The sequence below is a fragment of the Haliotis rufescens genome, unplaced genomic scaffold, assembly GCF_023055435.1.
Source record: "Haliotis rufescens isolate VD_foot unplaced genomic scaffold, xgHalRufe1.0.p SCAF_13, whole genome shotgun sequence".
NCBI lineage: Eukaryota > Metazoa > Mollusca > Gastropoda > Lepetellida > Haliotidae > Haliotis > Haliotis rufescens.
The window spans coordinates 34507664-34651842 of NW_025963813.1; the positions used below are offsets into that span (position 1 = coordinate 34507664).

The 144179-nt window shown below is 42.7% G+C and overlaps 3 protein-coding genes across 3 annotated transcripts; all 3 read right to left on the minus strand.

The window, feature by feature from the left end:
- Positions 1 to 3257: 3257 nt before the first annotated feature.
- Positions 3258 to 6808, minus strand: LOC124151548 (heparan-sulfate 6-O-sulfotransferase 3-B-like). The gene is made up of 2 exons (XM_046524066.2): positions 6405 to 6808; positions 3258 to 4151 (listed from the first exon to the last, which is right to left on the minus strand). Exons 1-2 carry the CDS (start codon positions 6794 to 6796, stop codon positions 3524 to 3526), a joined length of 1020 nt encoding a protein of 339 aa, XP_046380022.2. The 5' UTR covers positions 6797 to 6808; the 3' UTR covers positions 3258 to 3523.
- Positions 6809 to 22683: 15875 nt separating this feature from the next.
- LOC124151537 lies at positions 22684 to 72694 on the minus strand. The gene is made up of 33 exons (XM_048394461.1): positions 72485 to 72694; positions 71949 to 72042; positions 70568 to 70688; positions 69506 to 69651; positions 68678 to 68811; positions 67072 to 67347; positions 65294 to 65572; positions 64211 to 64359; positions 62253 to 62394; positions 60634 to 60737; positions 59314 to 59517; positions 58583 to 58757; positions 57943 to 58208; positions 56776 to 57027; positions 53821 to 54118; positions 51878 to 52044; positions 49256 to 49576; positions 48084 to 48252; positions 45490 to 45692; positions 43884 to 44070; positions 42622 to 42792; positions 41440 to 41853; positions 38841 to 39140; positions 36951 to 37042; positions 35255 to 35426; positions 33686 to 33794; positions 33163 to 33367; positions 31321 to 31500; positions 29817 to 30030; positions 28549 to 28861; positions 27070 to 27166; positions 25916 to 26053; positions 22684 to 23310 (listed from the first exon to the last, which is right to left on the minus strand). The coding sequence occupies exons 1-33, from the start codon at positions 72690 to 72692 to the stop codon at positions 23071 to 23073; spliced, it is 6540 nt and encodes a 2179-aa protein (XP_048250418.1). The 5' UTR covers positions 72693 to 72694; the 3' UTR covers positions 22684 to 23070.
- Positions 72695 to 74719: 2025 nt separating this feature from the next.
- On the minus strand, positions 74720 to 83927 carry LOC125378731. Its single transcript, XM_048394684.1, has 9 exons — positions 83835 to 83927; positions 82663 to 82822; positions 81009 to 81206; positions 80002 to 80244; positions 78962 to 79121; positions 77698 to 77930; positions 77437 to 77567; positions 75615 to 75768; positions 74720 to 74745 (listed from the first exon to the last, which is right to left on the minus strand). The coding sequence occupies exons 1-9, from the start codon at positions 83925 to 83927 to the stop codon at positions 74720 to 74722; spliced, it is 1398 nt and encodes a 465-aa protein (XP_048250641.1).
- Between the last annotated feature and the right edge of the window lie 60252 nt (positions 83928 to 144179).

The following is a 144179-nucleotide window of genomic DNA, read 5'->3' on the forward strand; positions in this document are numbered from 1 at the left end:
ACATACACACATGATATTAATGAATAATCAAAAACAATAAATGTGGAACATAGTTAAATTATTCTGAGTAAATCATTGGAAATCAGGAAGTCGAGCGGTCAGTGAGCGTGGCTGAGTTAGGTTACATGTAAAAGAGGAGTCGTTAAACGAAATAGGATCTGAAACGAACCCACTTCTTCCAACTACAGTGATACAAATTTCCATCTGTCAGACATGGATGTATCTAACTATACGCAACAACAAAAGTTCCTGTGAAACTAAATATTTTAGTGTATTTTAGTAAAGTTTGGTTTTCAATATTGTAGTACATGTATGGAATCAAGTCACAAAAACGCAACTGCTACAGAAAAGCATGCATTCCATGTTGACAAGTTGACTTTTATGCAAGCCCCATGCATTTCACTACCCAAGAATGGGTATAAAAACATGTGCGATAACGGGATTCCATATGCATTGTTTAGCATCGTGCTGACAACAACCACTCAGAAAAACAACAAAATTACCCAATTATTCAACATTACGAAATGCCACGCCTTTCCGAAAATGAGCGTCTGCGAGCCATTGGTATGCTTGAAGCAGGATCGAGTCAACGTGATGTTGCAAGACAATTTAACGTCCACAGAAACACCTTTTGGTGTTTATGGCAACATTGGCAACAGACAAATGCAGTCAGCGGCCATCCTCGGAGTGGCAGGCCACGCGTAACCAATAATCGACAAGACAACTGGATTCGAACAACACACCTACGAAATCGATTCCAGCCAGCAACAGTGACTGCAAGGAGCATCCCTGGCCTTCGACGAATATCTTCACAAACCGTACGCCGTCGCCTTAGATGTCGCAGAAGACCCGCCAGACGTCCCATTTTGACAGAAAACCACCGTCAAGCACGTCTACAGTGGTGCAGACAGCGTCTACGCTGGAGGGCCATGCAGTGGGGACAAGTTTTATTCTCTGACGAATCTCGTTTTCACCTCAGCCACAGCGATGGACGGATTCGTGTGTACCGACGTCGAGGTGAACGTTACGTCAATCATTGTGTCATGGAATAAGATATGATTTGTTTTAGTTGCCCAGGAAGTTCTGTTTAGGCAATCCAATCCATACAGCATCAGATCTTTGATTCGGTAGTCGGCCATTATTCATAGTGACTAGTTTAGCCCAATATTTTACACATTGGCCAGGGCTGTCAAAATCAACTTTTAACACACAGATGCATCATCAAATGTGTTTACATGTATAGATTAGTATTACATGTATATCTACCTATATACCTCTTTATAGTGTCTCAGATCGCTGTACTTAAAGAAAACAAGGGGCTCAAAGTCAAGCCCTTTTCCCTCTACATTCTCAACATAGTCTCTATCAGAAGTGTTTGGCTTGTGTTGACAAAGATAAGCAGGGATGGGAGCACAACTTGTTTGTTCAAACATTTAGTTGGTTCGTGGACTGGATCACCGGTGGGGCAGGATACGTTCACCCTTTCGCGAACACTTGCTGTGATCACTATTTGACAGTGATTCATTAACAGATGCTCATGATATTGTCACAATCGTAAAATCGACTCAGACTTTGGCAGAGATTTCGTATGGAGTTTGAAAGAGTGAGTGAGTTAAAATTTTAAGTCACATTGGCAATATTTCAGCCATATCGTGACTAGCAATAGTTAAACATAATACATATGTTGAAATTTATGTAAAAAACCTGACAACGAAGGACAGTAAAATAACTAGACATATCACAGAAATATATTTTAAAACTAGTATGGAATCATAAAACTTCAGCTTCCTTCAGCTTACATCATCCCTTCAGGTGTTGGCGATTATTAACATACTTAGCCATATTAAAATAACATATATTCTACGATTCAAGACAATTATGATAAGAACAAATCTACTTTTAATGACGTGGTCTTACATACCCTCTCCAGGGGACAATCATTTTACATTACTTCAACCCCCTTCGAGGATACAGCCACTAACAATCTCAGTTATTGTATTTATCCTGCCAATCATAAAAAGTATATTATATACACAACATATTAATCAAAATTTATGGTACAATTCAATTTCTTTTAAAAAAACAATAACTAAATGAGAACTGATATTAAAAGGATCCTTAATAGATGAAACATTGAAATAAGTATCCCTTGTGATGGCAAAGGAGTTAGAAAGAGTATTTGTTACATTTATTTACTGGTTACATGGTGTGGGTTCATGGTTTATTAGCTCACCGAACGTAAACGATTTTTTTTAAACGTCTTCTTCTTCTGAACCACTTATTGGAAATTAACGAAATTTGACTGGAAGCATCCCGATGTGGTGGATTTTCAAAATTGTACAAATGGTGGGGCTGACCCCTCAAGGGGCTGAGGGGCGGGGCCAAATAGGGGTAATTTGGCTATATTGCTTTAAGCGACTTCTTCTCTGGCACTAAGAAATAGATATCAACCATATTTGGTTTGAAGCATTCTCCATTGGTGAGGTTTCACAATTGTACAAATGGTTGTACAAATGGTTGTACAAACGGTGACCCCCAAGGGGTTGTTTATATTTCATGTTTGTTATGTATTGGTTATAATACAATGGCCGATGTTCTGATGACTCCCTCCAAACACAGTACATGTATAACACAATAGTTTTCTTGTTTTGCTTGTAATTCCAAGATTGTATGACATGGGTACCAACGCTAAGGACGTGACAACAGCTTTTAAAGCGTGTGTTAACAAACTGACCATACTCAATGCTGAACTTTCTAAAAAAAACTGTCGAAATCTGATGCTAAAGTTATATCGTTTATTGTGAGCCCTGTTAATATCCGTAAGAAATAAACGACACGTGGTCGTTGTTTATCTTACACTATCACCACAGGGAGAATAAGCAATGAGGGGCGTTTATTTCACATAGGACATATCAACATTATGCACAACCTCCGGGCTTTCCTCCCACATTAAGCTGACACGCTGTGATTTAACTGGAATACTATTAAAAGCTCACTCACTCACTTACTCACTCTAAAACCCACAATATACTGCCGCCATGATCAATGCCACTATTATTTAGAAACAAGCCAAACTATGTTAGTTGTATAACACTAGGGTGAAGGTAACATTTGATTTGTAATTGGATACAATTAATTAGTAGTTGAAGCATAGTTTCCGATCGGACACAGTTTATTTTCGCTGACGAATAATGGTTATATTTGAAGTTCAAAATTGTTAAGATGACAAACAAGCCACTAAAAGCAATGAGTGTTTAATATGACATCTGTGTGGTAGCCGTGTTTAAGATCTGCAATATCAATACTAATATTTAATGTTCTCTTGACATGTAGTCTTTGAAAGTTCTAAATTTTCAGATCAGCGGAGAGAAGTGTTGACCAAACGAGGAACACACAACAACACAAACGAATTTTTCAAGGTAATAACTTTCAAAAAATATCGAAACTTTAGTTTATGTCGTGTCGGTTAATGTTGTTGATTTGTCTGAAATTGATTAGTTTGCACAATTAAATCAACATTGACTCATTTAGACGTTTCTATTCTCGTGTGAATCAAGTTTCGAAGTGAGGAATCCTTTGTTCTCTCAGCCAACATTTGTAATCTTTGGAAAAACAAGTCCTTGGCATACTGATACAGCATGACATCAAACCTGTTTATAAAAAGTATTTTATCACGTTGCACATTGGACACAACGGACCTGCCACTCCATGTGTCACTGGTTGGAACATCCTTAAATGTTTTGACGAATTTCATGTTGAAGGTATTCTCAAACAAGATCTGTGATAATTCTTGATGACCTGTCAAACCAAAGAAAGCCATGTTCCGTAAGTTCTCTTTTGCACTTGCCAGCATGAGATAGTGCCTTTCATCGTACGTGAGACCGGAGGTATTGTAACAACCAACAATGCGCAGGTTGGCTAACATCCGGGTTTGTCTGTTAATTCCGAGATTTGATGCACAGCTCATGAAGTCATGAAGGGAGACGTTTCTCCAGTTCTTGCGAAAGCATGGAGGAAGTTCCACCTTTGTGGCAGCATGACCATTGCAAATAAGTAGAGTACCTATCCATGTTGCTCCCCTATCGCTCACTTGTCTCCATTCACTGAGGAACCTTCGGAGGGGGTCTCTCACCATGGTAACGTACAGATGTCTGAAAACAAAACAATACAATACAATACCCTTAGGTCAAACAATGTCTGTGATTACTGCATTACGACCCGTGAAGATCCGGGGTAGAATAGGCCTTCAGCAACCCATGCTTGCCATAAAAGTCGACAATGCTTGTCGTAAGAGGCGACTAACGGGATCGGGTGGTCCGGCTCGCTGACTTGGTTGATGCATGTCATCGATACCAATTGCGTGAGACCCGTGAAGGTCTTCAGCAACCCATGCTTGCCCGTAAAGGGTGACTATGCTTGTCGTAAAAGGCGACTAACGGGATCGGGTGGTAAGGCTCGCTGACTTGGTTGATGCATGTCATCAATCCCAATTGCGTGGATCGATGCTCGTGATATTAATCATTGGATTGTCTGGTCCAGACTCGTTTATTTACAGACCGCCGTCATATAGCTGGAATATTGCTGAGTGCGGCGTTAAACAACAAACCAGCCGAGTCGCCTTTTACGGCAATCATGGGTTGCTGAAGACCTAATCTACCCCGGATTACAGGGCAATAAGAAGTTTAACATCCATAACTATGTTTAGAAATCATTATAAGAACCTTGATATCTTGCTCTACTGTCATCATTGTTTAAGACATACGTCTTTCCAGACGGTGGTCGCGTCATGCTTAAATACCTGAAGATGTGGTGCTTGTTGGAACACAGCCTAGCGTTCGGTGTAAGGGATAAAAAGGGACTGGCTCGCTGATAGTCACTTCAATTAGTTTGAGTGCTGTATACATGTTAAACTGTGGCATGGTATCTTAGGCTGGGGCCATTTGGGAGGGAAATAAGGTTAAACCTCACCTAACCCTACCTCATTTTACTTGAAAACTTCAGCTCTTTAAAGATATATCCACTTCCTGTATGGGGGCGGTCGGGTAGCCTTGTGGTTAAAGCGTTCGCTCGTCACGCCGAAGACTTCCCGACATGGGTACAATGTGTGAAGCCCATTTCTGGTGTCCCCCGCCGTGATATTGCTGGAATATTGCTAAAAGCGGCGTAAAACCATACTCACTCACTCACTCACTTCCTGTGTGTATATTGTACCATGGTTTTGGGAAATACCTGATTCTGAGATATTATTAATTGAAAAAAATATTCTTTCTCAGCCGTTGTTTTGGGCATTTTGAATTAATTGTCTGAAGGTGACAAGATGCAGAATTTGGGATAGCGGCTCTATTGAAAGTATAGAATTTATATTTAAACACTTTAGACAACAGGACGTAAAAAAACAAAAAACAAATATGATCTTGCTTTACTTTCATCATTGCGTAAACGATAGAGCGTCTGTCAGGTCCATGGTTCGATACCATGGTCGCGCTGTAACAAACAAGGGCGGTCGGTTCAATGTCTGAAGCCCATTTCTAATCCCCCCCCCTCCCCCCCCCCCCCCCCCCCCCCCTCCCCCCCCCCCGCAGTGATATTGCTGGAATATTGCTAAAAGCGGCGTAAAACTATATTCACTCAACATAACAAACGGCGTTATAATAAAGTCTTTATCTCGATATTTAGGGATAAAACTAGGACTGGGCAGCTCAGAGCAGGTATAATGGGCTAGTGTGCGGTATCGATGTTAAACTGTGGTAGAGTTAATTTTATTTACTGTATCTCAGTGGGTTAGCCGATTTGGAATATACTGGATTCTGATTGATCAATCAGTTAACAAATCACAAAAACGACCTCTGCTAAGAACAGCCGATCACAGCGGAAGATAAAATAAATAGAAAACTTGTTCTTTCTCATTGTCGTTAGGCGTATTAAAAAAAACTATAGGTTATAAAAGCATATTTGCGTTTATCACTTCAATCATATTAAATTTGAAAGAAAATAAATAGACTAGAATCGACGGAGAGAGCTTCATATATGGCACTTTCTATAGCCGAATGTGACGTCACAATGAACGGTGTGACGTCATATTGGTGAATAAAGCGACAAAACCCTTTCCATATCCAATAGAAATCTCTGTTAAAAGCAGTTTACGATTCCGACTTTATCATGAATCAGTATCAAACAGTGATGACTCCAGGTGTTCGCGTAAAGGTAAGCACATCCTGTCCTACAGGAGGCACCCATCACAAACACATGCAAAGGCGAGTCAACTGTTCACCTGAAAAAAACCACAGGAACATACGACCCAAGTCAAAACAAGGAATTGCATCGGGCATCAGCTTTGTCACTGATGCGTGAACACAGAAATGCTCCCCAACATGTCTACCACAAAACTCGCAAACGACACCAACCTGTGCTTAACTTGTCCGCCAGCATACTTCTTTATCACACCATCTACACATTCATGTAGATAAGTCCAGTCTGCATGGATTCTGCATGGCCAACTGTTTCTTTTAATTTTGAAGAGAACGCTGAAATTCCATTTCTTCTGACAATTACATTCACTTAATAAGGTTTTATTACACTGACACCAAGTTGTAAAATTCAAGCCATGCCCCAAATGACTCGCAAATGTAGTACTTCCGGTTTTCTGTATGCGTAGGAACACAATGAGATCGCTTCCAGTTGCACTGACGTTGAAATTTCGGATCAAATCCTGGTTTAGGAAATTATGCCTTGTAAGCTTTCCTAAGGTGTATGCTTCGTAATCGTCCATGATGCGGACGCTGTGGACTTGATGCATCTTTACAGAGCTAATAACAGATGCGGGAGAAAGGCAGATGTCAAAAGACATAAACAAAGTATATGTGACGACAAGTGTCGTCGTCAATGTTAACGTTGAAATGAACATCGACGTCGGTAACTTCATCTTCGTTAGAGGTTTTCTACCTCGTGAAAACGTTCTGACTAAATTGCCCAGCAATATTTAAGCGGTGAAATATCGACCCGTGTATGAAACATATTCAGTCACGTGTAACCCCATAAACCCTGGCCTAAATAAATTCGCCTGTAGCCTAAATAAACAAGTTTATGAAATCCAATTTAACATTCAACTACTTGAGCATATTTATTTACCAATAAACCATACCCAGAAGCAAACGCTAGACTATCACAAAGCGGTAAAAAAAAATGTTTAGGCCGAATAATTCCGAGTACAAAGGGACGAATGTAACACAATTAGCATGAAGACTAAGTAAATTTGCATGGAACGTAAATAAACAAGGTTATGATGTCTAGTTTAACATTCTACTACTTGAGCCTGTTTAATAACTGATAAACCATGTCCAGTTTATGCGAAGTTTATCATTGCCAGCGTTAAGAGCCGTTGTAAATCCCGAAAGTTCACGATCACGGCTATGGTATAGTATATATAGCCTGTGTATGTTTGACTGATTTAATGTCATGTAAATACGTGAATGGGATATGCATGAGTGATTGCATTTTGATTTAGTTTTAATGTTGTATTATGTGACATCATCTGTTATTTTAAAATATTTTAATGCGGTATTTTAAGGGGAATTTAGGCTGGATTCTGCTCACCCTCTGAAATGTTACTCGAAGTAATTGTAACTGCATTTGAACAGCATCTTAATTAATTACCTTTTCTACTTTTTCTTGTTTTTGTTCTTGGCCTCCTTCTTCGGTACAAAGAACTAACGGGAAGGTCCGATCCAGAACCAGCAGAGACTGGTCCTCTACATCTCGATGACGAAATAAAAACTGCTCAATCTCCTTGAACTTTTGTGTCGATCTTACTTTGTTAGACTTTATGTGATACTATTGTCTATTGCAATGTCGTCTTGTTTGTGAAAAATGTAAATTGTAAACAAGTTGCACCAGTAAAACCTACTGACAGTCTGTAGGAAAGACAAAATTCCTTGATTGCCGTCACAGAGATGGATCATACTGATATTCTACATATTACTTTTGGTTTTTACTGTACACCATAAAGGACATTTTTGAGCTCTCTGTGCCCTACATACAAATGGAATCTATATTGTACAATAGGCTGAGGCCTGCTGTATTTGATACAGTACTACTTGAACAGGCACCCACGTTCAGATGACGCCAAACAATATATGAATCGGAAGCTAAACTAGAATGTAATTAATGCCACAGCTGTTATGTTAATATAATCAAATAACTCGTATGCTGGTCAGCTATTGTGACATGAAATGTGTCATCATAAATGTCACTTAAGTAGTTTCATTATTGGAAAGAAAATATTGAAAAATATTTATTTACCTTAATCCATCATGTTGCTTTCACCTTTTATTGGTGGGATTTCACCAATTATCCTTGACAAACATTTCTCTATTTCAAAAGGAAAATGAGAATCTACGTATCGCTGATATTTACATTGATTTGGGATTTGTTGTCAATCCTGAGTGAGATTCTATATCAAATAGTATCGACAGAAAATACAAGGATGTGTAATTAAACCCCTGTAACAGGTTCAGGAACCAAGATGGTGATGATATCAATGCTTCACGACAGGTTTCATTTACAAAACAATTCGTCCATCATAACATTTAATTGGCAAAGGCGTGACAGGAGTCTGCATCTAGGGATACAAGTCAAGGACACCGTGTCTCGTCTGACAGTGGAGTGAGGTTAAAGGTTCTTTGCTTACTGTTTTGGGGGGAATGGCCTTGGCAGTGTAGGCGGTGTCTGCTGGACACTTTGATCTGGCAGCAAAGTCGGTTGGCACCATACGACTATCCACGGAGTATAGTGGAAGTATGCGATGTCTCTTCTCCAGTAGGGGGCATGGGTGGCCCAGTCGTCTAAGGCGCCGCGATTCGCTGTGCAGAGTTGCGTCCCTTAGGCACGCTAGAAACCTATGATTGTGGGTTCGAATCTCGGTTCCTGCATCACTTCGGGCTTACCTCCACATTGAGCTGACACGCCGTGATATGCCTGGAATACTGTTAAAAGTGGCGTTAAACCCAACTCACTCACTCACTCTTCTCCAGTGCTGACCGTGGTATATACACTCAGCAGATCATACCGAGTTGGTCCAGTACAGTACGTAGATGTGACCCTCATATCTAAATTTTCATTTCCGTCATGCCTAAAATTTAAACGAACACACTTGTGATACCTGACATTTACGTGTACATCACTTTGACTGATATTTACATGAGTAATCGCTTTGATATCTGACATTAACGCAAACACACCTTTGATACCAGACAGTAACAAGAACACACCTGTGATAGCTGACATTTACATGTACACACCTGTAATACCTGACATGTACTCGCACATACCTGTGATACCTGACATTTACCTGTACACACCTGTGATACCTGACATTTATGCGTACACACCCGTGATACCAGACATTTACTTGAACAAACCTGTGATACGTGACATTTCTGTGCACACACCTGTAATACCTGGCATTTACTTGTACATACCTGTGATACCTGACATTTACGTGTACATACCTGTGATACCTGACATTTACGTGTACATACCGGTGATACCTGACATTTACTTATACACACCTGTGATACGTGACATTTACGTGTACACACCTGTGATACCAGGAATTTACTTGTACATACCTGTGATACCTGACATTTATTCGTACACACCTGTGATATATGACATTTACATGTACACACCTGTTATATCTGACATTTACGTGTACATACCTCTGATACCTGACATTTACTTATACATACCTGTGATACCTGACATTTACTTGTACACACCTGTGATACGTGACATTCACGTATACATACCTGTGATACCTGACATTTACGTGTCAGACCTGTGATATCTGACATTTACTTATACATAACTGTGATACCTGACATTTACGTGTACAAACCTGTGATACCCGACACTTACGTGTACATACCTGTGATACCTGACATTTACTTATACACACCTGTGATACGTGACATTTACGTGTACACACCTGTGATATATGACATTTACGTGTACATACCTGTAATATCTGACATTTACGTGTCAGACCTGTGATATCTGACATTTACTTGTACACCACCTGTGATACCTGACATTCACATGTACATACCTGTGATACCCGACATTTATTTGTACACACCTGTGATACCAGGAATTTACGTGTACATACATGTGATACCTGACATTTATTCGTACACACCTGTGATATATGACATTTACATGTACACACCTGTTATATCTGACATTTACGTGTACATACCTGTGATACCAGACATTTACTTGTACACACCTGTAATACGTGACATTCACGTGTACATACCTGTGATACCTGACATTTACGTGTCAGACCTGTGATATCTGACATTTACTTATACATACCTGTTATACCTGACATTTACGTGTACACACCTGTGATACGTGACATTTACGTGTACACACCTGTGATACCTGACATTTACGTGTACATACCTGTAATATCTGACATTTACGTGTCAAACCTGTGATATCTGACATTTACTTGTACACCACCTGTGATACCTGACATTCACATGTACATACCTGTGATACCCGACATTTATTTGTACACACCTGTGATACCAGGAATTTACGTGTACATACATGTGATACCTGACATTTATTCGTACACACCTGTGATATATGACATTTACATGTACACACCTGTTATATCTGACATTTACGTGCACATACCTCTGATACCTGACATTTACTTATACATACCTGTGATACCTGACATTTACTTGTACACACCTGTGATACGTGACATTCACGTGTACATACCTGTCATACCTGACATTTACGTGTCAGACCTGTGATATCTGACATTTACTTATACATACCTGTGATACCTGACATTTACGTGTACATACCTGTGATACCTGACATTTACTTATACACACCTGTGATACGTGACATTTACGTGTACACACCTGTGATACCTGACATTTACGTGTACATACCTGTAATATCTGACATTTACGTGTCAGACCTGTGATATCTGACATTTACGTGTCAGACCTGTGATACCTGACATTTACTTGTACACCACCTGTGATACCTGACATCTACTTGTACACACCTGTGATACCTGACATTTACGTGTACACACCTGTGATACGTGACATTTACATGTACACACCTTTGATACCTGACATTTACTTGTACATACCTGTGATACCTGACATTCACGTGTACACACCTGTGATACCTGAAATCTACTTGTACACACCTGTGATACCTGACATTTACGTGTACACACCTGTGATACGTGACATTTACATGTACACACCTTTGATACCTGACATTTACTTGTACATACCTGTGATACCTGACATTCACGTGTACACACCTGTGATACCTGAAATCTACTTGTACACACCTGTGATACCTGACATTTACGTGTACACACCTGTGATACGTGACATTGACATGTACACACCTTTGATACCTGACATTTACTTGTACATACCTGTGATACCTGACATTCACGTGTACACACCTGTGATACCTGACATCTACTTGTACACACCTGTGATACCTGACATTTACATGTACACACCTGTGATACGTGACATTTACGTGTACACACCTTTGATACCTGACATTTACTTGTACATACCTGTGATACGTGACATTTACATGTACACACCTGTGATACGTGACATTTACATGTACACACCTGTGATACGTGACATTTACATGTACACACCTGTGATACGTGACATTTACGTGTACACACCTGTGATACCTGACATTTACATGTACACACCTGTGATACGTGACATTTACGTGTACACACGTGTAAAATTCAGCCGACGAAGGGCAGTATTATAACTAGAATATCACAGATTTTCGTAAAACTAGTTTGAGAACATGTAAAAATAGATAACTACCCAATCGTTCAACAACACATTATAAAAACGGGTTATAGATCGCCACAATCTGAAGGTGGATCACCGCGCTGAGGACCATGGGGACTTACAGTACTTTTGCTACCTGCATGGAACCCAGTCGGATTTACATCATCCCTTCAGTTGTTGGCGATGGCTGACAAGTTTCGCCAAACATTGAAATAGCACATATGCTACGATTAAAAACTTGAAAAAAATAAAATTAATATACTTTGAAGGATGTGGTCTTACATACCCTCTCAGGGGTACACTAATTTAACACTACTTTAACCCCCTTCGAGGATATAGTCACTAACAATTTCAGTTACTCATTTATTCTATCAATCGTATAAAATGAATTTATTAATTTAAACAACATAGTAATCAAAATTTATGGATTAATTCAATTTCTTTAAAAAAAAACAAGACTTATATGAGAACTTACCTGATTAAAAAGATCCTTGATGCCTGAAACTTTGAAATATTGATCCCTTGCGATGGAAAAATCAATGCAGTCTGGCAGGACATGCTTGACCGTGATTCTTTCATCACAAGGAATGCAGAATGAGGATCCTCACCTTTTAACAAATATTCATGAGTATAACGAGAATGACCAATACGACATCGTCTTAATATCACCACTTCAAATCTGGACTGACAACCCATGTAGGTATAACTGATATTTGCTTTTATTGCATGTAGTTTATTTATACCCACTTGGGTGTCCCACTTCTTCTGCATTAGATCTCTGAAGAAACATCTAATAACAGGTTTGTAATCACTATAGGGTATAAGATGGGTTGGTTGGTTGTTTAACGCCGCACTCAGCAATATTCCAGCTATATGACGGCGGTCTGTAAATAATCGAGTCTGGACCAGACAATCCAGTGATTGACATCATGAGCATCGATCCACGCAATTGGGACCAATGACATGCATCAACCAGATCAGCGAGCCTGACCACCCGATCCCGTTAGTCGCCTTTTACGACAAGCATAGTCGCCTTCTACGGCAAGCATGGGTTGCTGAAGACCTATTCTACCCCGGATCTTCACGGGTCAATTAGATGATGAAGAACGTTTAGCTAAAGTTTCTCCTAATTTATTGGCTATATCAGATTTATCAGTTAGTAATGTATCATCCTCTTTAAGATGGTGAACAATAGATTTGGAACCTTTACCTTTTATTCTTTGAACCATATTCCAAACCTAGTTTCCTAGCTTGTTTACAATCGGTGTTAACCCATTGTTTTCGTATATGTGGATTTGAAGGGGATTTTCATATACATTCATCAGCAATTTCTTTTTAAACGTCAGACAAAAACTGAACAGGATCAGCAACATCACTGAAACACTCAGGAATGAGCATAATTGTGGATAATGGTTTAAATAAAGTCCAGTTAGCCTTTGTAAAATTCAATTTAGTTGAAGGTGGATTATCAGATGGATTGATTGCTTTAATGATAGTTGGGAAATTGGTCACTTCCACAAAGATCACTGTGTACTGACCATTCAAATTCGTTGAGTAGATTGGAGTGAATTGTTTGATAGGCATTACATAGAAGTTGACGGATGACAAGGTAGACACAGTTTTATGGATAACAACTTCTTTAATACTACTTAAATCATGAAATAATAAAATGTGAAAATGGTTACCTTCTTGTAAGGTGAGGTGATAGGGGGTTTAACGTCGCGTCCAAGATTATTGCACTTATATAGCGACGTGCATGCACGTGTATGTGTGTGTGTGGCTGCTTGTACTAGTCCGGACTGATGCCGATTTATAGTGCTAGCACACTGAGATACCATGCCGCAGTTTAACATGAATACCCCACTCAGACACAGTATACTGACTCCGAGCCGACCAATCCTTGTTTTAGCCCCTTAATGCCGAGCGCCAGACAGGGTAACAACAAGTACCATCTTTTAACGTCTTTTGGTATGACGCGGCTGGGGATCGAACCCCGGACCTTCCGCTCTCCGGGCGGACGCTCTACCATTAGACCACGGAGGCGGTCTACCTTCTTGTGATTCCTATTGCTGGAGGGAACTGGTGGTTGATCTAGGGAGCAATTTGCAAAGGGGAATATCCTGGAGGGAGTTGGCCGGGGAGGAACGGGCCAACACTTGAACCAAAAAGACAGACCACCCTCCCCAATTTAAGGGAAAGATTCTTACCCAAAATACCAATAAATAAATGGTTCATTCTACATTCCCGACATTGCATGTCATCGATTCCAATTGCGTGGATCGATGCTCATGATATTAATCATTGGATTGTCTGGTCCAACTTGATTATTTACAGACCGCCGTCATATAGCTGGAATATTGCTAAGTGCAGCGTTAAACAACAAACCAAACCAACCCAAACCAACCAAGCATTTCAACACAACTGGATATGAAAAAGTTTACAGTTAACATTATGCTTGTCCTCTCGCGCCTTTGAACGAGAACGTCGTCTGCTCAGTAATTATGTTGATGAAAAACTAAACAAACTGCCATCTATCGGTGTCAGCTGCTTATGAATCTTTAACACATCATATAGACTGTAATTGCAATCGGACCCATAACGTTGTCTGCCATATAATTGAAGTTTCTGAATCATTCAATAGATGTATGAGACGCTAGTGCCTTATTTAAATCCTGGCACCACCTACAGTACTTTGCGAATCGACACGTGAAGATCCAGGGTAGAATAGGTCTTCAGCAACCCATGCTTGACTATGCGACTAACGTGGTCGGATGGTCAGGCTCGCTGACTTGGTTTGATGCATGTCATCGTATCCAAATTGCGTGGGTCGATGCTCATGATGTCATTCACTGGTTTGTCTGGTCCAGACTCGATTATTTACAGACCGCCGTCATATAACTGCGTGCGACGTTAAACAAAAAACAAACAAACTTTGCGATTCAGCACTTCACACAAAATGTAGATCAGCTTGTAGATTAGTCAAGTGAAAAACAGCAGACATGTCAGCAACTAATACCACCAAAACTTGTCCTGGGAGCTGCTGGAGTTGGGAAGAGCTTCATCATCTCCAAGTTCCTTAACCACAAGTTTCTTGAAAGCAGTGGTTTGTTTCACCATCGAGCTGGAACAGACAGCCGTTCTTGGTGACAAAAAGCGACAAATCTCACTGGACATGACGGACCCTCAGGAGGCATACCGCTTCAAGGAAAGAAGTCGGATGGAAATGGCCACAGGAGATGCATTTGTTCTTGTATTCTCCTTGGACAATGAATGCTGAGAGATGATATCGTCGGTATGAATAAGACGAAAAAGTTTCCATTCACTCGGTAGGGAACAAGACCGACATGGATGATGCAAAGAGAATTACTTAGTGTAAAGGAGCTGAACTGTTTGCCAAGAAAGTGAGTGAGTGAGTGAGTTAATTTAAAGTCACATCGGCAATATTTCAGCCATATCGTGACTTGAACAAGTTATGCAGTTAGATGATAGATTTATATTAAAGCTGTCAACGAAGGACAGTATAACAACCAGCAATATATCACAGATCATAAGTGTAAAACTAGTTTTAGAGCAATAAAATGATTTGATTACAACAGACGACACATTATAAAAACAGGCTATTAATCACCAACAACTAAAGTTAGGCCACCATACTAGGGACCAAGGGGACTTACAGTACCTTAGCTACCTACAAGGTTCCCTAGCAGGATTTACACCATTCCTTTAGTTATTGGCGAATGTTGACAAGATTAGCCGAAAATTAAAATATACAGATATTCTACGTTTAAAAACAGTGATAGAGAAATTACTTTGAATGAAGTGGACTAACATATCCTCTCAGGGGGACAATAATGTGACACTACTTTAACCCCCTTCGAGGATATAGCCACTTACAATCTCAGTTAATTATTCATACTATCAATAGTAAAAGTTATTTATTTATTTACAATACATAGTCATCAAAATTTATCTATCAATTCAATTTCCTGTAAAAAAGCAAGTATAAAATGTGGACTTATCTGATTAAAAAGATCCCTAATGGATGAGACTTTGAAATACTTATCCCTTGTGATGGAAAAATCAATACAGTCAAGCAGGACATGCTTGACCGTGATTCTTTCATCACAAGGGATACAGAACGGAGGATGCCAAGAAAGAGTGGAAAACCAAGTACGTTGAGGCTTGTGTCATGGACCATGACAGTGTCATATAGAGGTTTTGGGGAAAATCTTAAAACTTACCATGATCAAGTTGAAAGACGAGCAGTTGACAATAGGAGCAGTTGGGGACATATTCTCTGTTCAGAGAAAATGTTCCTCCATGGTAATATTGGAACACAAACACTAATTGTTAATTAATTACTTGACCACCCGAAGAGGCGACTAACGGGATCGGATGGTCAGGCTCGCTGACTTGGTTGATGCATGTCATCGTATCCCATTTGCGTGGATCGATGCTCATGATGTCAATTACTGGATTGTCTGGTTCAGACTCGATTATTTTAAGACCGCCGTCATATAGCTGGAATATTGCTGCGTGCGGCGTTAAACAAAAAACAAACAAACTTTGCGAATCAGCACTTCACACAAAATTTAGATCAGCTTGTAGAATAATCAAATGAAAAACAGCACGTGAGCAACTAATACCACAATAACTTGTCCTGGGAGCTGCTGGAGTTGGGAAGAGGTTCATCATATCCAAGTCCCTTAACCGCAAGTTTCCTGAAAGCAGTGTGATCACCATCGAGCTGGAACAGACGACCTTTCTTGGTGACAAAAAGCGACAAATCTCCCTAGACATGATGGGCACTCCGGAGGCATCCCGCTTCAAGGAAAAAAGACGGATTGAAATGGCCACAGGAGATGCATTTGTTCTTGTTTTCTCCTTGGACAATGAATGCTGAGAGATGATATCGTCGGTATCAAGGGGCGAAACAGTGTCTATTCACTCGGTAGGGAACAAGACCGACATGGAAGATGCAAAGAGAATTACTTAGTGTAAAGGAGCTGAACTGTTTGCCAAGAAAGAGTGGAAAACCAAGTACGTTGAGGCTTGTGTCATGGACCATGACAGTGTCATGTAGAGGTTTTTGGGAAAATCTTAAAACTTACCATGATCAAGTTGAAAGACGAGCAGTTGACAATAGGAGCAGTTGGCGACATATTCTCTGTTCAGAGAAAATTTTCCTCCATGGTAATATTGGAATACAAACACTAATTGTTAATTAATTACTTGACCACCCGAAGAGGCGACTAACGGGATCGGATGGTCAGGCTCGCTGACTTGGTTGATGCATGTCATCGTATCCCATTTGCGTGGATCGATGCTCATGATGTCAATCACTGGATTGTCTGGTCCAGACTCGATTATTTACAGACCGCCGTCATATACCTTGAATATTGCTGATTGCGGCGTTAAACAACAAACAAACAGACCATACAATGTTTATAAAGCTTTACTGGGGCCTTGAATCTTGTAACCATGATCAAACAACCTCTCAGAAAGATTCGTATGACACTCGTTGCAATCTTGGTCGAAAGTACATTTCAGAACCTTTGAAGTACAATCGAGCATGCGAACACCACAGACTCGAGCTACAGGAATATTGCTTGACATTAAAGGAAAGTTGACTGAGGGAAAGTTGACTATTTGAAAGTTGAGTGAGTGAGTGAGTGTGTGAGTGAGTTTGGTTTTACGCCGCTTTTAGCAATATTACAGCAATATCACGGCGGGGGACACCAAAAATGGGCTTCACACATTGTACCAATGTCGGGATTCGAACCCGGGTCTTCGGCGTGACGAGCGAACGCTTTAACCACTAGGCTACCCGACCGCCCCCTTTGAAAGTTGAAGTCATCCCGCTTGTTATACTCTCTTGTGGACAGTGGTTTGTCATAGATTATTTCCTTTAGCCACAGTGCTTCCTGTATTCTTCTTGGATACTGGTTCACATTGCAGTATGCTGCAGTACCTACTGTACCAGATTAACGTATACCCCAACTACACAGTACCCGTGTCCCAGGTACAGGTACGAGACCGTCACCTTTGTTCACGAAATTAGGAGCATATTCTGCCCTCTGTTTTTGATTGGCATTCAAGAACTGTGCAAAAAAAGTAAGAAAAACGTTCAACTTCATAGACAACATCTTCTGGTTTATTGCATATAGCGACGTTTCGATGAAGATTCTTACAAGCTGGAGTGACTTGGATTAAACGTCGCTTTTAACAGCATTCCAGCTATATCGCGGCGTGTCAGCTTGATGTTGGAGGAACGCCCGAATTGATGCAGGTCTCAGACGTTTACCACTTCGGTGAAACCCACGAGCACGGGTATGGTGCTGACAAACCTAGAAACAAAATCGGGGCGAACCGGTATTCGAACCCACAATCATAGGTTTCTAGCGTGCCTAAGGAACGCAACTCTGCAAAGTTAATCGCGGCGCCTTGGACAACTGGGCCACCCGTGCCCCCTTATCAAGCTGGAGTGACAACAACCAAGTGATAAGAAGTATATATGAATGACGTGTTGTGATAAGCGGCAGATTAACATTGACAACAACCATAATAGATAACATGTAGATAACTGTGTGTTTATTCCTTTGTTTAACGCCGCACTCAGCAATATTATAGAGAAATGACGCTGGTCTGAAAATAATCGAATCTGGATTAGTGAGTTCGGCCAAAACAACAAACAAAACTTGCAATAAACCAGTAGTTGTTAAAGCTGTACGTTTTGCCGGTTTGATCTTTCGGTTCCAGATGCACAATGTCTTCTGGTTCCGGAAGCTTTTGGTTGGTTGGTTTGTTGTTTAACGCCGCACTCAGCAATATTTCAGCTACATGACGGCGGTCTGCAAGATATATCGAGTCTGGACCAGACAATCAAGTGATTGATATCATAAGCATCGATCAACGCAATTTGGATCGATGACATGCATCAACCAAGTCAGCGAGCCTGACCACCCGATCCCGTTTGTCGCCTCCTTCGACACGCATTGTCGCATTTTACGGCAAGCATGGGCTGCTGATCTTCAGGGTTCAGGAAGTAATTTTCACAGAATTACTGTCTAACTCAGAATCTTCTGATAATGAAACCGAAGAAAATATGGCAGTCACTGAAGCGTTAACGACTTTTTGCAAGCTGTTAAGTGTCAAAGCCATATTGATGTTGCTTTCAGGCATCGGAACCGGCACTCTTCTGCTTTAAAACAGGTAAAGCTACCTTTATCCGAGGATGGAAAAAAGTAGCGTGTTTTTTCTGACACAATAGACAGGCTGGCGTTTGTCGGGACTACTCGGTGTTATGTCAAGAACTTGACGAGATGTGGCAGGTTATTGACTAATTAGACTGTTGATACTAGGTGACAATGTGTAATTAGTAAAACACAAAATGTGTGGGATTATTTGTTGAATCGTGTACCAGCTGGTTTGACAAGTCTTAGTTGTTGAATGGACGTACGAGTGTACACAACAACATGCGCTGTCAATCAAATGTCAGGTCACATCACAACCGCAGGAAATGAGTTGCACGTGGTAGGTTAGTTTGCACGGGCGACACGGACCGTCAGGGACTCGCCGACATCGCAGATAATTTTCTGATGCATGGTTTGGTGGCGAGATGGGGTTTAACGTCGCGTCCAAGATTATTGCACTTATATAGCGACGTGCATGTACGTGTGTGTGTTTTTTTGTGTGGCTGCTTGTACCAGTCCGGATTGATGCCGATTCATATATCTAGCTCACTGAGATACCATGCCGCAGTTTAACATGAATTCCCCACTCAGACACAGTATACTGACTCCGAGCCGACCAGTCCTTGTTTTAGCCCCTTAATGCCGAGCGCCAGACAGAGTAACAACAAGTACCATCTTTTAACGTCTTTTTGGTATGACGCGGTCGGGGATCGAATCCCGGACCTTCCGCTCTCCGGGCGGACGCTCTACCACTAGACCACGGAGGCGGTCCTCTTGATGCAGGATATGACGACTTTTGTTGTTGGTAACAGTAACGTACAATTTCAAATCTCGTCGTTTACGTGTTAACTGAAATTTGTTATTTGGTACGAATCCATTTTTTAGATACGGTCACCTTGTAAACCAAATGGAAATATTAAGATACAGCCATAGGTTGTTCGTTTGTAATTTAATCCAGTTAAATGACGGCGGTATGTAAAAAATCGAGTCTGGACAATCAAATTCAGTGATTGACATCCTGAGCATGTATCTACACAATTGGGATACGATGACATGCATCAACCAAATCAGCGAACCTGACCACCCGATTCCTTTAGTCGCCAGTTACGACAAGGGGCGGTCGGGTAGCCTAGTGGTTAAAGCGTTCGCTCGTCACGCCGAAGACCCGGGTTCGATTCCCGACATGGGTACAATGTGTGAAGCCCATTTCTGGTGTCCCCCGCCGTGATATTGCTGGAATATTGCTAAAAGCGGCGTAAAACCATATTCACTCACTCACTGTTACGACAAGCATAGTCGCCTGTTTACGACAAACACAGTCGCCTGTTACGAGAAGCACTGTCGCCGTTTACGACAAGCACGGGTTGCTGAAGACCAAGTATTTATAATTTTACCTTGAATATGGTTTAACGCCATTTTAACAATATTCTAGCAATATCACGGCGGGGGACACGAGAAATGGGCTTCACACATTGTACCCATGTCGGGAATCGAACCCGGGGATGAGACAACGCTGTAACCACTAGACTATCCAACCGCCCCTACCTTGATTTGAGTGAGTGAGTGAGTGAGTGAGTGAGTGTGGTTTTACGCTGCTTTTAGCAATATCCAGCAATATCACGGCGGAGGACACTAGAAATGGGCTTCACACATTGTACCCATGTCTGAAATAGATCCCGGGTTTTCGGCGTGACGAGCGAACGCTTTAACCACTAGGCTACCCGACTGCCCGACCTTGATTTGAACTGTAGTAGGATATATATACAGCAGTTTTCGCATGTACAGTATACAGTTAGCGTTTATATGTAGTTACATAATTAGCTAAATGGACTTTCTGGTGTACACTGTATTACGAGGTATTTCGAGGAGCGCTGACGAGCGCGTTTGGTCGAGAATGCCGGAGAAATGTCGGCTATAAGTAAAGGATAAACACCGACTACATGGTCTTGACTGATGACGTAACCCAGGGCAGAGGGGCATTAGCAGGGGCCGAGCCTGTATCGAACCTGTTTTGCGATAACCCACCCTGACTACTTCTGGCCTTAGCCCGTGAAGATTCCGGGGTAGAATAGGTTTTCAGCAACCCATGCTTGCCATAAAAAGGCGACTATGCTAGTCGTAAGAGGCGACTAACGGGATCGGGTGGCCAGGCTCGCTGACTTGGTTGATGCATGTCATCGTATCCCCATTGCGTGGATATATGCTCATGCTATCAATCACTGGATTGTCTGGTCCAGACTCGATAATTTACAGACCGCCGTCATATAGCTTGAATATTGCTTATTGCGGCGTTAAACAACAAACAAACAAAGATAATAATTGCATCTCATTAAATAGTCGATTTCGGTTTCTTCTTTTCAGGATGAGCATGTCACCTTATAAACAATCATAAATGTGTTTTTTAATGGCATTAAAGAAGGATAATATTTCCCCCAATAACTATTATATGGAAAGTTATTCAAAACAGTGATGAATATTTTCCAGGTGTAGAGACAGGCACGTCGTCATATATGGAGGTTTGACGCACATGTTCTTATGAAAACGGACAGGTTGTTTGCGTATTGGTAGGAATATTATGGCTAATTGTTATACTACCCATAGATGGGACTCATTACCTTCATATTATCTTCAAGGGATCCGGACATACACCCGCCCAACTCGATATCTTGATTTGAAATCAAGGCAGTAACCGAGTAGACAGAGCGGTGCACTGATGATTTCCTCAGTCATGATCACATTGCCACGGCATTCGTGACCAACTCGTGTTATTCCGGAACAAGCCGAATGGCGACTCGTGCCCCTCTCCATTCGTCACCACTCGCCCCTTTCCGTAACCTGCAAGAAGACTCGTCCCCCTATCGCATTCGTGACCAACTCGTGTTATTCCGGGACAAGCCGAATAGCGACTCGTGCCCCTCTCGTAGCCATTTTTGCGACCGGGTTCCGTCTTAGCGCAAACGGGCATACCTAAAAGAATTGTCAATTCGTTGCGTAATGGTTCACATATATTTCCCCATATATTATATATATTTCAGATGCAATTTAAAGCACATCGGGACTTGCGGAATTATACAGTATGATTGAACACATTTAAATGTGTCTTGGGTATATTTTTAGATGCAAGACATATGTAAAATCAAAATTATTTCTGAGGGATTCTTTGACGAAGTACTTGAAATCATACGCGCATTCTGATTGGTTTGTCGTATTTTCGCACATAACATTCATCGATAGGGGGACGAGTCTTCTTGCAGGTTACGGAAAGGGGCGAGTGTTGACGAATGATTGCCACGGCAGACAGCAAATGCCCATGCTTGTCGTAAGATCGGGTGGTCTGACGCCTGGTGGTTAAAGCGTTCGCTCGTCACGCCGAAGACCCGGGTTCGATTCACGACATGGGTACAATGTGTGAAGCCCATTCGCCGTGGTATTGCTCGAATATTGCTAAAAACGGGATAAAACCATACTCGGTCACTCACTCATCGTATCCCAATTTGCGTAGAGAAATACCCATATGTCAATCACTGTTTTGTCTGATTCAGATTCGATTATTTACAGAATGACGTCATAAAGCTGGAATATGCTGAATGCGGCGTTCAAAACAAATTAACAGCCAATTACTTGAGCATATTTATTTTCACGGAACGAGTGATGACAGGCACACACAGACATGGTACATACATTGCAGGATTAGATAAACTGTAGGATATAACTTGCATTATCTGAAAGACATAAATGGACAAGAAACTTATTATTCTGAAATATTGTTCATTTAGTCTAGTATGTGAATGTGTAAAGTTTCTAGTACTGCCAAGAAAAACAATCGGTGAACAAGTATTACCTAAAAAATAATTTAACAGATGTTAACATATTATTTTTTTATAGGGTATGTAACACAATTAACGTCAAATCTTTTGACATCGTTGTAGGGTTGAACGTCCAGTTCAATGTATGTACTTCGTGCTGTTTACTAAACAAGCAAAGTGCAGGAGACTTTTGTTCAGTTACAGGTCGCTGTCGTGGCTTGGTTTGTCCGTTAACGTAACGCTGCCCTCTCGCCTCTGGAGCGTCGATCTGAGCAGAGAGTAACCGCTCCCAGGCCGCTCGTCACACTGCTCCACTGGCGTCATTGACCTCTCCGGCTCCGTCAGTTGCGGTGTTGTTGGTGTCCAGTCTTGAGAGGCGTGGCTTGATTTAGGCTGAACGGTTATTTCTCTTGGAGTGCTTGGACGGCTGCTTTTCCCCTGTAAATGTATACATAATTGACGTGGTGCATTGGTTTAATGGTTTATTATATACTTCAGTGTGAAAGACTGAGTTTTCTGAAGTTGAGAAAAGTGATATTTCCATAACACTTTGACGAAACTATTGTCATACAAGAGTTACCTCCCATTAAATTGTCTCCCTTTATCGTAAGTGTCGCGCCCGTACACAAACAGTTGACGCCCTTTTACAATAGTTCCACATTGACAAGGCAAAATAATGGCAGATGGTCATTTATGGAGTTAGCATCACTTCTTGCCGTTTGCTATTCACTCGAAAATGCATCGTTGTAAACTGTTAATTTCTCATTTAACTCATCAATCGACACTGTTCGTTTTGCAAAGCACCATTTTTGTTGCTTGAACAGCGTGTATTCCTTCGCTAATAACAGCGGTCTCCTATTTTTCAAGAATATTTTTTGTTAAAGTTGATTTTGTTGTACAAAATCATATCTACATGTATGATAAAATATATTCATGACCCTAAATATACTTTGCTTCTTTTGTTTATATTGTTTAAGATTGTGTAAACACGAAACTACCTTTTAAGTCGCAAATATAATGGATGGCGAACCGTCCCTGTGTGTTAAGTAGGGAAAATTTACGTTTCTAGGTTTTACATTTGTAATAATTAAGAATTGACTTTCACTTTGTGTGACTTCATTGGAGTATGAACCTTGATAGAGTATACTAAAATGCTGAGTTCAAGATTAAAGGGTCTAAATGATCAGAAAGAACGCTTCTGTACGTATTCGTGCTCGGGAATTCCTATGGGTTTCCCCAGGAATGTGGAAGTAGTTCGTCAGTGTTTACGTCATTTCAAGAATACGGTCTCAAGAAAAACGTATGCACGTCAAATTTTGTCCAATGTAAATGCCGTATATCGTGTAAACTTTAAAAAAACAACATATAATAATATAACTTTCCGGTAGACACCTACACAAAAAGTATATTATGAATAGGATATTCCATGTGTCTCGTGAAATATCATGTTTGTCTCGCTACGCTACTCGTGAAAATATCTCCTTTCCCCGATCATACGGTGAGAGAAACATGATATTTCACGAGACACATGAAATATCCCCTATAAGAGTGAGTGAGTGAGTATGGTTTTACGCCGCTTTTAGCAATATTCCAGCGATATCACGGCGGGGGACACCAGAAATGGGCTTCAAACTTTGTACCCATGTCGGGAATCGAACCCAGGTCTTCTGCGTGACGAGCGAACGCTTTAACCACTAGGCTACCCGACCTCCCCATCCCCTATAAGATAGCTGCGCGATAAATCGCAAAGAACAATGAAGAACGAAGCGTTGTTAATATCGTCTTAAAACATTGTTCTATCATGACGTCAATTCTGGAGATTTGATTATGCGCTCACAACGTGATTACGTCACATGTTGGACGACGTTATTTTTGAGAGGGGAGTGTCTAGTAAGTTGTTTCCCATAGATGTAGCAGGGATACGCAGATAAACACAGTGGCCGAACATCCGCATTTAAAAGAGTGAGAAATATGACAATCGGAATTAAGAGAAAAGGTACAGCTGATTGCCTTGATAATTGTGAGAATATGCAGGAAATATCAAAACTTGTCCGACATTTCCGAGGTCGGATTCTATTCAGGGAGTGATCATTATTAATATTTGGGTAAAAATGTTTAAAGCTTGTACTGTTTTATCAACCTCCTTAAAGAGGCTGTACATAGCGTTGGTGTCTCATGTAAGAAATAAATGTCTCGGTGTTTATCCTACAATGAAACATTGCAGTGTTTTTGTTGTACGATTGACAACCCCATTCGTCGCTTACTACTTAATTACAAGTGTTTCAGACATAATAATTATAAGGTCCATCAGCTGAAGATTCTGGTGTAGAAAAGGGCTTCAGCAACCCATGCTTACTGTAAAAGGTGACTATGCTTGTCGTAAAAGGCGACTAACGGGATCGGGAGGTCACGACAGGCTCGCTGACTGTGTTGATGAATGTCATCGATCCCAATTGCGTGGATCGATGATCATTATATTAAACACTGGATTGTCTGGTCAGGACTCGATTATTACAGACAGATCATATACTAGTAGCTGGAATATTGCTGAGTGCGGCGTTAAACTACAAACCAACCAAACAACCAACCAACCAAACATCAGCTGAATGTGGTAGGAAGGTCAAGGGATAAGCCTGTACAAATTGCATTTTTTCAGATTACACAGGGAAACCACGGCATCCATCAAACTACACAATCTGTGGAATCACGGTCGCCTCCGTCGAGTACACGTGGGGTAAAAGCGTACATGGGGGAAGTGGAAGTCGACTTGGTCGGGGCACGCATGGTCAAGTCGTTAAAGGCAGACACGCGTTAGAATGTCATACACGCATTGATTACGTTTCTTGTTTTGTCAGCACCGTACCCATGCTCGTGGGTTTCACGAAGTGGTAAACATCTTGGACCTGCATGACTTCGGGCTTTCGCCACACTGTCAGACCGTGCTATCACACAAACAGTGTTACAAACTCACTCACTCACTCGAATTCGTTGAATAAAGGAAATGTAAGTTTAATGAATTAGGGTAAACGTCTACAATACTCACCTCCACGGAATATTTGAGTTGGGCAGAGTCACCCACACTGGTTGACACCTTGTTCTTCTTGGCCCCGGAAGCGTGTTTCTTAACCGGATGTGACGAGTCAGACTTCGACGTGTTCACGGTTCCACGCGTGTGCTCAACCTACACGGGAGAAACATGCTTCAATACACATGCAGTAACACACGTCTGTCACTCTCAAGTAGGACCCGTGAGGTTAGAATCGGTCTTCAGAAACCCATACTTGTTGTAAGAGGCCACTTACAGGATCGGGTAGTCAGGCTCGCTGACTTGGTTAATGCATGTCATGTCGCTATTGCGTGGGTCGATGCTCATGATGTCAATTACTGGATTGTCTGGTCCAGTCTCGATTATTTACAGACCGCCGTCATACAGCTCGAATAATGCTGGGTGCGGCGTTAAACAACAAACAGACACTATAAGCATCAGGAAACAATGATAGACTTCATTGAAACCATGAAGGCAATGTATCTTCACGTTAGGTATTCTGACATACATAGGTGCCGATAGCTGCCTGCTATCACAGGTAGACGTACCTATAAGTATGGCTACACCTGCCTGGCCAGAATGGCCGATTACAAAATGTAATATTGGATGTACGGGAGTTTAACTTGAAACAGATGTTAAAACATGAGCTTACTTCATTGATAGGAAATGGTTATTAGCAACTTGGAATTGCTGCAGCGTGTTTGGCCCAGAAAAAGCCCCCCGGTTTTCGTGCTCCAATACATCACCTGTTCTCAACAAATTTATTGTACGCCTAGCGTACCCGTATGGATTCGAAACATCTAGATATGGAATTGACAACAGAAGTAGTCATACACGGATTTTACTTTCTTCTTGAAGTAATCGTTTTGAGGGAGTTCAATGAAGGAGACAAGTTTGTTTGTTGTTTAACGCCGCACTCAGCAATATTCTAGCTACTAGTATATGGCCTGTCTGTAATAATCGAGTCTGGACCAGACAGTCCAGTGATTGACACCATGAGCATCGATCATTGGAATACGATGACATGCATCAACCAAGTCAGGTAGCCTGACCACCCGATCCCATTAGTCGCCATTTACAAGCACGGGACTGTAAGACCATAAACTCTTACACCTAACAGCTGAAGAGCAATATGTCACCTGAGGACTCACCTCATCACAGGCAGAGTTGACGAATGCTGTTTTAGTTTCGGACACGTCTGGAGCTTCCCCTGCAATGCGCCGCCACAACGTCGCCCACTTGAGACGTCTGCAACACAATATATTTGTGATTTATTTAATCTCTGATTGTCAGTGTAATGTGTAAGATGTTCATGTCCCTGCAGGGACTTACAAACTGACCTGGCCAATCTATCTGGCCTGGGATATATCTGAAAACAGTATTATCCTCAAAAATGCGGAAATTATAATTTGTCCACGGGTTTGACCAAACGAATAAATAGATCACCAGACATGCCGAGTGTTTTGAAATAATAATGTGCTGTTAGGAGGCAATCAATTTTAGGGGGTTACAGTTGGAGGGGTACCTATAAGTTACAGTTGGAGGGGTACCTGTGAGTGAGTGAGTGAGTGAGTGAGTGAGTGAGTGAGTGAGTGAGTGAGTGAGTGAGTGAGTTTAACGCCGCTTTTAACATTATTCCAGTTATATCCCGGCGTGTCAGCTTAATGTGGGAGGAAAGCCCGAAGTGATCATGATGCAGGTCTCAGACGTTTACCACTTCGGTGAAACCCACGAGCACGGGTATGGTGCTGACAAACCTAGAAACATAATCCGGCGAACCGGGATTCCAACCCACAATTATAGGTTTCTGGCGTGCCCAAGGGACGCAACTCTGCACAGCGAATGGTGCCTATTAATATCATGTGAGTTTCGGAATATCACCCATGGTCGAATGTGAGGAACGATCAACGCCACCGAAGTAACACATGAACTACATCTACGAGTTGGTAATTCCAGTTAGTAATGTTATATGGCAGTGCATCTTATTGTTTAAATTTGATTGTATCAATCACCAATCTCATTAAAATCAGATCTTAGTTCTCGCTACAGCTTAACAAAGATCTGAGGACATCCCATTACGGGTCACGTCAGACCGATCTTGGGCGAACTTTGACCGACCAATGGAATGACCAATCAGAAGGCAGCTTTCTCGTGCTTTACGGCACTAATTTAAAATTGGCGACTACGCTTCGAAACATATTTTGACAAATTCTCGATTACAAATTTGAAACCTGAACAAAAAAACATTCTGGAATGGCTAATAGATGGTCTAGTTGGTACGGATTCAGTCGTTAAACCCGTAACTATCTTGCGGAATACCCCGTGTTAAAGTTTTCGAGGTTGCATGATTAGAAATCACATTCCGACTGTCAATTTCATAATCTGGTAAGTGACGCTCTGATTTGTTGGATGAAATGTCGTTATCTAATGGGATGTCTTCAGATCTTTGTTTAGCAGTAGCGAGAACTAAGGTCTGATTTTAATGAGATTGATCAATCACTGGATTGTCTGGTCCAGTCTCGATTATTACAGACCGCCGCCATATAGTAGTAGCCGTCATATAGCTTGAATATTACTGACTGCGGCGTTAAACAACAAACAAACAAACAAACATATCATGCATAACTGACCCTCTTTTGACCATGAAGGAATACCAGGCCAGGAAAGAGATGACCGCTAGGAGTACCAGCGTTAGCACGACCAGTCCAATCATCCACGCCTCCAAGCCATCACAATTAGGGTCACTTTCTGGGCATGCGCAGTCATAGCTTCCGATACGGTCGTGGCACATGTAGGGCCAGACACAGGGGGAGGTTAAGCATTCATTGATATCAAGGTCACAGTTGGTGTTCGTCCAGCCCGGGGCGCAGTCACAGACGTAGTACTTGTGGAATCCCTCCGCTCGACGGTAGTCGGTGCACGTGTACTTGTCAGGGTTTTTACCTGTTTAAAATACAAGTTGTCAGTCAGACATATGTTGTTATATTTGAGGACGACAACTCAATTGTATTGTATGGTTTATTGAGTAGGCCACTGCCTTTCCTTGTCAAATGTTTTACATGTTCTAGTAAGTAAAGGTGTAAATTTCATTCTGTTTCTAGCAGTATAAGCGTCATAACATAGGTGGAGACACCGGCTATATTACGAAAAACAAATGGTGTCACTTTAGTAACATTAATGGGTTTTTTCAAATCGAAATGTATCGTTATTTAAATTATTTTCTCGAAATTTTAATTTTTTCTATTTGTTTCAGTTATTTTCTCGAAATTTCGAGCTTTTGAAATAAACTTGAAATAACGAGAAAATAATGGAAATTACGAAAATATTATCGAAACGAGTTAGAGAAAAAATAAAATATATTATTGCAAGAACGAGAAATTTCGAAATGAAATAAACATATATGCTACCATACAGGAGTACATTCAGTGAGCCCCGTGAAGATTCCGGGGTAGAATAGGTCTTCAGCAACCCATGCTTGCCGTAAAAGGTTTACTATGCTTGTCGTAAAAGGGGACAAACGGGATCGGGTGGTCAGGCTCGCTGACTTGGTTGAAACATGTCATCGATCCGAATTGCGTGGATCGATACTCATGATATCAATCACTGGATTGTCTGGTTCAGACTCGATTATTTACAGGCCGCCGTCATACAGCTGGAATATTGCTCAGTACGGCGTTAAGCAACAAACAAACCAACCAACCAGTAACCAACCAACCAGCATTCAGTGAGCTGAATTACAGTTGAGCCCTACATGGCAAGAGGTAACTGTGTTGTTTTCACTTCTTATCCCATTACTAATTTTACCGTAGATGCATATATATAAATCAATACAATTTCCCATCATTTGTTTGGAAGTACACACTACATGGTTGAGACAGAACATAAGGTGTAGACATACTCTTGCACTTAGCCTCGTTCTGACACGGCTGCTCCATGACAGCAAACTTGAGAGTGATGACGTCCGAGTATAGCCCTGTCTGATCCTGTACGTAGATCCGGGTCTCGTCAAAGCCGTAGAATTCTGTATCCGGCTCGTACCGGAAGATCCTGTAGATCCAGTTTACTGAGTCTGCGCCGTGGCCTGTTGTGACGACTGAACAAGGGAGGTCACTCTGGGGAGCGAATAAGATAAGGAATTAGTGGGTGTGTCTCGTTCCTGAGACATATCCAATGATGCTGAATACAATAATTGGTGATTTAATTATGTATTAAACATACCTACTCCTCATATATGACAGAAGATCAGTTATTCAATTTACTCAATGCAAAGTATTGGTCGCACCTGGACCTGTTCACCACGCGCAGTGCAATGACCCAAGATAAACAAATATTGTTGCCAGTGCAATTACGATTCATATGCATCGATTTTACAGAGGGTTTACAAACTATATTTGCCATAGGGATAGTACCTGTTTGAGAACACAAGCAACAAGGCAGTGATCAAACACAACAATCATAATCAATCCAATTGCGTGCATCGATGCTCATGATATCAATCACTGGATAGTCAGGTCCAGACTCAATTATGTACAGGCCGTCGTCATATAGCTGGACTATTGCTGAGTGCGGCGTAAAACATCAAACCAAACCAAACCAAATCATACACTGGTCACAGTTGGGTTGGTTGGTTGGTTTGTTGTTTAACGCCGCACTTAACAATATTCCACCTATATGACGGCGGTCTGTAAATAATCGAGTCTGGACCAGACAATCCAGTGATTAATATCATGAGCATCGATCCACGCAATTGGGATACGATGACATGCATCAACCAAGTGAGCGAGCCTGACCACCCGATCCCGTTAGTCGCCTTTTACGACAAGCATAGTCACCTTTTACGGAAAGCATGGGTTGCTGAAGACCTATTCTACCCCGGATCTTCACGGGTCTCACAGTTGGGAGATACCCATTAATTAAGTAGGTCCGGTAAGACTAGGCGTGATACCGATCACACTTCACTGACCTGTCTGGTGATTGGCACGTCTGCCAACTGGGAGTAAATCAGGGTATATATCGCAGATGTTTGGTTACTGTTTAAAAAAATATTCCAGATATATCTCGGCGGCATGAACATAGTTCAGTCTGAGCCAGACAAACCAGTGATTGATATTATGAGCACGATAACGCCGTCGGGATATGAGAGTCACCAGGTCACCAGGGCCCACTTGCGCAAAGCGATCTTAGCGCTAAGATGATCTTAACTCCCATACTTTAACATAGGCTTACAATAGTCTAAGCGCTAAGATCGTTTTGTGCATGTGGGCCCAGTTCTGACCAATGGATCAAATATAGTCGCGTGTTGCGACAACACATGGGATTTTGGAGATCTTTTCTAACCGAGGCCCCCACGTGCTTTGATTTGAGATACCCATGTGTGCAGGATGATCTGCTAGTAAACCCACCGAATGACTGCCAGAACAATCAGGCGACGTGGTTACGACATCGCCAACCGAGAGATATCCGTGTTCAGGTTGAGTGAAGTACAACGTCATATTGTCACCGTCGTCAACGTCGTAAGCTCCAAACACCCACGTGTACACCGTCGGGGAGGTGTCGTTCACTCTCTCTTGCTCCAACAAGGTCTAAAATAGAGGAACAAGTTCATCACATTTCGCCCAGCGATTGTGTGCAGCATTTAACTCCTCGCTCATTGCGTGTATGTAAGAATGTCTTTGAATAGGATTCACATCACAACGGTGACCTAACACTTATATATGATTTGGCAAATATATTTACATCGTAAACATTAGTAAACAAGAAAGCAAGTGAGCGTGGCTCACTAATACCCCCGACCCGCCTAGTGTGTCAGTAGTTTCAAATTAAATAGCGAGGGATAGGGTTAGGGTTTGAAAAATTCATAAAAAAATGGAAAATTAATCAAATCAATTTTTTTCTTTTGGCTGCAACCCTTCATATGACACAGATTATATGTACTAAGTTTGAGATGAATCCACTGAATAGTTTAAGAGAAATCGCGCGGACAATGTTTTCGGACGGACGTTAGGTTTTTTTCGAAAACTTCATTCAAAAAATGGAAAATTAATAAAATCATTTTTTTTCTTTTATCTGCACCCCTTCATATGACACAGATTACATGTACTAAGTTTGAGATGAATCCACTGAATAGTTTAGGAGGGTATAATTAGTGAAGTATTTTCAATTGCAACGTTCGTCCCCGACAGTACTTGGATGGGTGACCGATTGACTCCTGTGAGTTTCTAGGGGTTGGGTCCCACCCCACACTGAAGCACATGTTGCACAAGGTGTCTCCTTGGGCAAGTGACTTTGTTCAAAATGTGCCTCTGTTCACTCAACAGTGAGTGGGTACCCGGTAGGATGAGATGGTAATGTTACTGTTAAACTTCTAGCGCTTGGGTTGTATACTCCCTAGGGAGCTGAGATTGAAATCGAGTAAACACTGACTGGGTAAGTGTAACGCTTTGAGCATGCAGTGTGGAAATGCAGCCCACTATAAATGGTGTGTTATTTTTATAATACATGTTGCTTGCTTGTCTGTGCGTTTAACGCCGCACTCAGCAATATTCCAGCTATATGTCGGCGATCTGTAAATAATCAAGTCTGGACCAGACAATCCAGAGTCGGATATCAGGAACATCGATCAACGAAATTGGGATACGATGACATGCATCAACCAAGTCAGCGAGTCTGACCACCGGATCCCGTTAGCCGCGTCGACAAACACAGTCGTCTTTTACGGCAAGCAAGGGTTGCTGAGGAATACACACGACGTGGTACGAGGACACTAAGTCACCCAAACTGACCGCCCACCGCATTAAGTCTCATCTTACGACAAGACTTCCCAGTTCCTAAAGCAGATGTTCGAGAGATGTGCATGGTGTAAGCTACTTCATTAATTAACTTATGTGGTTTCAATCTCATATTGCTTTTAGTGTTTTAGGGGGCACGGGTGGACCAGTCGTCTAAGGCGCCGCGATTCGTTATGCAGAGTTGCGTCCGTTGGGCACGCCAGAAACCTATGATTGTGGGTTCCAATCCCGGTTCGCCCCGATTATGTTTCTAGGTTTGTCAGCACCATACCCGTGCTCGTGGCCATGGTTTCACCAAAACGTCTTAGACCTGCATCACTTCGGGCTTTCCTCCCACATTAACACACCGTGATATAACTCGAATACTGTTAAAAGCGGAGTTAAACCCAACTCACTCACTCACTGTGTGTTTTATTTCGATCACATAGGGCAGATTAACAATCTAATCCCTGTTACCAGTATTGGTTCCGTTGGGTCTGGGTTAAGGATATTTCTGTTGTCACTGGCAGCGAAGGCGGTGGGAGCATCGGCGACGGATACAACGATGATGGTGACGTTGACGGTGACTTCACTTGGGGGAACACCTTCTATGGGGACTTCATACAGCACAACGCCCAACTCCACAACACCATTAAAGTCAGGCGCAGGGGTGTACCTCAGTCTGAAACAAACATGACAACTTTTAAAATAATCAGTGTCTTTTGTTTTGTCCAGATTCATTATATTTTTTAGAATCTAGACCTTTGTACATACACACTTTCATGCCTATATATTAATATCAGTACAAATAAGATCTGAAATAAGTAGTATGTTAAGATTCATCAGAACATGAATAGTAAACACAAGATTGTGTATGTGTGGTTGTTGTTTTGTGTTTTGTGTTGTGTGTGTGTGTGTGTGTGTGTGTGTGTGTGTGTGTGTGTGTGTGTGTGTGTGTGTTTAGCGTAACGTTTGCTTAAGAATCATAAACTTCACGTACAGGCCATTTTCCGACAGGGTTAGATTGTCACGTATGTCATATTGGTTGATTCTGAACTTGATCTCATCCCCATCGCTGTCGGTCGCCTCCAGCATGTACATCATTGTGCCTGAAGCAACAACCAGTAGTATATTAGGTCTTTGGGAACGTATGTACAGGGCAACTCCAGCATGTACATCATTGTGCCTGAAGCAACAACCAGTAGTATATTAGGTCTTTGGAAACGTATGTACAGGACAACTCCAGCATGTACATCATTGTGCCTGAAGCAACAACCAGTAGTATATTAGGTCTTTGGGAACGTATGTACAGGACAACTCCAGCTTGTACAGCATTGTGCCTGAAGCAACAACCAGTAGTATATGAGGTCTTTGGGAACGCATGTACAGAACAACTCAATCTTGTACATCATTGTGCCTGAAGCAACAACCAGTAGTATATTAGGTCTTTGGGAACGTATGTACAGGACAACTCCAGCATGTACATCATTGTGCCTGAAGCAACAACCAGTAGTATATTTGGTCTTTGGGAACGTATGTACAGGACAACTCCAGCTTGTACATCACTGTGCCTGAAGCAACAACCAGTAGTATATTTGGTCTTTGGGAACGTATGTACAGGACAACTCCAGCTTGTACAGCATTGTGCCTGAAGCAACAACCAGTAGTATATTAGGTCTTTGGGAACGCATGTACAGAACAACTCCAGCATGTACATCATTGCGCCTGAGGCAACAACCAGTAGTATATTAGGTCTTTGGGAACGTATGTACAGAACAACTCCAGCTTGTACATCAGTGTGCCTGAAGCAACAACCAGTAGTATATTAGGTCTTTGGGAACGTATGTACAGAACAACTCCAGCTTGTACATCAGTGTGCCTGAAGCAACAACCAGTAGTATATTAGGTCTTTGGGAACGTATGTACAGAACAACTCCAGCTTGTACATCATTGTGCCTGAAGCAACAACCAGTAGTATATTAGGTCTTTGGGAACGTATGTACAGAACAACTCCAGCTTGTACATCACTGTGCCTGAAGCAACAACCAGTAGTATATTAGGTCTTTGGGAATGCATGTACAGGACAACTCCAACTTGTACATCATTGTATTTGAAACAGTAATCTATGCTAAAAGTCACAAACAAGGACTTATCAGTACATCTACTTCTTTGATGACCAAGAGTAAGAGTGGGGTGTATAAACACAGTCAGTAATATTCCAACTATATCACGGCCTCTGTAACTAATCGAATATCATTAGAGCAGACATCAGTGGTTGATGGCATGACAAACAATAATACAGGGCAGACACTTGGTCCTCCTCCTTCGGATACACAGGGGGGCGGTCGGGTAGCCTAGTGGTTAAAGCGTTCGCTCGTCACGCCGAACACTCGGCTTCGATTCCCGACACGGGTACAATGTATGAACCCAATTTCAGGTGTCCCCGGCCGTGGTATTGCTGGAATGTTGATAAATGCGACGTAGGATCATACTCAATCAATCGGATATACATGAGGTACTTGGGACATATCTCACTCCGGAACCCCCAAATACCCCAATTCCAATATACCTTGATCTTCATCCATTTCCAAGAGGGAATGCCCAGTAATGCGTGGGCCGTCGTTTGGTATTTTGATCAGAACTGGAGTGATGAGAAACTGAGTAGCTTGGCTGAAATAGGTTGATGCAGAGGCTGACCGCCGGCGTCTCGTTGCTTGGTTACCGCTCCTTGTGTCACATACCTGTACATAAACACAAACACGTCAGACTTCCAGGTGTATTGCATGTCTAGTGAGTGATTTGGGATCAGAGTTGGATGGTTGTTTGTTGCTTAACGCCGCACTCAGCAATATTACAGCTATAAACAACGACGGCGGTATGTAAATAATCTGGACCAGACAATCCAGTGATTGACATCATGACAATCGATTCACCAAATTGGGATACGATGACATGCATCAACCAAGACAGCGAGCCCGACCAAGCCGATCCCATTAGCCGCCTCTTACGACAAGCATACTCGCCTTTTACGGAAGCATGGGTTGGGGTTAGAGAGAGAGAGTTTGGCTTTTTAACGTGCGCTTTCCGTATTTCGCACACGAGCCCACCAGGCCAATTAGTAGTTTTGCCAAGGAGGGTACGTCCGAAAAGGAAGGGCAACCTGGGTGACTTAAGGGTTGCTTATTTAATTTTGGGGAAATTTGGAATTTTGAAGAATGCCGTGCTATAGGTGGAGAACTTGGGATTAAACGTTAGAACAGTATTTACGTTATATTGCTGCTTGACACCTTTCTCTCGTATGCAGGTCACAGGGATCCATTTTTAGGTCATAGAGTTGTAACCCCCTTATCAAACCAAGAACATGGGCATGGAGGTGACACACCAAGGGCCATTATGAGGTCAGGTATTTGGTTTTCGTAATCGACCTGAGATTTGCGGCGCCAAACAGTTGAGACAACTGATTCATCCCTGTCATGGCCAGAATTTGATTTTACAACTCATTACCCGTGCCCCGTCCACAAAGCGATCGGGGCGGTCGGGTAGCCTAGTGGTTAAAGCGTTCGCTCGTCACGCCGAAGACCCGGGTTCGATTCCCGACATGGGTACAATGTGTGAAGCCCATTTCTGGTATCCCCCGCCGTGATATTGCTGGAATATTGCTAAAAGCGTCGTAAAACCAAACTCACTCACTCACTCACTCACTCACAAAGCGATCGTAAGCCTATGTTAAAGTAAGGTAGTTACTTAGCGCTAAGATCGCTTTGCGGAACAGGGCCCTGGAATGTCCTGTCAAATGACATCTTATATTGTAACTGTTGAGTGCAAGTGGTTCTAAAACCTTCGGGCGCCCGGGTGGCCCAGTCGTCTAAGGCGCCGTGATTCGCCGTGCAGAGTTGCGTCCCTTGGGCACGCCATCAACCTATGATTGTGGGTTCGAATCCCGGTTCGCCCTGATTATGTTTCTAGGTTTGTCAGCACCATACACGTGCTCTAGGGTTTCACCGAAGTGGTAAACGTCCGAGACCTGCATCACTTCGGGCTTTCCTCCCACATTAAGCTGACACGCCGTGATATAACTGGAATACTGTTAAAGCGGCGTTTAACCCAACTCACTCACTCACTCACTCACTCTAAAACCTACAAAACTAAATACACTAGACACTGAAAGGGTCCTCATGCTCGCGTAGAAGCCCAGTAGTGATATAAAGGCTTGACACATTACAGACATGTCTAACTCATGAAGCAGTACTATTGGGACATATTACTTTTACTTTGATGACGGAGGATTCCGAATCCTCAGCTTCAGTGTTGGGTTCTGATGTGCATGTCTGACTGCTGTCATGCCACAGTTGTGTATCTGAATAAAACAAGAATGAGACCACATTTTCATTTTATGTAAAAAAATTGGAAACATGTTTTAATGTTCTTCCGTCCACTGTTGAAGTGACCCGTGAAGATCCGGGGTAGAATAGGTCTTCAGCAACCCATAATGCCGTAAAAGGCGACCATGCTTGTCGTAAGAGGCGACTAACGGGATCGGGTGGTCAGGCTCGCTGACTTGGTTGATGCATGTCATCGATCCCAATTGCGTGGATCGATGCTCATGATGTCAATCACTGCATTGTCTGGTCCAGACTCGATTATTTACAGACCGACGTCATATAGCTGGAATATTGGTAAGTGCGGCGTTAAACAACAAATATACAAACCAACCAACCACTGTGGAAGTAGCCAGGGTGTGGAGGTGAAAGTTTGAGTATGTTTGACGGCCTCCCCAGCAATACTGCCGGCCTCGGGATCAGGGGCCACACTTTCTAAAAGCATTGGCATGTTCACCTCAAGGTGAGATATCCTGTGGTAGAGCGTCCGCCTGGAGAGCGGAAGGTCCGGGGATGGTTCCCCGGCCGCGTCATACCAAAAGACGTTAAAAGATGATACTTGTTGTTACCCTGTCTGGCATGCAGGTCAGTCTCTGGACATCATGTCTCACGTGTTTGAACATATGCCCTACTGGTATACATTAGATATTGACAAGTTACACATTTCCATTGATATCTGGAAGGAATTACAGAATACGTTATACCTTATAGGCTAATACAACACATACCGGTTTGTTTATTTGTTGTTTAACGCCGCAATCTGCAATATTCAAGCTATGTGACGGCGGTCTGTAATTAATCGAGTCTGGACTAGACAATCCAGTGATTGACATCGTGAGCATCGATCTACGCAATTGGGATACGATGACATGCATCAACCAAGTCAGCGAGTCTGACCACCCAATCCCGTTAGTCGCCTCTTACGACAGCATAGTCGCATTTTACGGCAAGCATGGGTTTCTGAAGACTTATTGTAACCCGGATCTTCACAGGTCAACCTATAATAGTCCAAGTCTACAAGTGGGAGCTACCATCAATGACACTGGGCTTCGGAAACAGAGTCGTGGTCTGCCAAGATCATCATTAATCTCAAATGTACTTAAACGATACTGCTGTGACACTGGTGATCAGTGTTATATATGAGGAGAGGTGAAATGGGGTTCACGTCTCGTTCAAGATTATTGCACAAACATAGCAACGTCCACGCGCGTGTGTGTTTGTGTAGCAGCTTGTACTTATCCGTACTAATACCGATCTTATAGTGCTAGCCCTCTGAGATACCATGCCGCAGTTTAACATGAATACCCAACTCAGACACAGTATACTGACTCCGAGCCGACCAGTCCTTGCCTTAGCTCCTTAATACCCGTAAAGATCCGGGGTAGAATAGGTCTTCAGCAACCCATACTTGCCGTAAAAGGTGACTCTGCTTGTCGTAAAAGGCTACTAACGGGATCGGGTGGTCAGGCTCGCTGACGCATGTCATCGTATCCCAATTCCGTGGATCGATGCTCATGATATTAATCACTGGATTATCTGGTCCAGACTCGATTATTTACAGACCGCCGTCATATAGCTGGAATATTGCTTAGTGCGGCGTTAAACAACAAACAAACAAACAAACTTATGCCGAGCGCCAGACAGGGTAACAACAAGTACCATCTTTTGACGTCTTTTGGTTTGATGGGGGCGGGTATCGAACCCACGACCTTCCGCTCTCTGGGTAGACTTGTTAATGTGAGGTGTCTACGAGGAAGTTAAGTTTGTCGAACCTACCAGGGTTCCAATGGAGAAGTTTGTATTTCCTCTCCATGTCATGTTTGTCATAGGGGAACTTGACGGTGAGTGGTCCCGTCATAGTAAGGCCGCCGACGCTGGTAACGGAGAACGAGATGTCGTTGTGGGAGTAGTTTATTCTCTTCCTGAGAACTCTGTCCAGGAATGCCGGGTCTGCTGCTGTCGTTGCAGGGTCCGTCATGTACGGGACAAACTCAGTGGACGCGTCCGATCTGTAATCTTTTTCCAGATCTTCCCGGTTAAGAGTTGTTACAACTACTGACTGTCCGGCTTTTAGACCTGGCGTGAACAGAAATACATATGAGGTGAGGTGAAATGGGGTTTAACGTCGCGTCCAAGATTATTGCACTTATATAGCGACGTGCATATACGTGTGTGTGTTTGTGTGGCTGCTTGTACTAGTGCGGACTGATGCCGATTTATAGCGCTAGCTCACTGAAATACCATGCCGCAGTTTAACATGAATACCCCACTCAATGCCGAGCGCCAGACAGGGTAACAACAAGTACCAGCTTTTAACGTCTTTTGGTATGACGCGGTCGGGGATCGAACCCCTACCTTCCGCTCTCCGGGCGGACGCTCTACCACAAGACCACGGAGGCGGTCCGGATAGAACACTGATATGAGTATAATATTAGTTTAATGTGAGAAGAAAGCCCAGGGAGAGAAAAAACCAATTGATGAAAAAAAGGAGCGCGTAATGTGTTGACAGACTTGTTATGTGGAACGGAATATTATGTAATGCTATGTGTATTTTATGTGATGCATTTGTGTGACTTCAAGCGTCAAATAGTAATTTCACTATTAATGTAGAAATACAGATAATTGAAACTGCAATACACACTAATCCCCACAAAACAAAAAATAATCTATTAAAAAAAATAAAATAAAAAAATATTACGATTATCTTTAGAAGCAACAATCAATATCGACTTATTCTCAATATGGCAAATATGGAGTGTGAGTGAGTGATTTTGGTTTTTACGCCGCTTTGAGCAATATTCCAGCAATATCACGGCGGGGGACACCAGAAATAGGCTTCACACATTGTACCCATGTCGGGATTCGAACCCGGGTCTTCAGCGTGACGAGCGAACGCTTTGACCACTGGGCTACCCGACCGCCCCGGCAAATATGGAGAGGAAGGTATGTATTGAAAAAGTGAAATAAATTAAATATTCACTATTCATACTCAAACAATCAAGTAATACTGAGAGTGTATATAACTTGTTTTTTAACGGTTAAAAGCTTATGATGTGTATACAGATATGGCTGAAAAATAGATATGTATGATACAAGCGATTACCCAAAGGATAATTCATTGCACAGCACAGTAAATAAAAAGGTATTAGGTAAGATGAGTGCGTGAGTGAGTGAGTTGGGTTTAACGCCGCTTTTAACAGTATTCCAGTTATATCGCGGCGTGGCAGCTTAATGTGGGAGGAGAGCCCGAAGTGATGCAGGTCTGAGACGTTTACCACTTCGGTGAAACCCACGAGCACGGGTATGGTGCTGACAAACCTAGAAACATAATCGGGGCGAACCGGGATTCGAACCCACGATCATAGGTTTCTGGCGAGCCCAAGGGACGCAACTCTGCACAGCGAATTGCGGCGCCTTAGACGACTGGGCCACCCGTAACCAATCCTTGGAAATATCTTTAGATACCTTAGCCGTTGCAGCTAGTTTTTGTATTGCTCCTCTACCTTTCCAATATCCCCATGGGCTATATTATTTTTTATAATCATTAATTAATATTGATGTCTTTTAATGCGAATTAGATAAGGTTTCCTCGATGGCATACACGATGATAATTGGATCGTCATCACATACAAATTAAGACCTCTGTGGAAGGATGTCCATCTTCCCGAGGCAAGAGAGCTAACTGACTATAAAAGTTCAGTTTCCACACTTGCCGAACTAGGCTGGTATATGGAGTTAGATTTTGGCTTTTTATGCATAGTCCAATCAAAATCGCGCACCGAAATTGAAATCAGGTTCGTAAACTGTCATGCAGATTTCGGTCGATTGCGGGATCTGCACAGCATGTGCACCGCCACCTCGTTGTCAATAGATATTTTCCAAATCTTTTCAAGTTTTTAATCAAGGTGCTCACGTGATTTGATGCACTTCGCGATGTAAGCCCCGTTTTATCACAATATTGATCTTTATTATCGATCAGATCGTCTTAACTGGGCGCCGCCATTTTGTTTTAATCAAAAGCAAGTTATACGAGAGGTGGAATTTGATTGGTCCATAGGAGAGGCATAGAAGGGACTTAACTCGTAACAGCCACTGGTGGCGCTACGATGGAGTCCAGGAATTCCAGCCTAGTTCGGCAAGGGTGAAAACTGGACTTTTAAAGTCAGTTAACTCCCTTGCCTCAGGAAGATGAAGGATGTCAGGAGCTGGAACTGATCCAGGGTGGAGTGAGCTCGTACCCCCATCGCCTTCACTACACAATGACTCACCCTTAACCCACGATCCTCCCTAACGAATGCCCCACCTGTAAGCCATGTCCATCCTTAACTAATGTCCCACGTCCCGCCTTTAACCAACTACCCGCCCATCCACTCACCAGCTGGAGTTTGTACTGACACTTTCGAGGCTGCCCTTTTCCGCCGGAGACTCATTTTTCCATCCATCTGTATGCTGACCGGGAGGCCATCTGTTCCCGTCACTGCCATCGTGGACGACTGCGTCTCCACGAACGACGACCCGATGAGCTTGGCAGTGCATCGTCCCGCCTCATTGCACATCTTCATGAATATGAACATATCGGTGCCAGGTGCCATTGTGAAAAGTTTCTTGTCAAAGGGGTTGTCGATCCAGTCATTGGCATCCGGACGGTATTGGCTTAGCTTGTGAATCTTCTCGCCGTTTATATTCAGATAGCCATCTTTTATGGCCACCGTTCCAGATTCGTTGTAGCCCACCCACGTGCAGGGGAAGATGTCGTCGGGGACAGTTGCCGAACTTCCCACACAAAAATCTGCAAACACAGAATACTGGGTGAGTGAGGGTATGGTTTCCATCGGATTTTTTAGCACCACTTGATCCATATCACGGTTTTGACACCAAGCATGGACTGTACACGCTGCACGAACGGGAAACGAACCTGTGCGTTTAGCACAAACAGATAACGCTCCAACCACTACGCTACCTCAGAACCTCACGATACATTCCAGACCCGTGAAGATCCGGGGTAGAATAGGTCTTCAGCAACCCAGGCTTGCCGAAAAAGGTGACGATGCTTGTCGCAAGAGGCGACTAACGGGATCGGGTGGTCAGGCTCGCTGACTTGGTTGATGCATGTCATCGCATCCCAGTTGCGTAGACCGATGCTCATGATGTCAATTACTGGATTGTCTGGTCCAGACTCCATTATTTACAGACCACCGCCATATAGCTGTAATATTGCACAGTGCGATGTTAAACAACAAACAAACAAACAAAACAAAACAAAACACGACACATTCAAAATATGATTTGGCATAGCTTATAGTGAAATTGTATGGAATAATATAAACATACTCTAAATAAAAGCGACAATATCCTTTCCATAATCATGCTCTTAGCTAAAGCCGAATCTCTGACTTTGTACCCTATACCCAAACAACACATAACTCATCGTGGTCGTGGTTTGGCGGCTACCAAAGCGTGATTAAATCAGAAGAGGTCCGATCGGATCGAGTTCATCTTCATTGAGAACAACAGAAAGGTAGCACAACTTTCGCATCACCATCGGCCAGTTACCCACCGTATCTCTTGATGCTTGGATCCTTGCTAATCGTCCATGATGCACCCACAGAGTTTTGGTCGTCCGTTTTCATTGCGTCTTCTGGAATCACGTCGTCCGCGAGTGGCATAGCGCCCTCTATCGTCGTGTTGACGTCATCGATCACGGGGTTTTCAAGCAGCACGGTCACTCCTTTAAACATAGCATGTGCAAATGTATTGGTTCAGGTATTCAGCAACCCATGCTTGTCGTAAAAGGCGACTAACGGGATCGGGTGGTCAGGCTCGCTGACTTGGTTGATGCATGTCATCGATCCAAATTGCGTGGATCGATGCTCATGATATCAATCACTGTATTGTCTGGTCCAAACACGATTATTATTTACAGACCGCCGTCATATAGCTGGGATATTGCTGAGTGCGGCGTAAAACAACAAACAACAGTATTGGTTCAAACAGACAACCACAACCACAATGACCTCATCTGGAATAACTACTCAACGTGGCCTCAAGAGCGATCAGGAGGAAAATCAATTGACAGAAAAAATATTTTCCCATTGGCTTGTAGATGAAGATGAGGGTTGTGGCCTAATAATATTCAACAGAGTTTCCTGTAAGTACTTAAGATAGGGTTGGTTGGTTTGTTGTTTGATGCTGCAATCAGCAATATTCCAGCTATATGACGGTGGTCTGCAAATAATCGAGTCTGGAACAGACATTCCAGTGATTAACATCATGAGTATCGTTCCAGGCAATTGGTGATCGATGACATGCATCATCCGATCCCGTTAGTCACCATTTACGACTAGAATAGTCGCCTTTTACGGCAAGCATAGGGTCCTTGAGACCTATTCTACCCCGGATCGTCACGGGTCTTAAGAAAGGGAAATAATCATGTAACGTCGCATCGCCAATGTTTCAGCTGTTAAGTGACGGAATGCTACACCCGTGAAACATGTGAAAATATAACAGCGGTAATGTTAGTAATTATACTCGTGGTTAAATATGTGTACATGTTGATAATTACATATATTATTGTACTTCTCATAAATAAACTTAAAATTGTAAAAATTAACAAATATAAATTGTCTCCAAATGAAATAAAAAATAAATGCAATATCTTGGTTTGAAGTGACTTTATTATGCTCACTGAAATTCGGACACGGAGATGAGTTTGAAATCACGATGGTATTTGCACTATAATATCTAATACTTATATGTACCAAAAGGTGAAATACATTTGTTTTTGCTGTCAATTCAATTCAATTGTTTTTGCTGTCTAACCTTTCTTGTCTCGGTGTGTGGTAGTGAGGCCACCGCCATTTGTACAGCGCACGGTCACGTAGTAGGTAATGTTATGCCGCAGTATGCCTGCGAATCCAGAGTTGACACCCCCTGGGTTCTCCCCCGTCGACCGGAACGTCTGTAGCTCCTCTCCCCCGGGGATCCGGCCTATTGCCCACTCGTAGTCCTGAATTACACATGTGAGTTAATGTTTTGTAAATATAATTTGTTCTAAGTAATGCAACAAATTGGGTGCAAGTTTCTTTTCCAACCATGAATATGCCTGTACTCAACGGCATAATGAACATCATATCTGATACATTTCAGAATGTCGGACACTAACCTAATAGTCGACAAACACAAATCGGATTCATCGGAGTGTTATACGATACTCTTCGTTGGGTTACCGGAAATAAAAAACTTTGCTTCCGATGAGTGACCGATGAGCCAAAATTCTCTGTGGAATGGGGGTATTATGAAACTTTGTCTGTCATCACTCCGTCCATGCTTTATTTCATTTACTTATTAGATTTTTGGTTGGTTTGTTGTTTAACGCCACACTCCGCAGTATTCCAGCAATATGACGGCGGTCTGTAAATAATCGAGTCTGGGCCAGACAATCCATTGATTAATATCATGAGCATCGATCCACGCAATTGGGATCGATGACATGCATCAACCAAGTCAGCGAGTCCGACCACCCGATCCCGTTAGTCACCTTTTACGACAAGCATAGTCACCTTTTACGGCAAGCATGGGTTGCTAAAGACCTATTCTACCCTGGAATCTTCACGGGTACAGTTTAATGTGGGAAGACAGACGAAACTATATGAGCGGGTGAATATAGAAACGTGCTTCACACATTTTACCCAAAACACGACCTTCGGAGTGACAAGCCAATGGTTTAACCACTAGTCTACCCCACTGTCCCTGAAAGTGACATTGTTAAATGGCAGTTTTTTTATTGTTTAACAATGATTGTAACTGTGTTTCATTGTTTTTGTTGAGATTCGGTAGACGTTTATTGCATTGTGTTTGGAATGCAACTAGTCGTCAGGAAGTTACTATATTTAGATGCTAGTATGATGTGTAAACGTTATAGATCATGTGGAATGTTCTAGTGCCGCTGGACGGTTGGATACACATTGTAGAAATTTCCAGTAGCTAGGTAGGTTGCATATAAGGAGACAAGAGCATGTTTACGCATCTCTCTCACGCATTTCATCCCACCAAGACCAGCTTTCATGTGAGGATTCAGATCAACCCCTGAATCCCTGCCTGGGCCCGTCTTGGAAGCTTGACCGCGGTCGCCGCAGGGTGAATATACTATCATCACTGACTTTTGCTATCACCACTGTACTTTTGTATTTGATACTGACCACTGACATCATATTATATATTGTCATGGAATATTGTACTACCACTCTGTTATGTGCTGCCAATGCAATTGCTGTGCAGTAATTTGTATTGATTTATAATCCTAGGATCACGGGTCATAATAATCGGGACGAGTCCTGAACCCGAGAACAACAGCCAATTAGGATTGCTAAAAGTAGAATACAACCAACCCACATGTAATTATAATGTGAGCGACACTGGTACATACGACAATTTCGCTCTCGTTGTCGCTGCACTTCCATATAGCTTTGATGGTGTCGTTAGATCCCTGGAATGCGGACGGAGTGAAGTTGCCTTGGTAGACGTCCATGTAGAGCATGAGGTCCTGGTCAAAGTCGGGCGGGGTTGTGTCGACGGAGAAGCCGTCAGAGGAGGATATAGCTGACATGCCTGACCCTAGAACTGCCTTCACTAGAACAGAAGGGGAGCATCCAACTCAAGGGGTATCTCCTGTGGAAGCCGGTTTTGTTTGATATGTGTGGAGGTGAGGTGAAATGGGGTTTTACGTCGCGTCCAAAATTATTGCACTTATATAGCGACGTGCATGCACATGTGTGTGTGTGTGTGACTGCTTGTACTAGACCGGACTGATGCCGATTGATAGTGCTAGCCCACAGAGGTACCATGCCGCGGTTTAACTGACACAGTATACTGACTCCGAGTCGACTAGTCCTTGTTTTAGCCCCTTAATACCGAGCGCCAGACAGGGTAACAACAAGTACCATCTTTTAACGTCTTTTGGTACGACGCGGCTCCTCGGGCGGACGCTCCACCACCAGACAACGGAGGCGGTTTGATATGTGTGGATGTGAAACACACAGACATTTCTCAAAAAGATAGATTGTATTCCACCTAAATCTGATGGAAAATGCATTTTGATAAATTGGCAATGGCAGTTCTGTCATGGCCGCCGCGTTCTTATTGGTCACGTCGGTCGTGACATTATAAACTAGATGACCAATCAGAACAATGTGTTAACGCCTCTGCCATGATGGGGGCATTACAAGAGAATAAATCTCAAGTTTCATCAACAAAGAACACGAACAACGCTATTCTTGTGCTCCGTAATCCGATCAACAAGTGCATGTCTGCTTGCTTTTCGTGAGGCCAGTCGTTACTTACCTGCTAGATAATAAACCAGCCTTCACTTACCTACTAGATAATAAACCAGCCTTCACTTACCTACTAGATAATAAGCCAGCCTTCACTTACCTACTAGATAATAAACCAGCCTTCACTTACCTACTAGATAATAAACCAGCCTTCACTTACCTACTAGATAATAAGCCAGTCTTCACTTACCTACTAGATAATAAACCAGCCTTCACTTACCTACTAGATAATAAACCAGCCTTCACTTACCTACTAGATAATAAACCAGCCTTCACTTACCTACTAGATAATAAGCCAGCCTTCACTTACCTACTAGATAATAAACCAGCCTTCACTTACCTACTAGATAATAAACCAGCCTTCACTTACCTACTAGATAATAAGCCAGTCTTCACTTACCTACTAGATAATAAACCAGCCTTCACTTACCTACTAGATAATAAACCAGCCTTCACTTACCTACTAGATAATAAACCAGCCTTCACTTACCTACTAGATAATAAACCAGCCTTCACTTACCTACTAGATAATAAGCCAGTCGTAACTTACCTACTAGATAATAAACCAGCCTTCACTTACCTACTAGATAATAAACCAGCCTTCACTTACCTACTAGATAATAAACCAACCTTCACTTACCTACTAGATAATAAGCCAGTCTTCACTCACCCGCTAGATAATAAGCCAATCGTCACTTACCTACTAGATAATAAACCAGCCTTCACTTACCTACTAGATAATAAGCCAGTCTTCACTCACCCGCTAGATAATAAACCAACCTTCACTTACCTACTAGATAATAAACCAGCCTTCACTTACCTACTAGATAATAAACCAGCCTTCACTTACCTACTAGATAATAAACCAGCCTTCACTTACCTACTAGATAATAAACCAGCCTTCACTTACCTACTAGATAATAAGCCAGTCGTAACTTACCTACTAGATAATAAACCAGCCTTCACTTACCTACTAGATAATAAACCAGCCTTCACTTACCTACTAGATAATAAACCAACCTTCACTTACCTACTAGATAATAAGCCAGTCTTCACTCACCCGCTAGATAATAAGCCAGTCGTCACTTACCTACTAGATAATAAACCAGCCTTCACTTACCTACTAGATAATAAGCCAGTCTTCACTCACCCGCTAGATAATAAACCAACCTTCACTTACCTACTAGATAATAAACCAGCCTTCACTTACCTACTAGATAATAAACCAGCCTTCACTTACCTACTAGATAATAAACCAGCCTTCACTTACCTACTAGATAATAAACCAGCCTTCACTTACCTACTAGATAATAAGCCAGTCGTAACTTACCTACTAGATAATAAACCAGCCTTCACTTACCTACTAGATAATAAACCAGCCTTCACTTACCTACTAGATAATAAACCAACCTTCACTTACCTACTAGATAATAAGCCAGTCTTCACTCACCCGCTAGATAATAAGCCAGTCGTCACTTACCTACTAGATAATTAGCCAGTCTTCACTTACCTACTAGATAATAAGTCAGTCATCACTTTCCTGCTAGATAATAAGCCGGTCTTCACTTACCCGCTAGATGAAAAGCCAGCCATCACTTACCTGCTAGATGATAAACCAGTCGTTACTTACCTGCTAGATAATAAGCCAGTCGTTACTTACCTGCTAGATAATAGGCCAGTCGTTACTTACCTGCTAGATAATAAGGTATCGGTTCTTTCTTCCCGTTGATTGTTGTTGTTTCGTCCAGCGAGAGGTCTGTCAGAGTGAAGCTGACCTGCCGTGTACGTGACTTGTCACAGGAAGCGTTGCAGCTGTAGGCGTCACATGGCCTCAAACAGGGAATGCACGGGCTATATACCTGTAACAATGGCAGACAAGAAATTATGAACACACAATGCCATGTACAAAAAGGTCAAATTTAGCAAATGTTATATAAGGATCACGCTTTCTTAGTAAAGTACAGATTCTAGTATTTTTTTAGGGTTGAGTCGCATCCGGGATTCGAACCCACATTGCTAAAGTGAGGTTACTAGATACTGGAGTTTCGGTGCCTTGCTCTGGCAGTGCGGGTTCGAATCTTGGATGGGACGCAACCCTCAAAAGTACTAGGATCTCTTGGTTGATACATGTCGTCGTATCCCAAATGCGTAGACCGATGCTCATGGTATCAATCACTGGATTGTCTGGTCCAGACTCGATTATTTACAGACCGCCGTCATAAAGCTGGAATATTGCTGAGAGCGGCGTTAAACAAAAAACAAATTCCTGGATGCAGCGTTAAACAATAAACAAACATATATCAAAGACGTAACTGTAAATATAATAGTATGAGACTACCTCCATAATGCATAGACTTGTACTGCAGATGCTGTTTGAAGGGTCAAGATCGTAACCAAAATAAATTTATATCTATCACACCTCAATGCTTTTCCTCCTGTTACACTTGGCATTAAAATACATGTAATAATATGTTTATATGGCCCTCTATTAAATGTATGTATGTCTCGCTATTCCATGCTATTCAAGAAGACCCTTGAAGATCCGGGGAAGAATAGGTCTTCAGCAACCCATGCTTGCCGTAAAACGCGACTATGCTTGTCGTAAAAGGCGACTAACGGGATCGGGTGGTCAGACTTGCTGACTTGGTTGATGCATGTCATCGATCCCACATTGCGAGGATCGATGCTCATGATATCAATCACTGGATTGTATGGTGCAGACTCGATTAATTACAGACCGCCGTCATATAGCTGCAATATTGCAGATTGCGGCGTTAAACAACAAACCAACCAATCAACAAACTATTCAAGAAACATATGACTAAATCATTTGCAACTACCTTGACATCACACGCGTCTTACCGGGCGGAACGGTACGACATCAGCTTGACCCGACTTCAGCCCGATTCCGGCTTCATACCGAACTATGGCATTGTTTCCTCCACGGAACGGGTTGCCATAGCGACACAGTTTGCCTAACTCAGGAGGCAATTCCAAGTTCTTAAACGATGCTCTTTCCTCCCAAACCCGAAGGTAATTGGCACCGTCTCTGCGAGTTGCAGGCATGTAGTTCTTGTGGTTCCATATTCCCAGGAATATGCTGGTGTTTGTTGATAGATGGGGGATGCCACACTGGTCCGATATCTCCTCTCCGTCCATGTGTATCTTCATGCACCACGTGGCCTGTGTGGGTAGGTGTAGATTGCATATACTGATGAGTTATATTCGTTATGGTTTCTTTTGTTGTCGTATACGGTGTCATATTAGGTTAGCAGTCGCCTCGCCGAATAGTTTTTCTACTAACCTAATATGACACCGCAACTAAAGACACAATAACGAATTTATTTAGCCGAAAAGTTTACACTTTTTGGTATCTTTGTCGCACATGTCATGTCAAAGCTTAAAATTCAAAACTTAATACGTATAACCTACGGTGTTAAGGGTCAAAGGGAGACTACTCTTCAAACCCCAGAAGCCAAACCATGTTGATAATTTTAACTTTATATCATCTTTTTTAAAGTCACAAAAGTGATAAATAAAACATTACCGCCCTTTCATGTCAAAATTAATGATTTTAACATACAAAACAGTGTGGAATAACGAATTTCTGTGCCAAATTTTCATGTGAAATATGTGAGCTGGGTGTTAGAAAATCCAAAATGGCTGTTACTTGGATTTTTACCGACGGTATACGGGCTCATATGGGGTTAGTAGTCCTGCTCTCTGATTGGTCAATATCGAGGCATAATATTATTATGGTGTCTTTAGTTGACGTATAGGTGTCATTTTAGCTCCGGAGAAACATTTGAGCGAGTTCATTTTGCCGAAAAGTTTACACTATCTGGTGTCTTTATCGCACATATCATGTCAAAATGTAAACATCACCAACAAACTGACGTTAATGGTCAAAGGGAGACTACTCTACAAACCTAAGAGGCCAAACGTTGTTGAACTTTTAACAATAGTTTTTATTAATAAAGTCACGAACGTGATTTTTTTAAAAAACGTAACGCTCTTCCACATCACAATTAATTATATAAAAACACAAAACAGTGTCAAATAACGAATTTCTGTACCATGTGAAATATTTGAGGTGGGTGTTGGAAAATCCAATATGGCTGTTACGGTCTCATATTAGGTCAGTAACAACCATCTTGAATTTTTACTGACGGGCTCGTGTGCTCAGTAGTTCTGCTCTCTGATTGGTCAATCTCACGTTTGGGCATAATAATATATATCATTCTGATTTAAACGAAAAAGGGAACAATGAAACGTACAAGGAAATAAGCTTTACTGTCAGTACAAATAAATATCGCGCATACAATTCAACAATGTCAGAATTAAATGTTGAGATGTGTTTGTGAGCATTGTTTCCAACGCACATCTGGTAGACAAGGCCGGGAACCCATGATACAGTAAACTACGGTTATAACGAACTCAAAGGGACTACTATTTTTAGTTCGTTATAACCGTAGTTCGTTATAAGCATATATACAGCATAACTACAGCAAATAGTTGGGAATAAAAAGTAAGTTCGTTATATCCGTCAGTTCGTTATAAGCGTGTTCGTTATAACCGTAGTTTACTGTACTTTTATACACAGTAAAATGAGATTTTAAGTCCTTATTCGTCCCCTGCATTAACCGACGCCTGTCAAAAGAGGCGACCGCATGGATCGATCGGTTGGTCAGGTTCGGTTACTTGGTTGATTGCCTCGTACCCTGACGCCTAGGAACTCATATTATCAATCACTGGTTTGTGTGGCCCAGACTCGATTGTACACATGCTGCAGTTATATGGCTGGAGTATTGCTGACTGTCATATTAAACAACACATTAAACAATGTATGTATTCAGATGGACGGGTGAAACTGATTGCATTACAGTGCCATAGGGAACGAGTATATAAACTGCCCATCAAAGGAAAGTGTACAGCTATGTTTGATAGTTGCTAAAATGAAACACACAAGAATTGGTTATGCCAGGATGGTGTATTTGACATGTGTATCATAGTTATGTTTTTGGAATTATGTTCTCAATTATGTTTTATGCGGCTGTTTTCAGCCTGTTAACGTTTTCATAACGCTGGTACCTGTCAGTTTATTACCTATATTAAGTGAAACCTCGTAAAATTGAAACCAATCTAGCTATACGAAATTTAAGTCAATTCGATAGGTCCAAGTCTAAAGAGAATACATAGAGTGCACATACCCGTGTGCATAGTCACAATAGGTTAAATTATATACAACTGCAATACATTATTGAAATACGTTTCGAACAGGAAGCATAACATTAAATGAGAGAGATGGTTAACGTGGCTGTAAGGCATAACATTCCAACCATATCAGGTGGCGACTGCACAAAGTTCTATTGGACACACAGGGAATCGAACCAAATTTTCAGCGTGATGAACGAACGCTTCAACCACTTAAAAGGTCCGTCACCATCTGGGTACCATTCCTGATTCCAACAAGACATGTCTCACCGCCGAGTCCTTGGCCTCCTCCCTGGTAATGCTGAAGGAGATGGTGTAGTCGTGGTAGTCGAGGGAGGGGTCGACATCCAGGTCCCTGACAGTCTCCAGAGGCCTCATCATCGGATCCTTAAAGTTACACCACGCCACCAACTTGCCCTTCACCGACTCTTCCCCATCTTAGTAAAGAACGCAGATTTCACATCGATACATGAAGGATTTGATCATTGTTGGGCTGCCATTTGTTTTGTTAATTGTTCACACTCATATAACAGTCCCGTTAATCCGACATTGTTGGTTGCATATGATTGTGTCGGATAAACGAGTGTGTCGGATAAACGAAATTAAGTAGTGTCAATGTTCGTGATCGAAAATCGGACAACTTTACGATAGATAACGATAGGAACACATAATAAAAAAATAAAAAATGAAATATTCATATTTTTATGTTATATTGTTTGCGGAATATATTTTCTAATCATGCAACCTCACTGCCAAAAGAAACGCGAACCATAGTAAGTAGTATCAATGTTCGTGATCGAAAATCGGACAACTATACGATCGATAACGATAGGAACACGTAAAAAAAAAAATATGAATTATTCATATTATTATGTTCTATTGTTAGCGGAATATGTTTTCTAGTCAAGCAACCTCACCGCCAAAAGAAACGCGAACCATATTAACATACAGAGATTTATACACCTAAAGAGATGTTTCCAATGTGTACCACTTAATGACAAAACTAACAATCAGTCAAGGGTTACCACAGAGTGTCTTTATTCTTATATTAGCACGATATGCTGCATGTGATTTCCAAACTTTGCACGCAAATCCTGCACGAGACAATGGTGCATGTCGAGTCATGGATCTATGACGTCACATGTTATTCGTTCATAAGCATCGGTTCTCGCAACATAACAGTATGTTTGTTAGTGCATCGAAACAAACAAATATGTCTTGAATATAATTATATTTAAATCTTCAAATTTTAACGAACATGTATGGTATTTGCGTTTTTAGTTTGGAGTCGAACCCTCAGTGATCTTGTCATTACTGCAGTCAAAGTCACTATATACTTATTTCGATGAGGGGCCACGGGTGGCCCAGTCGTCTAAAGTGCCGCGATTCGCTGTGCAGAGTTGCGTCCCTTCTTCACGCCAGAAACCTGTGATTGTGGGTTCGAATCCCGGTTCGCCCAGATTATATTTCTAGGTTTGTCAGCACCATACCCGTGCTCGTGGGTTTCACCGAAGTGGTAAACGTCCGAGACCTGCATCACTTCGGGCTTTCCTCCCACATTAAGCTGACACGCCGTGATATAACTGGAATACTGTTAAAAACGGAGTTAATCCAACTCACTCAATCACTTTTTCAATGACAATTATTTGTGCAATATTTAGATACAGAAAGTCCATGTGGCTTGGTGTCAGAAGAAATGTCTAATATGTACCTGTGAAAATCAGGGGTAGAACAGGTCTTCAGCAACCCATACTTGCCGTAAAAGACGACTATGCTTGTCGTAAAAGGCGACTAACGGGATCGGGTGGTCAGGCTCGCTGACTTGGTTGATGCATGTCATCGATTCCAATTGCGTGGATCGATGTTCATGATGTCAATGACTGGATTGTCTGGTCCAGACTCGATTATATACAGACCGCCGTCCTATAGCTGGAATATTGCTGAGTGCGGCGTTAAACAACAAACCAACCATAAATCTAATATTTAAATGGAATAAAGCATGGACGGACTGACGACAGACAAAGTTTCATAACCAAAACACACTTGAGCGTTCAGTTCAGATGAGCTAACGGATTTCGTACTGTACGTCGCCAATGTGTCAGGCGTCTTCACTTGATTATAGTTCAACACTATAACCTTAACCCATTGATAATAGGCGATCTTAATAGTACATATACACTCTAATAGTTCATGGTCTTGTCTCTAGTACGTACCTGTATTTTTAAACAATTGCATTCCACATGCATCTTGGGGGTCGCTTTTTGGCTTCACATATATGTCTTTATTTTCTTTGACTCTCAGTTCGTTGAAAACAGATACGGCCAGAGGGCTGAAAACAGGCGGTCTGTAGCTAAGATGTAAACCACTCCCTTTGTGAACAGTGGTAGTAGGCGTAGTAGTGGTGGTTGTCGTCGATGATGTCGTGTTTGCTGTAAGTGTTGCAGCTGTTGTCTCAAGACGTCTGTAGTGATCTTTTGCTTGCTTATACTCTTCACAGTTGCATGTGCAGGTCTATCATTGTCGAGAAAATATGGAAATATGTATACGAGCTCGTATTGCATTGGCGTAGAAGCTTTCGAAACGTGTGCGAGTCAGCTGTAAATCATTGTTGAATATAGGTAAAGATATAACAAAATCTCATATCAATCAAAAGGTCAGACACGGTACCCTGTGTGTCTGCCGTAGGGTAGCCTTGTGGTGAAAGCGTTCACTCGCCAAGACTAAAGTCCAGTTTCGATTTCCCTAGTGGGACTGCGGTTTGAAGCCCATTTCGTGTGTCTTCGCCTGAATGTTGCTGATATAGCGTGAGTGAGCATGATTTTACGCCGCTTTTAGCAATATTCCAGCAATATCATGGCGGGGGACACCAGAAATGGCCTAAACACATTATACCCATGTCGGGAATCGAACCCGGGTCTTCGGCGTGACGAGCGAACACTTTAACCACTAGGCTACCCGACCGCCCCTGCTGATGTAGAACTCCTCTAGGCACCTGACATTGGTGGAATGAAACCAGCCCCTAACTGTCAGACGTGTCACACCCATGCCAGCACAGAATGGAATATGAATGTTCTGGATCCCTGGACACCGCTTTGACCACGCCCCTCTGTTGAGTCTTCGAGATGTATCAAACATTACTTTTTATCAAGCTATATTAAATATTAACTATATTATTTGTGATGCATATTATATTATTCCCGGTGCAGATGCGTTCTAAATCTACCTTTGTTGTGGCTCCTTATCAATCTACACACACGATGTATCACGTGAAAGTCTGGAATGAGTGAGTGAGTGAGTTGGGTTTAACGCCGCTTTTAACAGTATTCCAGTTATATCGCGGCGTGTCAGCTTAATGTGGGAGGAAAGCCCGAAGTGATGCAGGTCTCAGACGTTTACCACTTCGGTGAAACCCACGAGCACGGGTATGGTGCTGACAAACCTAGAAACTTAATCGGGGTGAACCGGGATTCGATCCCACAATCATAGGTTTCTGGCGTGCCCAAGGGACGCAACTCTGCAGAGCGAATCGCGGCGCCTTAGACGACTGGGCCACCCGTGCCCCCTGTGAAAGCTTTGAATAGAGGAACAACCAACACATTCAGTAAGCTTGAGCATAAAAGAATATTACTCTAATAGAGATAGTTAAAATAGAAATATAATTAACAGTCACCATATTTTACACGTCATCGTTGCAGAAGCCAATAGAGATAGATGGTCACATCATACAAAACCCTGATCGTGGCACAAATATCGCAATGCGGCGATGTCTCGATAAATCGTTACAGCCCTCATACTCAGGGCCCCGTTCCACAAAGCGATCTTAGCACTACGACTATCGTAAGCCTATGTTAAAGTATGGGAGCTACGATCATCTCAGCGTTAAGATCGCTTTGTGGAACGAGACCCAGGACCGCTACCTCAAAACTGTTTGTCTTCGCAGCAAGTTAAGCGCCTTTAGCCAACAGGCGACGGCCTCAAAGTGTTACAAATCTGTACTACATCCGGTTGAAGAGCGCATGTGCAGGGTCCTTAGTCACGAGTATGAATACACTTACTTTTTTTTTATAACAAACTGTGACAAAATTCTTTTCTGACGCGAGCTGTCTTACATTTATCAGCATTTAATGTACTTACTTACTTACTTTGGAGATTAAACGTGCGCTTTCCGACTGATGCGTATTTCGCACACGGGCCCGGCCAGGCCATTTAATGTGTTTCCGAAAGGGGTTAAAGTGGTCTGTGCAACCCAAGAGGGGGCTTTAGGGGTTGCTTATATAGAATTTGGGAATTTTGAGATTTGGAATAGATGCCGATGGGGTTGGGGAGGAGAACTAAGGGAGCTGCGTATGGTGGATGTTTGTTTGTTTATGTGATTTTGATTTGGTAGATTATTTTGTTTTTACATGCGTTTTATTAGTTCCGTTTTGATTAAGAATACGCCTAAGACCTTGAAGTTTTCTTGTGTATTTTGTGGGTTTAGTATTGCTTCTAGAGTGAGAGCCTTGTTTAGATTGAGAGTGGTTTGTAATGCGGTTCGATGTGTTAGGTAGTGTGTGCAGTGGATGAGTGCGTGTTCTGGGGTTTCTAGTTGTTTGCAGTGTGGGCAGTTGTAATGTAATCCGCTGCTTGTTTTTATGTGACGTGGAGGACCAATGAATTATATGTTTAGTGTCGTCCAATCGCAGCCAACAAGAAATAGGCCACCGCCTATCCACATTCGTAACCACTCGCCCCTTTCCGTAACGTGCAAGAAGACTCGCCCCCTTATCGATGAATTTTATGTGCGAAAAGACGACAAACCAATCAGAATGCGAGTATGACTTAACGTACTTTGGTAAAAGAATCCCTCAGGAATAATCTTTGATTTTACATATGTCTTGCATCCAAAAACATACCCTAGATACAGTTAAATGTATTCAATGATACTTTATAAATACTGTAAGTCACGATGTGTTTTAAATATCATCTGGAATATATATGACATGGGGGATAAACACGTGAGTCATTACGCAACAAATTGACAATTCTTTTAACTATGCCCGTTTGCGCTAAGACGGAACCCGGTTGCAAAAATGGCCACGAGAGGGGCACGAATCTCTATTCGGCTTGTCCCGGAATAACACGAGTTGGTCACGATTCCACTGATTTAGGTAGACAGTCATATTTACCTCTGAAACAGGCTCTTCCTTACAGCAGGCACAGTTGGAGTCTGCCCAGCTAGGCTTGGGTGTGTAGTCGTTGTTGAGAATGTAGTCCTCTGGTCCGTCCCAGAACACAACACTGGTCACTGGCCGGCTGTCACGTTTCTGCTGTCTGGCGGGACTTCTTATGTTTGGAAGCCGCGCAAAGAGTCCCCCGAAACGAGGCACTATGTTAGGGCGAGGTTGTGTTGTACTTTCACCAGCTGCCTTGATGGACATCTGTGTGGAGGAAGGCACGGATACCGGGGGTGGATGTCATGAAGCAGATTACACGGCTGAAGTAGCATAGCGCTTAAAACGTTCCCTCAACACTGTGTTCGTGTACATGGGTACAATAATGTCTTACCTTACCTTAAACCTCAAACACAGTGCAAAAAATATAATTCAAGAGCCCCTAATGTTCGATGCTTAGGTGTCAGCAAACACATTGATGATTGCGGAAACGGGAAATTTACTATTTTTCCGTTTTATAAATTGCATACAAGTAACAAGCAGCTGAGACTGGAAAAAGAACAAATGTTTATCCAATTGATGAAACCAAAATTGAACTCTAGAATGTATTAATAGATTTGTCATTTCAATCGTAAATGTTGCACTGTTACTTTACAAATACTGTTAATTCAAATGTCTCCCTACAATTGTTAAATTACTTGGTGTCGTCGCTGGAGTGTGTAAATACATTATGACGTCACAGTTGTAATTTATGTCGTCATCATAAGTATGACGTCATTATATGTCATTGTCAGTTACACTGAAGAGCTGTCATGAGACAGCGAAAGTACTATGTATGAAACTGATATAAAGAAGATGATGGACTTACGTGGACTTTATTATTTTATTATATATTACATGTACACCGAGTGAACATTTACCTCATTTTGTATATATATATATATATATATATATATATATATATATATATATATACACACACACACACTACTCAAAAGAAGTTAAGGATCACCCGATTCTTTCATATTACTATTGTTAATCTCTCATGTCATGACAGATTAACTTTACCATCATGAAAGAATCGGGTGATCCTTAACTTCTTTTGAGTAGCATATATATATATATATATATCACGAACAGCACTGTTCCAACAGTGAACCGTTTTTTCAACCCGTTTCTTACCTTGTACACTCCGCCATTCAACAGATCAGCATTCCTGTAGTACCCGCCAGAAAACATCCTTGGTTTCTTGGTGTCTCGGGCCAGCTTGATCTCTACTTCATCTCCTTGGGGGTAAACGTTCTCCCTCCTGAAGCTGAGGGACAAGCTCTTGTTCAACCCTACGTAGTTGCTGTCCGACGAGAAGAATTTCCATCCTCGGTCGTCAAACTTGGTTGGACGCCCCGGACAACCAGAGGAATCGGGTATCGGGTGGTGCAAGAATGTTCCTGAAGTGGCAGAGGACCAAAGTGAGATACATCCACGTGTGGTTTACCTTTGAGCCAAATGCCTCTACCATACACGTGGGTTTTACCTTTGACCCAAATTGCTATACCATATACGTGTGTTTCAACTTTGAGCCAACTGACTATACCGTGCACGTGTGTTTTACCTTTGACCCAAATGGCTATACCTTGCACGTGTGTTTTACCATTGACCCAAATGGCTATACCTTGCATGTGTGTATTACCTTTGACCCAAATGTCCATACCTTGCACGTGTGTTTTACCTTTGAGTCAACTGGCTATACCATGCACGTGTGTTTTACCTTTGACCCAAATGGCTCTACCATACAACTGCACAATTCGCAATTCGTGTTTACCTTTGATCTCATTGGCTGACCCCATCCAGCTGACGTCCGCGGTGAAGTCGTGACCGTCTACAACGTGTCCTGGTGAAGGGATTGAGTCGTCATACAGGACGGGGGAAGAGTCAACCGTCGTCGATAATCCAGCATTATTGTCAGCCTTGAACCTCACAAAGTATGGGACAGACCGCTGAAATAGTTGCACCACATATTAGCAAAACTGATTACCGTAAGCAAAAGGATATTAATGTTAGTATCTAGACTCGGACATGAACTCCACAAGATAGTCTGTCATGCAGACTCTGAAACAAATATATCCAATACAGCCCATGCAAGTCTATAATGTTCGACAAGTCTAGATTACTGCAATATTAGTATCTTCTTAAAATGAAGAAAGTCTCTGGGTGCCTTTTTATTACATTTCATAACCACAATCTAACAACTGTGTTTTCTGTGAACTATGTTCATTTCAGAGACTAGATGTTAGTCTGTCAACAAAAGTGTGAGTGAGTGAGTGAGTGAGTGAGCTGGTTTTACAGACACTTTGAAAGGTATACCGGATATATAACGGCTTATAAACCGTGGGAGGAGCGCACAAAGTGCCTCAAGCCCATACCGTAGACGTTTATACCAATCCTTGCGTCTTATTACAGATTATAACTTCACTGCCAGAAATGCATCACCGGGAGTATTCTCGTCAATATAGACCTCGGGTTAGATAATGCTATATTAGTTTATGTAGTTACCTGAAGGTTCAAGTCCATGAATGTATATGATGTAGCGTTGGTGTCAAGTGCAATTGGTTCCACCACCAGCTCCTCGGGGTTGCCATGGCCACAAGAAATGTTCTTCAGAAGGGAGACTGTATAGCTCTTGATTCCTGAGTCACTGTCATTGAAGTTCTTCCAGTACACCGACAGTTGAGTTGGCTTAGCTGCATAACTGGAGCCCTTAATACAAGCAATGTGTCCGAACATCAGTCAGGAAAGAAGTAAATAGACAACGGGTTCGGATATCTCGCAAACAGTTAGAAATTGACTAACAGCACAGGCTCTGAAACCAAGCATTCAGAACGTCAGGAGCTCCAGTAGCTGTGTAATATACTAAGTCAGCCATGACCACAACCCCATGTCTCCAATAGCTGTGCAATATACCAAGTCAGCCATGATCATAACCCCTTGTCTCCAGCGGATGTGTAATATACCAATTCAGCCATGATCATAACCCCATGTCTCCAGTAGCTGTGTCATATGCCAAGTCAGCCATGATCATAACCCCATGTCTCCAGTAGCTGTGTAATATACCAAGTCAGCAATGATCATAACCCCATGTCTCCAGTAGCTGTGCAATATACCACATCATCCATGATCACAACCCCATGTCTCCAGTAGCTGTGTCATATACCAAGTCAGCCATGATCATAACCCCATGTCTCCAGTAGCTGTGCAATATACCAAGTCAGCAATGATCATAACCCCATGTCTCCAGTAGCTGTGTAATATACCACATCATCCATGATCACAACCCCATGTCTCCAGTAGCTGTGTCATATACCAAGTCAGCCATGATCATAACCCCATGTCTCCAGTAGCTGTGCAATATACCAAGTCAGCAATGATCATAACCCCATGTCTCCAGTAGCTGTGTAATATACTAGTACCAAGTCAGCCATGATCATAACCCCATGTCTCCAGTAGCTGTGTAATATACAAAGTCAGCCATGATCACAACCCCATGTCTCCAGTAGCTGTGTAATATACAAAGTCAGCCTTGATCATAACCCCATGTCTCCAGTAGCTGTGCAATATACCAAGTCAGCAATGATCATAACCCCATGTCTCCAGTAGCTGTGTAATATACCACGTCATCCATGATCATAACCCCATGTCTCCAGTAGCTGTGTAATATACCAAGTCAGCCATGATCATAACCCAATGTCTCGACTAGCTGTGTCATATACCAAGTCTGCCATGATCATAACCCCATGTCTCCAGTAGCTGTGTAATATACTAGTACCAAGTCAGCCATGATCATAACCCCATGTCTCCAGTAGCTGTGTAACATACCAAGTCATAGTAAGGGCCCGCTCTGATCTTGCCTTTAGAAGGTCGGGTGGCATCGATCTTGAACCTGTGACTTGTCATGTTGCAGACGCCGGCCTTGTTAACACCTGCCATGGTAGGAAATTGATAATTCTTGTCTTTAAACAACAAACAAATAACAGGAAAGTTAATAAAATCAGTATTCATGAAACGAGGAAATCCTTATCAGAAGGGTTTGTCTCAAATTGTATGCGCAGATACGTATATGTACATTACACAAGATTCATTTCGTATTTCAGTAACATTACTACGAGGACAATCTAGTTGTAAGATGACTAGGCCTCTCCCTGCCTATTTGAGAAATAAAGTCAGCGGAATTGCTACAATAAAGCAACAAAGGCGCCTCAAACCCCTATACACTAAGGCACAGCTAAGTGAAGGTTAACCTGTCAGCATTCATTGAATGAACCATGTCATTCTGTGTGTGTCTGTGGACTCCTGCATTCAATGAATGGACCATGTCATTCTGTGTGTGTCTATGGACTCCTGCGTTCAAGGAATGGACCACGTCATTCTCTGTGTGTCTTTGAACTCCTGCATCTAATGAATGGACCATGTCATTCAGTGTGTGTCTATGAACTCCTGCATTCAATGAATGGACCATGTCAGTGTGTGTCTATGAACTCCTGCATTCAGTGAATGAACCATGTCATTCAGTGTGTGTCTATGAACTCCTGCATTCAATGAATGGACCATGTCAGTGTGTGTCTATGAACTCCTGCATTCAGTGAATGAACCATGTCATTCTGTGTGTGTCTATGAACTCCTGCATCCAATGAATGGACCATGTCATTCTGTGTGTGTCTATGAACTCCTGCAGCCAATGAATGGACCATGTCATTCTGTGTGTGTCTATGAACTCCTGCAGCCAATGAATGGACCATGTCATTCTGTGTGTGTCTATGAACTCCTGCAGCCAATGAATGGACCATGTCATTCAGTGTGTGTCTATGGACTCCTGCATTCAATGAATGGACCATGTCATTCTGAGTGTGTCTATGAACTCCTGCATTCAATGAATGGACCATGTCATTCTGAGTGTGTCTATGAACTCCTGCATTCAGTGAATGAACCACGTCATTCTCTGTGTGTCTCTGAACTCCTGCATCCAATGAATGGACCATGTCATTCTGTGTGTGTCTTTGAACTCCTGCATTCAATGAATGGACCATGTCATTCTGTGTGTGTCTATGAACTCCTGCAGCCAATGAATGAACCATGTCATTCTGAGTGTGTCTATGAACTCCTGCATTCAATGAATGGACCACGTCATTCTCTGTGTGTCTCTGAACTCCTGCATCCAATGAATGGACCATGTCATTCTGTGTGTGTCTTTGAACTCCTGCATTCAATGAATGGACCATGTCATTCAGTGTGTGTCTATGGACTCCTGCATTCAGTGAATGGACCATGTCATTCTGTGTGTGTCTATGAACTCCTGCATTCAATGAATGGACCATGTCATTCTGTGTGTGTCTATGAACTCCTGCATTCAGTGAATGAACCATGTCATTCTGTGTGTGTCTATGAACTCATTTAATGTGACGGGACTCATTGCTTCACTTCTTTCATCCGTAGATTACCTATAATCCAAGCATAGTAACTACTGTCGTGCTGCAGCGTGAGGTTGAGGAACTTGACAAAGGTGTCCCTGCCGACATTGCGGACATCGGCGATGTTCATTATACTCTGTCTCTCCTCCTTTGAGATCACTCCCATCTCTGTCTGCAGACACGAGCATACGAGATTACAGCCAACACACAAGATTACAACCAGCATACAAGATTACAACCAGCATACAAGATTACAACCAGCATACAAGATTACAACCAGCATACAAGATTCCAGCCAACACACAAGATTACAACCAACACACAAGATTACAGCCAACACACAAGATTACAACCAGCATAGAAGATTACAACCAACACACAAGGTTACAACCAACACACAAGATTACAGCCAACACACAAGATTCCAGCCAACACACAAGATTTCAGCCAACACACAAGATTACAGCCAACATACAAGATTACAGCCAACATACAAGATTACAACCAACACAAAAGATTCCAGCTAACACACAAGATTCCAGCCAACACACAAGATTTCAGCCAACACACAAGATTCCAGCCAACATACAAGATTCCAGCCAACACATTTGGATACAACCAATATACAATATTACAACAGTATACGTGATTAAAACCATCTCACAAGATTACAACCAACACAGAAGATTACAAGCAAATTACTTGATTACAACAAACACACAAATTACAACACACATTCACTAAAACAACTAACAGACATTACAACCAGCATACTTGATTACAACCAACTCACAATATTACAACAAACATAGACGATTACAACCAACCTACTTGGTTACAACCAACACACACATTACAGCAAATATACACTAATAAAACCAAAAAAACATTACAACCAACATACTTGGTTACAACTCGCTGACTGGTTGATGCATTTGATCGATCCCTATTGCGTGGATCGATGTTCATATCGATCACTTGATTGTCTGGTTCAGACTAGATTATTTACAGACTGCCGTCATATAGATGGAATATTGCTGAGTGCGGCGTTTAACAAAAAAGCAAGCAACCAACCAACCAACAATGTTACAACCAACGTTAACATCCTTGGTTACAACCAACTCAAAATATTACAACCAACACAGAATATTACAACCAACATGCTTGATTAAAACCAACACACAATATCATCACCAACACACAATATTACAACGTACATACAATATCACAACTAACATACAATGTTTCAACCAACATACTTGGTTACAACCAACTCACAATATTACAACCAACATACAATATTTCAATAAACATACAATCTTACAACCAACAGCCAACCAAACCATACATTACAGGGGACACATAATATTACACCCAATGCATGATACATCACATGATACATCACATGATACATCACATGATACATCACATGATACGTCACACTGGTTTCTAGTTTAGTGATATAGATAGGTCTTATAATATTGGTCGTCCAACCAGTGATCCCCGTACCAACTGAAACAATGATATTTATGGGCCAGGACACATTTCACGAGTACGGAGCATTGGGCTGACAAGAACAAACATGTCCTTCATGAAAACATTAAACATTTCGCCCCCTTCTTTCGGTGAGGGGGGCACGGGGGACCCAGTACTCTAAGGCGCCGCGATTCGCTGTGCAGAGTTGCACGCCAGAAACCTATGATTGTGGATTCGAATCCCGGTTCGCCTCGATTATGTTTCTAGGTCTGTCAGCACTATACGCGTGCATGGGTTTCACCGAATTGGTAAACGTCAGAGACCTGCATCATTTCGAGCTTTCCTCCCACATTAAGCTGATACGCCGCGATATAACAGGAATAATGTTAAAGGCGGCATTAAACCCAACTCACTCACTCACTCTTTCGGTGAAAGAGACTCTCCAACAAACATCCCTTGCCCTCTGTAATATTAACTGGTGAGTACGGTCGCAGCTTTGTGTCAGTACTTACAAACTCCCCACAGTGATAGTGTTCGGCCTCCGTGGTGTCGGACAGACCGGCATAGTACATCATGACGCCTACATCAGACTCAAACTCCTCCCAGCGCAGTTCCACCCTGTCTGTCGTGGGAATAAAGTCGCCCATCTTCACTTGTCCGGCTGTTAAAATATCAAATAGATTCTTGGTCAGTGCAAACAATTTTATCAACAGAGACACCCCGTAAACCATGGACTCTGGGGTCTTACGTGATTACAAAAACTTTCCTATTCGTCAATGTCACTCAACATTTTAACAACCTAGGTTTGTTGTGCTTCTTAAATGAATACTGTGTATTACCTCTTTATGCTTATAAAAGAGTTGTTAAATATTGGTGCAAAATTTTGAAAATGCCAGATCTAGATATGTAAAGAAATGCTATAATATGCAACTGCAAGCTGTAGGTAATGGTAAAGTAAACTGGGTTTCCAAAATAAGACACATTATTGTGTCAGCAGGATTTGGTTTTATATGGGATCAACAGTGTGTTGCAAATATACCTTTGTTTATAAAGGATTTTTTTGTGAGGCTAAAATTATCGTACCAACAAGACTGGCATTCAGCTATACGTGAAAGTTCGAAATCATATTATTATTCTTTGTATAAGCAAACATTTGGTGTTGAAATGTATATTACAAGGCTATCATGTGATAAATTTAGAAGTATTATGGCTCGTTTCAGATGTAGTTCTCATCATCTAAGAATTGAATCAGGTAGACATAATAAGGAACCTAGAGAAGAAACAGTTTGTACTATTGTAAACATGATTATATCGAAGATGAGTATCACTTTATTTTAATTTGTGATTGTTATCAAGTTTTGAGGTCAGAATATATATCCTTGAATTATTATGAGTTCCCGAAAAGACATAAGTACAATATTTTAATGTCATCCACCAACCCATTTACTGTTAAGAAACTAGCCATGTGTATTCTAAAAGCTATGAATCTAAGGCAAAGTCTGTTGGGATCTCGAACTCCTATCACCACACTGCAAGCATTGTATCATGGGCCTATGGCCTACAATACATCTGAATAAAGTGTATATGAGTATTACCTCTAGTTCCATCGTCAAATCCAACAGCGAATCCATTTGATGTCACCTCGACCTTTGACCCGGAAGCACTATGTGCTCTTACTGTGAAGTAATACAGGCCTTCCAAAGTAACGAGCCCCAAGTCGTAGAATGTCACAGTTTTGTTGAGGCCAACGTTTGTGAAGGGCACGACGTTGTCACGTGTCTTGGCGAAACGTCGATCTGTTCCTAATGCTACTTCATAAAACACCACTTCCTGGTTTGATGCCTGGTTCCTGTCCATGCTGGGGGCGACGCCATCTGTAACGGCATGAAATACATGGCGGTTTAGTCAATGCCATAGGCACTACTACTATTACTACTACTGCTACAACAAATAATAATAATAATAATAATAATAATAATAATGTCAATGCCAGTGTTGATTTCGTTGATGGTTCTGTACTGCTTGACGGTACAGAAATGAGTGTCAACCAAGCTAAGTGCAATATCAAGTCGGCCTAGACTCAGTGTTTTAAGGAGAGGCTTTTTGAACGACCACTGCATCAAGTTTATGTGCAGTGTGTTGAGAAAGTCAGCAACCCTTCAGAGTCCTTCGCTTGGATGTGGTCGGCTGGCCTGAAAAGTGAAACAGAAAGATTTCTGTTTACTCCTCAGGACCAGTCAATTCCCACTCGAACCCGCCATTTTTGCATCAAAATGTAAATATGAAATGTAGATTATGTAATGATTTAATGAGACTGTCTAACACATTGTCAGTGAATGCCCAGTTTTGGCACAAATACAGTATCTTAAGCGACATGATGGTGTAGCTCGATCATTTTATTACCGTCTTCGCCATGCTTGTGTTTTTGACACAGAGGTCATCCATGGTATGACCTAGAATATGTGAGGGCGTGATGGAAAAAGATAAATACAAAATTCTTTGGACTAGGCCCGTATACAGCCTCAGACGTATCACTGGCCAACAAACCTGATCTCATCCGTTTTGATAAATCAAATGAAATCATTGACATTATTGAATATTCTGACCCTTTTGACACTAATTTGATTGACAAGATTCGGGAAAAACATGGCCAATACGCAGACCTCGCTACCGAAATGTCTCGCTTGCATCCCAAGTACCAAGTTGTCCGACTCCCCATTGTTCTCGGTGCCTTAGGTTTTGGTACATCCCAATCTGTTGACTGACACTGGGAGAGTACCCGGGTTTGCTGTACAGCCCTTCTGACAATCTCGGAAATGCAGAAGGCTGCAGTGTTGGGGAGTGTCCATATTCTCCGAAAGAAACCTCGGTGGGTTCGAAATGAACCAAAACAAAAAAACCAAACCAAACCAAACCAATACAAAACAAAACAAAACAAAACAAAATAAAAAAGATAATAAAAAAAAAAATAATAAAAAAAAATTAAAAAAAAAAATTAATAAAATATAAAAAAAAATAATAAAAAAAAAAATAAAATAACATAAAATAACATAAAATAAAATAAAATAAAATAAAATAAAATAAGTTTGAGTATATATTTCTAAAACATACGATCGTCAGCTTTGCTGGAATATTCCTGAAGAAGGCACAACACAAAATGTCCTTCCTTGAGAAATGCTTTTTTAAGAATCAGGATCCTATTATATGATTCTTGGTCTGTCAGCAAAAGATTTATTCATTGGTAAACGTAACCTTGGGATTTCCTCCAACATTGAGCCGATATGCTGTAATTCAACCAAAAAACTGTTCACAGTGATTTCTACCCCGACTCCTAATCACTTAATCATTACAACCTAGGCAGCAGTTGACGCACCGGCTTCCAGGACGGTAGACTCCTCTCCAGCGTTGCCGTCACTGCCAAACATTCCCCAGTTGGCGCTGACCTTGGTCGTCGTCCTCAGGAACTGGAGGTCAAACCCGATGACGTCTCCATCGTTGACCTCTCCGGGAACAAGCGGGTCATCCCTCACTGTGATACCGTTGGACTTCAGTGTGTACGTGAAGCCAAGAGCATTGGTTACTCTCAGAAGCTGATAGAATCTCTGCTTGTTCTTCATGGTCAGCTGATCATTGACGCCGAATGTGCGACCTGGAAATACATACAATTCCAACATAAGAAATGACTCATAGAGACCGTCAATATGTGGGAGCGGAGGGTGGAGAGCTAGTATGTTTACTGAACACCGAATGACAGAGAAAAACAATTTTACCTGGACACCTGGTGAACAGATAAAGTTTATGGCGGCAATACCTGATGGCCAAAAAATATTTTTCAAGTTTTCTTGAAGTTTTATACATTAAAAACGGTCCACTCCCGTGATTGTGATCATCTTAATTCGAAATCGTCGTCTCCCTCCCCTCCCCCGCAAAAAAACAACAACAACAAAAAACCAACAAAAAAACCCCAAAAAAACCCCGTAACATATGTATCCATATATGACTATAGGGTTGCCCATGGCCAGTCGTCCAAGGCGCCACAATTCTTTGGGCAGGGTTGCGTTCTTCGGGTACTCCAGAGACCTATAATCCTGGATTATAAGCCCGTTTCTCCTTAATTATGCTCCTTGGTTTGTCAGAACCATACCTGTGCTCGTGGGTTTCACCAAAGTGATAAACGATTGTTACATGCATCACTACGGACGTTTGTCCCTTATTGTATGCCATGGTGCAATTGGTGTACCGTTCAAAGAGGCGTTAAACCAAACTCAATCATTCACAATATACGACTGTTTTATATACGATTGAGCACTTCATTTTTTAAGTTTACTGGGATGGGTCGTAGAGACATTCAACTGAACCCAATGACAGTTGCCGATGTATGCAAAACACCATGATCTTCCGGCGAAGGAATCTAAGTGAACATTTCAATTATTCTGTTGTTATTCACGTTAAGGAACACAGGAGTTTCCGAGGAATGTGGAAGTAGTCCGGTAGTGTTTGCGTCATTTCTGTACCACAGGCTACGATAAACGAATGAGCGTCCAAATGAGTCGTTCACAAGCTTGTGAACTCCAGTGCCATATTTAACCATCTTCCCGAGGCAAGAGACTTAACTGACTTAAAACGTCCAGTTAATCAAGATCTATATTGTGATAAAACGAGTCTTACATAGCGAAGTGCATCAAATCATGTGAGCACCTTGATTAAAAACATGAAAAGATTTAGAAAATATCTGTAGACAACGAGTTAGTGGTGCACATGCTTTGCAAATCCTGTAGTCGCCCGAAATCAGCATGACACTTTACGAACCGGATTTCGATTTCGGTGCGCGATTTTGATTGGACTATGCATAGACACGTCAGTCCAGCCATAATACCAGCCGAGTTCGGCAAGGGTGGAAACTGGACTTTTTAAGTCAGTTAAATCACTTGCCTCGGGAAGATGTATTTAACGAAAGGCCGAATGTCTGTGAATCGTACCTTCGGTGTCCACGAAGTCCTGTACAACGAGTCCATCTGCCCTCTGTATCGCCCACTCGTACTTCACCACTGGACAGGGGTCACCTGACACATCCCACTGGGCATACATTGACGACATACTGGTCTGGTAGTCCCTGTAACCAGCATATAGTATACTGAGATTCCTTGTAATTAACAAGATGTTTCAATGATCTGAGACGCAAGGTATTCATGAATATCATAGTTGCAATATATGACACGTGGCCATATGTTCAGCGACTATGTCACAAGTCCAATGTTAAGCAGTGAAAGGTTGCCCTTGTTGATGAGTGAGTGAGTATGGTTTTACGCCGCTTTTAGCAATATTCCAGCACAATCACGGCGGGGGACACCAGAAATGGGCTTCATACATTGAACCCATGTCGGGAATCGAACCCGGGTCTTCGGCGTGACGAGCGAACGCTTTAACCACTAGGCTACCCGAACGCCCCCTTGTGGATGAGATGGTAATGACACCGTTTCATAGTCTTTCAATATGTAAGATTATGTTCATCTAAATTTTTTTTCAGAAATATCTTCCCATGGTGTTATCGTTCTTTCATTTAATATTTTATAAACCCCAAGATCAGACTGTCAGTGGGCGGGTGAGTATGGTGTTAAGCCGCTTTTAGCAATATCATGGCGGGGGACACCATAAATGGGCTTCATGTACCCATATGGGGAATCGAACCAGGGTTTTCGGCGTGACGAGCGAACGCTTTAACCGGTAGGCTACCCGACCGCCCCTCTGTCTACTCCATTCCTAGTTTTAAGCTGATTAGTTATGTGGGTGTGTCGATGTGCACGTACATATCACCATGTTGACTCTCGCCGTCCATGACGCCCACGTGGGTAAGGGGCGGGAGACCCCGACTGAGGTACGACATGTAGATGCCGGGGGATATCGAGATGGTGCTGAGACCCGCTCCATTGGTTGCCTTGACTGTCACGTAGATCTGGAAAGGTACATTATGTGCAGAAGCTGTGTGTGTAATATGACACATACAAGAATAGGAGCTGTGAAGGGTGAGTGCAAATCTAGTCACATCGGACGTATTTCAATTATACTGTGACTGGAACATGTAATGCAGTTACTTTGAGTAAAATCTTCAAACGAAGGACATGAAATTAACCAGAACGATTTTGGGGATTCTTAACGCCGATTAAGTGATTATGAAGTGATATAGCGACACATTGATTCCTTTTTTAGAAAGATTATTCATGACGTCAAAAATTGATCATCATTTGAACAGTAAGTTGACTTCAGTGATGTTTCGCTGTTTTTATACGTTTTTCGTAAAACAACATAAACTACAATTAGAGGTAGAGATCGACAACAAGCAAAATTATGCTACCAGGCTGGAGACATATGCATGGAAAGTACCCCACCCCACCCCACCCCCCACCCCACCCCAAACTTTCAAAACAAGCATGAAATACACCCGCCAATATGACATGTCCATGTTGCTATGGAAACTTGAAAATATTTATTTCAAATATCCCAAACTATCAAAAGGCACCAGTTTACTACTATACCTATCAATGTGCTTAGTTTGGTGAATACATATTGTACGATTTTCAAGATCTGCTCCGGAAAGAAGAACTACCGCCATTTTCAGTCCAAGTCAAAGTCGTTGCTGTGGAAACTCGAAAGGTAAATCCCAAACTGTCAAAAGGCACCAGTTCACAACAAGACCTATCAAAATACCACGTTTGGTTAGGATATCTCTCATATTTTTTTCATTTCTGCTCTGGAAATGAAACGTGACGGACGGACGGACAGGACAGATGGACAGCACCCGTCCCTATTTCCCCCTCCCAATTCGTGGCGGGGTATAATGACAAGCTCTCCTCTTCATGAGAGTGCTGTACCTTTCTCTGTCCCTTCAGCAGGAGGCCTGTGACGTAGGTGTGCCTCTGGTCAACGTTGTCCACCTCAAACAGAGACTTCAGCTCACCTCCCCCTGGGGTCGTGCCCACTGCTATCTCGTATCTGCAATATGCACACATGTGGAGTGAGTGAGTGAGTGTGACTTTACGCTGCTTTACTCCAGCAATATCGCATCAATATACGCCAGACATTGGTTCGTACGTGCGGGGGAATCGAACCGAAGCAGTCCATTGTATATATCTTTTTATCGTTTTGTGTAATTGTCCGGACAAAGGTGTCCTTTTGTTTCGGCTGGTCTAGCTATGTGTTAAAGTTTTGTTTTTGTTGTTGTTGTTGATGTTGTTGTTGTTTAACGCCGCACGCAGCAATATTCCAGCTATATGACGGCGGTCTGTAAATAATCGAGCCTGGACCAAACAATCAAGTGATTGACATCATGAGCATTTATCCACCCAAATAGGATCGATGACATGCATCAACCAAGTCAGCGACCCTGACCCCCCGATCCCGTTAGTCGCCTCTTACGACAAGCAGAGTCGCCTTTAACGGCAAGCATGGGTTGCTGAAGACCTCTTCTTCCCCGGATCTTCACGGGCCATGTGTTAAAGTAAACAAAGATAAAAGCTCTGAGTTCAAATGATTAAAAACGTCGATAAAGAAGTATGAATGTTCGAAATACGGCCGTCAAAATTTGTGTTGGTCAACGTTCCTGTTAAGTGGGTTCCGCGTCAGTCGATGGCATGATGTAGATGACTGAAGGCATTTTGCCCTGAGACGGGCTGCGTGTCTTGTATACATGTACCCGGACCACTGCGCTCGAACGGAATGTTAATAACCTTGCATGTGCTAGGGAAATAGAAAATCGTAAATTAATAAATGTATCCCGATGGTGTGGATCGTTAACGTCGCTACCGACGTCTGATTAGTCTGGTCCTGGCTCAATTAGCCTTGGTCACTGTGTTTTTGCTGAGTGCGGCGGAATAGTTCATTTACCACCTCACTTATGCTGTCAAGAAACGACCGCCTCCATGGTCTAGTGGTAGAGCGTCCGCGCGGTTCGATCCCCGGCCGCGTCATACCAAAAGACGTTAAAAGATGGTACTTGTTGTTTCCCTACCTGGCGCTCGGCATTAAGGGGATAAAACAAGGACTGGTCGGCTTGGAGTCAGTATACTGTGTCGGTGTGGGTAATGCATTTTAAACTGGCATTGAATTTCAGTGGGTTAGCACAATAAAATCGGCATTCACGTTATTAAGGGCAATAACCTTGGACGCGACGTTAAACCCATTTCACCTCACCTATCATGAAACCTGCCAGAAAGGGCGATTTGCGCAGTTTGTATTTAAGTACACATAGCTTACTTGGCAATGCCAGTCTGGTCATCGCGGAAGGCCTCCCATGCCACGCCCACTCCTGTCAATGATTCCTGACATGTTGCCTTAATTTGCAGACATTCTGGAATAAATTAATGATCGTTGTTACATTTTGGAAGTACCTTGTTCAATTCATACTTTAATCAGTGCTACACGTAGAATCATGCATAGCATGCATTTAGTGACCATCAGTAAACACAATGATGTCCCTATTTTGACTTGGACCATATATTCCCGTAGACTTGCTTTGCCTTTGCGTGTGTTTGTGACGGGTGCCAACTGAACTCTGCAGAGATTTCTTAAGATTTTGGAAAGGGTTTTGTTGCTTTTATCAGAACAACACAAAGACTACTGAAACTTCCCTGAGAAACACTACACATTTTGTTTGTTTACAATACTTCAGCTGAACGCCTAAAAAACATGGTTCATGTCAGTTGCGATCACAGTACCAAAACGCTCTCATTTGTCCCTGTATGTGTGTAGTTAGCAAACACCTTACTATGGCTAAAGGCAGCTTCACATACCTTCCCTGGTGTCGCATTTGATGACGTTGAGTTTCTCAGATGCAATAGGGTCTGACACATTGACTAGATAGGCCGACTTCAGCTCCACGACAGTGCCAGGTTTGGGAGGTGTTGTATCGACGCTGATCGGCTTGGAGACCACGCTGGCTGTTTTACCGACACTGTTGATAGCCTTGACGCTGGCATAGTACGACTGGCCATGGGACATACTTTCCGACAGCCCTGAAATAGATGTTCAACATACGCTTTAGTAAAACACAAGGGCAGTTCTTCCACCAAGTAGAAATTACATTTTGAAAGAACGCGTGTGATTATGAATTCCAACAAATATTAGCAAGAATATTAGAAAGAAAGATTAGCATTTTAAAAGAAAACCTAGATTTTTAATACAAAACCTGTCATTATGAATTACAACAATTTGGATTTTGAAGAAAGCTTAGCATTTAAAGAGAAAGTCCAGCATATTTTTTTTAAAAACCTGGAAAATGAAAGAAAGCTTGTGATAGCGAAAACTGTAAACGAACATATAAATGACGTTATCATCAAGTTCACGATTCTCAATCTCTTATTGCACAGTACCACCATGCTTTTCAGTAGCTTAAAAAGGCCCGAATATCATGCTGGATCAGAAAAGCCCGAAAGAAATAATTAATCATCATACAAAAGTTCTTTCTTTGGGATATAATAAACCAGCTCCTAACACCCTTTAAAACTGTAATAGTGCTGACTGGTGGTTCACTCAAAGAACAACCCAGCAAAACACTCCCACCCTCCTCCCTGGGATTTTATATAATATCCCTGGGATTTTATAGGATATTCAAGTCATTTTTGCTATATAAAATATAATGTGTTATAGTATCCCAGGGATTTTATATAATGTCCTGGGTATTTTATTAATATAACTTACGTTCAGATTTTAACATGTAATGAAATGTAAAATCAAATGACAAATGTTTTCTTTATATTCCCCGAGGATCTAACTCGCAACCTTCATATCTATAGCCCAGGGAATGTACCACGAGGCTACAGAGGTGTTGATAAGCCGTGCTGCTTTTTAGAATGTCCTTTTCAAGATCCGTACGCCAGCAGGGGGCACGGGTGGCCCAGTCGTCTAAGGCGCCGCGATTCGCTGTGCAGAGTTGCGTCCCTTGGGCACGCCAGAAACCTATGATTGTGGGTTCGAATCCCGGTTCGCCCCGATTATGTTTCTAGGTTTGTCAGCACCATACCCGTGCTCGTGGCTTTCACCGAAGTGGTAAACGTCTGAAACCTGCATCACTTCGGGCTTTCCTCCCACGTTAAGCTGACACGCCGTGATATAACTGGAATACTGTTAAAAGCGGCGTTAAATCCAACTCACTCACTCACTCACTCACCGTACGCCAGCAACAGATATTCTACGCCCGTTTCCTAAGGTTCATGGAAAGTATGTTCGAAACATAAAAATGTTGATAAATGTTGTTTTAAGTTTCTTTTTTCGGTTCATAAGTTAGATAAAACACATCCCCTCGGGTTTTTACGATATCTAAAACCGTTATCCTTGGGATGCGTGCTTTAAATGTGATAAGAACCCTTGGATGTGCTTTATTGTACACTTATAATGGGTTGAAATTTAGTTTGGGGATAATTTTAAGGTTCAAAATCAGTTTATAAGTAAGATAAAACACTTCCCCTCGGGTTGTTTACATATTTAAAACCCTTTCCCTCGGAAAATCCCTCGGGATGCGGGTTTTAAATATCATAACAACCCTCGGACGTGTTTTATCCTATACAGAAATACACATATCCCCACCCAATATGACATGTCCGGTTCTGTGTAAGGCATTATAATTAGCCCTCCAGAAACGAGCACTATTGTCGTTTTCAGTCAAAGTCGTTGCCATGGAAACTCGAAAATATTTTTGTCCAAAAATATCAAACAATCAAAAGGCACCAGTTAACTACGTGACCTATCTATGTGCCAAGTTTGGTTAAGAAATGTTGAACGGTTTCAAAGATCTGCTCCGGAATGGAGCACTACCGCGCATTTCAGTATAAATCAAAGTCATTGCCATGGAAACTCGGAAAATAAATTTTAAAAAATCCCAAACTAGCAAATGCACCAGTTTACCACTAGAACTATCTATGTGCCGGGTTCTGCTCCGGAAACGAAACGTGACGGACGGACAGACGGAAAGACGGAACGTCAGCACAAATTGCTATATCTCCCTTCCACTTCGAGGCGGGGGATGATAATCAATACACGTACGCCAACCTCTCCTCTTCGTGAGAGCAGTGGCAGGGGGTAATAACATACTGATATAATTAAATTTTCCTTGTGTTCATTTAAATTCCTGCATTCTGATTAGCTGAATTTTGTCACGTGTTTTTGTATTCATTTCACAATGAATGTAAATAATTAAGCCACGCCCACCGAACTACGGAATGTCGGGGAATCCCTATATTACAGTCGAGGGAATTCCCTTTCTGCTCACGTGAATCGTCATGCACAAGGCATTTAGCGAAATTCATGCATATTCATTGTCCAAACGACCCTTTGAGATCGAAAGCCGAGAGGGAATGAAACCGCAAACGTGCAGGCTCGCTCGACTGGTTTTTCCCCCGCTCGCCTCGGTTCCACAACTTTCATGTCTTCGGGTTTAATTTCTAACTAGCATTTTTCCTATGTGGAAACTTTTGTAAGAATCCGCGTAGCGGATTCATACAGTTTGCATATCGGTTTTTGATTCATACCTCAATGAACCGAAAAAATACAAAGTCATACCTTTAATATCATTTAGACAATTGCTTCATAGCAGAATACGCGAAGGTTGGTTGGTTGGTTGGTTTGTTGTTTAACGCCGCACTCCAGCAATATTCCAGCTATATGACGGCGGTCTGTAAAGAATCGAGTCTGGACCAGACAATCCAGTGATTGATATCATGAGCATCGATCCACCCAATTGGGATCGATGACATGCATCAACCAAGTCAGCGAGCCTGACCACCCGATCACGTTAGTCGCCTTTTACGACACGCATAGTCGCCTTTAACGGCAAGCACTGGTTGCTGAAGACCTATTCTACCCCGGAATCTTCACGGGTCGAATACGGGAAGGAAGTGTGGCAGTGAATATAGGGTGTTGACTTGCCTTGTATGAGGAACTTCTTTGTGTGTACCGGCAGCGACACGGGAGGGATCACGTCCTCCAGACCTTCTTCAGACCCCATGGAGAACTCAAAGGACTCTATTGCACTTTCGTCGTCATGGAAACCGGTCCATGTACACTCCCCATGTGACAGTGGCTAAAAAAAATCATTCTTGATCATACGTCACTCGCAGCCAGTGTCCCGATACAAGGGGTATGAAGTTGGAGGAAACACATCCAACGAACACCCTGCAGTTTCAAGGCTCTCAACGTTTTCCAAATACAAGCCTAACAGACTGCAAGCGACGTTTTTTTGGTGTGTTTGGTGTTTAACGCCGCACTCAGCAATATTCCAGCTATATGACGGCGGTCTGTAAATAAACCGAGACAATCAAGTGATTGACATCATGAGCTTCGATCCGCTCAGTTGAGATACGATGACATGCATCAAGCAAGTCAGCGTACCTGACCACCTGATCATGTTAGTTGCCTCTTACGCCAAGTATACAGGCGCAGTGAAATGGGGTTTGACGCCGCGTTCATGGTTATTGCACTAATATTGCGTGTCTCTGTCTCCTTGTACTAGTCCCGACTACGGGGGCACGGGTGGCCCAGTCGTCTAAGGCGCCGTGATTCGCTGTGCAGGGTTGCGTCCCTTGGGCACGCCAGAAACCTATGATTGTGGGTTCGAATCCCGGTTCGCCCCGATTATGTTTCTAGATTTGTCAGCACCATACCCGTCCTCGTGGGTTTCACCGAAGTGGTAAACGTCTTAGACCTGCATCACTTCGGGCTTTTCTCCCACATTAAGCTGACACGCTGTGATATAACTGGAATAATGTTAAAAGCGGCGTTAAACCCAACTCCCCACTCAGACACAGTACACCAACCGGCCTAGTTTTATCCATTTAATGCCGAGTGCAAGGCATGATATCAACAAGTACCATATTTTAACGTTTTCACTAGGACCGTTCATCGACTCCGGGTAGATGCTATCGCCACGGGATCACGGAGGCCTATTGTTGTCGGTCATTGTGTCTCCAACAATATATAATTCCATATGTTTTCGATTGTCCCAAGGACATGGAGTTTTTAAGGTCAGAATGTTACGATGATACCTCTTCCAGGTCATTACCATAGCGACCGCCTCCGTGGTCTTGTGGTAGAGCGTCCGCCCGGAGAGCGGAAGGTCCAGGGTTCGATCCCGGGCCGCGTCATACAAAAAGACGTTAAAAGATTGTACTTGTTGTTACCCTGTCTGGCGCTCGGCATTAAGGGGCTATAATAAGGAATGGTCGGCTCGGAGTCAGTATACTGTGTCTGAGTGGGGTATTAATGCTAAACTGCGGCATGGTATCTCAGTGGGCTAGCACTATAAATCGGCATCAGTCCGGACTAGTACAAGCAGCCACACAAACACACACACGTACATGCACGTCGCTATATAAGTGCAATAATCTTGGACGCGACGTTAAACCCAATTTCACCTCACCTCACCTCATTACCATAGCATTTGTTTGTTTGTTTGTTGTTTTACGCCGCACTCAGCAATATTCCAGCTATATGACGGCGGTTTGTAAATAATTGAGTCTGGACCAGACAATCCAGTGATTAATATCGTGAGCATCGATCCACGCAATTGGGATGCGATGACATACAACAAAATCAGCGAGCCTGACCACCATTGCACATGTTTACGTACAGGAGTAATCTACATGCATTCCTGAGTAAGCCCGAATCTACTCCAGAATCACTTATTGATGCAAATCCAAATTCGTATTAACCTGCAATTGTTATTGTGCTGAGGATACACTTTTGGGTTTACCTGAATAAATGCCGGACACTTCACCACGCCCTCTGTCGGCGGGGTTACGTCAACAATAAGGGAAGGGGAGATAATCCTCGTTGACAGCCCAACTTCATTTTCAGCTGTTATGGTGAGGATGTTGGGTCTTCCTAAAACATATCAATACCACAAAATACAAACCCGAAAACGATCACAGCCGTCCCACTCCAGCAAAGAACAGGTAATCCTTAAGGAACACGTAAATAGCAACCATAAATATCATTCATGTTAGAATCCTACCATCAGCCGTAGGTTTTATTCCAGTGGGGAGCGTCCCATCCCCAGTTAAAGACTGTATCTCAGTCACGTTGTAGACATCGGCGGCGTATGGGTACGTCCCGACGGAGAAATAGACTTTCTTGATTGGACAGTCGGTGTCCTTGACCTTCCAGGCTGACGACAGCGAGTCCACCTCTGACTGGTACAAGGCTGCTCCCGGTAGAAGCTGAGTGAGATTTTCCTCCAGGGCGAAGCTGCTGAAAGAGTTGAAAGTAGGAGGCAGGGTTCGACCATGGGGGTGGGGTGGGGTGGGGTGGGGTGGGGTGGGGTGGGGTGGGGTGGGATAAACCCTCTCTGTGAATTCCTGGGTCGATGTGACCTTGGTACCCCATACAGATAACTGTCAATGCGCGTGAATGGGTACATGTTTTGTTTCCAGTCGCAGACAGAAAAATTCCAGCAACACAAAGGTGACCTTTGCATACTTGAGTTTGGACCAAAACAAACCAGTGATAAGTAAGGATAGGAATTTATGGATGAAACAACTTCTTTATTACAATTAAGAGCGACGTTTCGGTGTAGGATCTAACACCGTTATCAAGCAAGTAGGTGTTAGAACCTTAATTGTAATAAAGAAGTTGTTCATCCATAAATTCTTATCCTTCCTTAGTACTCCATCTTCTATTTACCTATCAAAGAAACCAGTGATACAAGACTACTCTTTGAACAAGTACCTGGCACCGTGGACCTGTAGTATAAAAATGGGACGAGGGTTGGACTTTGGTGCCATGAATAGTATGTCGAGGAGAAACCGCACTGCAGATCATGGAAAATGGTAACGCGATTAGTAGAAGCGGTAATACCGAGCCTAACATGGTAACTAACTTAGTCTAGGAGCGAGTGAGTGAGTGAGTGAGTATGGTTTTACGCCGCTTTTAGCAATATTCCAGCAATATCACGGCGGGGGACACAAGTAATGGGCTTCACACATTGTACCCATGTCGGGAATCGAACCCAGGTCTTCGGCGGGACGAGCGAACGCTTTAACCACTAGGCTACCCGACCGCCCCTTAGTCTAGGAAGAACACAGGGGTAGGTGCCTATCTCATACATGTACGGACTGTTAACATTGTTACTGCCCCACCCCCACCCCCGCCCCCGCCCCACACTAGATTGCTTGCAATGCATAGTACAATCCCCCTTATTCGTCGTCCAATAATCATACATTGTTCATTGGCAGATATATTTTGAAACTGTAACTCTAGAATAACAAAACGTACGCCACCTTTCTAATTGTATTGTGGGCGGAGTTTGGTCAACCATGAATCCATCCGATGTAGATTCTAGAATGTTTCCTCCGTTCGTTATACCGCGGACAGTGGTGTAGTACTTCACACCCGATTCCAGAGGAAGGACCGCCTGGCCGAACCCCGTGCTGGCCAAACCTGCCGCAACACATGGGTCATTAATTACAATGCTATGAATTACATTTATTACATAAAATAAAAACGATATTTGTGGAAGCCTCGGTGGCTCAGTGGGTTAGATCGCTGACTTTGTGTGCTGGCGAAAAGGTGCCTCACTCTGTCAGTGTGAGTTCGAATCCCGGACGGGACTCAACTAAAAAAAGTACGAGAATCTGACCTTTACTCAAAAAGTGTTATCCCAAATATAACATTTTTTACTTTTAAATAGTGATGATATCACGCGTTTCCGAAAATGTGGGCGTAATCAGACCCACAGGTGGTACTTGCCACAGGGGCTTGTTCATTGTACGTTAATCTACCTCTTGTAAGCACAACCTTCCGAGGCAAGGGAGTTAACTGACTGTAAAAGTCCAGTTTCCACCCTTGCCGAGTTAGGCCGAAATGTATTGGTTTGATCGTAGCGCCACAAGTGGCTATTACGAGTTATGTCCCTTCTCTGTCCGTCCTCTTCACCAGTGAACACGATCTGATCGATAATCAACATCTATATAGTGATAAAACGGGTCTCACTTAGGGAAGTATATCAAATCATGTGAGCACGTTTATTGACAACGTGAAAAGATTTGGAAAATATTTCTTGACACTAAGTTGACGGTACACGTGCTTTGCAAATCCTGCAAACGACCAAAATCTGCGATTTTGATTGGACTATGTATAGACTGGTTCGTCAGGCCAAAATGTAACCCCATTATGTCAAGCCAAGTTCGGCAAGGGTGGAAACTGGACTTTTATAGTCAGTTAACTCCCTTGCCTCGGCACAACCGACACCTGCAGGTTGTGTCATTCCTTGACTTGATGTATAGTGTGAGTCCTCCATTGTAAACTGAGTCCTACTAACCATTCCCAGGGACATCCGACTCCGACTCCTCGTGAATGAGGCCCCCCATGATGAAAGGTTGCACCTCCTCGCCACCAGGTGTCGTGCCTACAGCCCAGTCGAAGTACGTGACACCGTGTTCATGACTCTCGAAGCCGGCAAACTGTACCGTCACAACTCCCGCGTCTTTCTGGTAGTCACTGTCTTCGCCAACACCAATGTAGTCCACGCGTTCTGTAGCGGCGGCACCGTCGATGACAATACCTGAATGTGATGGATATTGGTGAATGAAATTGTTTTCGAAAAAACCCCGAAACTATTGCAGCTCTATCAATACATCTGGCTGCCTTTAGTGCAGATTATTCTCCCCAGTTTAATATGCTTGACAAACAAACACAGCTCTCTCTCTCTCTCAGCGCAAGGGCGGTCGGGTAGCCTAGTGGTTAAAGAGCTCGCTCGTCACACTGAAGACCCGGGTTCGATTCCAGACATAGGGACATTGTGTGAAGCCCATTTCTTGTGTCCCCCGCAGTGATATTGCTGGAATATTGCTAAAAGAGGCGTCAAACCATACTCACTCACTCTCTCAGCGCGGAAATATTTTTTTGTAAAATAAAGAAGTCTGCTTCAGGAAACTCAAGTGTGAGAAAAATTTAAGAAAACAATAGATTCACTCATATTTTTAAACGTACGCATAAAGATGGGAGAATTGGAAAAGACTTTGTGTGAATACTCTTAACTATCCAATATCGCATCGGTTAATAATGTACACCAGCTTCAGCTAGGAACTTTCAGGCCACGAAAAGATATTTCTATTGAAGATAAAAGTTGTTTTTAGTGCATTTAGGACTTCTGTTCAGAGTGTTTTTCCAAGCATCAAAGAATAATATAAAGACAAGTCTTTAAATCTTCCTGAATGCAGTCCTGTGGAGTGTTCTCCCAGTTACCTATATACTTGTGCGCAGAAGTATGTTAAAAGTGGAGTTCTACCTGATTAATCTCAATGCAATGGTTGTACAATCTGGTACCTGGTTTGTCTTGATCAACGACTCTGATTGGATGTGACGTCATTATGGCGCTGTGCATCCCGGCGCCATTACGGGCCATGACCTTCACGTAATACACAGGGGTCAAGGTGACCGGGTCAGTGATGTTGAGGGTCAAGCCGGATATATACTTGTCTTTGTCAGGACCAACATCTGTCCAGTCCAGGATATCGTTGCTCTCTGTAAGCAGATGTTTAATGACTGCAGGTTAGACCTAGGGGGCACGAGTGGCCCGGGCGTCTAAGGCGCCGCAATTCGTTGGGCAGAGTCGGTCCCTTGGGCACGCCAGAAATCTATGATTGTGGGTTCGAATCCCGGTCGCCCCGATTATGTTTCTAGGTTTGTGAGCACCATGATCGTGGGTTTTACCGAAGTGGTAAACGTCTGAGACCTGCATCACTTCGGGATTTCCTCCCACATTAAGCTGACACGCTGTGATATAAAAGGAATACCATTAAAAGCGGCGTTAAACCCAACTCACTCACTCACAATAAAGTAGACCATGTCTTCAATCTCCTTTCACTTATTTCACGATTTATAACTGAGATACTATTGTAAATCCGTTCATTTACTTCATGTGTCTTCCAGAACGTGTCTACTTTCAAAATGCAAAGGGGTGTCACATATTTAATTTTCTGGCGATACCACATTTGGTAGGATTGCTAAGTACGTCCTGTTATTAATTATCAAAGGTATGGTGGGTATAACATCTGACTAAATGCCAAATAGTAATGTGTATGTGTTTATTCTCGATAATCAGGTAAACATACATGTATCAGACATAAAACTTGTACTCTTGTTAATCATCTCACCACATATCCACTTGACCCGTGAAGATTCCGGGGTAGAATAGGTCTTCAGCAACCCATGCTTGTCGTAAAAGGTGACTATGCTTGACATAAAAGGCGACTAACGGGATCGGGTGGTCAGGCTCGCTGACTTGGTTGAAGCATGTCATCGATCCCAATTTCGTGGATCGATGCTCATGATATTAATCACTGGATTGTCTGGTCCAGACTCGATTATTTACAGCCCGCCGTCACATAGCTGGAATATTGCTGAGTGCGGCGTTAAACAACAAACCAAAAAATTACATATCCAGTTTCCTATCTTTTAACACATACAGCCTGTCTTGTGCCTGTTGACCGCCTCCGTGGTCTTGTGGTAGAGCGTCCGCCCGGAGAGCGGAAGGTCCAGGGTTCGATCCCGGGCCGCGTCATACAAAAAGACGTTAAAAGATTGTACTTGTTGTTACCCTGTCTGGCGCTCGGCATTAAGGGGCTAAAACAAGGACTGGTCGGCTCGGAGTCAGTATACTTTGTCTGAGTGGGGTATTCATGTTAAACTGCGGCATGGTATCTCAGTGAGCTAGCACTATAAATCGGCATCAGTCCGGACTAGTACAAGCAGCCACACACACACACATACACGTGCATGCACGTCGCTATATAAGTGCAATAATCTTGGACGCGACGTTAAACTCAATTTCACCTCACCTCACCTCTTGTGCCTGTTACAAGATTTAACATTTTACTTATTTTCTGCATGCCAAATTAAAACCAATTAGGAAAATAAATGAGACCTTATTATATTATTCGTATGCTTAATAACGCGTGAGTATGTATTACTGTGTTACCTGCTGTGGTGCCAACGGCCACGTGGTACCCCGCTATACCGCTCTCTGTGTCATCACCGAGCCACGTGGCTTTGATACCTGCTGGGTCAGACTGTATGACATAACCGTCAATGAAGTCTTCGTCACTTCCGGCAAATATTCCCACGTACACCCAGTGCATCTGGAACAGAGTCAGGTTGGGGGTTCACTGCATAGTGTAGTAAGGGTTTGGCAGAGTTGTGTTTCACGGAGTCACAACGAAAGCGGATGATTGTCGTTATTGTGCTACCCTTGAAAACTGTGGTTCATATTCAGTATAAGTGTATATATGTCACGACTTGTATGCGTGAGTGAGTGAGTGTGCACGTACATGTACATATATGCGGGACATCGGCCCATGGCACAATCCTTGTAGAAGTAAGCGAGTGAGTGCACATACATGTACATGTATAAGGGACATCGCCCCATGGCACAATCCTTGTGAGTGAGTGAGTGAGTGAGTGAGTGAGTGAGTGAGTGAATGAGCGAGTGTGCAAATACATGTATGCGGGACATCGCCCCATGGCACAATCCTTGTGTGAGTGAGTGAGTAAGTGAGTGAGTGAGTGAGTGAGTGAGTGAGTGAGTGAGTTACTGAGTGTGTGAGAGTGAGTGTGTGAGAGTGAATGAGCGAGTGTGCAAATACATGTATGCGGGACATCGGCCAATGGTACAATCCGTGTCCACATACAATATAGTATACAAGTACAAAGAAGTATACAAAAGTCAAAATTTGAATGTTGCATCGCATAATATATAAATACAGCGACATTTCTTATAATGAGTTCCTTGTTCAAGGACATGAGTATATTGAACCTTTGAGGGCAGGATAGACATATTATTTTGAAGCTATATACTGTTTACGCGGATATAACGTGGTATAAACTTTGCTCTCGTGGTGTTTTATAATGTCCGGTTTCTACATGAAGAGAATGAGAGCTACAGCGAAACTCAGCTAAGTACATCAAAACTTATTATTTGAAATAAGAGAGAGAGAGAGAGAGAGGGAGAGAGAGAGAGAGAGAGAGAGAGAGAGAGAGAGAGAGAGAGAGAGAGAGGTATGACCTGGGATCGAACCACCGATTAGGACATGGAACCGGTCCTCAACGAGGATTATGTAGTCGTGGTGGAAACAAACAAATCTCCTTCCGTACCTCAGGCTTAGTGTTGTCCAGCAACACCCCGTTCGTGTCATAGGTGGCGACCGCCCCTGCCCTGTTGACCGCGCCCACCCTCACACTGTACATGGCCCCCGCCTTCAGGGTGAGGCCGTGCTGCTTGAGGCTGGTGGCGTGCCAGTTGTGGATATGCTCCCAGCCCCCAGAAGCTGGTGGAAGAAATATGGTGATGGTTTAGATTCAGGTAGTTATAGAAAACCTGCAGAAAGAGGGCTTCACCAAAGCCTACAATTCCCGGATACAGTTCATACGATTTGTAAGGGGCATAAAACATGTTACAGCTGAAATGTACACGATTCAACAAGTTAGTGAGTGAGTGAGTGAGTATGGTTTTACGCCGCTTTTAGCAATATTCCAGCAATATCACGGCAGGGGACACCAGAAATGGGCTTCACACATTGTACCCATGTCGGGAATCGAACCCGGGTCTTCGGCGTGACGAGCGAACGATTTAACCACCAGGCTACCCGACCGCCCCGTCAACAAGTTAGTAGTAGTATTGGTAGTAGTAGTAGTAGTAGTAGTAGTAGTAGTAGTAGTAGTAGTAAAGTGGACCCCCTTAGTCTGGATACACAACTTATGACACCCTGCACATATGACTTGTTTGTTTGTTGTTTGACGCCGCACTCAGCAATATTCCAGCTATATATGATGGTGGTCTGTAATTAATCGAGTCTGGAACAGACAATCCAGTGATTGATGTCATGAACATCGATCCGCGCAATTGGGATACGATGACATGCATCAACCAAGTCAGCGAGCCTGACCACCCGATCCGGACAGTCGCATCTTACGACAAGCACAGTCGCCTTTTACATCAAGCATGGGTTGTTGCACATATAACCATGCAAAGCTTTGTTCTGGATGTTTTTCAGAGGCTACGATATCGTCCGGATTATAGGAGTTCAACTGTCTATATATCTGAGACATGTGAATGTGTCTGGTTGTTGGTTAACGCCCAAGCGATATCCCTGCTCTTTGACTGTCAACAATCATTTAGTCACTTAAGCTGATGATTTAGTAATCTACCCCGGAATTCCCAGGGGGCAAGGAATCAAGCTGGTGACGTACGTGGATGGATCTGATGTCTCGAACCCTCATGCAGCTCGTACACCTGGTACTTGAAGTGTTCGAGACCCGACTCGTTGTCAAAGAAGTTGAAGACAGCTTCCACCTTGTCATCTGATTCCTAAAAGCCAACATCATCAGTAGCCAGTACAACAACGTTCTCATCAATAACACAACGGTTTAAATTTTTTTAAGAAGGAAGGGCAGCCTGGGATTTTATCGAAAAAACAAAACTGTCCCAGAAAAATCTGAAATAACAATTACGCTTCAGACTGTTTACAAAAAGAAATCGCCTGCCGCAAAAAATACACTATTGCAAGGTGTTCTTCTTAAAAACATATTAAGACTCGAAATTTTAATTAATTAAGTATCTCCGGAACAAAATCCCAGCACCACCCCGCCCCCCCCCCCCCCCCCTTCCCTGACACACGCACGCACGCACGCACGCACGCACGCACGCACGCACATACACACACACAAATGGTATCGAATCAAATGGTCGGTCCCTAACATCAGAGAGGTTTTCTATGAAATTTATAGAAATATGTAATTATTTTTAGTTGAACTAATTATTCAAACACGCTTTTTCAGGACATTAAAAATGTCATGAGAACATATATTTGATGTGTTCATCCTTTGTACCAGTGTTTTAAGGAATAAACGGTCGGTCACTAACGAGGTGGTTCCTGACACCTTGTAGTGCTAGCGAATCAAACCCAGCGTATAACCCAGAGGAACGTCTTGCAGAGGAGCACGACGTACCTGGTACTCGGCGTCCGCGTTGGCCACACTTCCGTCCCCAATAAAGGTCATCCTTGGAGGAGTGAGGTCAACCACGAACCCATCAGTGGTCTGCTCCGCGGAGGCTAGGGCGTTGTTCGTGGTCCGCAGCTTCGTCTTGACCACGTCACGGTGACGGAGATGAAAGTTGTGCCACTCGAACTCGGTGGTGTTCGTGTCCAGTGTCCTCCAGTCCTTTAGTACCTCAAATTCTGAGGACATGTCCCTGGTACAAGAACAAGTGCAACCGTAATGTAGGAAAAAAGTCAGCAAGCAGTAACTCACCCTACGGTCTGCATGATTTGTTGTCTTGATGACAAACATCAAATAACTACCGGTCAATTACGGTTTTATTCGAAATATTGCATAGTGAAGGAAATATTTAGTATTGATATTGTTCAATGTTAAACATAAACATAACCGCGATATACTGCGATACGTGTTGCTGGAGCGGTGGGGTAGCTAATGGTGAAAGCGTTCGCTCGTCACGCCTAAGACCAAGGTTCGATTCCCCACATGATATAATGTGTGAATCCCATTTCCTGTGTGCCCCGCCGTGATTTTGAAGGAATATTGCTGAAGGCGGCGTAAAATCATACTCATCACTCTAATGCTGATCACACCTAACTGAATATGGCGTTCCCCATGCCTTCTGTGTGTTTATTAGATATTACGCATGATATGGCAACATAATATTGTTATGTAGCACTGAAATGCCTTACGGCAATGGGCGCATCTAAAATAATGCGTAGGACGGGTTACATATATGCGAAGGCAAGTTTATGTTAATTAAAAAATATATATATGTTTGTAGTTAAAAAATGGATTTCACAGTCCCATACCACAGTATTGTAACAACACGTTTAGACTGATTTGATATGTGTCTTATCTTGACACTATGACAACGACAAAGACAAAGACAATGATAATGACAACGACAATGACAACGACAACGACAAAGACAATGACAATGACAACGACAAAGACAAAGATAATGACAATGACAATGACAAAGTCAAAGATAATGACAACAACAACGACAAAGACAATGACAAAGACAATGACAATGACAACGACAACGACAACGACAATGACGTTGACACAACTAACATTATATATTTCGGTTACAGTACTACTCTTTGAATGATCGGCGTTTGTGAATTCCCACAAATTGGTTCAATGAACAGCGTTACAATAATAACTTTCAGTATCAAGCAAAGAAAATCTCCAAAGAACAAAACATAAAACAATCGTAATGGAATTCAAACGATGCCACCCAAATAAATGGTGCCACTAAAAGTCCACTCACTTGGCCCGAAGTATTTGCACGGCGTATTGTCTGAGATTGGACTCTGGGTCAGAAAAACCACGCCATTCCGCCCCAACAGTCGCTTTGTGGGTGCTAAACTTCAGGTCTCTGAACGTTGGAGATCTACCATCGACGATGTCGCCATGAGTCGGCGGTGTCATGTCAACAATTACTGGAATGTATGGAAAACCGTTGTTAGACACTATCACATTCAATGGCTGGTTCTTATGTTAAAACCTAAGTGAGGGGCTATATAATTCTGTAATGACGTTGGTGTGTTTGGAGGTGAAATTGTGTGTTTGTATGTTGTTTAACGCCGCAGTACCCCAGATAACGGTCTGTAATTAATCGAGTCTGGACAAGACAACCCAGTGACTGACATGAGCATCGATCCATGCAATTGGGACACGATGACATGCATCAACCAAATCAACGAGCCTGACCACCCGATCCCGTTTGTCGACTCTTACGACAAGCGTATTCGCCTTTTACGGCAAGCATGGGTTGCTGAAGACCTATTATCTGCCCTGATGGTCGAGGGTCATACTGCACGTAACACACACGCTTCAAAAGAAACCGTTATCAACTTAATGATTTGGGCATACACGACTGGCTGTAAATATGCTATTTGTTAGTTGAGTTTTCTGCCTGATATCTGCAGCCTATAAAGCTAATCCAGTCAGTGTCATACTAAAATTAGATTGGTGGTCACAGTTTAGAAACTCACCCCCATTCGACTGTGCCGAGATGTTCTGTTGTCTGTGGCCGGCGTTGAAGGCGGTGATGTGGATGGTAAAGTTCTCAAGGTGCTGTAGAAGCCGTTCAGGTTGCAGCGTTATACACGTCTTGGTCGTCTTGTGGTCAACACTGACCACTTCCGTTATGGGAGTACCTGTGTTGTCCTGCACGAGGATGTCATAGTAGGCGATGCCGGATTCAGGGTCGTGGAAATCAAACCAGTTGACACAGACCTGATTTACACGAGACAGTAAGAAGGTGAAGACTGGAGTCATGTACGTTTTTATGTGTAAACAGATATAATACAATTGTTAGAGCCGAATTTTAGGTATTTGTGGTTCATTGAAAATCCTTTTAATTGTAACTTTGTTAGGGTTTGTATGTGTACATGGGTGCATGTGCTTAGTATAGTTATAAGATAAAACATGAGAAACAGCCAGCCCTTGCTGCCAGTGGCCGTTTCAGGCTATTTTCCCAGGGGTTGGTGACAGCAATAGTGTAATGTTGCAGCTAAGACTTAAAAGTTAATTGTTTTTTTTGTGGAGTCTTAGAGGTCGTTATCTGATCAATCGCGATAAGCATCCCACAAGAGAGCAGAGAGTTTTAAGATACGAAAGAAGTAAGACATGTTTCTAAGAGAGTGTAAGAAGATTGTGTTAAGGGAATAGAGGACATACGTTTTTTAAACCTGTCCGAGCTACTGTCCGAGCTACTGTCCGAGCCACTGTCCGAGCCACGGTACAAGTTACTATCCTGCATTTATCCTGCAACTGTGCTGTTCATTATATTGCGTCTTATTCTTGGAATGTGTGATATATTATTCAATCATTGTGTGGATATTCACTGAATTTATGGAATTATGTTATATGGAATTTGTGAAGTTTGAAATTAAAGACAATATTAAAGTGCTGGATCGAGTTGAAACTTTGATATCCTCTATCTCCATTAATTGGATAATTTTAAGTGTTCACAACAATGATCAACATACAAGTACATGTATACCATACACTGGACTATCAACCTGGCAATACATCTGTCCAAATGAGCAATATTTCTTTGTATTCACATGGGACCCGTGAAAATCCGGGGTAGAATACGTCTTCAGCAACCCATGCTTGCCGTAAAAGGTGACTATGCTTGTCGTAAAAAGCGACTAACGGGATCGGGTGGTCAGGCTCGATGACTTGGTTGATGCATGTCATCGAATCCCAATTGCGTGGATCGATGATCATGATTTCAATCACTGTATTGTCTGGTCCAGACTCGATTATTTACAGACCGCCGTCATATAGCTTGAATATTGCTGAGTGCGACGTTAAACAACAAGCAAACAAACAAACAATGGCCACATGGCCACTATACAGCCAGTCCACACAATCACAAAAGTTTAAATCATTTCAAAGTTGAGCCAAATTATCAACCTTTGAATATGCGCATGGACACATTGAAATTGCATCGACTTCTTAACATGATGGATTTTATTGTCAGTTAAGGCAGATTAGCTTAACATGTGCCTTCAATGCGTGTTAAACTAAAACCTTTTAAGCAGAGTAATGTAGACCTGACTGCAATAGGGGATATCATGCTCACTTTGAAGCAAGGGTGTATATTATAATTTTGATTTCCACTCTGTACTACATCTATAAGATAACATGCTCACTTTGAAGCAAGGGTGTATATCATAATTTTGATTTACACTCTGTACTACATCTATAAGATAGCATGCTCACTTTGAAGCAAGGGTGTATATCATAATTTTGATTTACACTCTGTACTACATCTATAAGATATCATGCTCACTTTGAAGCAATGGTGTATATCATAATTTTGATTTACACTCTGTACTACATCTATAAGATATCATGACAAATGAAGCACAAGATCTCAAGTGGTCCACCTTGTCGGTGTTCTTGGTGTAGTTGAGGTCCTGTTTGTAGACGTCTCCATCGTACACGACGCCGGCAATAGGTGGAGTGGTGTCAATGATGATGGGGTGGTCAGCTACGTCAACAGTCTTTAAATCAACTAAAGGAATAAATAAAAACCAGTTTCGATTATCAGGCTAAAAACAAATTCCACTGGGTGTAAAAATCAAAATAGCGTTTAAAATTATATGAATGGGTCACTAAAATCAGTGATAACACCCGGCGTTCACGTATGGGTAAGCATGTCCTGCCCTACTGGTAGCAACCGCCACTCACACAGCTTATAGCACTGCACCGCTATATTAAAGCCATGCGACGGACTATACACAAGCCAGACAATCAAGTGATGGACCTGACAATCCAGTGACACGATCGCGCATGTACTGATGTAATTAACTTAGGTCAGCAAGCCGCTCTCAGCAATGAAATTATGTATTTTGTTTTGGATTAAAATTCCGACATATTAAGTCAAGTGATATAGGCATTAGGAAACTCATCTCTAAACATTTATATCTTTAAACGGATGATGACACATTAACATCTTGGTCAAATGTTTTCCAATTGGAGGACATTTGAGGTAAAATGACACTATAACGACATTCACATGACCTTGCGGGGACACAGGTGGCCCTTGGGAATGCCAGAAACCTTGATTGTGGGTTCGAATTCCGGTTCGCCCCGATTATGTTTCTAGGTTTGTCAGCACCATACCCATGCTCGTGGTTTCACCGAAGTGGTAAACGTCTGAGACATTAGGTTGACACGCCGCGATATAACTGGAATACTGTTAAAAGCGGCGTTAAACCCAACTCTCTCACTCACTCAATCACATGACCTTGTCGCGTTTCACTCCCTCACCATTGTTGATGGCCCGGACTTTGATCCACACAGGCTTGCCTCCAGGAATCTGGTAATGGTACTTGACCTTGCCGTCGCCCAGCGGTGACCTCTGCCAGGGCATATGGTAGCAATCCCGTGTCGACTGACCAAGACAGAGGTCAAGCTCTCGGACACCAGACTCAGGGTCACTGCGAATATATGTATTGGAAATTGGCTTCGATGTGTTATGATTTCCGTTGTTCCAGTCCTTATGTTCTTGACAATTTTAACGGCAAGTAGGATGGCTGGCTGTAAGGTTTAATGTGATTGGCTGTATTTTGTCGAGAATCAAGTTGTGGAACTGGTTGATCTGCTTTGACTAGTTCCGATTACAATAATAATAATAAAAATAAAAATAATAATAATAACAATGACGATGATGAAATAGAAGGAACCTAAAGAGCGGGCGCAGTATTCTGTGGTACATTTTGTGTGACGTGTGTATCACAGTGATCAATAAGCTGAAAGTAGCCCTAGATATTATTGGCATTTACAATGGATTTTTTTATATTAAAGTGCAGTCATACCAATGAACGTCTTATAAGTCTGTTTTTTTGTTTGTTTGTTTGTTTGTTTGTTTGTTGTTTAATGCCGTACTCAACAATATTCCAGCTATATGACGGGGGTCTGTACATAATCGAGTCTGGACCAAACAATCCGGTGCTTGACATAATGAGCATCGATCCACGCAATTGGGATACGATGACATGCATCCACCAAGTCAGCGAGCCTGACCACCCGATCACGTAAGTCGCCTTTTACGACAAGCATAGTCACCTTTTACGGCAAGCATGGGTTGATGAAGACCTATTCTACCCCGGATCTTAAGTGAAGATATTGTTAACAGAAAAGGGAAGCTTGCGATCATCATCATTTGGTTACATTGCTCCGTTTCAGACTCTTACTTTTTGGAAGCAGATATACTGGCTCAAGGAGCACGTGTTAATGTGCTCTTTTCTAGCCCTTCTTCTATTCACTCACAGCTGAAGAAGAGTGAGTAAGTATGATTTTACGCCGCTTTTGGCAATAGTCCAGCAATATCACGGTGGGGACACCAGAAATGGGCTACACACATAGTACAATGTGGGGAATCGAGACCAGTCTTCGTCGTGACGAGCGAACTCTTTACCCCACCCCCCTCCGGACAGCGGAAAGTCCGGGGTTCGATCCCCGGCCGCGTCATACCAAAAGACGTTAAAAGATGGTACTTGTTGTTACCCTGTCTGGCGCTCGGCATTAAGGGGCTAAAGCAAGGACTGGTCGGCTCGGAGTCAGTATACTGTGTCTGAGTGGGATATTCATGTTAAACTGCGGCATGGTATCTCTGTGGGCTAGCACTATAAATCAGCATCAGTCCGGTCTAGTACAAGCAGCCACACACACAAACACACACACACACACACACACACACACACACACACACACACATGCATGCACGTCGCTATATAAGTGCAATAATCTTGGACGCGACGTTAAACCCAATTTCACCTCAATTCCCATTTCTCATTACTCTTAACCAATACTGTACAGACGCCGATGTACATAGACAGGTGCCTATTTTTGGAAATGAATCGCAGATACGGTTATCGGCATGGCTTTGCTGATGAAAGGTTGAACGGCCGCTATTGTTTGAAAGAGGTATTATCATAATTCCCCCTTTCACTACGACCACGAATATTCCGATTCACCCCGAATCGGAAACTTTCGAAATTTGTGATGATTCGGCCCATTCATAACCAACTGGTGTTATTCATGGACACGCCGAATAGCGACTCGTGTCCCTCTCGTTGCTATTTATGCGAATGGTTTCCGTGTAAGCGCAAATTGGCATAGTTAAAAGAATTGTCAACTCGTTGCGTAGTGATTAACGAATATTTCCCCTATGTCATATGTATTCCAGATGTTATTTAAAACACATCGGGACTTACGGTATTTATACAGTATGACTGAACATATTTAACTGTATCTAGGGTAAATTTTAGATGCAAGACATTTGTAAAAAAATAAATTTCCTGAGGGATTCTTTGATCGAAGTATCTGATGTCATACGCGCATTCTGATTGGTTTGTCGTATTTTCGCACATAACATTCGTCGATAGGGAGACGAGTCTTCTTGTAGGTTACGGAAAGGGGCGAGTGTTGACGAATGGATTCGGCCAATAATGCAAACTTTCGTGGATAATCGGAAGGAGGTACGAAGCAGTTACGACAAGCGTACGACGGAGTTACGAAAACTCTGATCGGGTTGAAAAATATGAAGAATGCCAGGAATGGGTTAAGAAACATGTACGAATTAAAATATTTATGTACGGATCATGCATGAATTGGAAGAATCACCTATGACTAAGTTACGAATATGCCGAATTCATGTACGAATGCAGGACGATCGCAACGAAAATCGGTACTTTTCCTGACACTTCGGTATGTTCTTGGGTTCCCAAAGGCACGTGTTGCTCTGGTCCTGGTCCTTTGGGAATCGTGTTGTTCTTACTTAATTCTTACATGATTCGTAGTTGACTCGGGACATTCGTGGCTGTTTCGGGATGTTTTCGGGTTGAGGACAAGACATTTTGGGAGCCACGAATCGCTAAGAATAGCCAAGAATGCAAAAGAATCGATTACGAAGCTGTCACGGAACATACAAATTAATTACGAATGGATTACGATACAGCCACAAAATTGCAATTCGGGGACCCTTGACAAACAAAAACTTTCTCGTCGATTCGACAAACTTCCGCGAATTGTACGAATGTTTGGGAATCAAATTAGATTCATTTAAGAATTTCAAGAAATGATTGAGATTTGTCTACGAACATTATTTTTTTTTATTCGGGGTGATTAGGGATATTCGTGGTCGTAGTGAAATGGGGGCAAGAGCTGGCTCTACTACCGACACATTGCGTCACGAGCTGCGCTCTATATTGTCATGCATAGCGGCTTATTAATATTATTGTGGTCATTATTAAATATTATCCGTATTATTGTCGCCATTATTAAATATCATCAGTATTATTTCCGTCATTATTAAATATTATTAGTGTTATTGCCACCATTATTAAATAGGTGAGGTGAAATTGGGTTTAACGTCGCGTCCAAGATTATTGCACTTATATAGCGACGTGCATGCACGTGTATGTGTGTGTGTGGCTGCTTGTCGAGTCCGGACTGATGCCGATTTATAGTGCTAGCTCACTGAGATACCATGCCGCAGTTTAACATGAATAACCCACTCAGACACAGCCGAGCCGACCAGTCCTTGTTTTAGCCCCTTAATGCCGAGCGCCAGACAGGGTAACAACAAGTACAATCTTTTAACGTCTTTTTGTATGACGCGGCCCGGGATCGAACCCTGGACCTTCCGCTCTCCGGGCGGACGCTCTACCACAAGACCACGGAGGCGGTCCCATTATTAAATATAATCAGTATTATTGTCGTCATTATTAAATACTATCAGTATTATTGACGTCATTATAAAATATTAAAAGCATGATTGTTGTCATTTTTAAATATAATCAGTATTATTTTCGTCATTATTAAATATTATCAGTGTTATTGCCGTCATTATTAAATACAATCAGTATAATTGCCGTCATTATAAAATACTATCAGTATTATTGTTGTCATCATTAAATATTATCAGTATTATTGTCGTCATTATTAAATATTAACAGTACTATTGACGGCATTATTATATATTAACTGTATTCTCATTGCGACTTGGTTGATTTGGTGTCACTGTACCTCGACGGTGGAACAAAGCTCATAATATCAATCACTACTTTGTCTGGTCCAGACTTGATGATGATCATGTCTACCCCACCTGACGTTGTACTGGGCGGAGATGGTGTGGTTGTCCTCGTCGTACTCAATGTTGTACAGCTCATAGACGATGGGCGGGGTGTTGTCGATACAGAAGGGAGTCGTGTGACACACAGACGTGACCAGCGGCCCACCATACTCCACCTTGTTCAGAGTCCGCAGTGTCACGTAGTATTTGCCATCTGTAACCATCGAACATTCCCTCATTGGGGTTAGAAGCACAATATGTTCGCACATAAAGAGTTAATCCCACTATCCCAAGAACAACGGACTACACCAAAGCTGACAACATATTCACGATATCAAATAAGCGACAAAACCCTTGAAGTCCCACATTCATAAGAAATCTCTGCCACAAACAGTCGATTGTACGATTCCGACTATATCATGAGCATGTGCTTATGAGTGAGTGAGTGAGTTGGGTTTAACGCCGCTTTTAACAGTATTTCAGTTATATCACGGCGTGTCAGCTTATTGTGGGAGGAAAACCCGAAGTGATGCAGGTCTCAGACGTTTACCACTTCGGTGAAACCCACGAGCACGGGTATGGTGCTGACAAACCTAGAAACATAATCGGGGCGAACCGGGATTCGAACCCACAATCATAGGTTTCTGGCGTGTTCAAGGGATGCAACTCTGCACAGCGAATTGCGGCGCCTTAGACGACTGGGCCACCCGTGCCCCTGCATGTGCTTATGAACAACTATCAACAAGTGATGGCACAGGTGTTCGCGAAAATAAGATAGAGAGTAGGTTTATACAAAAGCAGGCAACAACACACTATGCGTATTCCTTTCACATCGCTTAAATTCTGAGAGCAATTTCATATTTTACATTTATGAACAACAAAGAGAATACACTCATGAAATAAACATTTAGAGTATAGCTTGGAAAGTAGACAAACAGCACTATTTTTAAAGTTACCAAACTGATATTTCCCATATGTATAAAGTCATAAAATGTTTAGAGTAAGGCAAGTGATGAAAGATGAAATTGTCAGATTGCCCTCATCAGGGCACCAGGCTCCATTCTCAGGAGTGATGTGCTGCAAAATTGCTGACATTGTGTTTGTGACGCTGTGCAATTATACACTAAGTTCGTAGGTCCAGAGCCAGTTTGTTTGTTTATTTATTATTTAACGCCACACTCAGCAACAATCCACCTATATGACGGCGGTCTGTAAATAATCGAGTCTGGACCAGACAATCCAGTAATTGACATCATGAGCATCGATCCTTTGGGATACGATGACATGCATCAACCAAGTCAGCGAGGCTGACCACCCGATCCCGTTAGTCACCTCTTACGACAAGCATAGTCACCTTTTACGGCTAGCATGGGTTGCTGAAGATCATTTCTAACCCAGATCTTCGCGGGTATCCGGAGCCAGTAAACCAATAATTCAGAGTTCAGTGATATGATGTATGAAAAGTATGAACTGTGCACATATTGTTTTCCAAGATGCATGACCATTAACTATTAAGGGCCATTGAACTGGAAGGAATGCATTATTAGTAATGATATTATGATATTAGTTGATATTACTTCCCATATAAAAAAGCACAAATGAATACTCCACGTGCAACCTTGAATGATGCGGTTCATCAGATGAAGGAGTACAACAGAACAGAAGGCTGCCTCACCAGGAAGTGGGTTGAACTCCTCCGGTAGGGGGGACAGCAGTCCGGTGTGGGTCCACTCTGCCTCGTCAAATAGGTGCGTGTGGGGGTCATGGTGGGGGTGGATCAGCTCCTCACAGGGTTGGCTCCCGACACTCCACGAGTAGCCGAGGATCCCAGATTCCACATCAGTGATACCGTCCCAGTTGGCTGTTCAGCGACAGAGCATCTTAACACTTGTATCTCAATGCTGTGTCTACCCGCTCACACAAAGTACATGTTGTATACATTCATATTGTATATTTAGACCCGGAATTAAATTTCGATTTTCATGAAATCCTCGATAGCTCTTGATTTTGCTCCCACATTTGTAGACATTATATTTAAATTCATCGAATTTCTATAACAATTTGGGTAAAAAGATACATCTCGAAGTTAATTACCCCTTTCACGTTAAATTTCCAAATTTACCTACCTATCTTTTCTCACGCCCATGATTGAATGGTACATTTTCATTTGCGTCATAACCAATTTAAGTTGACTCCTTCACTAAGACTAAACTAATTTAAACTTTCATTGGTTTAGATGTTGGACATGAAAACATGAATGAAGTCAAAGTGTTTGCATATTGTAAGTTGTTTCTTTTTGTATGTTTATCTATTGTTTAACGCCGCACTCAGCAATATTCCAGCTATATGACGGCGGTCTGTAAATAGTCTGGACCAGACAATCCAGTGATTGACGTCATGAGTATCGATCCACGCAATTGGGATACGATGACTACAACTAAATCAGCGAGCCTGACCACCCGATCCCGTTAGTCGCCTCTTACGGCAAGCATAGTCGCCTTTTACGGCAAGCGTTGGTTGCGGAAGACCTATTCTACCCCGTAGGTTGTTTTTAGTTATCGGGGATAGATATACGGTTATTACAAAATTGCCACTTGTCCATCTTCCTTATCCACATAAAGCTGCAGATGATATTGTACTATTAGCGTGACCAGATGATCTGACCAGTCCGTGCCTACCTGCCACATAGTTGTTGGCCCGTGTGTACTTCAGATCTGTCTGAGGTTCCTCTCCGTTGAACAAGGTCATGGATCCAGGACCATCCATGATCAGCCTTAAATTACAGAGTAAGACAATTTAGTGCAGAACGATATATATGTCATGTTCGGTCATGGAAGAAGTCCCTGCAGGCGACGGGAGTAGCCGGTCGTCAAAGGCGCCGTATACGGAGGTCGCTGTGCTGAGTTGCTTTTCTTAGGCGTGTCAGAAACCTGGGTTCGAATCCCAGATTGGCCCCGATGATGTGTCAAGGTTTGTTAACACAATACTGATGCTCGTAGGTTACATCAACGTGGTGAGCGCTGCATCACGTCTGGCTCCTCCCCACACCACCTTCCCCCCACGCCAAGCTGACACGCTGTGAAATAACTGAAATACTGTTCAAAGGGGCATTTATAAAAAAGCTCACTCACTCAAATGTTCATACATATTTCATATATTTCTATTTCGCGTAAATAAACATTGGTAACGTCTGTGCCCAGGACCTTATGACATACAGAGCAAATGTTGCTACGATCCCAAGACATCTTGACACCACAGCCCCAAGACTTTGCGATAGAGACCTTGACACCACCTCCCAAAGACTTCGCGAAAGAGCACTTGACACAACAGCCCCAAGACATCGCGATAGAGCACATGACACCACCATCCCAAGACATCAGGATAAAGCACAGGACGCCACCATCCCAAGACATCGCGATAGAGCACAGGACGCCACCATCCCAAGACATCGCGATAGTGCATTTGACACGACCGCCCCAAGACATTGCGATAGAGCACTTGACACCATCCCAAGACATCAGGATAGAGCACATGACACCACCACAGCATGTGTATTGTGACAGATACGATTAGCCCAGTGTTTCAATGTTGTATACAGTTGAGAGTGGTACCTGTGATTCTTGATCTGACTGTTAACCCCTTTACACCTCTCCGCCCACTCTGGCCTGTTTTCAGGGAGGAGACTATGGCAGTCTATCACTTCCGTGACGTCCATCTGGATGTTAGCCAGCGGACCTGATCATGAGCAAAGAGAAATAATATGCAAATAAAAAGAGCCAATATATATCACCAAGAAACATTCTACGTTTTTTTAACATTTTCATTTTAGGGAAATTGAACAACGAAATCCTCTGCCTTAAACTATAGGCTGTAGATTGAGTTCCAATATTCCAATCGTCACGGGTTTGAGCCATAAATAAATTTCGGTCAATGCCAGAGAGTGACCAGTCCCGATTATGATACGAAACAGAGTCTTTTGGGCTTAAAATGCAAAATAGCTGAGAAATTAGTGGAGATTAAATTAAAAACAGTGACACCAGGTGTTCACGAAAAGGGCAAGCATGTCCTTCCATACCGCTCCTGCATCGGTGAGTTATTAATTAATGAAGTTTACTAGGACGTTCGCTCTACATTAAGAGTACGAATTCAGATACCCAATTTCCCGAGGCAAGCGTGTCCACCAGCCCATATCAAAGCCCAGTTTCCACCCTTGCCACATGTACATCAAGGCCACTTTACTTGGCTCGATTCTGGCGACACCTCGCGTTGATCGCGAGTTGTGCCCCTTGTAATGAAAACTCGATATCCAATCAGATCGCTGTTCTTATCTCGTATTGCTTCACAAAGAGGGCGACAACCATAGGCGACGACCTAGTCGATCAGATAACGAAGACATTCGCGATTTCATCCCTGACACAAAAACATAGGATATCGCCGGGGGTTCAAAATATGAAAAAGACATATTCGTGTCAACAAAGACAGCGGTAAATCACATTCATACGAGGGGCGGTCGGGTAGTCTAGTGGTTAAAGCGTCATGTCGAAGACCCGGGTTCGATTCCCGACATGGGTACAATGAGTGAAGCCCATTTCTGGTGTCCCCCGCCGTGATATTGCTGGAATATTGCTAAAAGCGGCGTAAAACCATACTCACTCACTCACTCACTTTCAAACGAAGGCGTGGATGTTGATTTAGTGAAACGTCATCTGATTGGACTATGGCTATGTGTGATAGTCCAATCATATTAAACACAGGAAAGTGGGCTTGACGTGACAAGGGTGGAAACAAGACTTGATAATAAGGCTAGTGGACGCTTTTGCCTCGGGAAGATGTAAGATACCTTGACTACTGCTGATTATCACAAGTAAACCTTGCTTCTGTTCACTGTGGATAATGACTGACACAATGTCAGACGTCGTACACATCAATAATGGCACCACAAGTCCACATAATACATACGTAAGATAAAATACAGCTCTACTTTACAGTGGGGCGGTGGGGTAGCCTAGTGGTTAAAGCATTCGCTCGTCACACCGAAGACCCGGTTTCGATTCCCCCACATTGGTACAATGTGTGAAGCCCATTTCTGGTGACCCCGCCGTGAAATTGCTGGAATATTGCTAAAAGCGGCGTAAAAGCATACTCACTCACTCACTCACTCGCTCACTCACTCACTCACTCACTCACTCTACTTTACAGTTTTGAGTATACCGTTCGGCAATCGTTTTCATTGTCTTCTTGACCAGCATAAGATGAAACTAGATTCATATGATGACTTGATGTATCTTACCCGGTTCAGGCGGTGTTACGTCAACGATGACGCCGTGGCTGTGGATGAAGCTGGTGAAGTTGAGGGTGTTGACGAGATGCATGGTGAAGTAGTACATGGTGTTGTGGAGCAGGGAGAGGTCCTTGTAGACGAACTCATGAGCGAGTCCAACGCCCAGTCGCTCGAAGTGGGCAAAATGACCAGACTGAAACACATTTCAAAATTTTACAGACAAGAAAGCGGAGTTGCCTCGAGGTTAAAGCATTCGCTCGTCAGGCTGAAGTCCCGGGTTCGAATCCCTACATGAGTACAATGTGTGAGCCCCGTCGTGATTTGTCTAAAAGCGACCCAAAATCTTACTCGCTCACTCCTTCACTGAAAGCGAGTCAGCAATATAACAGTTTATTTAGGAGGCCTTATTAAGTCCAACGTTCCAAGTCATCCGCGCTCGACGATTCCCAACCAGCCAATTCACACAACACAACCACCTGATTCAGTTTGGTCGCCCCTTACGATATGAGTTGAAATACTCGTGGCCAATTCAACCCCGCAAACTGTTACGTTTGCTCCATATTTAGTTCTAGAGAGAGTGAAACACATTTGAAGAATGCAATGATACACAGTGACTCCCAAGGTAAGAATCAAAAATAGCATCTCAAAACTAAAATCGCAATTGTGACTTTGATGAAGAGATTCCAAAAACAACAATACCCCAAACTGTACAAAAATATAGCGACAAAACTCTTTCCATATCAAATAGAAATCCATTTCCGACTCTATCATGAGCATGTGTTTATGAATCTATGGAATACTGTAAGGGACATTCTCACGAACTCGCATTCTCGCGATCTCGACCTATGGAAACGAGCTAAATATGCCCAAAACACGAGAATGCGAGATCGCGAGAATGTCCCTTACAGTATTCCATATGAATCACTATCAATTTGTGATGCTACCAGGTGTTCGCGAAAAGGTGAGCCTATCCTGCCCCACCGGTGGCACTTGTCACAAACACATGCTGAGGCAAGTCAATTGTTCACCTAAAAACAAACCGAGAACATATGGTACAAGTCCAAAAATGGAATTGCAACGGACATGATTCATGTCACTGATGCCTCATTTGGAATTTTTTTAAAGCTTTACTGAGGCCTTGAATGTTGTAACCTCGTTCTAACAACTTCTGTCAAGAGTTATATGAGCCACTTACAACTGCAACCTTATAGTCATGTCCCTCAATGGCCTCCAGGAGTTCACAGGTGCCGTCTGAGCCGTAGTCAAAGTTCACACTGAGGCACTTGGTGGGAGGGAGCTGTAGACAGAGCTTGGCGCACAGGCCCGCGTGGTGTAGTCCTGTAGTACTTGAGATCACAGGGCCGATGAGGCGGCCAGTCTTTACACCGTTGAAGTGGGTGAGGGCAACTTCTCCAATTTTGTCATTTGAAGCTGTAACATAAATATATAGGGACATATGTTCCTTTAAGCTATAAGAAGCTTTGGATATATGTACCTTTAAGCTATAAGAAGCTTTGGATACATGTACCTTTAAGCTATAAGAAGCTTTGGATATATGTACCTTTAAGCTATAAGAAGCTTTGGATATATGTACCTTTAAGCTATAAGAAACTTTGGATACATGTACCTTTAAGCTATAAGAAACTTTGGATATACGTAAATTTAAGCTATAAGAAGCTTTGATTATATGTACCTTTAAGCTATAAGAAGCTTTGGATACATGTACCTTTAAGCTATAAGAAGCTTTGGATACATGTACCTTTAAGCTATAAGAAGCTTTGGATATATGTACATTTAAGCTATAGAAGTTTTTCTGCATAACTACAAATATAGATTGAATGACAAATAATAAAAAAAAGTGAGTTTATATGCTGTGGTTCTGGTAAAGACTCTAGCACTGTACAGCATTGAGGTGCTGAATTTATTTCTCGTTTACGGAATTCGTTGACGAGCAAAGAGCATAGGGCACATAACAATGGAAAAGACTGTCTGTCAAAGAAAAGCCGATTAATTTAAAAAAAATAAAAATAACACTTTATCTGTTTTGATGGAAATACAAGTGACAAGAAATTATCCAGGAGACTTCATGACAAGAGGGGTGACGTGAACTCTCCAGCACTTAATCTCCCTTTGTGTCTAGCAGTATTCTAGCAGCTCCAGCCTTTGGTGTCTGTGTTTCACAGTTCTTGAGGACCAATCGAGCATGCTACTTCTGTGAAGATTGGAAAGAGCGGCATACTCACGGTCATATTCTTTTGTTTCGCCGCTCTTCAAGTTGATGTTGGAGAACGGTATGACTTCATCCGCATACATCCCCTTGCCCGTACCAACACCTATGTTCGTTATGTTGAGTACGGAGTCTTCGTACACTACCAGCGATGCACGGAGCTCAGACGGGTTGCTCGTGGACAGGAAGTCGGAGGTCAGTCTTCCACCAGGAGGTGTGATGTCATAGGTGGGTATGCTGCACGTGATGGGGGTCTCTAAAGCTCCATGGTTGACTCCGAGTATTGTGAAGTGGAGCGGTACGCCATGTGGTTTCAATTCCTGGTTAAAGGCAGTGAGAGAGTTAAACGCTGTTTTCAATTGGCTCGTTCCAAAACAACATAGATTCTAAAATATTGATTGTTGAAAAAAAAAAAAAATCCTATTTTCATTTAAGACAGTTTCGAGTTCAATATTTCGGTCTGTACTCCTCTTTATGTGAACTACAATTAAATTTGTGTTCATATGTGTTCTTTGGCTGAAAGTAATAAGTGAAAAGTATATTTTATATCGAATCTTATTGTTTATTTATTGCAGTAAAGGTATTTTTTAACACTCTTTATTGGACTATTTTGGTATTTTTTTGTATAGCTAATTGTGCACCCCAATCTATTATTTTAGATTATTATAACGTTGCTGTATTATGAAGTTAATGCATTACTTTAAGGACAGTTATCGCTGTATACTCAATGAAGTTCTTTCTCTGTTACAGTCGATCTAATATTAACACTTTCATGAAATAAGACACAAGAAAAGGAAAAAGGACTGAAGGATCGAGTAAACAAGTTAGAGTTTCATGTTGTTATCAAACAGTAACGGACCGTAAAACAAGGTTTCTGGATTAACGAGGGTTTGACTGAAGGAGTTTTGTTGTTTACACAATGAACACTTACATGGTTGATGACCAAGGACGGTCCGCCTAATTTGACTTTGGCAATGACGTCATCAAGGCCTGGTTGGGTGCCTGCCTCGAGGTAGAGGTCGACTATGCCCCTGTCTTCTACGCCGGCAGCCGCTACCTCAATAGTCGGCTCTGTGTAGTCCAGTCCAGGGATTTGTCTCACGAAACACGACTCTGTTTTGCCTCTCGCTCGGCGACGTCTCTCGCCCTTCAATATTCGAGATATTAACAGTGAAACTAAGCAAAGGAAGACTTCGCCTTAACGTTCGTTCCCCTTCGTGACATACATATAGTTTGAGCGAGTGAGTGAGTTTGGTTTAACGTCGTTCTAACGGTATTACAGTTATATCACGGCGTGTCAGCTTCATGTGGGATGAAGGCCCGAAGTGATGCAGGTCTCAGACGTTTACCACTTCGGTGAAACCCACGAGCACGGGTATGGTGCAGACTAGAAACATAATCGGGGCGAACCGGGATCCGAAACCCACAATCATAGGCTTCTGGCGTGCCCAAGGGACGTAACTCTGCACAGCAAAGCGGCGCCTCAGACGATTGGTCCACCCGTGCCCCTCATAAATTTTGACCATTGCTGATAGTGATGTTCTGACACTCACCTTGCGTTGGATGTAGTGATGTTTCAATTACCCACAGATAACCGCGATGTAGTTCTCATGTTGCCGGTGACGGCGTTCAGACACTCACCTTGCGTTGGATGTAGTGATGTTTCAATTACCCACAGGTTACCGTGATGTAGTTTTCATGTTGCCGGCGACGGCGTTCAGACACTCACCTTGTGTTGGATGCAGTGATGGTTCAATTACCCACTGATTACCGCGATGTAGTTCTCATGTTGCCGGTGACGGCGTTCAGACACTCACCTTGTGTTGGATGTAGTGATGGTTCAATTGCCAACAGATTACCGCGATGTAGTTCTCATGTTGCCGGTGACGGCGTTCAGACACTCACCTTGCGTTGGATGTAGTGATGGTTCAATTACCCACATATTACCGCGATGTAGTTCTCATGTTGCCGGTGACGGCGTTCAGACACTCAACTTGTGTTGGATGTAGTGATGGTTCAATTACCTACAGATTACCGCGATGTAGTTCTCGTGGTGCCGGTGACGGCGTTCAGACACTCACCTTGTGTTGTATGTAGTGATGGTTCAATTACCCACAGGTTACCGTGATGTAGTTTTCATGTTGCCGGTGACGGCGTTCAGACACTCACTTTGTGTTGGATGTAGTGATGGTTCAATTACCCACAGATTACCGCGATGTAGTTCTCATGTTGCCGATGACGGCGTTCAGACACTCACCTTGTGTTGTATGTAGTGATGGTTCAATTACCCACAGATTACCGCGATGTAGTTCTCATGTTGCCGGTGACGGCGTTCAGACACTCACCTTGTGTTGGATGTAGTGATGGTTCAATTGCCCACAGATTACCGCGATGTAGTTCTCATGTTGCCGGTGACGGCGTTCAGACACTCACCTTGTGTTGGATGTAGTGATGGTTCAATTACCCACAGATAACCGCGATGTAGTTCTCATGTTGCCGGTGACGGCGTTCAGACACTCACCTTGTGTTGTATGTAGTGATGGTTCAATTACCCACAGATTACCGCGATGTAGTTCTCATGTTGCCGGTGACGGCGTTCAGACACTCACCTTGTGTTGTATGTAGTGATGGTTCAATTGCCCACAGATTACCGCGATGTAGTTCTCATGTTGCCGGTGACGGCGTTCAGACACTCACCTTGTGTTGTATGTAGTGATGGTTCAATTGCCCACAGATTACCGCGATGTAGTTCTCATGTTGCCGGTGACGGCGTTCAGACACTCACCTTGTGTTGTATGTAGTGGAGGAAGTGAGGTGCAGTGTCGTCCTCCTTGTGAGTGCCAGTGTCGATAATCCGTGTCCTGATCACCGGGGAGGTGTAGCCAAATATTTTGGCCTGGAACAAGACTTTGGTTATCTTCGCTATTTTGAGGTCGACCTCCAGCGTCACCAGGCCATAGAGCGAAAGTTCAATTGGAACAAATTCAAGATCCATTATCAGGCTGGAAGACGAAAGACAAACAAGAGAATCAACGTGTCACGTGTCGAGTGGACATTGGAGATTATTGGCCGAGTGTGTTTCCCTATCATAACCATTATATATTAGGAATAATATGGCGAGCATAATAAATGCTTGACATAAATGTTATTCCTAATATATGATATTTCTAACATAATCACATATCTCTATATATGATGTCATACTCAAAACAATCAATGCTTCAGTCGTAAATTTACTCGATGAAGAAACATTATGAATACGAAAACATCTCCCCATTCAAACATCGCCGATTTGTGTGAGCGTTCATCTCAGTTGATCAGGACATTGTGACCCAATCAAACCGTTAGTTAGGCACCGAAGTGAAGAGGGTACTCTTTTTCGAAAATATTAAAATAATAATATAATACTAATAAGATTAATTAAACCTAGAAAAGGGTGTTTAGAATTATTCTCCCTTGCAGTGTACTTCTCTCTATACAAGTAGGGTGAGGTGAGGTGAAATTGGGTTTAACGTCGCGTCCAAGATTATTGCACTTATTTAGCGACGTGCATGCACATATGTGTGTGGCTGCTTGTACTAGTCCAGACTCATGCCGATTTATAGTGCCAGCTCACTGAGATACCATGCCGCAGTATGACGTAACATGAATACCCCACTCAGACACAGTATACTGACTCCGAGACGACCAGTCCTTGTTTTAGCCCCGTAATGCCGAGCGCCAGACAAGGTAACAACAAGTACCATCTTTTAACGTCTTTTGGTATGACGCGGCCGGGGATCGAACCCCGGACCTCCCGCTCTTCGGGCGGACGCTCTACCACTAGACCACGAAGGCGGTCCTAGTAGGGATTAGTAAATAACACAAGTGGATATTTGTTCTGTATAAAGTACAGTTGGCGTCGACTGTGGTACCTTCTTTTCGCGAACACTTGGTGTCATCACTGATTATCAGACATTCATATAATTTTCACAGCTACTTGCCCTTGACGCCAAGTGGAGTGTGTTTCGGTAGAAAATCCAGGCTGGTTATTCTCTTGCATTTACAGTTTATATTTACTTACACAAGCACTTTATGACCGCTGAAAAATACTTACTGGACGGAGAGGGGCCATTTTGTGAACTGGATCTCGGCCACTGAGGGGAAGGCCAAGGTCAGCAGGTAGCCCTCCAGCCTGAGTTTGCCATAAAGAACAAAGCCAATGCCCAACTCTCCCCAAACATGGGCACCGACATAGGGGGTTAATTGACCCTTAGCTTTCATTGCAAGAACCTGGGCCCCGATCCCCATCTTCATACCAAATGACGCTCCGATGCCGAATTCTGAGAACAAAAATATATACAATTCAGCAATTAATGATGACTCTCATCACTTGGTTGTTGTCACTTCAGCTTGATGACGTCGTAAGAATCTACATCAAAACTTCGCTATATGCAATAAACCAGAAGTTGTTATCCATAACGTTTTACGTTTTCTTACTTACTCGCAAACTTCTTCTTGGTGCCAGTCAAACAGTTGCAAATCAAACAGACTAATTTGATCCAAATGATGATATAATGTCTTGACTTGACTTCGTTGGGGAACATTTATCAAGCAATGTATTATGTAGTTAATTCTTTTCGCAAGCGTAAAGTTATTATTTTGTTTAAGCATATCAACTTATGGTCGTCAAGGCGTAGTGTAAGTGAAAGTCCCAACTGTGTTTTCTAATCATGCAACCTCGTAAAGGTTAACACGGAGCTTTCCGAACGACACTTACAGGGTGTACGGAAAACATTTGAAAAGAAAGAAACATTTCATATGCTGAGGGAAGCACTGCCCTACAATCACGACCATTTACGAGACATTCCAGAATTTTCCTTTGCCCTGTTTCCAAATTTTGAATAGAGGACATTATCAAAATTCTGTTCAAAGTGTAGTCAGGAATGGACTTCGCCACTTTGAAACTAGTGCCGTAAAGCCGATTAGCTAATGTCTTTTTTGTGGCTAATGCCGACTTTCTGTTAGAATTTTACTGGTCGGTCAAAGTTCGCGAACATGACCTGTAGATGGTATGTCTTCAGATTTTTGTTTAGGAGTCGCGAGCACTTAGATCTTATTTTAATTAATTGGCCCTCAATGGATGTACACTTTAATTATTTGGCGTTCAGTCAGCAATATTCCAGTTACATCACAGTGAAAAAGGATGAAACAAAATAACAAGGCAGACACGATAAGTCAATGAATAGCTCTGGGAACAAACAGTAAGATAATTAGCCTACATATCGCAAAGTATATTTTTCACATGTTAATTAGAGTTCTACAAGTGCTAACTTTGATCATCCTCAGCGGTATACCGTGTAGTCGATGCTCGATGATGTATTATTTTCCAGTGTTGGGATAAATCTCTCAGTCACAAAACAACAAAACGAGTGTTTGACAGAAATGATTACTTACCAAACGTCATTGGGACAATGCCGCCAACAAGGAAGAACCATTTGTGAGAGAAGAAGTTGATGTTCTGGCGAGGAATTTCAAACTTCCCTTCAAGGACAACATCAAATGATTTGAAGAAATCTGTAAAATCTCCGTTTATAACCGTCTGAAAGATCTCAGAATACTGAAACGAAAGTACACAATATATATTAATTCATCTCGAAATATTATAAACTCGGGTGTTTTACTGAATGTAAAAGTATAAAACATCATCACCATCACAATTGAATAAGTTATTCTTTTAACTGTTTTGATATCATTCAAAATAATCCGCATTCATGCAAAAATGTGCATGTATTCTATACTCTTACACAGATTTTAAGAAAGTTCATTTTATTTATGAGCATGTTTGCATTATCAAAGAGTTTCATCCAAATTGAAGTTCATGACGGTGCTATCTGGGATATTATACGAATCGGCGAGATGTAAAATACTGTACTTATTCAAAATCGTACCACGGCCATTGCAAGATCCCTTATCTGCATACTGATCTTAAAGGCGGTATCCGGCGTGATAGTGAGCTCTTCCGACAAGGCCAATAGTTCTCCAATACTCATGTTGGCCAGCTTCGCACCTAGGAGCTCCACCCCCGCTTGAGTGAGACCGCTCCCCACAGTGTACGGCTGGTCCCCTCGCCCGAGCACACCCATCACCTTTCCCAGCATGCCGATCACTTTGCCTGGAGTGAGTGAGTGAATATGGTTTTACGCCGCTTTTTGTAATATTCCAGCAATATCACGCCGGGGGACACCAGAAATGGGCCTGGGGTGTCTCCCGTAGGGTAGCCTTGTGGTTAAAGCGTTCACTCGCCAAGTCTAAAGCCCAGTTTCGATTCCCCTAGTGGGGCTGAGGTTTGAAGCCCATTTCGTGTGTCTTCGCCTGTATGTTGCTGATATAGTGATAAAGTGTGAGTGAGTATGGTTTTACGCCGCTTTTAGCAATATTCCAGCAATATCACGGCAGGGGGACACCAGAAATGGGCTTCACACATTGTACCCATGTCGGGAATCGAACCCGGGTCTTCGGCGTGACGAGCGAACGCTTTAACCTCTAGGCTACCCGAAAGCCCCACCTTGGCTGGAACGAACGTCCAACTCTCAACTGTTATGTGAGACGTAGTTATATTACGGAAAGTCAGTTTGATGTGAGATGAAAGCCCGAAGTAATACGAGGACATCTTCTTGAGGAAAGGGAGTTAACTGACTATAAAAGTCCAGTTTCCACCCTTGCCGAACTAGGCTGTAAATCCGGTTTCACATTTTGGCTGGACTAACGAGTCTGTGCACAGTCTAATCAAAATCGCTTAACGAACTAGACATCCGGGTTGTGAACAACACAAATTTCAACCTTTCGATTTCGGTCGACTGCAGGATTTGCAAAGCATGTGTACCGTCACCAGGACGTCGACAGATATTTTGCAAAGCTTTTCATGTTTTTAATCTGGGTGCTCAATGATTTGATGCACTTCGCGATGTAATCCCCGTTTATTACAATATAGATCTTACTTATCGATCAAATCGTCTTGACTGGGCGCCGCCATTTTGTTTGAAGCAAATGGAAGTGATATGAGCGATTGAATCTGTTTGGTCAATAGGAGGGACATAGCAGGGACATACAAGTACATGTAGCTCGTTATAGCCATTTGTGGCGCTACTATGGAGCCTTGAAATTCCAGCCGTGTTCGGTAAGGGTGGAAACTGGACTTTCATTGTCAGTTGACTCCCTTGAACCTGGAAGATGTAAGAGGACGATAATAAGCGAATCAGAACTTTATCAGAGCGAACCTTGATATGAACTCACGATGATTATGTTGAGTGCGGCAGGTTTGCACAGGAATTGAGTGTCAATGTGAATTGACTGCCTCGCCCCCATTGCCTTGATATTTCCGTTTTATTTCGTGAATATACATGAATTAAAAAGATGGACACATGAACATTGGTGCATGACAATAACATACCCGCCAATGGAGTAAGTTTGACCAGTGTTCAGGAGTTGCTAATACACCTAGAATTATAGCAAGGTCGGATCTGGGATCCGGATCCCGGACCACATCCTGTACGGTTAAATGATGCAACTTTGCACACTCGGATGTAACCCTCTTGCAGCACAAACACTTCTTATACTGAGCCACTGTGTATAACATAAGATATTGTATGGTATATGGGATGAGCTCGAAATCAGTCGTGTCTCACTTAAGGCGGTTGATATATTCCCTTTTAATAAATAGTAGGGCTGTTGGATGGACAAGTTGAGTTTTCGCTCGTCCCGTCACAGACCTGGGTTCGATTCCCACATTGCAACAATATGTGGAACCGATCTTACCCACTGTACAAGTACTTGAATATTGCTAAAAGAGGCGATTAAAAACCATATTCAGTCACTAATTCATAGTACAAAAAACGTGAAGATCCGGGGTAGAATATGTCTTCAGCAACCCATTCTTGCCGTAAAAGGCGACTATCCTTGTCGTAAAAGGCGACTAATGGGTTCGGGTGGTCAGGCTCGCTGACTTAGTTGAAGCATGTCATCGATCCCAATTGCGTGGATCGATGCTCATGATATCAATCACGAGATTGTCTGGTCCAGACTCGATTATTTACAGACCGCCGCCATATAGCTGTAATATTGCTGGGTGCGGCGTAAAACAACAAACCAACCAACCAACAAAAACGACGGAGCAATATACACACGACTTGTGACATATTATCCCCTAACCAAGTTTATATTTACCTGCTCCTCCGACGATGCCCACATTGAAGCTTCCCCCCAGGGCTTTTCCAGAATATATAATAGTTTTCGGATTTTCTATTCCCATCAGATTCAAAGCGGTTGTGGGGTTTTCCGCAGACTCCTGTCTGTCACCAATGACATACTTGACGTCATTGACATCCTACAGAAAATGAAGAAAGTGGTATAAAAGCAACATCGCCATCTAAGGCATGGGTCCGTAGGTCATGCTCATGTGAAGATATTGTATGTTCGTGAGCTGAGCCGTATGTCTATATGAGTACTGAGATGGGATATTGGTTGATACATTTGAAGAGCTTAGTGCTAAAAGGAGCCAAAATGCACTTTGCATGCATAAATAACATCCATGAGTTATTGTCTACCTGTAGAAAACAAATTGCAGGTTTCCATTGATGCGTTTTTTAAAATATAGCCACTTAAAATTCTATAAAAGGGCCAAAGTCAAGTTCCAAAAGGGCCAAAGTCACTTTGCTAGATTTTGGCCATTTTAGCTCTCATTTCAGTGTGTGGTTGAGACTGGTTGTCTGAGAGAGATTTTGAAAGTTGGACACCTTATTATTATATTATAGTTTAAATCATTTAAAAGTACTTCAATAGTATGTGTTTGAACTTTCAGTAGTAGTTTATCAATCTCACATGTTAAATCCAATGCAAATGCCTGAGGGTCAAAAAGGGCCAAAAAAATACAGACATTGGCCCTTTCCACCCTTAGATTGCTGTGAGGTAAAGTTCAAACACAGAGTCTTACCGGAAAGTCCTTCACGGCGTCAAGAGCTGTCTTTATCAGGTCGTTCGTCACGCCAGTCTTGTCCATCAGATTTCCCAAGATCGAGTTCACATCCACATTCTTCTTGACCCTGACGTGGCATAATCTCAATCAATAGCACATAATAATGATTGTTCGTGCAACAGTAAATGAAACATTGGAGATCAGCCTTAAAAGGTATCTCCATTGCAATCGGTCATGGTAATCTGGGTAGGAGATCATCACACACTCGGGACAATCCAGGACATGCCGATTTCCAAGCAATAAATAGAGGATATTATGTTATGTTCTTGTTTATGTCATACCATGTTTACGACACGAGTGTCTAAATTCCGGTATTTCCCGAGAGAAAGCGAGAGAAATACCGCAAATTAGGCACGAATGTCGTAAACAAAGTATGACATGAACACGTTCCGTATTTCCCGAGAGAAAGCGAGAGAAATACCGGAATTTAGACACGAGTGTCATAAACAAAGTATGACATGAACACGCTCCGTATTTCCCGAGAGAAAGCGAGGGAAATGCCATAATTGTCGAATGACCTCAACAATTGTCAGCAATGACGTCATTCCGACCACACGTCAAAATAAGATTCGAATGACGTCAATAACGCCGTCCGGATGACGGAAACGATATACTGTTGTCTCGTGGCGTGATATGACCCTAGGGCTCATATGACTTTTGTCAACCCCGATATGTTTGCCCTCGTAGGTAACAAAGCATCGGTACAAGTGGCAAAAGGCCGTTAAATGAACGGTTCATGAAATCGCGAATAATATTCACAATTCCCAAGCACACACGGTATCATTTTTACATTTCTTTACTGATTTGGACTTTAGTTGGAGTTAGAAGAAGATATAATATAAGATATTAGATCTGGATGACCTACATATCGCTCATGTAGCTACGCTTCTTCCGCATCAAGAAGCCGCAGCTCGACGTCTGGAAGATGACGTTGTCTAGGATGACCTTATACTGACAGAACTCGGGAGCTCCCGGAGAACCCTTCACGCACACCCTCAGATGGAAGGACATCTCGACCATGGCGGCTGACTTCTTGATGATGTAGGACAAGGTCAGACCATCCCCGACCTGTTCTGTAACGTTCTTGTCTAAAACAACACAACAACATCATCATTGTCTGGAACAACACAACAGCATCATTAGCGCGCTATCTCTGATACGAGGACCAGGCTTTCAACCTGTAAACCAGTTTCAACCTGATATTACGGGTCAGGTTATTGTCTTTTTACAGATGATGATGATGATGATGATGATGATGATATACAGGATAACCTTGTTAACATGATATTCCCCTATATAGATCCCTAGCAACCTATGCTTGTCGAAAGAGGGGACTGTCTTGATCGAGTGGTTAGGCCCGGTGACTTGGTCTATCTAGCATCTCAATTGCGTGGATCGATGACCATCATGTCAATCACTGTATTGTCTGGTCCAGACTCGATGATATACAGGCTGCCGTCATGTAGCTGGAATATTGCTGAGTGCGGCGATAAACATCAAAAACACAAATGATTTTCTTGAACTCATATAGATGTATGTCAATTTGATCATAGTTCGTGACAAACGGAGTGTCGATTTTAGGTAATATCAATGATAAACAGTATACCGACTTGATAAAGTATTTTGATATTTGGAGTTTATGTATTTCGTATTTCACTCTATTTTGTAACGCTCAGCAGTCACATGTGGCTAGAATGTTTCTTCGCCACTTGGAAATATTCCAGGAATATGATGGCCGGGGACAGAAAAAGTGAGTGAGTGAGTTGGGTTTAACGCCGCTTTTAACAGTATTCCAGTTATATCACGGCGTGTCAGCTTGATGTGGGAGGAAAGCCCGAAGTGATGCGGGTTCAGACGTTTACCTCTTCGGTGAAACCCACGAGCACGGGTATGGTGCTGACAAACCAAGAAACATAATCGGGGTGAACCGGGATTCGAACCCACAATCATAGGTTTCTGGCGTGTCCAAGGGACGCAACTCTGCACAGCGAATCGCGGCGCCTTAGACGACTGGGCCACCCGTGCCCCCGACAGAAAAAGATGAACTTCACACATTTTACCAATGTGGGGAATCGAACCCGTCATGAGCGATACGTTATACCTACTAGGTTGCCCTGCCATGACACCTTAAGTACACTACACTGAGCGGAAGGGTGTGTTTTAAACAAAGATTGGTACAAAAACATAGCAAAAAGTTCAAAGAAACCCATAATTCAGACACAAAGCTGAATTGGTGGGAAAACACGGATTCAATGGCTATGCAACGTACTGCATTAGGATATATGGAATATGCACGTTTCTCTTACCGAAGGTCATGGCTTTTAGATTCTTCGACCACTTCTTGTTTTCCACGTAGTACTCAAACTTGTCGTTGCAGTGGTCCGCGACGATGCCGGCGGAGACGGTGTAGACTCCGAGGTGTTGGACATCAACGGGGACGCAGCATGTGACTCCCATACAGTTCTCAGCAACATGACACGTGTCGGCCAAGTTAGTGGGAAGCTTCACAGAACACGTGTTCACTGAAGTACAGACGTGGTGAGGATTACATGATACAATTCTACCCCTGAGGTACAGACGTTTTGAGGATTACATGATACAATTCTACCCCTGAGGTACAGACGTGGTGAGGATTACATGATACAATTCTACCACTGAAGTACAGACGTGGTGAGGATTGTGTATTCATAGCTTTCGTTCCATGGGAGCCGTGCTACTTTGCACTTGTCAGAGGGGTACACAAGGAACGTGATCTAGACTACCAGTTGTCGGACTTTCATTTTTGTGGAAGCCTCGGTGGCTGAGTGGGTTAGATCGCTGACTCTGTGTGTTGGCGATTAGGTGCCTCACTCTGGCGGTGTGGGTTCGAATACCGGACGGGACCCGATCCCTTAAAAAGTACGAGAATCTGTACTTTACTAAGAAAGTGTTATCCCAAATCTAACATTTGTTACATTTGACCACTTTCTAAATGGCATTGTGTATTTGTCGTTGACATGATAGATTGGTTAACGATCCTACACCTTGAACATATGGAAGGACAGAGATCATAACAACACGTACAGTCTATTCCAAACTTGCATTCTTCTGGGTCGTAGAAGTCAAGCGACAGACCTGAAAACATAAAAAATCAAATGTCAACTGATTGTCAGGGTTCAGCATGTTTGATGTGAATCTAAAAATCATACCTCACTAGTTTTGAAGCCTAAGAGATGTAATTATTCCAGCACGAAACAAATGATCTGGTATCATCATTATTTGACAGTGATTCATAAATACATGCTTATATATATATATATATATATATATATATATATATATATATATATATATATATATATATTCTATCGACTCGGCTTTTTCTGTTGATTTCTATTGGATATGGAAATGGTTTTGTCGCTTTATTTATGTCAATTAATCTTAGATACGTTTACGAAAGTTGTGGAATACCAAAGCAGTTATAGTATACACGATGCCTGTTTGTCTGAGTCGTTTAACGACTGAAACCTAGAGGTAACTATCATGTATGTAAAGCCACAGTGTGCTCGAAATAACGAAATATAATAAAAGGTAAGTGAAATATTATGTGTAGGATTACGGAAATATGCGCGAAGACATAGGTTCACTAATAGTGCCATATGAACTCTATGCTGACTCTATACTGAAGCAACTTTCTTTTCAAACAGTAAACTACTTTGAATGCGTAATAATGAGATATCTGGATTCCTTCACGAAACACACATTTTTCCCCAACAGAGCAACTACACATTCATTGTTGATACTGAAAAACCAGAGATGCTAAAATGTCATGTACACACAACATCATGATTTCTATATATACACAACTCTATGCACTTACTAAGCAAGACGATTATGATTGTCGTAAGAGGCGACTATGCATGCCGTAAGAGGCAACTATGCTTGTGGTAATAGGCGACTATGCTTGTCGTAAGAGGCGAACGACTATGCTTGTCGTAAGAGGCGACTAACGGGATCGGGTGGTCAGGCCCGCTGACTTGGTTGAAGCATGTCATCGATCCCAACTGCGGGGATGGATGCTCATGATGTCCATCACTGGATTGTGAGGTCCAGACTCGATTATTTACAGACCGCCGTCATATAGCTTGGGATATTGCTGAGTGCGGCGTTAAATAACAAACCAACCAACCAACCAACTTACCAAGCATTCACCTGATAAAGGAGCAAGAAGTCGCTCTGAAACGTCGTACAAAGGATATAAGAAGTCGCTATCTTTAAAACAGTGTCATGTATTCATGTTCCTCCAGGGGCAGTCGGGTAGCCTGTTGGTTAAAGCGTTCGCTCTTCACGTCAAAGACCCGGGTTCGATTCCCGACATGAGTACAATGTATGAAGCCCATTTCTGGTGTCCCCCGCCGTGATATTGCTAGAATATTGCTAAAAGCGGCGTACAACCATACTCACTCATGTTCCTCCAACTTCGATATGCCTATCAAAGACTACACAAAAACATGATCGATTATCGATTACTGACCCTGGAGGGGCACAGTTTGCTGAGCTTCACACGGGGTGTAGGTGATCACACTGTTTGACAGTATCGGGAAGTCCGTCTCCTCACACTGCTTCTCGAAGCAAACTTTCATTCTGAGATTTAGCGTTATTGTCTTTGCCGTGGGGTTGTGGTCCATCTTGTATCTGTAAACAGGAAACCTCGAACTAAGTTAACAGAAATTATGCATTTTTAACATTACTTCTTTAAGAATCTGAAACTATTTGATATCGTTATCAGTGACCATACATGCTGTTTGATTGTACAGCATACATAATGTCTTTATTTTACTGAGATACTCCGGTCCATATACAGTGAAGGACTGTCACTTCAGGTACCGTTCATGAAAGTAAAGGCCTTCCGTTCGGTTAATGTTTTAAACGTCACGTGAAGATTCCGGGTTAGTATTGGTCTGATTTCTCTCAACAAACACACGTGTGTGTATCATGCTTCGACCTGTTAACAGGCGATTATGCTTGTCGTAAGAGGCGACTAACGGGATCGGGTGGTCAGGCTCGCTGACTTGGTTGATGCAAGTCATCGTATCCCAATTTCGTAGATCGATGCTCATAATGTCAATCACTGGAATGGCTGGTCCAGATTCGATTATTTACACACCGCCGCTATGTAGCTAGAATGTTGCTAAATGTGGCTTTAAACAACAAACAAACAAACTAATGTTTGAAACGTCGACATGAAATCAAAGGTACACTTAACATGTATCGATGATCGATTATTTATCTTGGGTTTCTCTTTCACTCTTTATCTGCAGTGTTCGTGATAACTTTGCTTATTCTAGTTTGTTTGTTGTTTTGTCTTTTGTTTGACGCCGCACTCAGCTATATGACGGCTGTCTGTAAATAATAAAGTCTGGACCAGACAATCCAGTGATTGATATCATGAGCATCGCCTGACCACCCGATGCCGTTAGTCGCCTCTTACGCTAATTCTGGTAACTATAAAACGTCAACGCCAGAGAATAATAAGTTTATCTGTCTAAACAGATTCCTTTGGGTGTTAAAGGCAAACACAATTATTATAAAAAGCAAGAGTATGTTTGTGGCCTAACACCACACAGTAGTTGGTTGGTTGGTTTGTTGTTTAACGCCGCACTCAGCAATATTCCAGCTATATGACGGCGGTCTGTAAATAATCGAGTCTGGACCAGACAATCCAGTGATATATATAATGAGTATCGATCCACGCAATTGGGATCGATGACATGCATTAACCAAGTCAGCGAGCCTGACCACCCGATCCCGTTAGTCGCCTTTTACGACAAGCAGAGGCACCTTTTACGGCAAGCATGGGTTGCTGAAGACCTATTCCACCCCGGATCTTCACGGGTCATCAGTACTCCTGCCACGGTCGTGCGATTACTGATACTACAAGTGCGGAGATGCAAGGAAGACGTGCTTACTCCAAGATGATGAAGCTCCCAATGCTGAAATGCGCAGTACTTCCTGAAACAAAGAATGCATGATTTCAGCAAATCTCATTAAAATCAGATCTTATTTCACGCTATCGCTAAACAAAGATCTGAGGACATCCCACTACGGATCACGTCAGACCTTTCATCCGACCAACCAGATCATGAAAGTGACAGTCGGATTGTGTTTTCTAATCATGCAACCTCGAAAACGTTAACACATGGTATTCCGAACGACAGTTACGGTCCGTACGACTGAAAATTATCGTCCATCTCTCGCTTCCATGGGATAAACATCCGAAAGGAGGAGGCGTTGCACAGTACGGGGGATGCACTGCCATACATACGTACTCTGCAACGCCTCCTCCGTTCGAATGTTTATCTCATGGAAGCGAGAGATAGACGATAATTTTCAGTCGTAGGGACCGTAACTGTCGTTCGGAATACCATGTGTTAACGTTTATATCTTAGACATTCCGTAAGGTTCGTTTGGTCAGTTTTCAAAATATTAATCGAGAACTGTGTCAACATTTTTTTCAAGCTCAAACTGAAATGGAAGTACAACATGTTTGCAGAGGAATATGCACTTCCTATTATCCTGTCGCTTTTTGTATAGAATGTACATTTGTATTCTTCTTGAAGATGAGAATCATGTCATATTCAAATGCCCTTTATATGAGGTGGTGAGAGATAAGTTTCGTGATTTGTTATTTAGAGATAGCTTACCTTACCAAACGTATACAGTAACTGTTAAAGATAAACCAAAATAATGTATACTTTGTATATTCCAACTTAGAGTGGCATGTAACCTCATGTATGTTACATTTATTTATTTTTATATAATATGGGTATATCTCTATGGGTAATATGAATACAATCTCTGCGTAATGTCTAAGGCAGAGTGTTAGCTATCAATAGTACTGATAGCTAGGGCGGTTCATTCTGAGAAAGTTTACATGATCACATTTGGTAAAATCACATCTAATTTCTTATTAGCGTCGCGTCATCGATATTACAGTTTTTTTATATACCCAGGGGCATTGTCACTATAACCTTGACAGTGATAAAACGGCCAATTCATGAAAAACATGATTCCTGGGTGTTACCCCATTCATTTTAAGGTCATTTTATAATATTTTAGTTTTTAAAAAAGAAGAAATTATGCGATGACATCCCTCCCTCCTCCCTTCCCCACTCCTACGCGGTTTCATACCCCATTCATATTCCAGCAGAGAGAGGTTGAAGGTGAGACGCTCTAGCTTCATTTCCACCGTCATGGCGCAGATGTCGATGGCGAACAACGTTTTGAGAGAGCGACGGATGTGCGGGACATCGGTGCAGCACTCGACGGACATACAGTTGGAACTGAGGTAACAGTTTGAGGACTTGTCCAGAGAAGGTACGTCCACACTTGTACAGTCTGAAAGGCAGGTTATAGTGGCGTCAGAGTATGCCCCTTCGAGATGAAATAATGTATAACGATGAGTCAGCAATATTTTATGTGGAAACAAAACAATGCCCAACGTAATTGGCAAAGAATGTATTTCGTATTAGAAACGAGGGGAGAAGACGCCATGTGTTGTTGGAAGAGCCATTTCCAAAATCTATTTTTTAATTACTATTATATTTCTTTTCTTCAAAATGTCACCCATGATTTCATGTGAATTATATTTTAATTATTTATTAATGTTATTATTATTGCGTTTTATCTTTTTGTATTGATGTGGATAATAATTATTAAAAACTGGCTATTTATTAATAATGTTAAAATCTAGTTGCATTCATTTAGAAAGAGTGTACGGATGGCCCCTCTGCCTTAGGCGCCGGCGTTCGTTGTTTAGCAGGGGAGGTCGGGTAGCCTAGAGGTTAAACCGTTTTCTCGTCACGCCGAAGACCCGGGTTCGATTCCCGTCATGGGTAAAATGTGTGAAGCCCATTTATGGTGTCCCCCGCCATGATATTTCTGGAATATTGCTAAAAGCGGCGTAAAACTTACTCGTTGTGCAATGACTGTGGGTTCGATTCCAAGAATCGTCTTGTTTCCGATGCAGCACCATACGTCCTTGGGGTTTAATCCAAATAGTAAACGCCTAAGACCTGCATCTCGTTTATATATTTACTGACATGAAGTTCAAAGCGGCGTTAAAGCAAACACTCACTGAGTGACCACAGGTCCCTCCTACCTTTGTTCCAGTTGTGGACATTGTGCGGAGTGTAAGGAGACTCGTCCCGCTTGCAGTATGGCGAGTCGATGTTCAGCATGATGTCCAGGCTGTTCTGCACGGGTAGGTAGCTGGACATCCCCAGGTCCTCCAACAGCTGGGCCACCATCGTGTCCGACAGCTCAGTCTGGGCGGACGGCACCCCGCGATCTTCCACCCATTCCTCCAAGGAGAAGTCTGCAAGAGTGAACCACAGGGTCAACTTACTGAACAAATAGTTGCAATACAACAGTACACACAAGTTATTTGAGGTCCTTAGGAAGGGCAGGATATGCAAACACCTGGTGTCATCACTGATTTTCAGTGGTCCATTCATATATTTTCCACAGCTCTTTTGCCCTTTATGACGAATGGAATCTGTTTCAGCAGAAAATCTAGGCTGGTTATTCTGGAGTTGCGCTAAACAAGGAATCTCATTGACTCACTAATAGAACGTACAATGGAAGTGCGTATTATCTCGTCCGCACCGCCTCCGTGGTCTAGTGGCAGAGCGTCCGCCCGGAGAGCGGAAGGTCCGGGGTTCGATCCCCGGCCGCGTCATGCCAAAAGACGTTTAAAAATGGTACTTGTTGTTACCCTGTCTGGCGCTCGGCATTAAGGGGCTAAAACAAGGACTTGTCGGCTCGGAGTCAGTATACTGTGTCTGAGTGGGGTATTCATGTTAAACTGCGGCATGGTATCTCAGTGAGCTAGCACTATAAATCGGCATCAGTCCGGACTAGTACAAGCAGCCACACAAACACACACACACGTGCATGCACGTCGCTATATAAGTGCAATAATCTTGGACGCGACGTTAAACCGCATTTCACCTCCCCACCTATAGTTAGCGGTATGTCGTGTTATGACACGTACACGTGCCATGTACATTTATACCACATACCAGCAGGCAAGTCGAGATAATTCGGTACTTATTCACCAAACAGTTGATATCGTAGACCAAACCTACTCTGAACGCTGACTTTTGTGGTCCATTCACAAGATGGTTGTGGCAGCTTCGCCTTGTCCAGCAGCTTGTGTGAAAAGAGACAATCACTTTCCTTCAGACAGACGCTGATGCTGACAGTCACCTCAATCGCCCTCTCTCGTGGCAGTTTGGTGAGCGTGTAGCTGAACAGACGATTAAAAGTGTCAGCTTTATGATTCTATTTTGTTGAGAAGATGGATAATATTATTGTTTATTCCTAACCTGCGTCCTGTGTGACACCAAAAACATTCCGAAGCAGCTTTTAGCAATATTCCAGCAATATCGAGGCGGGGGACACCAGAAATGGGCTTCACACATTGTACCCATGTCGGGAATCGAACCAGGGTCTTCGGCGTGGCGAGCGAACGCGTTAACCACTAGGCTACCCGACCGCCCCCCAAACACACTAACGCGTGTGGACTCAAAGATTCATGCAGAGGGGGGTCGGGGCTGCCTAATGTTTTAAGCTTTGTTTGTTTGTTTGTTGTTTAACGCCAATATTCCAGCTATATGACGGCGGTCTGTAAATAATCGAGTCTGGACCAGGCAATCCAGTGATTGATATCATGAGCATCGATCAACGCTGTTGGGAGTTGGTTAAAGTGTTGACTCGTCATTATGCATACGTAGTTTGAGTCCAGATATGGGTACACTGTGTGAGGCATTATCCTGGTGTCCCGCCGTGATATTTTTTAGAAAGTGATAAATCGGCGTAAAACAGTATTCACTCACTGCAGGAAGTAATCGCAGTTGTTACCATATATGTACAGTACCTATACCTATTACATTAATTTACTTACTCCATTCTCAGAACGCCCTTCAAATAGAACTGTTCCTCTATGCCTATAAATTTAGAAAAGAAAGAGTTTTACACACTTATTATACAATCATTTAAATGTTGTAGTCTTGATTGTGACATCCAGTAACCATCACATTCGGAAGCTTAATGAACATACAATCTAGCATACGTTAATTTGGTTTGGTTGCGATTTCAATCCCCTGTACACTGTGGGGTTCTCGTTGCAATGCATAGATCTTTGTTTTGTACGCGTCAACGAGCCGCACCCCTCGATGTATTTAGATATCTCTTACGACAAGCGTAGTTTGTTTGCGACCAATCGTAGACAGACTCCCCACAAAAACCTCAATACTAACCCCACTGATAGTCCATCAGCATTTGATGATATTCGTGTTTCTCCAAGGCAACCGTCATCTTGTAGTTGCATGCATCCACCATCAAGGCGAAGTTGAAGGTCCGGGACAGAAGGTCGATGAAGACGCAGCAGTTGATGGCGGTACAAGAGCTGTCCACGTGACAGGCCGCACCAGACGGGAGGGAGGGAAACTCATCCCCCATCTTTGGAAGTGGGCAGTCTGGACAGGAGTTGATACACATACGCCATGTACTCAATGAATGCTTTCTAAATGCTACAAGAGTATTAACTCCTAAGCGAGGCACTTAGAACTTGGAGTACTAAGTAAGGATATATGGATGAACAACTTCTTTATTGCAATTAGGAGCGACGTTTATTGTAGGTTCTAACATCGTTATCAGACAAGTGATGATACAATACAATAAAATGGTTTGTATATTTTATTGGAGTATTGGAGTATTTATCATTGTGGAAGATGGGCACGGGTGGCCCAGTCGTCTCAGGCGCCGCAATTCGCTGTGCAGAGTTGCGTCCACGGACAAGCCAGAAACCTATGATTGTGGGTTCAAATCCCGGTTCGCCCCGATTATGTTTCTAGGTTTGTCAGCATCATACTCGTGCTCGTGGGTTTCACCGAAGTGGTAAACGTCTGAGGCCTGCACCACTTCGGGCTTTCCTCACACATTAAGATGACACGTCGTGATTTAACTGGAATACTGTTAAAAGCGGCGTTAAACCCAACTCATTCACTCATTCATTGTGGAAGAGGTCTCTTTGGGGATTTGTTTAGTTCAAACTTACCATTTTTCCACCCGTTTTCCCCATCTTTGTAGGGTGCAGCCTTGTTGTCACACTGTGGGGCCTTCAAGAAGCGGGCCAGGTCCAGGGCTTCATATAACCGTGCAGCAACTAATGGCGACAAGGTGGCTTGCCCAGTGGCACCGTTGTCAGACAGGAAGGTGTCGAGAGAAAATTCTACAAAAGACAAGGCATTGTTTAGTTTTATCACGGCAAAATAAAGATGAAAGCTTATTTGTGGTATTGTTTGATAAAGAAAATATAATAATATAATTTAACTGAACAGACTGAATCACACCATAACGGTCTGGGTAAGTTGCATCCACATCCTCGTAACATTATCGGTTACATAACGTTATTACAACACTATCACTTAGAAATTTAGTACTTTCATTAAGTGGTGAGGTGAAATGGGGTTTAACGTCGCGTCTAAGATTATTGCACTTATATAGCGACGTGCATGTACGTGTGTGTTTTTGTGAGGCTGCTTGTACTAGCCCGGACTGATGCCGATTTATAGTGCTAGCTCACTGAGATACCATGCCGCAGTTTAACATGAATACCCCACTCAGACACAGCATACTGACTCCGAGCCGACCAGTCCTTGTTTTAGCCCCTTAATGCCGAGCGCCAGACAGGGTAACAACAAGTACCATCTTTTAACGTCTTTTGGTATGACGCGGTCGGTGATCGAACCCCGGACCTTCCGCTGTCCGGGCGGACGCTCTACCGCTAGACCAGAGAGGCAGACTCCGTTTATTGAATGAATGGGAGTATGGCGCTATACATGTTCCAGCTATGTCATAGCGGGTAACACCAGAAATTGACATCACACAATGTAACCATGGCATTCGGCGTGAAGAGCCAACGCATATTAACCACAAGGCGACCATTCGGCCAGATCCTTTCATGGAACATGAACATTTTGATGAAAGTATCGTTTGCATTCGAATGATTACAAAATAAGCTCGTTTAATTTAATGTCATACCAAATAGACCTTGAAATATATAATAGAAAGTAACCTTGTAGTGCCTCCAGGCTGTCCAGCTCACACACATCCTTACTGAACAATGCTTTCTTAACGACATTTGCAGAGAAGAGACAGGAGTCCTTCTCCAGACAAATACTCAGATTCGTGGTCATCAGAAACTTGTCTTGTCCTCTCAGGTCGTCAACCAGGACACTGCAAGTTAAAGGGATGATGATATTATATCATTGTATTGGTGTTTTCACATTGGCTTTGACATATGTTCGAGGTCATTCATATTGGGTATATTGCTCGAGCATGTCGAGGGTAACATGGCTGACCGATGACCTTTAACAATGCAAATGAAAACATCCATGTAATGACATATTTATTAATTGACTACTTACATTCAAACTATATTTTCCAAACGTACATGCCAAGGAGATCAAGAAAAAGCTAAAATGTCACAGTTATAGTGAGTGAGTGAGTATGGTTTTACGCCGCTTTTAGCAATATTCCAGCAATATCACGGCGGGGGACACCAGAAATGGGCTTCACACATTGTACCCATGTCGGGAATCGAACCCGGGTCTTCGGCGTGACGAGCGAACGCTTTAACCACTAGGCTACCCGACCGCCCCCACTGTTATAAGAAAACAGTATCCAAGGTCTAATGAAGTGCGATGACAGCCATCTATTGCCTTGTTGTGATCGCAGTGTGATGTAGGTTCCTGATACATCCGTCGTTTTCACGAAGTCACGGGCACTATAAAGATGGTCCTAAAAATATTCCACGGCCGCCTTAACGGCCAGGATACAGTTTTCTTTCATGTAGGTCGAATTTAACTAGAGTCCCTCTGCCTACAGCAGATCGGCTAAACTGCGATAGGAAATACTACATGACATCCGGTTTTGTTGTGGTCGACACTAACAGCAAGCATGTGGATCAGAGGGCGTCATATGTGAACCATCTTTCCTCAGCATAAGTACTGATTTAATTCATTACACATCGCCTACTTTACACATCGCCTACATTATGCAGCTCATATGGTACATCATCTTCACAAGGTACCCTGGCATTTATTTTTCTCCATTCGGAACTGCTCGTTTACGAGTTTATCCTCGAGATACAGACGGTAGATGCTCATTCATAAACAGAATTTAGAAACAGTTCCTGTTTAGGAAGCACATCTGTTGTGACCTAATATGGAAGTTTGTCAGATCCTGAGAGGTATCAAACAGGGGTGAAATGTCTGATATTAATGAGAAATTCAATACTTATGCTACTTACTCAGCACGGATCACGTGTTTCAGGTTGAAATGTTCCACTCTCCCTTAAAAACAGTAGAAAGAGATGTATGAGTTTCACTTAGGTGGATATACATGTAACACTTTTCATGAAACATTTCAGATATACAGTAAACTACGGTTATAACGAACTCGCAGGGACCACTTAATTTAGTTTGTTATAACCGTAGTTCGTTATAAGCATATATACAGTATAACTATAGCAAATAGTCGGGACAAAAAAATCAGTTCGTTATATCCGTCAGTTCGTTATAAGCATGTTCGTTATAAACGTACTTTACTGTACCTGTTATGTTGCATTCGCTGAAAATAATGATAATGTAGCGGATTCTTATAAGAGTTTGCACATCGGTTTTTCGATTCATACCTCAATGAACCGAAAAAATATAAAGTCAATGCTTATAATTAAATTCGACAACGTAAAACATGTTTTATCTTCAATAGTTTAACCCCAAACAGTTGCATATATCAAAACAGACAAAAATGACGACATTGATAAACATTCCAGGTGTAGGAATACATACAGTGGCGTGACGTGAATCAGGTGATTGTTTAATTTATGCACATAACTTGACACGCCTACACAGTCAGTAGCCAATCAACGGAGATTGGGATTAAAACAATGTTCATTGGACCTGTCAATTAAGGCAAGAGGCGAAAAGAACTGCAACAGTCAGACTGTAACGAACCGGAAGAAATATGTCCGAGAGAAGGCGGCTGTTTCAAATAACATGGTCATTTACTGCGTGATTCAAACATTACTTCCCTGATTACGGTAAAACACAGTTGGAGAAATGCTAGTTAGAAATGAAACCCGAAAACATGAAAGTTGAACCGAAGCGAGCGGGAAAAAAACAGGCGAGCGAGCCTGCACATTGGCTGTTTCATTCATTCTCGGCCTTCGGTTTCAAAGGGTAGTTTGGACAATGAATATGCATGTAAGTCGCTAAATGCCCTGTGCATGACGATACACGTGAGCAGTAAGGGAATTCCCTCGACTGTAATTTTGGGATTCCCCGACATTCCGCAGTAATAAAAGTAGTGCGCCGCGGTGGGCGTGGCTTATTTTTTTACATTCATTGGGAAATGAATGCAATAACACATGACCAATTCAGCTAATCAGAATGCAGGAATTTCTATGAACACAACGAAAACTCCAACGTGATTCCAGGCGGTACTTTATAATATAATATTAATTATATTCGTATTGGATGTATATTGAAGTGCACATGACTTGAAACTAAAGACTGGTCCATTTACCCCAGTTGTAGTTGGAGAACGACCTCACAAAGACGAGCTTCTCTATCGTCATGCTGAGTTTAGAGGCGCACGCTTCAATGTCTATCTTCACATTAAATGACCTTCCTAGGGTGTCGTCCTTCACGCAACACTGGAGGGTGTGGCAGTTGCTGCTCAAGTAACACGCCATTCCTGTTGGGAGTTTCCCAACCTCCACCTCGCCCGTGCACTCTGTAACACAGGTGTATAGAGTGGTAGTAAAATGTTTATCAAAGTGTCACACGCACAACATGTGCAATATAAACTCGATGCACATAAGACAAAAGGTGCATGAAGTGCGTCCAGCCAGACATTGGCTTATGAGACACTATATACAATATAAACAAAATATATACATAATATATATAATGTGAGAGGTGGGAAATTCAGTTACGAAATCAGAAGACTCTCAGGAAACAATATTAAAGTCCTCGATTCAACAACGAAAGGAAAAGAAAGGGTAGATAGAGAGAGAGATAATTTGATAATCATGGCGACGACTGTCGTCTCTTAAACATTTGATAAAGCGTTGCGGCTAACAATTTTTTTTAAAACGTTTGAATTCATTATGTAAATCAATTTCTCTTCTTCGCATATCACATTTATTTAACATTTCGGTTGTTTTCGTCAGCTGCACAATATAAATCTTCATTAAAAACTGCAATGTAGTAAAAATGACATTCATCTTCCACCAAATCACAATTGCAATATTTACATAACATCTCCGATAGTGGTATAGGAGGCTTGGAATGTCTGCCTGTCTCAACAAACAAAGGTAAAATTCCACATCTAAACTTGGCTAAAATACGGCGGTGGTCTCTACACAAAATATTGTCAACATAGAAATCAACAGAAGGTGTACACTTATATTTTTTTGTAGGTACGTAACTTATTTCCATTACAGGGCCCCGTTCCACAAAGCGATCTTAGCGCTGCGACGATCGTAAGCCTATGTTAAAGTGAGGGAGTTAAAATCACATTAGCGCTGCGGCGATCGCAAGCCTATGTTAAAGTGTGGGAGTTAAAATCACATTAGCGCTGCGACGATCGTAAGCCTATGTTAAAGTGTGGGAGTTACAATCACATTAGCGCTGAGATCGCTTTGTGGAACGAGAGACCCAGGATGACGTGAGGACTCTTTCTGGAACAGTAGATGTGTGTACTTTAAGAAGTGATTAGACCATATCCAAATTGCCCTGTGTGATGTAAAACGTTCATATGAATGGTAACAAGAGACCCGTGATGTTCCGGGGTATTCGTCACCACTCGCCCCTTTCCGTAACCTGCAAGGAGACTCGTCCCCCTATCGATGAATGTTATGTTCGAAAATACGACAAACCAATCCGAATGCGTGTATGATTTCAAGTTCTTCGTCAAAGAATCCCTCAGGAACATTTTTTTTATTTTACATGTTTTGCATCTAAAAATATACCCAAAATGTGTTCAATCATACCGTATAATTATGTATAGTTCCGCATGTCTAGATATGCTTTAAATTGCATCTGAAATATATATAATATATGGGGATATATATGTGGACCATTACGCAACGAGTTGACAATTGTTTTAGGTATGACCGTTTGCGCTAAGACGGAACCTGGTCGCAAGAAAGTCCACGAGAGGGGCACGAGTCGCTATCCGGCTTGCCCCGGAATAACACGAGTTGGTCACGAATGGTTCCGGAGTAGAGATAACCGGGCTTCCCGTAAATGACGGCTTGTCATAATAGGCGACTAACGGGATCGGGTGGTCAGGCTCGCTGCTTTGGTTGATGCATGTCATCGTATCCCAGTTGAGTAGATTGATGCTCATGATATCAACCACTGAGTTGCCGGTCCAGACCCGATTATTTACAGACCGCCGTCATATAGCTGGAATATTGCTGAGTGCGACGTTCAACAACAAACAAGCAAGATCACATTAAGAATTTCTTTCAACATCTGCAATGGATTGCAGTTACGACAACACTAAGTGTGTGTTAAGGCTAAAATGAAAAGGCATTTTTGTAGGTTTCCGTTCAGAACTTCTTAATACGAGCTGGTTTTGTTGGGGGTTGGCAGCGTACATGTACATCCTGTAACGTGCATCGTGTGTCGCGATTTCTTCCAGAAGTAGGAGAAAGAGCCCTTTAACTCAAAACCAAGTTCCGTATTTTTAGTGCAAAAAGTGGACCTGATGGTAAGAAGGTTTGCAGTCAGTCAAATGCATATGTCCTTTAATTTCCGTAACACTTGTTATATTGCTATTTCAGTCGACCCGTGAAGATCCGGGATAGAATAGGTCTTCAGCAACCCATGCTTGCCGTAAAAGGCGACTATGCTTGTCGTAACAAACACAAAACAAAAAACAAACTATATTAAGTGCATTGTGTGTTGTAATTGTAAATATTCAAATGTTGGAAGAAGCATGTTATTACCATTGCTCCAGCCATCGGTGGCTTCGTCATAAGGCGCGGCCGTGAGGTCACAGCTAGTCTCTTCAAGGTGATCCAAAAGGTCAAGGTCATTTAGAAGTTTTTCCTGTTGGAACTCGGTTAGTTTTTCTCCAGGGAGAACGTTGAAATCTGATCGCCATTTCTTGAACGTGAAACCTGGGAATTATAGAGTTTTATAAAAAAACATTGATTTACACTTAATAACGATTATATTGCAAAGTTGAATGCACGTATGTTCCTATAGTGAACAGGGAGGTCAGCCAATACGAACTCCGCTTTTGGTAGATATTTCGTATGGTTAAGGAAAGGGTGGTATCTCTTTCATTTATTTTCATCAGTCGGAGGTGAGGTGAAATGGGGTTTAACGTCGCGTCCAAAATTATTGCACTTATATAGCGACGTGCATGTACGTGTATGTGTGTGTCTGCTTGTACTAGTCCGGACTGATGCCGATTTATAGTGCTAGCTCACTGAGATACCATGCCGCAGTTTAACATGAATACCCAACTCAGATAGTGTATACTGACTCCGAGCCGACCAGTCCTTGGTTTAGCCCCTTAATGCCGAGCGCCAGACAGGGTAAAAACAAGTACCATCTTTTAACGTCTTTTGGTATGACGCAGCCGGGGACCGAACCCCGGACCTTCCGCTCTGCGGGCGGACGCTCTACAACTAGACCACGGAGGCGGTCTCATCAGTCGGAAGATGACGTAGCAAGAATCAGATCCGATACTAATAACTTACAGAAACGATTGGCGTCATCGGCTGAAACGACAGCGATTCATTTCGTTATTGTATTTCAAATAGATATATAGGATATATTCTGTGGCATTGTAAATGCATCTATCTATGTATAATCTATATAGATGCTACGTATCAGCAGGGGGTATCTACCTACCGGGAACCGTCTCCTTGCTGTTCCAGTCTCTGGTCAGTCTGGGCAGCCGGACATCAGTCAGTACCTGGATGTCTTTGTCACATGGCTGTCCCGCCTCCGAGCATACAGACACACTCAGACTCATCAAGTACTTTCTTGACCTCTTCAAATCCGTTACCTTAAACCTGAGACCAAATAGTTCAGTGGATAATGTGTCGTCTAGAGTTACAAACACACGGGGAGGTGGAGAAGCCCCTTTCGGATGAAGTTGCAGTATAGCTACAAGCGTCGTAAAAACACTCACTCACTCAACCAGTTTGACATCATACCAGTCATGTATTCTTACTTAGTTTGGGTTTTAACGAGCGCTTTCCGACATTGCTTTCGCGTAGCCATCCCTCTCTAAATATGCCGGCACATTCGCACGTATCTGTAAATACGTGCATCAATTTGAGATTATAGTGACTGCAGATTCTGTCAGTGTGAAGTTGTGCTAACGGATGGGGAAGTGGTCTATTATTGTTCCACGACCTGTGCTAGTGGGTTCGAATCTCAGCTAAATACTGGTTTGATTATTGGTCTTGCAGCTCCATACATGCTACCCGATGGGTTACATCGAAGTGGTCAACGTCTGTGACGCGAACTTCCCTAACATAAAATAAGCAGTGATATAACGTTCAAAGCCACGTTCAACACTCTGTCACCATTCAGACTTCTGGATATACACAAAGAGCAATACAACATCAGGGCGTAACGGTAACATGGTTGAGTACACTTGCGTCATAGTTCCCTTGAAGGATTTAAAATGTCTTACTTGATTTTGGCAACTCCGTTCAAGTTGAAGTTTTCTTCGGTTCCTAAAATATATAATCAACGACACAGGTTACGGGAATATGAAATAGCCAATGTACACGTAACGTTTTACACATGTAAAGTGAATGTTGTCATACACCGCAGTCAGCAATATTCCAGCTGAATCTCGGTGGCTTGTCAATAATCGAGTCTGATCAATTCAATGCATTGACCGGCAGCCTGTCAAAAATCGAGTCTGATCAATTCAATGCATTGACCGGGAGCCTGTCAAAAATCGAGTCTGATCAATTCAATGCATTGACCGACAGCCTGTCAATAATCGAGTCTGATCAATGCAATGCATTGACCGGCAGCCTGTCAATAATCGAGTCTGATCAATCCAATGCATTGACCGTCAGCCTGTCAATAATCGAATCTGATCAATTCAATGCATTGACCGGCAGCCTGTCAAAAATCGAGTCTGATCAATTCAATGCATTGACCGGCAGCCTGTCAAAAATCGAGTCAGACCAATTCAATGCATTGACCGGCAGCCTGTCAAAAATCGAGTCTGATCAATTCAATACATTGACCGGCAGCCTGTCAAAAATCGAATCAGACCAATTCAATGCATTGACCGGCAGCCTGTCAAAAATCGAGTCTGGTCAATTCAATGCATTGACCGGCATCCTGTCAATAATCGAGTCTGATAAATTCAATGCATTGACCGGCAGCCTGTCAAAAGTCGAGTCTGATCAATTCAATACATTGACCGGCAGCTCGTCAATAATCGAGTCTGATCAATTCAATGCATTCATGACTGACATGCGCAAGATGACAGACAATCAGCAAAGTCACGAAGGCTGACCATTCGATCCCCCGTAGCCGGTTCTAATTACGACACGCCAGGAATACCTCAGACACATTTGTCCTGGAATCTCAACGGGAAGATATGTAAAATACATGTCGTAACGTTTATACGAGTACGTGTGATCACCAAGACACTTTCTTAAATACGAACATCGCAGGGGTTTAAGATAATGCGTATCGGTCCGTGTAGTCTGTCACAGCAAGGACTTATTTAGTATTTCAAACCAAATGTTCTTGGGTTTTTTAAATTATTTAAATGATACTTGCTGCAGATGTGAGATCGATAGTCGGCTTCATTATTTCCAGGTGGAAGAAAAATGGACTTTTAGAAATATTGAAAGGCTTGCCTTAAGAAAGGTAAACAATTCATGTAAACTATTGTCTTAAATTTGACTTTGTGTGGATATCCCAGGATGTTGGCAATAAAGATATGTTCAAGCAGAGACGCTTTGACAATCTACAGCAAACCTGGAGCGGTAAAGTCAACAACTTATAAGACTTATAGTATTCTAAACATTTTAAATCACTTTTAAACATTGAAATTTAAACATTGAAAACTACTTAAAATATTCCTCTGCCACCTCGTCTGAACATATCAAGGATTTTATCACACTTCAGATGCAGCAACTTTAACATTGCAATAAATTCAGGAAGACGCCATTCTACTGTGTCAGCTTAATGTTGGAGGAAAGCCCGAAGTGATGCAGGTCTCAGACGTTTACCACTTCGGTGAAACCCACGAGCACGGGTATGATGCTGGAAACCTAGAAACATAAACGGGGCGAACCGGGATTCTAACCCACAATCATAGGTTTCTGGCGCGCCCAGGGGACGCAACTCTGCACAGCGAATCGCGGCGCATTAGACGTGCCCCCCCAATATTATGTCAATGCATACACATGTACTCACATGTTAACGTACAGAATCAAATGTGAATCACTAATAAACTTCCACATATGAATGTTAACTTGAACCTACCCCACTTGTAAGTATGCAAACTTCTATGGTGGACGAGCTTCTCTATTCCCACACTGAGAACCCGGTTGTCGTGATCGAGGTTGACCTTCACGCTGAATGTACGTCCAAGTTTCTCGGAAGTGACACAGCATTCAACGGCCGTGCACGTCTCCGGGATATGACAGGAGATGCCGTCAGGGAGGTTCTTCAGGGACAGATCTCTCCCACAGGCTGGAACAATCCCACAATACTTGTGACAATACTTGATATATTTTGTTCGAAAATAACCATTGCCTGCTTTTGGGATTAAAACAAAGCTTGACAGTGTTGATCGAGCGAATCATATATGAACAAGATCATAACACATTATCTGTGAATGCTGTTAAATCTGACTCACGTTTGGTGAGAAAAAAGGGTCGTAGTGATGTCCATTTATAGAATTATGCATTGGAAATTAAAAGACTTCTATACAGAAGAGTATGGTCGGAGCGTGGCATTATGCATTCTGAGTATTCCGTTGTATTGCGCTTTTATTGAACACAAATAAATACTATCAAGCCAATGGTTAAATACATTAATATCGATGGCAAATCTAGATGCATAATCAGTGAGAAAACTGGGAGTCAAACCCATGTGATCATATGTTTCTGGAACTCTGCACAGACCATCGTGCCACTTGTACCGAAAATGTAGTAAATACATTACGCATTATGTATTCAGACATTAATACAACCTTCGATACACAGTGGTACGTGTTGTCTGAATACGCAACTCAAAGCACTCTCTTGTCCAAACAACAATTCGACCGCCTCCGTGGTCTAGTGGTAGAGCGTCCGCCCGGGGAGCGGAAGGTCCGGGGTTCGATCCCCGACCGCGTCATACCAAAAGACGTTAAAAGATGGAACTTGTTGTTACCCTGTCTGGCGCTCGGCATTAAGGGGCTAAAACAAGGACTGGTCGGCTCGGAGTCAGTATACTGTGTCTGACTGGGATATTCATGTTAAACTGCGGCATGTTATCTCAGTGGGCTAGCACTATAAATCGGCATCAGTCCGGACTAGTACAAGCAGCCACACAAACACACACACGTACATGCACGTCGCTATTTAAGTGCAATAATCTTGGACGCGACGTTAAACCCCATTTTACCTCACTTCACCAAACTACAATTCAACTCTCGTTTAAGGGGACAGCCCCAACTCGTGACACGTGTATCTGATAGGAACAACTTCAATGCACGATGACAGTTATTTGCGTACCGTTGTTCCAACCATGAGACTGTGGCTTGAATCTGCCCTGTGTCCGGTCACACATAGGGTCCAGTACGTACTGGTGGATGTCTAGTGCAGTCTCCAGATTGGCGCGCTCCACCGGTGTCATAACTGACCCTATGTTATTGTCCCTCTTCCACTTTGCCAGAGAGAAATCTGAAACACACATGGATACTTTGCATAACATGCCTGTGGGGTTGGAATAGATCCCAGCTACCTACACTTGTCCATGGTGCCTCCGGGTTAGAATAGACCCATGAGGATTCCGGGGTAAAATAGGGCTTCAGCAACCCATGCTTGCCGTAAAAGGCGACTATGCTTGTCGTAAGAGGCGACTAACGGGATCGGGTGGTCAGGCTCGCTGACTTGGTTGATGCATGTCATCGATCCCAATTGCCTGGATCGATGGTCATGATATTAATTACTGCATTGTCTGGTCCAGACTCGATTATTTACAGGCCGCCGTCATATAGCTGGAATATTGCTGAGTGCGGCGTTAAACAAAAAAACAAACAAACCAAACCGGGTAAGAATAGATCCTCAGCAACCTAATTGTATGATGGTCGTAGTAAGTGAATATGTGAATAGAGTGGTCATGCTCGGTGACGTCTTTCTCTTTGGGTCTTTGTACCCCGGCTGAGGTTGTTCATAAAGTCAATTTCGTTTGTCTGATCTAATCTCGAATAATGACTGGTCTAATCTCGTATATTTACAGGTCTAATCTCGAATACTTACAGGTCAAGTAGAAACAAATCACTGATATGCATATATACCGTTATCATTGATATCTCTGTGAGATTACGTACGAGAAAGTATATATGACGTGGTTATACTAGCACTGACATCAACATAGAAACGCCACATGCGACGCAGTTCGGGGACATGAATCTCGTTGGTTGGGCCCTCGGGTTAGAGTTGTAGACCAAGGATTATAGTTAGGGTCGAATCTTGAACTCGAAAGCAAAATACCTGGTCCTGTCACAACTAAGGGACGCAACTCTGGGTGGAGCGTGTCTCCAGATGAAACCCGATCACTTAATGACTGTATATTGTCGTGATTTGGTTATCGGTCTGTGATTTGTCGGCGATTGGTCGGTGATCGGTCAGTGATTGGTCAGTGATTGGTCAGTGATTGGTCAGTGATTGGTCAGTGATTGGTCAGTGATTGGTCAGTGATTGGTCTGTAATTGGTAAGTGATCGGTCAGTGATTGGTCGGTGATCGGTCAGTGATCGGTCAGTGATTGGTCAGTGATTGGTAGGTGATTGGTCATTGATCGGTCAGTGATTGGTCAGTGATCGGTCAGTGATCGGTCAGTGATCGGTCAGTGATTGGTCTGTAATTGGTAAGTGATTGGTCGGTTTATAGGTCCTACCTTGAAGTGGGGTTCCCGTGTCACAATCGGGCACGGGCAGCTTCACGTGTTTGGCAACAGGTACAACCAGCTGACATGGCTTGCCAGGGTCGTAACAGGCGCTGATGTTCAGGGTAAGTGCTATTTCCTTCTGGGTTTGGAAATAGTCTATGATAAAACTGAAAGGAAAACACAGATATGGTTATAACGAATCCTTCGACTTGCTATTCAGTGACGTGAAATTACGTAGATATTTCTATATTGTTTTTCTACAGATAGGTTGTTGAAGGTGTCATTGGAAGAGATAGTGAGTGAGTGAGTTGGGTTTAACTCCCCTTTTAACATTATTCCAGTTATATCACGGCGTGTCAGCTTAATGTGGGAAGAAAGCCCGAAGTGATGCAGGTCTCAGGCGTTTACCACTTCGGTAATGGTGCAGACAAACCTAGAAACATAATCGGGGCGAACCGGGATTCTAACCCACAATCATAGGTTTCTGGCGTGCCCAAGGGACGCAACTCTGCACAGTGAATCGCGGCGCCTCAGACGACAGGGCCACCAGTGTCCCCCGGAAGAGACAGTTTTGATTATGGTGGCCATGAGTGAGTGAGTGAGTTGGGTTTAGCGCCGCTTTTAACAGTATTCCAGTCATATCACGGCGTGTCAGCTTAATGTGGGAGGAAAGCCCGAAGTGATGCAGGTCTCAGACGTTTACCACTTCGGTGAAACCCACGAGCACGGGTATGGTGCTGACAAGCCTAGAAACATAATCAGGGCGAACCGGGATTCGAACCCACAATCATAGGTTGATGGCGTGCCCAAGGGACGCAACTCTGCACAGCGAATTGCGGCGCCTTAGACGACTGGGCCACCCGTGCCCCCTGGTGGCCATGAACAGTGTTTCAGACATACTACTGACTATGGGCTAGTGTAATGCAGGTTATACACGTGAAACCAACTCCATGTCTGGGGCTGACAAAGCAAAGACAATAACCATGGTGAAATGGGGATTTGATCCCCCTTACATGCTTTAGGACAAAAGCTCGAATTTCGGAACCGAAGACCACCCTAGTTTAATCATGCATGACCGGCTAAATATACTATTGACACAAACCACTTACTCAGCTCTGAACACTCCCTTCATGTGCATGGTGTCTGGAGTTCCTGCAGAGATTAAATAAAAAAACTCGCTTAAAATCACATAATATTATCTAATCTCGTGCTTGTAATGTGTGGTAAACATACCATAATGAGCAAGACTATTTTTTATGATGAAAAGGCTGATTTCGATTATGCTTTTTTTCTTTAAATTTGTTTCTTTGCAACAAATGATTGTTGTGTCAGTTTAATGCATTTGTGTTGCCATGTATACACCAGGTATCGGTATATTTCCATGAGGCATAACATCTTCATGCTTGCCACTGATTGCAAATGACCATAGTATCCGTTATTATGTACTTTAGGAATAAGTATTAAGCCTTACCCCAGTGGTATTTGAACAATACTTTCTGGTACTTGAGACTTTCAATGGCGAGGATGAGAGTTGATCTACAGACGTCAAGGTCTAGCTTGTAGTTGATGTTCCGTTTTAGGAGGGGGACGTCCAGACAACACTCCACCTTCATACACGACGACGACATCTTACACGAAGTGGTCGTGGGGAGGGTGTCCAAGGTCATGCTCTTCCCGCATGCTAGGTGACAAGGAACACGTGGTATAGTACCTGCTCCGACCCCCGTCACAAAGCGATCTTAGTGCTAAGACCAGCTTAACGTCCACACTTTAACATAGACTTACGGCAGTCGTAGCGCTAAGATCGCTTTGTGGAACGGGCCCCAGGTATGTAATACTATTTCTTTCTGAACAGATGATATTGTATTGATATCTGTGCAATCAGAAACGTTCCGAGAACATAATTTCAAGCTTCCATTCTTCTTATCTCATTGACGTTTGTTCTAATAAGTTACAACCTCAAGATGTGTACTGTCGTTTTGGTAGAGATTTGATGTCAATATTTTTTAATAAACTTTGTCTAAATTTAAAGTCGTAGGATTCAAACACATTTCTCAAAATATTTGTAGAAGGGATATGAGCGTAATAGTAAGATCGCTTTGTCGACCAAGCAATCCGTTCTCAATCGATAAAGCCGTGTTTGGACATTGCGGATCATGGATCACTGATACAGGTTATACTGTGTTGAAAAAACAATTCTGCACAAATCTAGCAACTATTTGTTGATCTATAAAGAAGATAAAATCAGCCTCTTTACACGAGCTCCATCCGTTGGTGCCCCGTCCGAGGAAGGTACAGGCCTTTGAGTTCATGTGATGAGCAATGCCGAGCCCGGCCAACAGACGCTTCTCATCCTTGGAGTCCAGAGAGGCCGTCAGTGAGGGCACGTAGTCCATGATCTGGAACCCTGGATCAGAATGAACATCATACATCCCGTTAACCAGCTTCGACAAGGATCATTGCAAAGGAATAGTTACAGAGACTAGCGTGTGATATATATCAGCCCATGGTGTCGATGATAGCTCAATTATCAAGTAACGCTACCCTCACTAATATATAGACATATATCGAAGAAAACTGGAATTAATAACAAGACAACTCCACTTTGTGATTTCCGCAAACGTCTAAGACCTGGAGCTTTCCCACTAGAGTAAGCTGACACACTGTGATAGCTGAAGTGTTGTTTAAAGCAGCGTTACACTAAACTCGCTCACCCATACATGTACGAGTGAGTGAGGGAGTACGGTTTTACGCCGCTTTTAGCAATATTCCAGCAATATCAGGGCGGGGGACACCAGAAATGGGCTTCACACATTGTACCAATGTCGGGAATTGAACCCGGGTCTTCGAAGAGCGAACGCTTTAACCACTAGGCTACCCGACCGCCCCCATACATGTACGATGAAACATCTTGTTTGAAGGAACATGGGTTGAATGGCTACTCTCTCAATCGTTTGAGTTGTTTGGTCTCCTTAGTCACCTTGAACTCGGGATAGTCAGGGATGTATGAATTCAATGACCCACAAGCCTAACGAGAGTAGCTGGACCCATTTTGAAGCTGTGTGTCCGGTGAATTTTACACCACATATTCCATCAATATCACCGCAGGAGACAGAACTGGGCTTCTGATATTGAACACATGTGGGGATCGAACCCCTGGCTAAGGCGTGACGAGGGAACGTTTTATAACCTCCAGGCTACCGTAGGTGAGGTGAAATGGGGTTCAACGTCGCGTCCAAGATTATTGCACTTATATAGCGACGTGCATGTACGTGTGTGTGTTTGTGTGGCTGCTTGTACTAGTCCGGACTGATGCCGATTTATAGTGCTAGCTCACTGAGATACCATGCCGCAGTTTAACATGAAAACCCCACTCAGATACAGTATACTGACTCCTAGCCGACCAGTCCTTGTTTTAGCCCCTTAATGCCGAGCGCCAGACAGGGTAACAACAAGTACCATCTTTTAACGTCTTTTGGTATGACGCGGCCGGGGATCGAACCCCGGACCTTCCGCTCTCCGGGCGGACGCTCTACCACTAGACCACGAAGGCGGTCCTAGGCTACCGTAGCTCTTCTGAAGGTGTAATAACGTCCTCCACGTACCCGGTGGTGGTGTCGGCAGTTGAAACTGGCACGGCTGTGACGTCAGCAGGGTGTTCTCCAGGACGGGAATGGTGGTGGGACATGCCTGTCTGGCTGCAGGGCACACCTTCAGTTTCAGGTCAACAATAAACGCCTTCTGGTCCCGATGTTTCTTGACGTTAAACCTAAAGGACAAACAATATGCTACCATTTGTCTTTCGTTGCACCCTGACTCCCCGGTTCCCCAACACACCACACAACGCCAAGTAAAACATGCCTGGCTCCAGTATCTTCATTGAATGTAGCATACGTGATTGTATTTCCTTTATTTTCAGATATGTCACACTGCGTTCATGGCCCATTAACATTCCCAATATAATTTGATGTAAAGTGAGTGAGTATGTTTTTTTACGTCGTTTTTAGCAATATTCCAGCAATATCACGGCGGGGGACACCAGAAATGGGCTTCACACATTGTACCCATGTCGGGAATCGAACCCGGGTCTTCGGCGTGACGAGCGAACGCTTTAACCACTAGGCTACCCGACCGCCCCTTTTATGTATAGTGATCGTACTTTCTGAGGAATTCTAGAACTAAGTAACAGGTGGTTGCTGCTACGTAATCGGAGCCTAGAACTAAACCCCACGTGGACACGGATATCGTCGTCACTGCAAAAGGTGCTTTATATATATATGTGTATGTAGACGCTCCAAACATAATCGTTAGAGGCGCTATATCCTCTGAGCAGAGATGGGTCCCTTCGAAACCTCTGACGATGGTTCCGAATCCCGGTTCGAGCTAATTATGTTTCTAGATTTGTCAGCACCATACCCGTGTTCACAAAATAGGTAAACGTCTTAGACCTACATCACTTCGGGTTTTCCACCCACATAGAGCTGCGCGCTAAGATACAACTTAAATACCATCCAAAGCGGCTTTAAACTAAACTCACTCACTCACTCTAAACATATTTGCGCGGGTTTGTGGCTGAGTGGTGTTTGGATTAAGGAGGTTTACTGTACAGTTAAATATGTTACATTATATAACACGTATGTCTATCTTTAGTATCACATATTGAGATACGATTTCCCCCCCCCCCCCCCCCCCCCAAGTAAGCACCCTGCAACTGATAATACACTGCACCGTTAACAAGCATCGTCTGAGTATAAGAACCCGCATATTTTTTTGTTCTGAAATAAACAACTGTATATCTGTACTTACTCGACTTTGATGAGACCACGTAAGTCAATTACTTCCGTTTTACCTGAAACAGCCATGATATAATTATATTTGAGAGTAAATGTTTGAACGCGTCTTAATGTTTTTTTACCCCAAAACACATGTGCGTCAGATGGTTCATGTTTTATCTACAATAGTTTAACCAGAAACAGTTGTATATATCACAGCAGACAAAAATGACGAGATCGATAAACATTCCAGGTGTAGGAATACATACAGTGACGTGACACGGATCAGGTGATCGTTTAATTTATGCACAAAATTTGACACGCCCACAAAGTCAGTAGCTAATCAACGGAGAGTAGTATCAAAACAAAGTCCATAGGACCTGTCAATCAAGGCGAGAAGAACTGCAACAGTCATTCGGCCTTCGGTTTCAAACGGTAGTTTGGACAATGAATATGCATGAATTTCGCTAAATGTCCTGTGCGTAACGATACAACGATACAACGATGGGCGTGGCTTAATGTTCTACATTCGTTGGGAAATGAATGCAATAACAATTAAATGAATACAAGGAAAAATATTTTTTTTCAATCTAACATAGTTTCACCGACTAAAGGTTATAATACCATCTATGCAAAGTACCCACTGACTACAATGTAGTCGTCATTTAACTCAACGCAATACCGTCAACTCCTAACGAAGATCAATATCGAAAACAACATGGACGCCAAAACGACGTTACCATTCGACATATCAGGTAGACTTACCCCACTCGTAGTCGAACAATGAATAACTGAACAACAGCTTTTCTATTCCCACTTTCATGGTGTTACTGCAGGCGTCAATGGTGAGGAATGTTCTGAAGTTTCTCTTCACCTCTGAAGCTTGGAGACAGCACGAGACGCCCGTGCAGGAGTCTGACACGTGACAGGTGGCGGTTGATGGCAAGGGTTTGAGAGAAATGGATCTCGGACAGTCTGTTCAACAAAGATGATGAAATGAGTGAGTGAGTTCGGTTTAACGCCGCTTTTAAAAATATTCCAGTTATATCGCGGCGTGCCAGCTTAATATATGAGGAAAGCCCGAAGTGATGCAGGTCTCAGACGTTTACCACTTCGGTGAAACCCCCGAGCACGGGTATGGTGCTGACAAACCTAGAAACATTATCGGGGCGAACCGGGGTTCGAACCCACAATCATAGGTTTCTGGCGTGCCCAAGGGACGCAACTCTGCATAGCGAATCGCGGCGCCTTAGACCACTGGGCCACCCGTGCCCCGGATGATGAATTGAAATGATCACTTATGATGACAGTTTCCAGTGATTATAACGCCATCAACATAATATTGGTGTCTGTGTTGTATATCTTTTCTTCACGAATTTGCTTGCAATAGCGATCCAGGGGGCACATGACATTGTTTCAGTGTTCAAATTTGGTTGATCTGACGTTGATACTTTGAAAATCATTCTACCAACATCATTTGTAACATTGGCCTTTCCTATTCAAAGATGTGTTGAAATGCGACATTGTTTTCAACATTGATTCAACTTTAGGATTTCAATATTTTAAAGTTTATGGAAATCTGACATCGTTTTCAACATTGGCCTTTCGATATTTGAAAATATCTTGAAATCTGACATTTTTTTTAACATGCATTCAACATTGGCCTTTTGATATTGAAAATATTCCCGGCGTGTATTTGGGCATCGAAATAAATAGATACTAGGTAAATGTCACTGATGCAAATTTGGGTATGTCCTCCACATGTCTACCATAACATTTTCTTGCAAGAATTTAATTTCGAAATAATTGATTTAAAGTGTATGACTACTCGAACTACAATAAAAACTCGTTGACACGGTGAACATCGTATGTGACTCCAGAGTTACGACCCACCTCTCTTCCAGCCGTTCTTGGCTCCCTTGAAGGGCTGGCTGTAGGCCTGACACTGACCGGTCAGCAGGAACCGGGTGATATCCAGTTCCTTCAGGATGTCTGCTGACAGTTGGGCGTTCATCGTACCCCCCTTTTCAGCAACCCACTGCTTCACGGAGAATTCTTGAAGATTGATATTAATTCATTAACGTCAATGTTAATATCATTTCGGACATTAAGCAGATACTGCTCCATCAGTTTATATATCATAGGTTGGTTAAACTGTTTCCAGTTTATGGGATGGATGCGTGAACGTCGGTGACAAGAAATTGTTTTATGCTTATATATAACACAGAATGTCTCCAGCAGAGGTTATTTTATATTTTATATTTTTGTCTTATGAAACATATGTTGTTATCATTGTATAGTTTACTTTGTAAACAATAACATACTTACTCTATTCTGATTTATGGAGAAGATCTTGACATAGCCTTAGTGAGCCTAGATCATTGTCAAACAATCATCCATGCACTGACTCCTATAGAGTTCGAACGCAGTTTACACACTATTCCATTTTAATAGCATCATAGCACGTTAGTACGAGTATATACTGCTTAATTTGGGAATCGGTAATTCGGAGTGAAGAAAATTGGAGTGCCAATGTTAGACCACACTGGAACCATTGTCAATAATCTCAAACATGTATATATGACTGTATTAACACGTTCTGGGCACGGTTTGATGATAGCCATCCTTCTTACATGTTAATAACAATATTAACACATCCTGGATACAGGTCTGTGACTGATAACACAACTTAATCAATGTATTTTATAACACACGCTGGACAAACAGTTATGACGCCTTCAACACAACAATGAGGGTTGAGAAACTTGGCCTACCCCTGTCATGGTATCCCTGCCACATGTATATATGAATGTATTAATGAGGGTTGAGATACTTGGCCTACCCCTGTCATGGTATCCCTGCCCCATGTATATATGAATGTATGAATGAGAGTTGAGATACTTGGCCTACCCCTGTCACGGTATCCCTGCAACATGTACATATGAATGTATTAATGAGAGTTGAGATACTTGGCCTACCCCTGTCGTGGTATCCCAGCCCCATGTACATATGAATGTATTAATGAGGTTGGAGGTACTTGGCCTACCCCTGTCATGGTATCCCTGCCACATGTATATATGAATGTATGAATGAGAGTTGAGATACTTGGCCTACCCCTGTCACGGTATCCCTGCCCCATGTATATATGAATGTATTAATGAGAGTTGAGATTCTTGGCCTACCCCTGTCATGGTATCTATGCCCCATGTATATATGAATGTATTAATGATAGTTGAGATACTTGGCCTACCCCTGTCGTGGTATCCCTGCTCCGTGTATGTATGAATGTATTAATGAGAGTTGAGATACTTGGCCTACCCCTGTCATGGTATCCCTGCCCCATGTATATATGAATGTATTAATGAGAGTTGAGGTACTTGGCCTACCCCTGTCGTGGTATCCCTGCTCCGTGTATATATGAATGTATTAATAAGAGTTGAGATACTTGGCCTACCCCTGTCATGGTATCCCTGCCACATGTATATATGAATGTATTAATGAGAGTTGAGATACTTGGCCTACCCCTGTCGTGGTATCCCTGCTCCGTGTATATATGAATGTATTAATGAGAGTTGAGATACTTGGCCTACCCCTGTCATGGTATCCCTGCCTCATGTATATATGAATGTATGAATGAGAGTTGAGATACTTGGCCTACCCCTGTCACGGTATCCCTGCAACATGTACATATGAATGTATTAATGAGAGTTGAGATACTTGGCCTACCCCTGTCGTGGTATCCCAGCCCCATGTACATATGAATGTATTAATGAGGTTGGAGGTACTTGGCCTACCCCTGTCATGGTATCCCTGCCTCATGTATATATGAATGTATGAATGAGAGTTGAGATACTTGGCCTACCCCTGTCATGGTATCCCTGCCCCATGTATATATGAATGTATTAATGAGAGTTGAGATTCTTGGCCTACCCCTGTCATGGTATCTATGCCCCATGTATATATGAATGTATTAATGATAGTTGAGATACTTGGCCTACCCCTGTCGTGGTATCCCTGCTCCGTGTATGTATGAATGTATTAATGAGAGTTGAGATACTTGGCCTACCCCTGTCGTGGTATCCCTGTCCCATGTATATATGAATGTATTAATGAGAGTTGAGGTACTTGGCCTACCCCTGTCGTGGTATCCCTGCTCCGTGTATATATGAATGTATTACTGAGAGTTGAGATACTTGGCCTACCCCTGTCATGGTATCCCTGCCCCATGTATATATGAATGTATTAATGAGAGTTGAGATACTTGGCTTACCCCTGTCATGGCATCCCTGCCCCATGTATATATATGAATGTATTAATGAGAGTTGAGATACTTGGCTTACCCCTGTCATGGTATCCCTGCCCCATGTATATATGAATGTATTAATGAGAGTTGAGATACTTGGCTTACCCCTGTCATGGTATCCCTGCCCTATGTACATATGAATGTATTAATGAGAGTTGAGATACTTGGCCTACCCCTGTCATGGTATCCCTGCTCCGTTGGGCATGATGGCATGGGCAAGAAGGCCTTGTCGAGGATCTGCACGTCCATCTCACACGTGTCTTTCTCAAAGCACAAGCTGGCAGTGAGGTCTACAGCAAAGACGTCCTGGGACTGCAGCCGCTCGATCCGGAACCTTACGACAGCGACGACGTAATGTCAGGGGCGACTCATCAAAGAAGTGCACGTGCTTTTGTTTGATTGATTGGTTGTTTAACGCCTCATTCAGCTACATTCGAGTGAGTGAGGTTTAACGCCGCTTTTAAAAGTATTCCAGTTATACCAGTCAGCTTGATGTGAGAAGAAAGCCCGAAGTGATGCAGGTCTCAGACGTGAAACCCACAAGCACGGGTATGGTGCTGACAAACTTAGAAACATAATCGGGACGAACCGGGATTTGCACCCACAATCATAGGTTTCTGGCGTGTCCAAGGGACGCAACTCTGCACAGCGAATGTCGGCGCTTTTGACGACTGAGCCACCCGTGTCCCAAGCTACATTCGAACTGTATGACAGTGGTCTGTATATATATATCTGAATATATATATGAAATAATTTGAGTCTGAACCAGAAAAACCAGTGATTGCAGTAACGAGTTCTGTTGGGTACAGTGACACACAATCAACCAAATCAATGAGTATGCCCAGGCGATCTGTTAAGCCTCCCCTTAAGACAGATTCTATCCAGGGGTCCCTACATGTTTATTCAGCACGAAGGTTCGCGTCAAAAAGATGTTACGCCAGCGGAGTGAGTGAGTGAGTGAGTTTGGTTTTACACTGTATTTGAACCGTATTCCAGTTATACCACGGCGTGTCTGCTTCAT

Coding starts and splice junctions, on each gene's coding strand:
- LOC124151537 (XM_048394461.1), bottom strand. CDS start 72,692: ATGTCCCATGGCCAGTCGTACTATGCCAGCGTCAAGGCTATCAACAGT. Junction 31,501..33,162: donor ACCCAACGGAACCAATACTG/GTAACAGGGATT, acceptor CCTCTATTTTAG/ACCTTGTTGGAGCAAGAGAG. Junction 27,167..28,548: donor TCCTTCATGGTCAAAAGAGG/GTCAGTTATGCA, acceptor ATTGTGTTGCAG/ACGTCTCAAGTGGGCGACGT.
- LOC124151548 (XM_046524066.2), bottom strand. CDS start 6,796: ATGCATCAAGTCCACAGCGTCCGCATCATGGACGATTACGAAGCATAC. Junction 4,152..6,404: donor GGCGGACAAGTTAAGCACAG/GTTGGTGTCGTT, acceptor TTTTGTTTTCAG/ACATCTGTACGTTACCATGG.
- LOC125378731 (XM_048394684.1), bottom strand. CDS start 83,927: ATGTACAGTGTGAGGGTGGGCGCGGTCAACAGGGCAGGGGCGGTCGCC. Junction 77,931..78,961: donor CCCACAATACAATTAGAAAG/GTGGCGTACGTT, acceptor CTCTTTCAGCAG/CTTCGCCCTGGAGGAAAATC. Junction 77,568..77,697: donor AATAAAACCTACGGCTGATG/GTAGGATTCTAA, acceptor GATATGTTTTAG/GAAGACCCAACATCCTCACC.